The 140,504-nt window shown below is 37.3% G+C and overlaps 2 protein-coding genes and 1 pseudogene across 5 annotated transcripts; 2 read left to right on the forward strand and 1 right to left on the reverse strand.

Annotated features, from left to right (window-relative positions):
* Positions 1–38,257: 38,257 nt before the first annotated feature.
* Positions 38,258–38,356, forward strand: LOC132275786 (small nucleolar RNA R71; annotated as a pseudogene).
* Positions 38,357–43,532: 5,176 nt separating this feature from the next.
* On the forward strand, positions 43,533–48,471 carry LOC132273675 (amino-acid permease BAT1 homolog). Its single transcript, XM_059774676.1, has 7 exons — positions 43,533–43,919; positions 44,015–44,194; positions 45,028–45,147; positions 45,308–45,499; positions 45,829–46,134; positions 46,215–46,397; positions 46,833–48,471. The coding sequence occupies exons 1-7, from the start codon at positions 43,809–43,811 to the stop codon at positions 47,322–47,324; spliced, it is 1,584 nt and encodes a 527-aa protein (XP_059630659.1). The 5' UTR covers positions 43,533–43,808; the 3' UTR covers positions 47,325–48,471.
* On the reverse strand, positions 43,957–106,392 carry LOC132273674 (protein translocase subunit SECA2, chloroplastic). 4 transcript variants are annotated; one of them, XM_059774675.1, is made up of 37 exons: positions 104,578–106,392; positions 103,370–103,425; positions 101,183–101,455; positions 100,862–101,098; positions 100,418–100,537; positions 100,021–100,149; positions 93,169–93,303; positions 92,998–93,067; positions 92,822–92,886; positions 92,531–92,651; positions 92,188–92,279; positions 91,934–91,999; positions 91,632–91,696; positions 91,463–91,550; positions 91,241–91,306; positions 90,994–91,109; positions 90,463–90,553; positions 87,802–87,885; positions 87,607–87,699; positions 87,420–87,515; positions 87,230–87,315; positions 84,126–84,204; positions 83,861–83,974; positions 83,523–83,618; positions 83,393–83,456; positions 82,974–83,263; positions 65,658–65,713; positions 64,000–64,117; positions 63,781–63,861; positions 63,355–63,434; positions 52,156–52,210; positions 52,005–52,074; positions 51,697–51,886; positions 51,478–51,601; positions 50,779–50,853; positions 50,513–50,700; positions 50,165–50,252 (listed from the first exon to the last, which is right to left on the reverse strand). In XM_059774675.1, the coding sequence occupies exons 1-36, from the start codon at positions 106,310–106,312 to the stop codon at positions 50,536–50,538; spliced, it is 5,541 nt and encodes a 1,846-aa protein (XP_059630658.1). In that variant the 5' UTR covers positions 106,313–106,392; the 3' UTR covers positions 50,165–50,252; positions 50,513–50,535. The 4 variants fall into 4 exon arrangements, 3 of the variants coding, with proteins under 3 accessions (XP_059630658.1, XP_059630657.1, XP_059630656.1); XR_009470217.1 differs by lacking the exons at positions 100,021–100,149; positions 100,418–100,537; positions 100,862–101,098; ... (1 more) ...; positions 103,370–103,425; positions 104,578–106,392 and adding exons at positions 43,957–44,420; positions 44,556–44,604; positions 49,917–50,038; positions 93,418–93,734 and having other exon boundaries at positions 50,132–50,184; XM_059774674.1 differs by lacking the exons at positions 100,021–100,149; positions 100,418–100,537; positions 100,862–101,098; ... (1 more) ...; positions 103,370–103,425; positions 104,578–106,392 and adding an exon at positions 93,418–93,734 and having other exon boundaries at positions 50,165–50,249.
* Between the last annotated feature and the right edge of the window lie 34,112 nt (positions 106,393–140,504).

The following is a 140,504-nucleotide window of genomic DNA, read 5'->3' on the forward strand; positions in this document are numbered from 1 at the left end:
AATTTTCCAATAAATATAATAATTTCCATCAAAACAAGGAGGTTTATCATTGGGTTGTCCTTCGAAGAATGTGATACTATCATTGTTTGTAATACCCCTAATTTTAAAAGGGACAGTCCTGGAATTTAATAAATTGTTTAAATAGTATTTTTATTTAATTAATTGTTTAAATTGTATTTTATGTAATCAATTGGTTAAATTGCATTTGTTTATTTCTTTGGTGTGGTTTAATTGTTTTAAATTGTTTTAGGGCATTTAATTATTTATTTGCTTTAATTTAATTATTTTATTTTATTTATCTGAATTTAGGGTTTTATGTTTCTAGTTTAGCCGACACTGTTTTAAACCTAGAATATTCAATGGGCCAAGTTATTTATGGATTAGGGTTAATGTTTAAGTCTATAAATATAATCGCATGTGGGTTTAGGGTTTTAGAAAATTTAATAAAACCTATTTACGTAATAGAATTCTACAAAGAATAGTGAGATACAGAGAGAGAAAAGAGAGGAGGTTTAGACCAAGGTTGGACCAAGAAGGAGGAAGGAGAGGTGTTTTTGGGGTTGAACCAAGGCATTGGAGGAGCAGACTTGCAGTATATGACACGAACATAGCTTACAGAGACGGTGAATTAGAATTTCAAATCTGAAATTCAAAGGCAAGTTCTGTTCTTCTCTCTCCCGTTAATTCGTGTTCTGTGCATGACTAGTTGGACTCCAGGGATTTAATAAATGCTAAAACGGTTGTAAATAAACATAATAACATGTTTTATGCATATAGGAATTTATGTTTAATTTCGTGAATTAATTGTGCTGCATGATCTTACTATTCTGTTTTTGTTTCCTTCTATGGGTTACGATTAAGCTTTGATGGTTGAGATTAGGGATGCGACTTGATGCCTTGTAACTAATCTGGGACTGAGTTTGAACTCTAGAACAAATTCTTTGAACATGATTTAGTTGCACTAAATTAAACTGAAATAAATTTCTGTTGGAACTTGCTTAAAATTGGACAACAGAGGTTTTGTAATCGTAGCTTTAAAGTTTGTGTTCCATGCATGTTTTAGTTGAATATCAGTGGTTTAATATGTGCCTAGGACTGAGCTTGAACTTAGAACAAAGTTTTAGAAACACCTCAGAGGCTCTGTAATCACCGGAGCTGGAGAAGATGAAACTAGAACGGGCAAAAGGCTACTGAAGGGGATTGAGCAGGCTCTAAAAAGCCTTAGAGCCGGCTCAAAGGCAAAGGAGCTGGCTCTATCTTTGTTTGGAGCCGGCTCAATGCTAATGGAGCCGGCTCCAAGTGGAAAATTGAGCAGGCTCAATGTTTAATTTGAGCCTGCTCTCTTTTATTACGCACATATTTGGTTTTAAGGGGTTATTTGGCTGTGCAATGTTTTCTGAAGCCGTTTAAAAGCTAGTGTGAGATGTAATTAAATGTTAGGGACTTAAATAAATGTTTAAACTATAATAGTAAACCCAAAACTGAAAACCTCGGAATAAAATGTTTATAAAGAAAGTATTAAACTGATACATCCAATTTCTCCAATTCTAATACAACTCGGGAATCCATCTGGTGGACCCCTAATAAAATCAACACTGAGAAATGAACCACCGGAAAGGAAACCAACGCTAAACCATACAGGAACCACCTACGTCATCGGTAGAATGAGTAGTCGTATCTGCTCAGCACGAACAAGCTCTAAGACCCGATACCGTCCGTTACCTGAAAATAATAGTGGGTCAGGCCCACGAACAAGTTCTATCCTAACTACAATCCAAACAGAGACCCGATACGCAGATACATCCTAGATGTCTCAACCATATCTATATAGTCCGTAAATAGATATATATATATATATAACCACACTACAGGACTCTCACTAGGCTATGCTGAGGGTCTCAACCTGAATAGAAGGCAACATGCAAAAACGCACCTGAGTGGGCAAAACTACTTAAGCCTAACAGGGTATACCTCAACCAGCATAGCTAGCTACGCATCCTACCACATATACGCTCCCTAACCGTCGACTATGAGACTCCAGCTCAAACCGCGGTACCATAGTTTATATATATAAATTCCATCCAATCCAATGTAGTGCCGCTCAACAATTCGTTGCCATGACATGACATAAAATTAGGATTTAAATGTTTTACTTAAATCCCTATCCATTCTACTAACAGAAAATATAAACAACCATCCGTTATGTCGTTCAACTATTTTAGTTGACTGGACATGCATCCATGTAGGATTTAACTATTTTAGTTAATCCATTCCGTATATATGATTGGGTTGGAATTAGCGTTTTGATCTAATCCGTCCCTCCGTATGTCACCGTCCCATACCGGTACATACATGCAAATGATCCGTAAATGATGCAACATTTTATGCAGTACATCAAACACATCCATATAATCCAAATAGATAATAAACAGAATTTAAATAGTTCATCATCTATAATCCAGAATCCATCCACGTAACTTAACAAGACAAGGTTTAATAGTTTATCAAGTTAATTATCCAGCATCCAACCAAGTAATTGACAGAAAATATATATAATTAATTCTTCAATTAATTCTAGGCCAACATCCAATTAGATTAATAGAACCTAAGTATTAGTTCATCAATCTAAGTCCAAACTATAACCCAAATAATTGCAGGAAGATGTTTAAAGGTTCAGCAGTTTAAATCCAAGAGTTAAACCATGTATTGTTTAACAGTTCAACGACTAACATCCAGAGCATGAATAGATCAGTTTTAATAAAATAATAACTCTATCATTCATATAAGTAAGTTTTAAAATCATAATATTGTCCAAGAAATTGCTAAAATTGATTCTAGCAATTCAGTTCCTTTTATCCATCAATAGCATGCTAGGTTACATCTTTGCATACTATTTTATTGTTTTAGCACCGAGCCATAAACTATACTACAAGCCCAATTTGTTAATTAAAAGACTCCCTCATACATCTAAAATTTAATTTAGAATCATATTATAGCACCCTAAATTGTCAAATTAAAATTAGACAATTTAACTTCCTTCTAACAGTTAACCGCGCACCAGTTGTTAAATAGCGCATTGTTAATTCCATTAATACAAAGAGGGTATTTTATGCAATACAAGACCTTAATTACATCCTAAATTAATTATTGAAACCCCATTAAAGTTTTAAAACTGTTCAGAAACCCCAAGAGCCTATACAGTTTCTGAAAACTTACAGTACGCTTCAAAATGGAAAGAGCCTCCTCTAAAAAAAAATAGAGCAGGCTCAAACCAACATTGAGCCAGCTCCAAAAACTTTTGGAGCAGGCTCAAAGTGTTTGGAGCCTCCTCCAAAACATTTTGGAGCCGCCTCCAAAAAGGGAAAGCCCACTGTTCCGCTTTCTTCTTCGTTTCCAATGATCTGCTTCAACCCTGGCCACTTTCTACCCTTCAGTTGGTTTCTAAAACTGATCCTAAGGGTCTTATTAATACCAAATAGCATCCCAATGGTTTGATAACACAATTGGAAACAATTACAGAGACTAAATTTGCAATCGAACTAATTATGCTTTAGGAACAAAACTGAAACTATTTTGCAATAACAGTTCCATTCCAACCCCTCTGTTCCTCTTCACTACTGAATTTAGGAGTCCTATTTAATCCCAGTATCATCCCCATGATTTATTTGCAGAGGTTAAAGGCAATTACAAAACCTACAATTTCTAATAACATAACATGCTTAAAACAGAAAACTAAAACAAGACTTGCATGCATTATAACAGAGTTGGTTTTTAACATGTAAAGATCTTCAATATACATATAGTAAGCATGTAAAATCCAATTAATAATTACTTAAACCCTAGAGACTATCCAGGTGCACAGAACACGAGCCAACGGGAGAGAGAAAGAACAGAACTTGCCTTGCAGTTTTTGGAACAAAACCATGTCGCCGTCTTCCTAAGTTTTTTCGGCGATAACGACTGCCATCAAGGACTCCCCTGATCTGGTTCTAACTCTTGAATGTCCCTCAACCTTCCTCCTTGGATCGGCCTAATTCGTTGGCCAAAACCCCAGCTTATTCTCTCACAGTTTCTCTCAAAACTCTATAAGACTTCTCTCTGCCTCCACTGCTCCACGAACAGAGTTCTAACCCTTGGCAGATAATATAAGGTTCTATATATATAGGTTTAAGACAAACCCTACTCCTATTGTTAAACCTACGTCTCATAAGAAAATAGTAATAATAATATTAATAAAAGAAAACCTAAAGCATAATACGAATATTAAAGTCGGCCCTTAAATATATGTATATATATATATATATATATATATATATAATTCATCTATACTATATATATATATAAATAAATTAACTACTCTTATTAATATAATTATTTACTATACTAATAAATACCAAATCCCTAACTATACATATATACTCATATCCAAATATATATATGTACCAATATCCGTGGGTAATATCCGTACCCTTTTTACACCCTATCCAAGTAGTCCATTACTATATCCAAATCCATCCTTTCAAACACAAAAATAAAACAAAATAAAAATACACATCAAAGTCAAGGTAAAACAAACTGCATTCAACACTTAAGCACACACAAGTTAAAACAATTAATTCACTTACACATCCAACAGGAAAAACCATCTAAACATATAGCCACGTAAGCACCTAAAAATAATAAAATAAATAATAAAAACAATGAAATGAATAATAAAATTTCAAATATATCCCTTTTAAATCTAGGGGTATTACATTCTTCCCCCCTAACAAACGGAATTCCGTCCTCGGAATTCACAAAACTCTTAATTATTTTCATTAAGATGCATCTCCGTTCTCGTGTGGACTCAGCTCTATCAGTACGAATAGATTGAGTCATAACTTGGCAACTAACCCATGCCTTCCTAAGTATAGGTATTTATGCTTTAGCAAATAAACCATGCCTTTTTTTTTCCCGAATATTGTATTAAACCTTTGCAAATCAACCATGCCGACAATTCAACTATGTTTATGGCAAATCACCCATGCCGCCTTAAGTATATTTAGTTATACTTGACAAATCAACCATGCCGATAAGTCAACCATGCCTTTGGCAAATAAACCATGCCACCATAAGTCTAATTAGTTAGACCTTGGCAAATCAACCATGCCTTAACGTAACCATATACCGATTTGAAACTGACCAAAGAATTGAATCACCCATAGTCCGAGCAGGCATATCAAACGCATCACATTCATTTTAAATAAACAACCAATCCAGATAGACAAATTAGACCTGTCTTACATCATTCGGTTCACGTGACCAGACAGTCGATGTCCTGATGCACCTTTATAATCGTTCGAGTGCATTAAGAAGAGTGGTTGTTGAGAACGTCCACTTCCCGATACCCTTCCACCGGACAAAACTTAACGCAAAATGTGGATCACCACTTTGATGAGTTGATTTAATATAGAAACAAACCAACATCCCAACCAAAATCCTGACCCTTTGTGAAAATCAGCAACCCCTCTTCTAAATCCGTGAAAAGGTTCTATCATTTCCTCCTGAACATAAAAACCTACAAGGATCTAGCAATCTCGAATAGTCCAACTCGATCATATTAGAGATGGTGTCCAAATCACCACGTCCCTTTGCTTGCCGATCCTCCAAACAACTGCTTCATACCATGAAGCATTTTATTTTGCACCGGGATGAATAAAGAATTAAGAGGTGTGAATCTCAGTTCTTTAGTCTGCAACCATTAGCTTTCGTCTGCACCCATTACTTAATTTGGAGCATCGTCAAAAGCTAACCATGCAGTATAACTTTTTCACGCACACCGTGTACCGCTGCCTTATGGCAGGTGACCGGTCCCACCATCTTATCTTTGACACACCCTACCTTTGTAATATAAGTAGTGTCAATTTGACTCCTTGTCCTGCTTTAAAACTTATGAAACTTTTCCCATCCTCCATATAGTTATCAATGTCAAAGCAACAACTAATTGTTGTAAATTTGCACCCCAAAAATAATTTCCACATTTTATGTAGTGTAGAAACTTTGGTTCCTCCTTCAAGTACATACCAGCAACTACTCTAGTATTATTAACTGTAGGGATAATTAAATCCTTCTTAATAAGGTTTTTCTTTGATGCGTGTTCAGTAAAGTCATTACAATGAGGCTGAGTCCACTGGGGAATAGGAGGTTGGAGTCGCTCGTAGTTTCCTAAATTATGGGAAGAAGGTAAGAGCGAATTCCGAGGACGGATTTCCTTTTGTTAGGGGGGAAGAATGTAATACCCCTAATTTTAAAAGGGACAGTCCTGGAATTTAATAAATTGTTTAAATAGTATTTTTATTTAATTAATTGTTTAAATTGTATTTTATGTAATCAATTGGTTAAATTGCATTTGTTTATTTCTTTGGTGTGGTTTAATTGTTTTAAATTGTTTTAGGGCATTTAATTATTTATTTGCTTTAATTTAATTATTTTATTTTATTTATCTGAATTTAGGGTTTTATGTTTCTAGTTTAGCTGACACTGTTTTAAACCTAGAATATTCAATGGGCCAAGTTATTTATGGATTAGGGTTAATGTTTAAGTCTATAAATATAATCGCATGTGGGTTTAGGATTTTAGAAAATTCAATAAAACCTATTTACGTAACAGAGTTCTATAAAGAATAGTGAGATACAGAGAGAGAAAAGAGAGGAGGTTTAGACCAAGGTTGGACCAAGAAGGAGGAAGGAGAGGTGTTTTTGGGGTTGAACCAAGGCATTGGAGGAGCAGACTTGCAGTATAGGACACGAACATAGCTTACAGAGACGGTGAATTAGAATTTCAAATCTGAAATTCAAAGGCAAGTTCTGTTCTTTTCTCTCCCGTTAATTCGTGTTTTGTGCATGACTAGTTGGACTCCAGGGATTTAATAAATGCTAAAACGGTTGTAAATAAACATAATAACATGTTTTGTGCATATAGGAATTTATGTTTAATTTCGTGAATTAATTGTGTTGCATGATCTTACTATTCTGTTTTTGTTTCCTTCTATGGGTTACGATTAAGCTTTGATGGTTGAGATTAGGGATGCGACTTGATGCCTTGTAACTAATCTGGGACTGAGTTTGAACTCTAGAACAAATTCTTAGAACATGATTTAGTTGCACTAAATTAAACTGAAATAAATTTCTGTTAGAACTTGCTTAAAATTGGACAACAGAGGTTTTGTAATCGTAGCTTTAAAGTTTTTGTTCCATGCATGTTTTAGTTGAATATCAGTGGTTTAATATGTGCCTAGGACTGAGCTTGAACTTAGAACAAAGTTTTAGAAACACCTCAGAGGCTCTGTAATCACCGGAGCTGGAGAAGATGAAGCTAGAATGGGCAAAAGGCTACTGAAGGGGATTGAGCAGGCTCTAAAAAGCCTTAGAGCCGGCTCAAAGGCAAAGAGCCGGCTCTATCTTTGTTTGGAGCAGGCTCAATGCTAATGGAGCCGGCTCCAAGTGGAAAATTGAGCAGGCTCAAAGTTTAATTTGAGCCTGCTCTCTTTTATTGCGCACATATTTGGTTTTAAGGGGTTGTTTGGCTGTGCAGTGTTTTCTGAAGCCGTTTAAAAGCTACTGTGAGATGTAATTAAATGTTAGGGACTTAAATAAATGTTTAAAACATTTAATACCATAATGGTTTAAGGGTAGGAGCAATGAACAGATCAAATAATGGTTATACGTTGCACTGTTTTTGCTAGGTTTATATAACTGGAACTTGGCAAAGTTTTTATATATAATTCAATTATATATAACCCTATATTGTTACTGTGTTATAAGTATGGTAAATTAATTATATTTATCTATACTTAGTTGGATTTAAATTGACATTTAACTTGTTTAATATGTATCAATTTATTGGCTGTTTTGGAGGATTCAAATGCTATGTCTTATTCTAGCTGATTAAATGATTGGAGCATGATATTTAGGTTCTGTAGTGAATACCTAATATTGATATATGTATGAATTTATACCAATGCATATACTGGAGGATGGTTGTTGATTATATAGTGTTGTTTTAATAACTATGCTATATGGAGAATTTGTGTGTACCGGTATGGGACGGTGACATACTAGGTATGGATTAGTCAAACAATAAATCCTACCTAATTTGGATTAAGGTATGGATTAACCCTATGAGTTAAGTCCATCACCTACTTGTGTCATATCAATCAAATAATTAAATGACTTAATATGGTTTCAGGATGGATTTGCTTTACATTTATCAAACCACTTTTCAGATGTTTGATATTTTCTAATAGGAGGACACGGACTTTATATATTTATTATATGTGCCATGGTATGAGCTTGAGTCTCAGGACCATGGTTAGGGTGCGTATACTGCCTAGGATGGATAACTGGACAGAGGTGTTGTTCCCTGGTAGGTCTAGATACACATGACCACAGTATATACGATTTGCATGGTATCTCTATTCAGGCTGAGACAGACTTTTTTGGACTAGTGAGCGTCCTATAGTGTGTACTTATACATATATGGACTACTCTAGATATTGTTGAGTCTTTCTAGTATGTATCTGCGTATCGGATTCCTGTTTGGATTGTAGTAGATCAGGACTTGCATGTGGGCCTGACCCACCCTTATATTTTTCAGGTACTCGTCAGTTCCAGGGTTAGAGTTTGATCGTGCAGAGCAGATACAGACTTCTATTCTACCGACAACGTAGGACTTCTTTCCAGATATTAGATTTGGATTTTATCTTCAGTTTTCTTCCATACAGTTTGGGATTTTATTAGGGGTCCACTAGAGATGGATTCCCGAGTTGTTAAACTTATGGAGTTTGGATTGTCAAGATTTAAATATTTATATTTGAGGATTTATTTTAGTTTCTTTCCGCTCATTATATTATTTCTTTAATCACTTTGTATTCCGTGTTCGTTTTTAAAATATTAATTGTCTGATATCCCTCGGATTTGGGCTTGGGCCTAATCAACCCGTGTCTCGGATCTGAGGGGTATCACATTGTTGGTCATGATCGTACTCTAAGATGGTTAAGTCCTTTAATAGAGTTTAGGCTCTAATACCAATTGTTTTCTTTTCCTTTAAGGTAGCAGACTTAGAATACGTATAGGACTAAGTAAAATTGTGTAAATCCTATATATATATGTTAGGGTTAATTACACTCACACCTCCTGAGGTTTGCCTTATTAACAAACAGATGAAAGATAATCATTTTTTTAACAATGACACCTCCTTAAATTTGCTGAGTTTGACAAAGGCAGCCATGAACACTTTGACACTTAATGAAATGACTAAAATGTCCTTTGACTTGTTAAGTGAACCATTCAAATGTTAAAATTACCGATTTAACCTTCCCACTAATTTTAATTTACCAAACTACCTATCAGATATTATATATATATAGAGAAAGAGAGAGTGTGTGTGGGATAAGAGGGGAAGAAGAAGAGGGTGGTTTCCACCTCCACTAGCAGTATACAACCACAACCACCATCACCATGGTGCCCCATGTCAAACACCAAATTTGACCACTGGCTACCATAGCCACATGTGCAACACCAAACATGACCACTCCAAAGTACGCCGGCCACTCCCCTCCATCATCAATCGATTGGACACCCTGATTAGCAAAAAAAAAATCTCAATCCAATCTAGCTATATCCACCAAAACATGTAATTCATCATCTTCAACCTTTATTCCCTGCAACCCATTGAAAACTTCCACCAATGCAAAACACGCAGAATCGATGATCGTCAATCAACCTGAATCTTTGATCAACGATTCGTAAATCATCAAACACCAAAGTGGCCATTGCAATTGAAGCCTTAAGTAGCCAACAACAAAAGCTAAAACCCTACGTGGCTACTACAACCTTCTCTGTCACCGCCAACAACACCAGTGCTCACTAACTGATATACCAAGGGGCAGTGGTGGTTAGTCAACTCCGAAGAGTGAAGGGTGTAGATGGCCATAAAAACTCAATTGACGGCAAGCCGAATTTTGAAAGTGTCGATTGGGAACAAGACAATATGTTCGATGGATTCGGCGAGCATGATGATGCAACGTTCATGATCAGTGAACTCTCCAAGCCTACATCAATCTTCGAGCTCATATGAGACTGTAAGTGGTGATCAGAATATTCGTCGGATCGAAGCAACCATCCTTTCTCCTCTCTGTGCATCACCTCTCGCCGCCGTAAATTCTCTAAGCTCCTTCTTGTGAATAAAAAAAAATTATATATATACACACACACATAAAAAAAAAACTGGGTTGTTACCCTTGATGGGCTCTTCTAGATCAGATGGAGTGAAATTGGCTGTGAGAAACGACGTATTGGAGGAGAAGTAGTGTTAACCAAGGGGAAATTGGGATCAGACGGTTGAGAATCCGCAACTGAGTTTCCACCTTGTAGTGAGTGGAGAGAGAAAAACAAAGAACCAGGTGGGGCAGTGTTGGAGGTGGTGGTTGTGGGTGGAGGTTTTAGCGGTGGCAGAAGTGAGTTGTGGTAATGGTGGGTTGGAAGATATTGATGTTAGAGAGAGAAAGTATGTAGGTGAGTTAAATTTTCTTTTTTCCTAAAAAATGGCATTTTGGTAATTTAATGATTTTGATATTTTAGTTTAAATATGAATAAAATATTAAAGGGCAATGTAGGCATTTTACTCCTTTTTAGGCTTTGTTTGGATGCAAATTCTGACAGGGGGTGTCATTGTTCAAAAAATGGCTATCTTTCATCTGGCTGTCAATAGGGCAAACCTCATGGGGTGTGAGTGTAATTAACCCTATATGTTATTAGAGTCTATAAAAGGCGGCTGGATTGTGTACGTCATATAGAGAGAGAAGAAAGAGAGAACTGTGAGAAGAGAAGGGAGAACTCGGCTGAAGCTCAAGGCTGAACCAAGGGAATAAGGAACGGTGGTTGCTTGGGGGTTAGAATCAGAGCAGTGTGAGGTTTGACGGCAATCAGAAGTCGCTGAAAAATCTAAGAAAACGGCGACGAGATTTTAATCCGAAATCTCAAAGACAAGTTATATATCTTACTCCTTCCCGTAGACCTGTGTTCTGTGCATGCCTAGATAATCTTCAGGATTAATCGGATTGTAAAATGGAACTTGTATGCCTATAATTCAGAGGTTTAACTATATTATGTGTTGTTGCTTGAAACTGTTTTATTTTATTAATTGTTTCATCTGTTCTTTGTTATTAATAATACATGTTATATTGATATAAGTTTTTGGGGTTATTTGGGACTTAGTTAGGACGATTAGAGGTCATAACAGAGAGGGTCGGAATGATTGGAAGTCGCTGGAGCTTTGGACTAGGGATGGTTTCAGACCATAGATGGCTTCGAACCACTGATGGCTTTGGACCACTGATTGCTTCAGACGTATGGCTTCGGACCACGGATGGCTTCAGATCACGGATGGCTTCAGATCACGGATGTCTTCAGACCACGGATAGCTTTGGACAATCAATGTCTTTGGACAAAGAATGGCTTCGAATAACGGATGGCTTCGAACAAATGCTCGGTACGGGAGATTGCCGAACGAGGGTTCGAATGGCTTCGGACCACGGATGGCTTCAGTCAATGGATGTTTTGTGGTCCAGAACTGTTTTGAGTTAATGAAGGGGATTCTGAATAATATTTTCTAATATATTAAAACCCAATAATTTATAATTTAATCTATATGCTAATGAATTGCATAATATAAAATTTTAAACAAATTTGCATGTTGTTAATGGATATGGATGATGTAGTTGCTTAATCTTAGTTTAGCAATTTAAAGGACTATGACATGATTTTTTTAAAAATTTTGTAATGGATACATAATATGATCATATAAATATCAGATTTTTGTTATGCTTACTCTGGACTATGATTGATGAACTGTTTAATTCTGTTTCTATCAATTATATGGATTTTGTGGATTATATGCACCGGTATGGGACGGTGGCATATTAGGTATGGGTTAGATCAAAATGCTAACTCTTACCTATTCTGGATTTTAATTGATGAACTGTTTATTCTGCTTTGTCAATTATTGGATTTGTTTTGTGGATTATATGCACTGATATGGGACGGTGGCATATTAGGTACGGATTAGATCAAAACGCTAACTCCTACCTATTCTAGAATAAGGTTAAATCCTATTCTTATTTCGTGTCATGGCAACGAACAGTTGAGCGGCGCTACTTTGGTTTTGGATGGAATTTAAATATATATTTATGGTACTGCGATATGAGCTTGAGTCTCAAAGTCGACGATTAGGGAGCGTATGCATAGCTAGCTATGGTAGGTTGAGGTATACCATGTTAGGCTGAGGTACTCATGCCCACTTCAGGTAGGTTTTGTATGTTGCCTTCTATTCAGGTTGAGACCCCCTTTGTAGTCCAGTAAGAGTCCCTTAGTGTGGATATATATATATATTTATAGACTAGATAGTTATTGTTGAGTTATCTAGGATGTATTTGCATATCAGGTCTCTGCTTGGACTATAGTAGAGTAGAACTTGTCTATAGGCCTGACCCACCGTCATTTTTCAGGTATTCGTCAGAAGTAGGGATTATTCGTACTGAATAGGGAGCGTCCACATCATTCTTCTGAATTGTTTACATAGGAGTTCCTTTTGTAATTTATATATCTAGTTGTAGACTGTTGATTGTTCAGTTGGGTTTTTTTAGGGGTCCATATTGTATGGATTCCTGAGTTGTATCAGAAATTGGAGGATTACTTGGTTTAGAAGAAGTTGTTTTTTAATGAAAGTTATTCTAAGGATTACTATTGGTTTATCATTTTAGTTTCTTTTCAGCGTTTTATTTATTCTTGTTAATCATATTTATATTCTGTGTTCGATTATTGCCTTTTGTTTTGATATCCTCGGGTATTCAGGCGGGGGCCTGGCCAACCCACATCTGGAAATCCGAGGATATCACAAATTGCAATGGCATAAACACACTCACAGAATAGATGATCATTAAAATCTATATTTGTCAAACAATTATGATATATGGAACTAAGAACTAGACCTCTTTTCTGTAAATTAACAAAGCTAAGATTCTTGTTATAAAGTATAATAGTGACTCCCACAGCTATGCGAGGTCAGTAGTAACCCCAAAATAATTTACTTCATGAAATCTTCTGTTTAGTAACCCTACATGCACTTTAAGCAGCTTTCAAAGAGAATGTGCCATGCTTTTATATAACTGAATCAGGCCCAGCATGCAATTGCAAACTTTGAATAACATTACATACCTCCCCAGGTAAATCAAGAGGGAAAATCCAAGAACCATTCTGAATTATTGAAGACAGCATAGTATTTATGTCAATATGTCAAAATCTTCTAGCCCCAAACTGCTAAACCAATGATTGATTATTACACCATGGATCAGTTAGCAATTTAAACTTCAAACCATCAATAGCTTGAACTTAGTATGTTCCAAAATTAGGTGTCTAACCCCAACTATTTGTTTCCAGATAGAAGAAACAATTCATTTTGGAACCACAGACCAGAAACAAGCTTTCTGAAGATACATGGCCTGCAACCATTGGATCCACAATTTGTCTTTGTTCTGAATAAAGTCCAAACACAATGCCATTTTTGATGCACAATCAATATCCTGAATCCTCCTAGTATTGAATCCACCTTTAGCCACAGGAAGAGTCACTTGACTCTACTTAACTTGAGACATTTTCTTCAAGTCCTACTTACCACTCCATAAAAACCACTTAAACCTCTTCTCCAGCTGGTATATGACAGCCCAAGGGAATTTAAACCCAAACAACCAATGATAAAGATAAGAAAAAAGGACTGATTTAATCAACTCCATTCTCCCTGCAAGAGATAAATTAATAGTATTCAGTGAGCTAATTTGGAGTTCACTTTATCCAACAATAGTAAAATCCCCTGTCCTCAACCTTGTATTAGACAAAGGCAGTCCAAGATATTTAAATGAAAACTTCTCAGTCTGAAAATTGAGAATTCTGGACAACCTTCTTCTCTCTCTAACTACTTTGGAATAGATGATGGAACTCTTCTCAGGATTAACTTGCATACCAGTAACATCTTTGAATTTCTTAAACATAGCATCCACATTTTTTGTAGTAGAAACATCAGCCTTAACCACCATGAGAAGGTCATCTGCATATAATGTATAAGAAATATTCATCCCAACACTAGCCACAGCCTTACACAACTGAATCCTTCCTATTTGGATTTCATTAGTTATTAAGGTACTGAAGTATTCAGTGTCAAATAAAAACAATAAGGGAGATAATGGACAACCTTGCCTAATCCCCCTAGTAGCACCAAAATAACTAATAGGAACCCCATTTCATAAAATGGAGAACTTAGAAGTAGAAATACATTGAGTAACCCAACCAATCCACCTATAACTAAATCCATGAACCTGCATCCTTTTCAGAATAAACCCCCAATCTACTGAGTCATAAGCTTTTTCCAAATCTACCTTCAAAGCAATAAAAGGAACTCCTTTCTTCTTACCAAAATTTTAATCAAGTTAGAAACCAGAAGAAAGTTATCATGCAGTCTTCTTGTCTTTATAAAAGTTGATTGTTCTGGCCTTATAAGAGAAAGAAGGACTGTGCTAAGCCTATTGGTTAAGATCTTAGAGATAATTTTATACACTGTATTACAAAGAGCTATAGGCCTGTAATTTGCAATCTTTTCCCCATAATTAGCTTTGGGGATTAGAGTAAGAAAGGTAGAATTAATCCCTTGAGGAAACTTACAGTGGTAAAAAAAAATACATCACAGCTTTGGAGACATCCTTCCCAACCACTCCCCAAAACCATCCGGCCAGGTACTTTGTCAAGATGAAAACTCATAACCACATCTTTGATTTCTTCAGCAGTAACAAAACCATCAAGAGAAATACACTTATTTGGGGTTAACACCTTCCTAGGAGGGCACACATCCTGAATTCTCTCTCCTTGCTGAGAATATAAATCAGTGTAGAAGTTAACTAACCACTCTCTAATGACTTTGGGATCTGCAGATTGCTCTCCCGTTGAATTTTGCAGTTGAGTAATAGCATTATAACCTTTTCTTTGCTTTACTATATTATAAAAAAAATTCAGTGCATTTGTCCCCTTCTTTCAGCCACTTACTTCTGGATTTTTGAGCCCACAAGATTTCTTCAATATCTAGAGCATGTTGTAATTGAACACTAGCGTCTCTCTCTTTAAGAACACTTTCCTGATTCACTGGATCATGCAACATATTCAATTGAATTTTCTGTAAAACATCCCTGGCTATTTGCACTTGCTCTGAAACTGTACCTATTCTCTTATTCCATTCTTTGACAGCAGATTTCACAGCCCTTAACTTCTGTTGCAACACATGTAAAGGACTTCTAGAACCTGAAACCTCCCAAGCTTTGGAAACCACCTTAACAACTTCCTCTTGAACACACCAAATATTAAGGAATTTAAATGGCTTATAACCTTCAGAACAATGAAGATACCATTTAGTAGCCAGACCATAATGATCAGATAATGAAGCTGCTGTAAGATGAACTTTAACATCACTGAATTGCTGAAGCCACCTATCATTAATCAAGACTCTATTCAATTTAACATTGATCCTCTTCTACATACTTTGTTTATTACACCATGACCACTCACCATTATTTATAGGAACATCCTCCATCTTAATATCATAAATGACACTATTAAATTCATCCAGCCTACTTTGAGGAATTTTCAAACCACCCTTCTTCTCATGGTTGAATCAAACCACATTCCAATCCCCCAAAGCAATCCAACCTCCACTAATTTTATTAGCTTGGACCTTAAGAGACTTCCATAACTCCCTTCTGTCAATAGCTCTATTTTTAGCATATACAGAAAAAACATAAACCAGACCCTATATGAGTTACCTGCAACAACATTGATTGAGGATCTTCTTGAATCAACATAACACCGAAAATGGCCTTTTTCTAACCAAACCAAAATTTTCCTAAATGATTAAACCTGTAGTTAGCCATCCAAGACCATTAAGGACCAAACTTTTTCTGAATTGTAGCTGATTTTCCCTCATTAACTCTAGTTTCCACAAGGACAATTAAAGCAAACTGATTTTAAATTAACCACTTATTTACTTCCTTTTGCAGGGGAGGTCTATTGAGACCTCTCACATTCCAGGCCACTAACATTGCTGAGAATTAGGTAGTGTACCACTACCTGTAAGTTTACCTCTAGTCACTCTATTCGGAGGTGGGATCACTGGTTTTTTACATTGTCTGGATTTCCCTCCACCTTGATCCGCTGATGAAGCAATACTACTAGATAGAAATCCATCATGTTGTCCCTCATCCACAACACTATCAGCAACAACTTCAAACTTATCTTGCAAAATTAACCTCCACTTGAACCTCAGAGACTATTACATTGTCCGTCATATAAACATGCCTCAAATTTTGAGCTTCCTTCTCTGGACCTGGATATTCAATAATAATAGTATCCTCTTGAGGATCGCCATCCATAATTAAATTGGAATCTTCCAACTCAAGAACATCTTCTGGAATCATTTCATCCCCATTAAACTCTTCCTTGTCCTATAGTAAAGCAAATGCATTTGATGTCTCCACCAAGGCTTCTTTCTGTAAATGTCTTTGAGATAAATTATCAACCACTTTATCAACACTATCTAATGCAACCATCTTTCCTTTTTATTTAATTATATTATAAATGATATCTATCAAAATTAGATTTAATGTGATTTTTTATATTAATCATGTTACTTATGATGATTAATTATAATGAGATTGAACTTGTGTTTGTGACACTTATCATATTGGTGTGTTATAGGATATTGTAATAGATAAAGTTAATCATTTCTTTCTATTCATAAATGGTGATTATTATATTAATGATTTGTACTATGTACAAGGATGATCTTATTTAACTTATAAGTTATAATTGATAATAATCATTCATATATGAGTTATGTGCATTATGGAGAACATGTAGGTGGGCTAATAAGAATAGACTCATTTTTATTATCTGGTTTGGTTGTGTTGCATGTGGTGCCATTATTAGATATGGCTATGATGAGATTAATGTGTGCATGTGACGTCATCATTGAGATAGCTAATAAGCTAGGCTCCTTGATATTGTTGTCATTATTAGAAATGGCTTTGTTTATGATAGAATCATTGAGATAGCTAATAAACTAGGCTCCTTGATATTTTATTCCATTGTTAAATATAGCATTGCTATTTGATGAGTAAGTGGGCTGGCTAATAAGTCAAGACACGCTACATTGTGTGCATGTGGCTTGTTGATGATATTATTATATATTTATATGTGAGACATAATACGAACTTGAGGTCTCAGGATCAGTGATTAGAACCAAGGCGTTTATTGTCGGATGAGGCGAGAAGCTCGTATAGGTGATTTGTTAACCCAGGTAGTAAAGGAGACACTTGACCACTTCTTGTGCGATGTTAAGTGATACCCGTTATCAGGTTGAGGCTACCCTATATAGCTATGGCATTATTTGGGTAGAGGCGTATTGTTTATCAGTTCTCTGATTGGGTTGTAGTAGAAAAAACTTGTTTATGGGTCTGGCCCACTATTTACTTTTCAAGTCCACGTTAGTTCCAGACTTAAAGTTTGTTCGTGTTGATCAGAGAGCATTCATATTCACTCTTCTGGATTATCGATGTAGGACATTACCTTAGATTTCAGTAAATGTTTAGACTTTATTAGTATTTTAGTTTTAGGATATATTTAGGGGTCCTGTATTTATGAATTCCTGAGTTGTACTATGGAGAATCTTATTGATGGATATTTATCAAGATTATTAACTAAGGAGTTATTATTTATTTATTATTTAGTTTTCCTTTCAGCGTTATTTAATTATTCTTATTTTATTTTGTATTTTGTGCTTGTTTTAAAATATTAATTGTTTGATATCCCCTGGTTTTTAGGTGAGGAATTTATCAAACCGCATTCAAAATTTGAGAGGCATCACAGTTGGTATTAGAGTACTCCAGGTTCAAGTATCTCTAAGGCCTTCTATCGTATTTTAACTTCTATGTGCGTCTTCTATCATTTAGAACCTAAGTATTAGGGTTCCTTTTATTCCATATCCAGTTCATTAAAACGTACTGATGTCAATTTTATTTTATGATTACAGAATGGTTGGCACTAGGAAGAGGATGGGGTCCGAGGCGAAAACAAGAGAGGATCTAAAGAAGTAAAAGGATACTTCATCGATTTATCTACCAAAGAGGACCCAGAAAGCATAATTAGAGATCAAGGGTTCGTTTCTGGTAGGTGTTGTTTCAAAGTATAAGCCATTAAAGGTTTCATGTGTATATGATTGGCCACCATATTGTGGACCCAACGCAACTTCAGTGGTGTTTTAAACGGTGAAAAGTGACAAGGAGGATTCTAAAGAAAATCCTAATGAAGGAGATTCACGAGCACCCAAGAAAGAGGGTATCAAATCTCAAGGATGAGTGATGTTTTAAAAGTAATAATCATGGTTGGTAGTACAGGAAGTAATATTAAAAGGAGTGATTGATAAGTACTTAAATAAGCACATTTCAGCCCTAATCGTGAGTATAATAGAAACTTATTGTATCTTTATTTTCCTGCTTTAGTCTTATTTTGTTTTATTTCCATTTTCAAGTTCATAAGGTTGAAATGAGTTAAATCTAGTGTCTTAAAGCCTTGGGAAAGTCAACCAAAGTCTTGGCGAGAAACCGAAGCAAAAAGGAAGCTGACCTAAACAATTCATATCTCTGATCAATCGAGCAACATCCCAAATCGATCGAGCACTTTGTCCTTATCCAAATAAATATCTTCAACAACCTTAATCGATTGAGCCAAGGCTCTGATCGATCAAGTGCACCTGATAGCTGCGAAAATCAGAATTTAAGCCTTGATTCTAGAGGGCTCGGGGTGCAATCAAGCAAGTGTCCTTGTGTACATGGTCTGACTACTTTGAGGTCACAAGAGCCACCTAAAAATATAATATTAGCCCATTTTGCAAAGGGATTGGATTTGGGACATTTTGGAGGCTGAATAGGATTTTCTTTCTCTACATTCTCTCTCAAGGGTTTCTCTCAAGGAAGAAGAAGAAGATGATGATGAAACCAAGCTTGGAGATGGATTGTGAGACCACCATGATAACATCTACCTTCTCTATGAGTGCCTAGTTCTTCACTCAGGGCTTGGATGAGCCCTAAGCTTATGTAATTACACCTTTTTCAAATTTAGAGATTTTTAATTGTAATTAGTTATTTGATCTTGTGAATTCAAATTTGGTTGTACTAAGGTTTTTGTTGATAATTCTTTCAATTGATTATCAATATTGGTTACATGTTGTCTTATGTGTGATTAATTGAAGGTGTGATGCTATTAGCCCCTAAGTTGTTGAACCAATATTTTGCCTTATCTCAAAGAGAGAAGGGAAAAGCTTCATTCTTAAGGCTTCTTCGGAAAAATTGGTGATCTTAACAGTGGAACATACTTCTAAGAATTCATCCAAATGCTTTTATAGTTCTTCATAATTCAACCCACAAAAAGTGGGGCACATTTGAATGGTCCCAGGCTTGATTTCATAGTGGTTAGCCCTAATAATTGGTAACCGGTAACAAGTCAGAGCATTGTAAACATTGGGAGTATAAAAATCTTAAAGGATAATTTGAGGATTGGGTAACGGATAAGCTACTTGAGGTGGTTGCACCACATGAGGAGGTTGAGCTACTAGAGGTGGCACCAAATATTACAGAAAGGTTGTTTTGTTCCATTTAAGAAATCGTATGATCTAGGATAGGAAGAGTTCTACTTGCACTACCTCGCAATCTCCTAAAGGAAGACTCAACTTTTACATTTATAAAAACCACTTAACACTTAGACGTTATTATAGTGAAAAGGGATCATCCAAAGGGTTTATTGGCTTAAAATCTAACTTGACATCAATGAGCGTGAGATTGAAAAGATATTTGTTAAGTTGATTATACTAATGTCAAACTTTGTAAAGCATGCAATTGAAATAAACTAAATTAAGCTTAAGTTAAGCGGTAGGAAGAGAGGCTTAGGGTATGGAATACACACAAACTCATGCAACTAAACCAAGTGCCTTTACTTAATGGGAAACTTATTGTAATGAAAATGTAACTACAAGCACACATCAATGATCAAGAGGATAATACAAATTGCAATGAATAAGCATTAACTATCAAATTCAGGTATAAATTGTCTACCTAACTACAATTACTCTAAAGTGCAGTACAACCCATCAAAACTAAGCATAATCCATCAAACTAATTAGCAATTGTATCCAATAAGAACTATGTATGGCCATCACTAAGCACAATTACAAAAAACACTTAATGTAGAGATTAATCATCAATTAATTACACATGAGACAACATATAACTAACATAGAAAATCAATAGATAGAATTATCAATATAAATCTTGGTACAACCAAGTTTGATTTCACAAGACCAAGCACTAATTACAATTAATAATCCCTAAAATTGAAAGACAAAGGTTTAATTACACAAGCTTAGGGCTCATCCAAAGCTCTAAGTAAAGAACTAGCCACTCATGGAAAAGGTAGATGTCATAATAGTGGCTTCACAATCCATATCCAAGCTTTGGCTCATCTTCTTCTTTTTCTTTCTTGGTTGAAACCCTAGAGAGAGAGTATGAATGTAGAGAGAGTGTGTATCAAAATATCCTAATTCCAATCCCTAATCTTTATAAATGTCCAACTCCTTGCCAAATTGAGCTAATCCACCTTATATAAGTGGCTCTTATGACCTCAAAATGGTTAAACCACGTACACAAGGATCCTCAAATGATTGCACCCCGAGCCCCCTTGAATCAAGGCTTAAATTCTGATTTTCTCAGCTTTCAAGGCAAGTTAGATCGATCATAAGAAGGATTCGATCAATCATGGGTTATTGGAAGATATTTATGTGGATAAGGACAAAGTTCTTAATATTTATATGGATAAGGACAAAGTCTTCGATCGATGGGAGATATTTATTTGGATAAGGACAAAGACATTTATTTGGATAAGGAGAATGTCTTCGATCCCTCACGGTTTCTGGATGGATCAATCTGGTGAGATCAATCACGGATCTCAGTTTGATCGATCCAAGTAGGAATTTTTCAGCTCAACTTCCTTTTTGCTCCGGCTTCTCACTAAGACTTTGGTTGACTCTCCCAAGACTCTAAAACACCAAAGTTAGCTCATTTAAACCTTATGCACCTGAAATGGGGAAAAACACAAAATAAGACTAAAGCAGAAAAATAAAGATAAAATAAGGTTCTAATATACTCAAGATTAGGGTTGAAATGTGCATATTTTAGCACTTATCATAGACTCAAGGGAGCCAAAGCTAATATTTTAGGCATTTCTTACTGAGCCATTGTACTCACCCCTTATTTATTACTTCCAGGACATGGCAAGAAAATTGTAGAAGAAATGCCCCCGTAAGCGTAAGCTTAGGCGTTGTTTGATGCTCGTTTGTAATCTTTTGTGACCTTTTGTAATAAAATTACATAGACAATGGAATTATGTAATTTAACTTTATTCTTTTGTTAACTTAAAGTGAAGCTTTTGTAATCATGGCCATGGAGGCCTTATTGTTTTGTAAATCTAACTTTTTGGACAATAAGTATTCTTTTGGGTTATGTATGTAATGAATCATGGATGTTTTCAATCTTTAAATGATGAATCAATTAATTATTTTTGAAGATTATATGCGTTTTTGATGAGTTAGATGATATTTTGGTACTTATACTTTTGAGATTATTGAGTTTGGGATGCATATGGATGGGTTTGGGAAGTGATATATTCTGTAATGACCCGGATTTTTCGGATAAATTTTTTCCGTTGTCTTTTCCCTTCTAAGTTTGATTTCTTGTCGATTAGTGTCGTCTCAAGTGCTCTGGAGTGATTTCCGAGACTCTTTTCTGTGGATTGACAACTTCCTTTGAGGACCGAGTCATTCCCACATTTTTCGTTTTTCAACACTATTTACTTTTTTGTCTTTTTCCCTATTTCGTCTTTTCCTCATTTGTCACTCTGTTTGCGTAACCACACTTCTTATGTTCGGAGTTGGTTTCTGACTTCACGTATCTTCATTCTCAATGGTTTCCATGAGATACGTATCTTTACTTTCGTGATAAAGTACTCTGGTTGCTCCCGGTGCCCATAGGGGCATGAATGCAAAGTTCTTTGGAAACTTTTTCTTTTCTTGGAGTGTTTTTCATAAATATATTTTGAAGATATTTTATTTCAGGGGTATCTAAGAAAATATCTTTTGGAAGATATTTTCATTCTAGGGCAGTTTCGCAGTTTTTACTTTTTGGAGGGGTCATTGTGCAATTAATGAAAATTATTGCTCAATGCCTTGTTTTGAGCCTGGATCCTCGTATGGGATTCATTTTCACATTTCGTCGAGTCGTAGACTCTTAGAATTTCCTCCTGGACGATGTTTTCCAGTTTCAGGGTTTCTGGCCCGGTTTGCGCCAAACTTGCTTTGAGCATAACTCTCTACTCGGGACTCGGTTTTCGACGCCATTTCTTCCGTTATTCATATTTTCTCATTTGGAATCTTTTTTGTTCATAGAGTTTTACCGTTTGAGTGCGTCTGCTCAGATTTCACTTTTTCGGATCCGGCGGGACCCGTTCAGGACACTTTTTGAGTTTTCCTATAAATAGGGGGCCTTTAAGTGAAAAATCAGATTTTTGCTCTCTCTCTCCTCTCTCTTGGCCGGATCTAGAGGCAGCCATGGCTGCCATCTTCTCTCTCTTCTTTTGAGCTTCTTCCCTTCAATGAAATACCTTAATGCCTTAGTGTTTATTGTTCCCCTCGGCGAGGCCTTCGATTCCAACCGATTGGAATCTCGTTTTGGCCATTTCTTGAGTTCGGGTTTGAAGCCAAGTTGTGTTTTTGATGGGGCTTCCTTGGGATTCATGTTCGTGGTGTTGTCCCCGACAAAACCTAGGAGTTTCGTCGGATTCGGAGCCGATTTATTTTTGTGAGGATTCATCTCAAATGGAGGTAGGGAATGTTTTTGGCTTTTGTGTGTGTTGTATTGAGTGTTTAGCATGATTATACAACTTATATATGTGCCTTGTATCAAATCTAGAAAGTTAGTAATTTTTAATTCTTTGTATAAGATTTAAAATTCATGATGATATATAACTTTGATTTGAACTGTGGCATGGTAGAAAATCTTGTTTTAACATATTGGTTAACATATATTAAATTTAGATTAATTAAATAAGAATTGCTCTTTTTAATTAATATTTATCTTTTGTGAAAGATTAAAGTTCATGACCGTACCTTGCATGAAATTGAGTTGTATTATGCTTCTAAATTAAGTTTTGGCATGTTTGTTAACATACTTTAATTTGAGAGCATTTGGTTGAGTTTGAAAATTTAGAGACTTTAATTAAGAGAATTAATTAAAATCTAATTTTGTGGTTTCATGGGCCTAATTAAGCGTTTGTGTGAATATATGTAATAACCATGATATGTCTATTAACATATATTAAATTGTGGCCAATTGGAAATGATTTGAAATATAGAGACTTTAATTATTTTGATGTAATTAGATTTTATCTTATTTATCCATGGATTTAATCATGTTTTAAAAGGTGTTTCTATTTTAAGATCATGGATTTAGACTTATAAAGTATTCACTTGATTGTGTTATATGCATTGAAGGGCATTGCTGTTAAATTTATATTCATGAGAGTATGTTTCTAATATGAATATATTGTTGGCTTGTGATTTCATAGCATTATGGATATAAAATGCTTATTATGCACAATTGAGAGTTATATTGTTAACTTGTTACTATGTGTAGTAATATGTATAAGTTATGAACTTATTTGGCTTATTTTGGAATCTTGGAACATTGTTGAGTTGAGATGGCTAGGGTTTGGCTCTAGTACGGAGACGTGAGTCCTTTAAGTCATTGAGATAGTGCGCACTTAGGGTGGTCTTCCCTGCGGGTTAGTGCCTGGAATAACCATTGAGGTCTCGGCAGAATTCCGAGCGTGATGTCCAAGTCTTCCACTATTTGTTTTCGCATTCAATTCCAAGTTGACAATTATGTTTACCTTGTTAACTTGTGGTTTTGGCTATTAGCGATTTTGATGTTGTTAAGTACATCCATACTAAATTGATATATTTAGTTGATTTCACACTTTTAGATTTCTAGTTGATAACCTAGAGAATCTATGCCTTGATGTGTGGTATTAGATATTCTAATTATGCTAAATTCTTATATTTAGTTGATGTTGCATTTTGGACTTCAAGTTGATAACCTTGAGAATCTATATGTTATTGTTTTGTGTAAGCATGCTCCTATGTTGTTGCTTTGTGTAAGCATGCTCCTACGTTGTTGCTTTGTGTAAGCATGACCCTATGTTGCTAAAATTGCATGAATGTGGTGATTGATGCTAGACATGATCTTAGGTAGCTAGAATGCTCCTTGAGTCTCACCTTTGACATAGACGTTAGGTGGAATGAACCACAATAATTAAATCATGCAAACTTGTAAAACGTAGGTCGATGCATGCTCATTTCCTACGAGTAGCTTTATGTTACTCGCCCCTATGATACTAGTGCATATTTCAGGTACAAGAATTAAAGTTGAGACTTCCATTATGCTTGGATGACTTGTGGACTCGAAGACTTCCATTTTTGTGAAGGTTGGCTCGGAATGCCAATTATAGTGTTAATTATCAAATGTGTATATTTGATTCTAAACTTGTAATGTGTACCTAAGCACACTTTTGATTCTCATTTTATACATATGACATGAGGCTAAGGGTCAAACTTCCTTTAGAATCACATTTATGTCATGGATGTTAATTTTTACCCTTAATGAGATTATATAAAAATCATGCGTTTTAATATGCTATTTTGCACCGGAGCGTGTATTGTGTATGAAATTCATTATCTAGAATTCATTTAACATGTATGCGGTGTGGCCAAAGGCCAAACGGTATTTTGAAGTCATTTCAAGATTTTAAATTCCAAGTTTTCGTTCCAATCTTCATTTTTGGCATTTTGGCCGTTGGGGGGTCATATTTTGTATCGGCCATATTTTTGGGCCATGGATCATTGTAGCACATCTTACTTGGTAAGTTAGGTTTGCGTGCATGGTTGTTTCTGGGCAAAGCTTCTTCTTTGGTGAAATGAGCCTCCTACGCACTCATTTTACGCTTTTGTTGTATAATCTGACCTAAGGGTATTTTGGGAATTTTATTTGGGAAATATATTCCGTTCTTCATATGGTCATTTAGAAAATGTGATTTTAGGGGGTTTTCTTCTTCATGTTTTTCCAGAAAATGCCATCTTGGTATCGGAAATCGATCGTAAAGTTCAGCTTCTGTTTTTCCATTTAGCAGCTTTTTGGACCCTCTGGACCAATTTTCTTATGAGGGAATTTTGGGCATTTCACAGTGTGTATTTTTCAATTTTTCTTTTTAGCCACGTAGAAAACTCAATTTTGAGTGGGGTTTCTTCTTTGTGTTTTTCCAGAAAATGTCATCTAGGGCCTCAAAATCCCATTTTTTCGGGAAAAACCCCTGCTGCCAGGTTTTCCTTGCTGAGTAATCTGCCCCCTTTACATCTAAACGGTTACGAGAAGTTTGGTAACCGGTTACATGTGCTTGGGCAGTGTTTTGGTGGAGTTTTTTGGTCTCTTAACCGGTTAGGAAGGCTTGGTAACCGGTTAGATGATCTAGGATTTGCACTTTTTGACCGTTTTGCCCCTTCTTCTTCCGTTAGCCATATCTTCTTCATCCGGACTCCAAATCAAGTGATTCTTGAGTCTAAATTCATTAATTTTTTGTTGTCTTTCCAATGGTGTGCTCGGTGGCACCCACTTTTAAGTTAGAAATGAATTTTTTGCCCCTGGGTTCATTCTTGTTCGTTTTTGAAAACATTGCTTCCGCATTTGATTCATTTGGGTTCTGTGACCTCGTTGAGGGTCATAATGGCGTCTTAGAGCCATGATGTATCTCTAGAGACCGTTGTTTGTCTTTTGCTTCCGTATTTCAGATCCGTTATTGGGTCATCTTTCGGTTCATCCCTGACGCACCGAGTTGAAAAACTTGAGCCGTCACATATTCGATCACATTGATTTCGTGCATGATCTAAACACACAGATGGGGTCATCTCAACGTTTAAATCAGATCTGGAAACCATCTATACGAACAGATGTATTCATTTGTGCGAACAGATGGTCATCTATCCATACATATGATCCTTTAGTTTGACACCCTCATTAAAATTGCCATGTAAATGATAGGATAGACCATTTATGCGCACAAATGGTCCAATATTCACTGTTTGACCCCAACTTTATGTATAATTATCTAATTACCCCCAAACTTCACCCAAAGCATAGAATACCATAGAAAATGTCAGTTTTACCCCTGATGAGTCTAGAAGCTATAATAAATGTACTAAATGACTATTTTTTACCCTTTTGGGGTTTTAAACCATTATTTAATCATGGTAAATGACAGTTATACCCCTCTGGACTCTAGAACCATTATAATGGAGTGAAATGACTATAGTACCCCTGTGAGTCCTCAGGTTCGAGTAAGGACCCGATTAGCGATTTGAATCCCCAGATTTGGGTCTTTATAATTTCATCTCAGAATTCCATATTGAGTGCATATATATGTTTAGATCATCAAAAAGGCTACATTATGTTATTTTTTTGTGCAAATTCAAGGGATTCAAATTGATTTGAGCCATTTTTGGAGCACTGTGAAGGTTGAGGCAAGTTTGTTTTACCATTTTACAACTGCAGAAACTATGTTTACACTCTTATTCTTGTTGTAGTTTATTTTGATGTCTCAGACCTCTAGTTGCCAAAGTTTTCTAGTTTAAGCCTTCTGTGCTGAGCTTAAATTGTTGATATATTTCTAAGAGCTTATTGTTTATTATCTGAGTAGGATTCTATAGTTGATTAGAGGCTATACAAGAGAAAATTTGCATAGAGAAATGGTCATATTAGAATCAGGTATACTAAACCTTGACAGTTAGGGTTTTCTACAAAAACTAAGTGATGAGCGCTGAAAAGTGCGTATTTAAACCCCTTAAGCTTAGGTATTCTAGTACCTTTATCTATCTTACTTTACCATTTTAGATTGATTTCGTGTTATTTCCATTTAGGCACTTATCCCGAAAATAAGCTAACTCAGCCAAATAAGAGCAGAAATGAAGCAATTCTGGGATGAATCAAAGAAAGAAGCCAAGTGAAAACAAAAGGAAGCAAAAGGTGGAATTCAACATCTTCGATCGATCTCAGATCAAAGTTCGATCGATCCAACATGATCGATCTCAGCACTTCAAGATGGATCTGAGCCATGATGACATTTTTAGAGATCTCAAAAGTTCGATCGATCCAACATCATTCTTCGATCGATCGAACTACCTTATCCTTATCCAAATGATTGATCTTATCCACTTGTACCACCCTGCCAACCACTTTTGTCCTTTTCCCAAAAATATCTTCAAAATATCTCAGATTTGTTTTTATCCAAAAATGCGCCGCCATTGAGGATTGATCCAACTTCAGTTCGATAAATCTCAGCCATGTTCGATCGATCCAAGTCCAAGGTTAGATCGATCGAACTTTCTCCAGTGCGAAAAAGTTAAATTTCCAGCTCATTGAAAGCTGTCCTTGTCCAATCATTGGGGAATATTTGTTGCACAACCCCAGCTCATTTTGTGTGTCACTTAACCTACCTATATAAAGAATATGATACACTTTTTGAGGAAGAGGAGAAAAAGATACATCTATCACAAGAGAGGCTATTCTTAGGGAGGAAGAAAGGAGGAGGAGGCTAGAGACACGAGCTTGGGAGCTCTTCATCAACCAATGAGTAGATTTCTTCCATGGAGTTTGCCCTTGAGGGTTGGAGAAGCATTACCATGAGTGGCAAGACATCCTCTTGGGGCTAGAGTTAGCCCCAAGCATGCTTTCTACATCTTAATTTTGTGTATTATTGAGGGATTAGTGTTGTAATACATGTTTTGGCACTTTTATATATATAGATCTTGTTTATTCAATGATTTATATGGTTTAATGCTTCCAATTGATCATTTCATTCTATCCATATGTCTATATATGCTAGAATAGATGTTCATGTGTTTGTCTCTATTTCTTGTGTTATTGATGCATATCTATGTGTATTAATGCCATAGATCTAGAAATTGTCATAACATAATGCTTAATGGAATGCTCTTGTAATTTTCTTGTTGGTTCATACTCATTTCTTGATGGATTGTGCCTCTCCCTTAGTTTAATTAGTTTAATTTCATGTCATTAGCTTCATTGTAATGTAATGGTAGTATAGTTGTTAGATGGGAGGACAATACATGCTTGTTGTTTGATGTTCCATACTTTTGAATGCAAGTAGCATATGTCTCTAACCTTGTGGTGTATTTGGCTTGTGAGCTTAATGAAATGATTAATGACTTGCTAGATATATTGTGCTTTTCACATGCTACTTAGACAATATATACTTAATTGTTAGATATATTATGTTTTTCACATGTTGCTTAGACAATATATACTTAATTGGTCATCCATGCTTATTGAATCAACCAAACACACACACACATCAATATTGCAACACACATTTTCCTCATTAGTCACTTGTTAAGGGTGTAGAAAAGTGTTGTTTGGTTGTGACCTCTAAACCCCAAGATCTCTCTCTCTTACTTACTCTTTATTGCATTCAATTATTTAGTTTAATTTGCTCTTTAGTTTAATCAACCAACCAACTATTTGTTTGATCACTCGACCTACTAACCCTAATAGTGATTCCACAACCACATTCGACTCCAATCCATTGCGATGATCCCTACCCACCCTAACTATATTTTTAGTGAAGGTAGTAGTGGCTTTTATAAATGTAACACTTGGCCCTCGCCTTAATCCACTTTCTCAAGCTTATAGTGTAGCGCAACGATCCCACCACTAAGCCTATTTGAGCATTGTATTTGTTATATTGACGACGGCCATTCCTATACGCCAAAATAATGTAGTTAATGTGCGGTTCAAGAAAAGCCTTTTAGGTCAAGTTTAAAATTATAAAAACCACTACCAACACTATTACTAACGTAGCAAGAGTGAGTAGGGATCATCCCAAGGGACTGTGAGGGTCGCACTAGTTTGAGGAATCAAGATTAGGATTAGTAAGTCGAATGATCAAAATAGTGGTTAGTTGGTTGAATTAAACTAGATGCAAATTAAACTAAAGTAAACAATAATGCAATAGAGAGAATAAAAGATAGAGAGAGATCTTGGGGTTTAGAGATCACCACTAAGCATAGCTTTTCTACACCTTTGAAGAATGATTAATGAGGGGAAGAACATGTATTGCAATAAAGTGTGTGTGTGTGGTTGTTCCAACAAGCATGGATGACAAATTAAGCATATATTATCTAAACAATATGGCAAATAGCACAACATATCAAATTAAGCCATTAATCATTTCTTTAAGCTCATAATCCAAACACATCACAAGGTTAGAGATATGTTACTTGTTTTTCATAAGTATGGAACATCAACAACAAGCATGGATTGTCCTCTCATTTAACAACTACACTACAACTAAGCTAATGGCATGAAATTAAACTAATTAAACTAAGGGAGAGGCACAATCCATCAAGCAATGAGTATGAACCATCAAATAAACCATAAGAACATGACATTAAGCACTATATCTTAACAATCTCTAAATCTATAGCATCAACACACATAGACATGCATCAATAACACAAGAAATAGAGACAAACACATGAACATCTATTCTAGCATACATAGACATATAGATAGAATGAAATGAACAATTGGAAGCATTAAATCACATAAATCATTGAAGAAACAAGATCTATATATATATAAGTGTCAAGACATGAATTACAATACAAATCCCCTCAAAATACATAAATCAAGAAGTAGAAAGCAAGCTTAGGGCTAACTCTAGCCCCAAGAGGATGTCTAGCCACTCATGGATGATGTCCTCCAACCCTCAAGGGCAAGCGCCATGGAAGAAATCTGCTCCTTGGTTGATGAAAAGTCTCCAATGGTGTCTCTAGCCTCCTCCTCTTCTTTTCTTCCTTACTAAGAGTAGCTTCTCTCTAATCTCTAAGAATGTTAATCACCCTCTTAAAAAGTGTATCATATTCTTTATATAGGTAGGTCAAGTGACACACAAAATGAGCTGGGGTCGTGCAGCAAATATTCCCCAATGATTGGATAAGGACAGCTTACAATGAGCTAAAAATTTAACTTTTTCGCACTGGAGGAAGTTCGATCGATCGAACCTTGGACTTAAATCGATCGAACATGGCTGAGATCTATCGAACTGAAGTTGGATCGATCCTCAATGGCGGCGCCTTTTTAGATAAAAACAAATCTGAGATATTTTGAAGATATTTTTGGGAAAAGGATAAAAGTGGTTGGTAGGGTGGTACAACTGGATAAAATCAATCATTTGGATAAAGATAAGAATGTTCGATCGATCGAAGAAGGAAGTTGGATCGATCGAACTTTGAGATCTTTGTTCAGAGATAATCATGGCTCAGATCCATCTTGAAGTATTGAGATTGATGTAAGTTGGATCGATCGAACTTTTCTTGAGATCGATTGAAGTTGCTAAAATTCCACCATTTGCTTCCTTTTACTCTACTTTGCTCCTTTTTTTGATTCATCCCAGAATTGCTTCAATTATGCTCTTATTTGGCTAAGTTAGCTTATTTTGGGGATAAGTACCTGAAAATGGAAATAACACGAAATCAACACAAAATGGTAAAATAAAGTAGATAAAGGTTCTAGAATACCTAAGCTTAAGGGGTTTAAATACGCACTTTTCAGCGCTCATCACACCCCCAAACTTAAATATTGTTAGTCCCTAGCAATGAATTACAAAGTAAATGAATGAAATGAACAACTAAACAACTATAAACTAGAAAGCAATAAATGGATAACGCCACTTTCGTAGGGAACACGATTGCACTTAGCATATGCAACAAGCCTTTTAAACCCCTATGTTACCCCTAGTGGACTAGTGAAGTCTCGTGAGGGTTTCCAGAAATGATACCCATAAACAATAAGCTCATTTTCACAAAAGAGGCACAAATATTGCAAATAAGCATTGGGAGAAAACTACCTGAAGTATGCAATTTTTCAAACATTTCCAAGCAATCTCCCAAAATCTCAACATCAAGCAAGCAAGTATGGACCTCAACACATCAAGAAAATGATCATGCAAATCAAAACAACTCTAGAATCCTTTTGAGTGGACCGGCATCAAATGTGTTGCTATCTAAGCCAACTAAAGAATTAATCACATCATTACCCTTAAACTAGCACACAAATCTAGTACCGATCATCAAGACAAAAATGGACCTTTTTATTAAAGCTTTATTGTTCTATGTGCGCTTATTCTTTTCACTCAATTTTATTTATTTTTTTTTTTTTATAGGATCAAAGATGAAAGCATGGTGCAATGTGTTGATCTATTAAGCTTTCTAGCGATTCATGAGGTCGAGCGTTAGGTCAATGACTCCCAAACCAGACGGTTTTCGGGCATTAGGCGTTCAAATACCCCTACGGACTTACAAGCTCAAATCAACTAGGCTACAAATCAAGACAACCTCCATCTAATCATTTCCCACTTCTCACCTTTTGGGAGAAGTCCTCACTTTTTTTTTTATTACTTTTGCAACTTTTCTTTTCTTTTTTTTTTTTTTTTTTTTTTTTTTTTTTTTTTTTTGAAGCAAGTTCAATTGTTAACCTAGAGTTTGGGCCCTCCACCTTTCGGCGCGAGAAGTTCAGTGCTTGATGAGGCTAGAATCCCGGCTACTTAGTGAAAAGGGGTTGTTATCCACCTTTATTAAGAATGAAAGCTTTCAATGCACTACTAATCCAATTGGGATATAACCAATTCAATAATCAACAAAGCATGTACCCCACAAATGAATGCTAGTGTGCGCCTGTGCTAATGTAGAAGACTAGAGTGAATCTCAAAACAATCACAAGATCAAGATGATGTGGACCACAAGTGCAAGCAAGATATCAATTTTTCAAAAAATTTACTCATAAATGGCATCCGCAAGGCATACAAGGAGTATTGAACTCTCAAGTCAAGCAATTTTTAAATTTTAAGCAATATAGTCCTCAAAAGATCAAAATCATCGCTAATATGAACCAATTATAGAAAATCTCTCAAATACACAAGTCATGCTCAAAATTTTGAATTTAAAAGCAAACACTGTAACATACACCATTACCCCCAAACTTAAATGGTACAGTGTCCTCAATGTGTAAAGAGAACAAAGGGAAAGAGTATACCAGTGCAAGTAGCAAGAATGTTCGGGACAGAAGTATCCAAAGTGGGTGGCATGCCCCCCCCCCCCCCCCAAACTTGGGATTAACTGTGGTCCTGAAATTTGGCACTTGGATAAACTCATCAGATAACAAAAGGGATAATACAGTGCACAGTGGTCATACAAGTGTAAATGGGATAGCAACTGAAAATAGAGAGAGGTATAAGGGTGGTCCTGAAAATTAGGCAGCACTCTCTCTCACTGAAGTCACTGTGATGCACCTGATGGAGTCAAACAGACAGATATAAGAATATAAAATAAAATAAAATAAAATAAAAAATGACATCCATAAAGAAAGCATATATAAAGAAAATAGGGTACAGGGACATAAAAATGTCAAAGCCGACAGACCCGGCTGTAAAAATAATATACAGTGACAAAAATGAAGTATAGATCACAGAGATATAGAATGAAAAGATAGAAGAAACTAGGAATCTCAGGTGGACGAGGCAGGACGGGCAGGGCGTGCTCCGCGAACATCCCTAGATAAATCTCAGAACATAGTCATGATATCCAGGCGGAGTGCAGCAAAATCAGCTCTGTGGGCAACAGTATCAGCTTTGAGGGCGGTAATATCAGCTCGCATAACAACCACTGCATCCTTAAGAGCCTGAAGGTGCTCTCCAAAGCCGGGGGTCTGATTAGGAGCCTCAAGTACATAAGAATCTGAAGAATGAGAATCCTGAGTCTGCTTCTCCTCGTGTACTGGCGACCCAGCTGGAAAGTGCTGCTTTGCATCATCTGTAGGTCACTCTAAATCAATGTCCATGAGCTCGGCAACCAGATCAACTGGTGCGTCATCCGCTGCCGGGTCTGCTGTTGCTGCTGCTGGCTCCTCAGCCTCTAAATCCTCTGCCGCCTGTGCGGCGTCCTCCTGTAATCGTACAATAATAGCATTATAGCTCTTATCCCGATCCTTCTTCAATAAGTGACAGAATCCTCTCTTAAGGTGCTCCCGAGGCTGGAAATAATATCGCTGGTCTAGCAGGATCTGGGTGATGAGGTGGCCAAATAGGAGAGACTTAGCCCTTTTAGGCCTCTCCTTACTGATATACTCATCATAGAGCTTCCTCATCACGCTCCAGATGAGCGCAGGGATAGATACCCAGTGCCCTGTATAGAATGCGTATAGGGCTGTCAGATAATCTCCTCGCCTCTAAATCTTGTGCCCGGCCATGTATATGTTGCAGAATAAGACAGAGTCAATGAACCACATGTCATCTGGAAGATAAGTGCGGGTGGTGAAGGTCTCGCCAGCGGCATAATGACCTGTCAAAAATACTGCCATGTCGGCATAAGAAGGCCTGTATAGCCTCGGATATATCTCCTGAAGCTCCGGAGGGCATCGATGTGGACAATGGCATGATCGGGATAGTGTGTCCACAGTAATAGAAATCTGGTGGCCATCAATGATGGTAATCATCTCTGCCATGGTACACGGGGATGGCCGGAGGTTCTGGAAGAACACCCGTACGAGCCTCGGATACACAAGGCTAGTAACTGGCGCAAGAATAGTGGCAAGGCCCCTCCGGATAATGTCATCATAAGCGGATCGGGTCAGTACCGATCTGGAGAAGAAATCTGTGTCAAAAATTGACTTATGGGCCACTGACATCTGTGCATATCTGGATACGGGCCTATCAAGCTCCTGGGCTAGCTGAGCTGGTGAAAGAGATGGAGATGGTGTAAACTCAGCCTGAGCCTGAGAAGGTGACTGAGGTGGAGTAAGCTCTATTGGCTCCTCCTGTGCATATGAGGGCTCTGTTGGCTCCTCCTGTATGTGGTCCTGAGCACGGGATGGACCGGCCTCGTCATCCATAGTCGGCCTACCCCGGCGGTGATAGTGTCCACGGGCTACAGTCTTAACCCGAGCCATGGCCTGAAAAATAATTTAAAACTTACAAGGGAAGTCAGTGCCAGAATAAAGAATTGAAAGTACAGAATAGAAACATGCATGTCAAATAAGATAGACAAAACATATGTGATATGAATCTATACAAATGATAGGAGGTGAACATGCTAAGCAGTATAAGTGTAAAATACATCCAATGTGGAAAATCACAGGCATTGGGCAAGAATGAGATAGTATGGACGCAAGATAAGATGCATGGAATATGTGTATGAAATCTATGAAGTTCCATCGATCACAAAAATTGTGAGATCGATCTCACTCGATCGATCTGAGAAATTGAGAAACTAAGTTCGATCAATCTCACTAGATCGATCTGAGAAATATGTTCGATCGATCGAACTCTACGAAGAACGTGGACAGTCACAGATCTGTGACGTGGATGACACGGGGCCTTCACAAACTCGGTTGTGGGCCCATCAACACAACAAACAATCAATCCTACTCACTTGATTCAGCCCATACTCCCATAAATTGAATCAAAACACAAATATATACACAACATATATACATATATATAAGCATATAAACACAGTGCTTCAAGCTTCATCAATGGCGGATTTCATCATCAAAACATCTTAGATCTAGTATGTAAAGCATTTATACATCAATTCGAAGCTCAAATCATAAAGTGGATCTCAGATCTTAACTAAAATATGAGAGAAGTGGAGATGAGATGCGAAGGGGTATGAAATCCGAGAGGAGAGAGAAGTCAACGCTCACTAGATCTCGCCGGAGATTCACCGGAGATGGTGAAGATGGATGGATACAGCGACGATGAAGGATGAGGGACAAAGGTTAGATCGATCTTTGAAATCGATCTTAAAACCCTCGAGTTCTATTTTTAAAAACTATTCCCACCCAGTTCGATCGATCGAACTGAGATTTCAGATCGATCAAACTGTGATGATCTCTCTTCAAAGTATTTTTGGAATTTTTGAAATTTTTGAAAAATTAGAAACTAAAATTAAAAATTGAAAACAGAAAATATTTTTGGATTTTTGAAAAATAAGAATAAAAATAAAATAAAATCTTTTTGGATTTTTGAAATAAATAAAGTAAAATCTCTTCTTCTTTTTTAATTTGAAAAATTAAGTAAATAAAAGAAAATCTTTTTGGTATTTTTGAAAAATAAAATAAAATTAAATAAAAATATTTTTAGATTTTTGAAAATTAACAAGTCAAACAAAGTCAAAGATGGTGAGATGAAGAACAGAGATCGATATGAACAAAATGTTCAATCGATCTGACAGAGAGTAAAAATATGCAGGTTTTTGGATTCAGAAATTTGTCTAAGTGTTGAAACTCAAGATCGATCGAACTTGAGGTTTGGATCGATCGAAAAAGTTATGATCGATCTGAGAACAAGTTCGAACGATGGGACAGAGAAGTGATTTGGATGCAGGTAGATGCAGGTTGAAAATTTTCTAAGTGTTGGATGCAGGTAGAAGTTCGATCGATCGAACTCTCCTTTGAGATCGATCAAACTTATGCAAAATGCTCAATTTCAACATAAAAGTGCATGCAATCCTAATCACAGTTCCTAGCAATGCATATGAACCAAAAACAAGTATCTAGACTTCGTAAGAAATGAAACTAAAGATAGAAATGAGAGAGGAATAGGGTTTTGACACCCTACGAAATGTCATGCTAGTCTTTAACGTCTCTAGCAAGACATTGGGCTCTTTTAGCCCGGATCAAACGTCTTGTAATGCATCCCCTCCTCAATGGGGTGATAAGTGCTTTGAACTCCACCCAACAAATGGTTCTTTAAGAAACTTGTTGGATTAAGCTCAAAAGACGTTTTCGGTCCTTAATCAAAACAATCTTTGGGCTTCCATGCCCTTTCAAAACAGGATTTTGAAACAACTTCTTTAGAATGCAGGGTTGAAGATGATTCTTTTAAAGTTTTGATTTTGTACAAAAGCTCACTTCCTTCACATTCAAAATCATGACATTTTTCTACAACATTCACTTCTCCTTCATACTTGTCAAATGAATTGGGGGTTGGATTGAAAATATTCAACTTCACCTTCATGTGGCCAAATGAGATCTTCATTATCCCCGTCCTATAATTGATGTTGGCATTTGCGGTTGCCAAGAAAGGACGGTCAAGGATAACGGGAATTTAGCTCTTAGGATTTGGGACCGGTTCCGTGTCAATGACAACGAAATCAATGGGAAAGAAGAATTTATCAATTTTAATCAATACATCCTCGATTATACCCCTAGGTTTTTTGATTGATCGGTCAGCAAGTTATAAAACTATAGACGTCGGTTTCAATTCACCTAGACCTAATTTGACATATACCGAGTATGGAAGAAGAATAACATTTGCTCCTAAGTCAAGAAACGCCCGATTAATGATATGATCACCAATGATACATGATGTGGTAGGTGAACCGGGGTCCTTAAAGTTGGGTAGAGTGTTATGTTGCAAAATTGAGCTCCTTGCTCGGTCAAAACTACTTTTCTTGGTGCTTGGCTCTTGTTCTTCCTCTTTTGGGTGCACAAGTCTTTCAAGAATTTTGCATAAGCCAGAATTTGCTTGATTGCATCCAAAAGTGGAAGATTGACTTTCACTTGCCTAAACACGTCCATGATTTCATTGATTTTTGGCCTTTTGCTTGTCATTTGAAATGGATCCTTTTAAGGCATCCGGAAATGGAACTTTTTGTTCAAAAACCTTTTCAGAATTTTTCTTTAAAGTCTCTTCAACATAAGAAGTTTTTGAATCACTCTTCAACTCATTTTTCGATAAAGCATTTTCAAAATCATTTTTCAGAAAATCTTTCTCCAAATCTCTTTCAAAATCACTTTTCAAATCACATTTTGAAACTTTCTCATTCACAAGATCATGTATATGCAATGAAGGAGGAATAGAATATGAAACGGGACGGGTAACAACTTGTGGTTGCACCGGTTCACTCTCTTCATTGGACATACCCACTTGGATGTCCAGAATCTTTCCACTTCTCAAGGTAGTCACCGCATTGACATGCTCTATTGTGTGACCTTCCGATGAGGAATGAGTTTCCACAACACATTGTTGCTTTTGTGGGGGCATTCAAAGGCATTTTTCCTTTCTTTCTTGCATTCAAAGTACTAGCTATTCGCCCTACTTGGGTTTCTAGCTTAGCAATGGATTGAGAGTGAGAATGAAGCAATTGTGTGTTTGCCTCCAAAGTGCCCAAAGCAGTTAAAACTTTCTCTTCAAAAGTGGGACTTCTAACATTTCCTTGGGAATATGATGGATGATTAGGAAAATGAGAATTTGAAAATTGGTTTCCTTGTGATTGATATGATGATCTAAAACCTTGGGAACCTTGGCCTTGTAGTGGAGGTGGAATGTATTTTCCTTGAAAACCGCCTTGGGAAGGGTTTGAGCCCTCCCCTTGGTTTTTTCAAGAGAAATTCAGGTGATTCCTCCAACTAGGATTGTAATGATTTCCATAAAGATTGTTCCCTTGATTAGTAAAAATAGCATTTGCTTGTTCATGATGCTCACTATGCACATGTCCATGGGGACAATTGGAAGTAGAATGTAAAACACTTGAACAAGTCATACATGTTTCATTAGATGCATGATGAGAATGGTTAGGGAAGGAAGATACTTAATTCGCCGAGTTTTGGTTGATCAAAAATTGATCAAACCTTTGAGATAATGATTTCATTTCGGCGGCAATTTCATTGGAGTGATCGACTTGATGTAAGCCAACACTCTTCCTACCACTAGAATTTCTACCATTCTTCGAAGATAAAGTACGATGCAAAGAATTTTCACTCATACTCTCATAAAGACGCCACACGTCATCATCATGCCTATCAATGTAAGAGCCACCCATGGAAGCATCAACCATGCCTTTGTAATTGTCCGATAAGCTCTCAAAGAAATATTGAACTAATTGCCATTTGGGCATGTCATGATGTGGACACTTCCTAAGCAATTCATTAAAGTGTTCCCATGCCTCATGAAATGTTTCTCCATCCCCGTGTGAAAATTCTCGAATTGAGGTTCTCATGGCATTGGTCTTAGAAATCGGATAGTATTTCTTCAAGAACTCTTGTTGCATTTCTACCCAAGAAGTTATTGAAAAAGGCCTAAGATTGTTAAACCAATATTTTGCCTTGTCTTTAAAGGTAAATGAAAAAAGTTTGAGCCTTAAGACCTCTTCCGGCATTTCCGTATATTTTACGGTGGAACATACTTCAAGAAACTCATCCAAATGCTTGTAAGGTTCTTCATTTGGAAATCTATGATAGTTAGGAAGCATTTGACTGGTTTATAGCTTAATTTCATAGTGGTGTGCTCTAAATGGTGGCAATTGAATGCATGTGGGTGCATTATATTCATTAAGCACATAATGATCTCTTAAAGCAAGGGGAGGATTAGCAATTAGAGGTGCAACATGGGCACCTTGGTTGCCTTGAATGATGGGAAGTGGTGGAGTATAGATTGGCCTTGGCATTCCCAATGGAACTTGGCTTTGTTGTTGTGGTGGATGAACATATGGCCTTGGCATGCCTAATGGCACTTGCATGTTATCATGATGTACATTGGGGTGGAGAATACCTTGTTGGTCTATGTGACCAAGGTCTTCTACATGGTCCTCATTGTGTCCTTCCATTGATGAAATGGATTGACTAGAACTACCTCTCCCCCTAGGGTTTCGAACAATGGATTCAAGATGAAAATTTAAAGGGATAAGAGTGGGTCTCAATGATCTACGACCATGCATGCACAATGCAACACAACAAGCAATAACAACAAACACTTCACCTTCACAACAAATCAATAATTAACAAACTTCCTCCACATTCAATGTTCATACTCCCATGCTTAAACAAAAATGCAAGAAAAGTAAATTGCCTCCACGTGGGCTCACGATTTATCTAAGAATTAGTCTACACGCGGGCCGATGATTTAACTAAGGGCTTGAGTAAAGAAAAGCTCACAAAGGTCCTTTAGCACTTCAACTCCAAATTTATAGCTTAGCTTAGCAATTTTTTTTAATTTTTAGCCTTTTTCTTTGCTTGCTTAGCTCCTTTGCTTGCTTCCTAACTCAATGCTCCTTGTCAATCAAGAACAAACACAATAAGTAACAAAAATTGAAAACAAAGTAAAGACACGATCAAAGGAGTACTAATTCCAAATTGATTCCACAAATACGACGTTGCCAATCAATCAATCCCCGGCAATGGCGCCAAAATTTGACGACGGCCGTTCCTATACGCCAAAATAATATAGTGAATATGCGGTTCAAAAAAAGCCTTTTAGATCAAGTTTAAATTTACAAAAACCACTACTAACACTACTACTAACGTAGCAAGAGTGAGTATGGATCGTCCCAAGGGATTGTGAGGGTCGCACTAGTTTGAGGAATCAAGATTATGATTAGTAGGTCGAATAATCAAAATAGTGGTTGGTTGGTTGAATTAAACTAGATGCAAATTAAACTAAAGTAAACAATAGTGCAATAGAGAGAATAAAAGATAGAGAGAGATCTTGGGGTTTAGAGATCACCACTAAGCATAGCTTTTCTATACCTTTGAAGAATGATTAATGAGGGGAAGAACATGTTTTGCAATAAAGTGTGTATGTGTGGTTGTTCCAACAAGCATGGATGACAAATTAAGCATATATTGTCTAAACAATATGGTGGATAGCACAACATATCAAATTAAGCCATTAATCATTTCTTTAAGCTCACAATCCAAACACATCACAAGGTTAAAGATACATGTTACTTGTTTTTCATAAGTATGGAACATCAACAACAAGCATGGATTGTCCTCCTATTTAACAACTACACTACAATCAAACTAATGGCATGAAATTAAACTAATTAAACTAAGGGAGAGGCACAATCCATCAAGCAATGAGTATGAACCATCAAATAAACCATAAGAACATGACATTAAGCACTATGTCTTGACAATCTCTAGATTTATAGCATCAACACACATAGACATGCATCAATAACACAAGAAATAGAGACAAACACATGAACATCTATTCTAGCATACATAGACATATAGATAGAATGAAATGAACAATTGGAAGCATTAAATCACATAAATCATTGAAGAAACAAGATCTATATATATATAAGTGTCAAGACATGAATTACAATACAAATCCCCTCAAAATACATAAATCAAGAAGTAGAAAGCAAGCTTAGGGCTAACTCTAGCCCCAAGAGGATGTCTAGCCACTCATGGATTATGTCCTCCAACCCTCAAGGGCAAGCGCCATGGAAGAAATCTGCTCCTTGGTTGATGAAAAGTCTCCAATGGTGTCTCTAGCCTCCTCCTCTTCTTTTCTTCCTTACTAAGAGTAGCTTCTCTCTAATCTCTAAGAATGTTAATCACCCTCTTAAAAAGTGTATCATATTTTTTATATAGGTAGGTCAAGTGACACACAAAATGAGCTGGGGTCGTGCAGCAAATATTCCCCAATGATTGGATAAGGACAGCTTACAATGAGCTGAAAATTTAACTTTTTCGCACTGGAGGAAGTTCGATCGATCGAACCTTGGACTTAAATCGATCGAACATGGCTGAGATCTATCGAACTGAAGTTGGATCGATCCTCAATGGCGGCGCCTTTTTGGATAAAAACAAATCTGAGATATTTTGAAGATATTTTTGGGAAAAGGATAAAAGTGGTTGGTAGGGTGATACAACTGGATAAGATCAATCATTTGGATAAAGATAAGAATGTTCGATCGATCGAAGAAGGAAGTTAGATCGATCGAACTTTGAGATCTTTGTTCAGAGATAATCATGGCTCAGATCCATCTTGAAGTATTGAGATTGATGTAAGTTGGATCGATCGAACTTTTCTTAAGATCAATCGAAGTTGCTGAAATTCCACCTTTTACTTCCTTTTGTTCTACTTTGCTCCTTTCTTTGATTCATCCCAGAATTGCTTCAAATATGCTCTTATTTGGCTAAGTTAGCTTATTTTGGGGATAAGTACCTGAAAATGGAAATAACACGAAATCAATACAAAACGGTAAAATAAAGTAGATAAAGGTTCTAGAATACCTAAGCTTAAGGGGTTTAAATAAGCACTTTTCAGCGATCATCATATATCTTGTTATTCTCATTGTGGTTGACATGTAAGCAAGCGTATATTGTTGATATAAGGGAGTAAGAACCAAGTTCAAGTCTGTATTGAAGCTTAATTCCAATTTTACCCTTCAGACCACAAATTCTGCAGAAACTTGTGAAGAACTTGTTTTGGTTTATACTTTGAGCTATATATTCACTCTAATCTTGTGTAATAGCTCAAGTATATTTGTTATACATATTTCATTATGTATTTGATGAGTTATGAGAGCTTATTTGGTCCAAGTAGGGGTATTTAGGACAAGGTAAATTTGTGAGAACATATTATGAGCTAGGGTGTGTGCAAAGTGAGAGACAACTAAGTGTGTATCTACTTGTAACGCAACTAGTGGATTTTGCATTAGGAGTGTACCCAAAAAACCAAGGTTTTTGATCCCTATTGAGAGGGGCTAACCTTGTAAAAACCTGGTATACATGTGGCTGTGGTTTTGAATCAAACATTTGTGACAGATTAGGGTTTTAAAACCCTAGTGATATCTGCAAGCACTCCTTACAAGTTGTGGTGATTATTTTAGTTGTGAAAAGTGTTTAAAACCCTAAAAGAAAGTGGAAGAACCAATTCCCCCTCTCCCTCTTGGTTCATTAGTTATTTTACCAAATTGCTTTCTCAATTGAATCCACGTGTTACATTATGATTATATGCTCATCAGCATATCAACCTTCCGTTAGAATTGGCCACAACAACTTTCCATTGGAAAGTGACCGATAATTATGGTGCAAATAGATATAGGCGTAGCCCTTTTAATAAGCCACGTGTTCAATTTTGATTGATTTTTTGCTGAAGTCTCTTGAAAATAGTAATTTCTATTGAAAAGTTATAATAGACAACCCATCACCTTTCCATTGGAATCGACCAGTGCAATCTTCCAATGGAAAGTGGTTGATAATTATGGTATTAACATGACATTAATGTTGTGTTATGTATGCAAGAATGGAATGGAATGCAAGTGAGAGTGGAATGAAATAGGATGGTCATTCTTATTTTATTGTTTGATTGCAAATTGTTGGCATCAAAGCATGACAGCCACCTCAGTGATGGCATGGATGAATTAAATAACAACAAGTGGCATTGATATGATGCCATAAGATTGGCCACTTTGGCAACAATGAGGAACAGTGGACTACATATGGGGTTGCTATAATTATGGAGATATGGTTGTCAAGTTTACAAAAGAGGTTGCTACAATTAAGGAAGCTAGAGTTAATTTCTTAAAAAAAAAATTAAGGAAGCTAAAGTTGACTAATTGAAGAGGACTAAGTGTAAACAAATGAGCCTTATGAAAGCAATTGAAGACCCAAAAGGAAGTAAGTTTATTTAAGCAAGCCCAATCAACTACAAACTAGTTGACTAAATTTAAATTCAATCGGAGAGAATCAAGGAGAAAAGATTCTGTAACAGTAACGAATTCTATAAATACATAGGGTTGTGTTCCTTTCCAAGAGGTCCAGCTCATGTCAACTTTCTTTTCTTGTATTTTAATTCTATTGGCAATTCCATTTGAGGGCTAAATTGCCACCCCTGCCCGTCAAGACCTCCAGACGTAACAATATGTGAAGCTTAAGGCTTTGCTCTGTGCCTCCGTTACCGAATTTGAAACTGTTTCAACGGTTGTCATCCTTTTGAAAATGAATGCTAGTTGGGCATGGGCTTATTCCCATCATGGTTTGGTTTTATTACTGTATCTCTAGTAAGCCATGGGCTAGCTGTGTGTAAAACTTTACATTTATATACATACACATCAACTTTTACCTTTTAAACAAACAAACAAACAGGAAAAGAGGAAGGCTCATGCACAAAACAATTAGTAAAAGTGTGTGTGTGTGTGTGTGTGTGTGAGAGAGAGAGAGAGAGATCAAGACATTGGAGCCATTTGCATAATGGCCATTTTCTGAAATTGGAAACTGGTAAAGGTTGCCATCAAGAGAATTGGCCTTCAAACTTTGCAGTATTTTATTAGTACTCGGCCCCACTGAAATTCAAAGGTTTGAAATGCTTTGGCAATAATCCCGGACTCATATGCGTCACTTGGAAAAAGTAAAGACAAGCACTAGACACCAAAAGTTGCACAGAGAGTCAAAGAAACTACAATTTATAATGTTACATACTCCAAATCTACTTCACAATACCAGTAATAGAGTCCTATCTTCTCTTGGTGGTAACCATTTCATCTTCACTTTTCCACTGTTTGACTAAACGTACCGACTAATTCAAGCCCACCAGTTTAGCTTCATGATCATCCAGAGGACTTGGAAGGACACATGAGAGATTCCTATTTCCCTCTCCTGAGTAAATTGCACTGTCTCTGCAATTAAGTTACTATATATATATATATATATGGCTTCAAGAGTGGAAAATGTTAGTACTGCTAGGCAAGCAATGGAAATGGATTCAGGAGAGAAGCGACTCAATGAGCTTGGATACAAGCAAGAACTTAGAAGAGAGATGGTTTTATAATCTTCCAACTTCTACTACTATCTAGTCATAATTTTCCAAAGGAGATCTAAATCCATTCATTATTAATTTTTTTTTTTTCCCTGCAGAGTTTTTTCAAGACACTTGCAATTACATTCTCTGCCATGGCAGTGTTCACTGGAACTCCTCTATATGGGCCAAGCCTCCTTTATGCAGGTCCTGCAAGCTTAATATGGGGATGGATTGTAGTTACATTCTTCACCTGGTTTGTTGGGATTGCTATGGCTGAAATATGCTCCTCTTTCCCAGTATGTTTCATTTTCTTCTCTCTTCTTTTCCTTTAGCAGACAATGGTCTTGTCACGACGATAAAGTCGCTCCATCATAACCACCTGGAAGTCATGCGTTCGAAATAAAAAATAGTCGCTCCGCATGCGAGGTAAGGATGCATACACATACATATGATCCCTCTCCAGACCCTGCAGTGGCAGGGTTCTCATGCACAGAGATAGCCCATCTTTTCGAGCTCTAACTCCTGCAATCCAAATGCAAAAGCTGTCATATATAACTTCGATGGTCACAAATTTTGAGAATAAACACCTCACTAATGGAATTGAAAACCATTTTAGTTCAAACTTCAAACTAATCATAATTCCAGGACATGAATTACCTTTAACTGCAGATCACAGCATATAAACTACTTGTAATTTATGAATATCCTGAAAAGATGCAAAAACTTGTATTTAGTTTAGTTGCAGACCAGTGCCAGAAATATTCAGTATCTTCAAAATAACAGATCATCCTATAAGAAAACATCCACAATCTATGTATATATAGTACAAGTATATCAAAGTCTACACCTTAATTTGATCCTTCGCCAATTTTATGCTCGGATTTCTCTCTTTTAAGTAAAGTTCATTTATATATCAAAGTCTACACCTTACCTCCCATTCACGATTCTGATTTTTGGATTGACATTTTAATTGATTGTTAACCAACTTTAGAATCTTCACTAAGCTTTAGAGATCAGCTCTGCCCATTTAACTGTCTATAAAACTGCATTTTGTCGCCCCTGGTTGGTGTTTTCTTTCGAAGGTTTACTAAAATGGATATGATACTTGGTTGTTTAAAACATCAAACAGACCACTGGTTCTCTTTACTTTTGGGCTGCTCACTTGGCTGGACCCAGGTGGGGGCCATTTGCATCATGGTGCTGTGCTTGGCTCGAGACCATAGGTCTCATTTCTGGAATTAGTGCTCAGGTAATGTAACTTCCTTCTACCATACCATTTTTTAACTCCATGTTCCTGTGTGTGTGTGTGTGTGTGTGTGTGTGTGTGGGTAAAGAGCTTATTGTATGTCCACTAAATTTTTTGCTTATTGTATATCCACTTAATACACACACACAACACACAATGGCAGGCATATTCAGGATCACAAGCAGTGCAATTTATTATTCTATTGTCCACTGGAACAAACAAGGGTGGAGGTTACTTTGCACCTCGGAGCATATTCCTGCTTATGTATACGGTCATAATCATTATATGGGCAATACTCAATTCATTCGCCTTGCAAGTTATTGCATACCTCAACATAATTTCCATATGGTGGCAGGTAATATTTTACATTCTATTCCATGTCACCTGATAGTTTATCCAAATTTTAGGGCTACAAGTGAACAATACATTTCATGCTAACCTATTCCTATTGGTTTGTTTAAACTTTGTTTGTTAAACAAGTACGATTCCAAACAATCTTGTTCAACAGTTCAACTATGTTTAAAGGAGATTAAGTCAAGCTTCACAACTTCAAACATGCATAGAACAAACAGCAATTTTTCAGAAGCCAAGCACAAACAGCCGAACATTGTGATCTTAAAAGCTCTAATTTGCATGGAAAAACATACCATAAAGTATGTGAATTAATTTGACCTGAACATGCAGGTAGTTGGCGGCTTGGTAGTCATCATAATGCTTCCCTTGGTAGCCCAGACAACACAACCAGCCTCCTATGTGTTCACTCATTTTGAAACGTCTCCAGAGCACACAGGCATAAGCAACAAACCTTATGCAGTCATTATGTCAGTACTCCTGAGCAACTACTGTCTGTATGGCTATGACACCGCTGCCCATTTAACCGAAGAAACAAAAGGTGCCGATAGAACTGGTCCTACTGCAATTCTGTCTACCATCGGCATTATCTCTGTGTTTGGGTGGGCGTACAACTTAGCTCTTACTTTCAGCATCCAGGTACCATTGAATTGCTACTGTTTCTGCATTGTATTATGCAGGAATGTACTAACTTAACAAGACATTGTTTTGTAATGTAGGATCCAAAATATTTGTATGATGAAAACAACGAAACAGCCGGAGCACTTGTGCCAGCACAGATAATCTATGACGCATTCTATGGGAGGTATCAAAATTCCACTGGAGCTGTAGTTTTCCTCTGCATTATCTGGGGATCCTTCTTCTTTTGTGGGCTCTCTGTCACCACCAGTGCTGCCAGAGTAGTAAGTAAATCTCTCCCCTCTTCTCCCTCCCTCACAGGATGTTTGGCTAACTAATATTAATTAGGGGCCAATAATTTTATATGAAGGAAAAAAAATTCTGCCCCATGTTTTCTGGGTACGCCAAGAAATAAAAAGAATATATGATCCATTAGAATTTGGGATTCAATATTGAACCTCTTTCTGCATACCTGTTTACAAAGTGCAAGCTTCCCACTATGGCACAACTATTATCCTGTGTAACAGACATGAATTCCCACTTCTTCTCTGACCAAAAACTAAAAATAAACCTCACATCTGCAATTCTTCTCTCAGTAGTTCCAACTTGTGCAGTTGTCAATCTGAAATTGTGTTCAAATAAGAACATATATCCCGTCTCGTGTATTCCATGTTCTAATATTTTGGTTATTTGGAACTTGGTTTTTCTCCTCTTCCTAGGTTTATGCTTTATCTAGGGACAAAGGAATTCCATTTTCATCGATCTGGAGAAGAATTCACCCGAAGCACAAGGTTCCAGTAAATGCTGTGTGGCTCTGTGCAGCCATCTCCATCATTCTTGGACTGCCCATCTTGAAACTCAATGTGATCTTTTCTGCCATAATTTCCATAAGTACAGTTGGATGGGTAGGTGGCTATGCAGTCCCAATTTTTGCAAGGATGGTCATGGCTGAGGAGAACTTCAAACCAGGGCCCTTTTACTTGGGTAAAGCAAGAAGGCCCATTTGCTTGGTAGCTTTCTTGTGGATATGTTACACCTGCTCAGCCTTCTTATTGCCAACTCTCTATCCCATCACATGGGATACTTTCAACTATGCGCCTGTAGCTCTCGCTGCAGCTTTGGCATTGATAATGCTTTGGTGGGTTCTGGATGCAAGGAAATGGTTCAAGGGACCTGTAAGGAACATCGATATACAGAATGGAAATATTTGAAAATTTATCTGGAATGAAACTGAAACAAAAGATGTATCAGAATAGTTTCTCATTAATGAGTCGTAAAATTTAAGAGGCAAAAAATATGGCTAAATTAAACTCACACCCCCGAGGTTTGTCCTAATTACACTTAGTGGTCGAAAATGGCCTAAATTACACTGACCCCTTCAGTGACATTAATCAGCTTACCGTGTCAATTTTTATGAAATGTCATATTCGCCCCTTATCAAATAAGCCATTTTTTAAGAACAAATTTTACAAGTGAAAGGACTAAAACACCCCCTTAATAATATTAATTCACATAACCCCACCCCCTCTCTCAACCGCACGCCACCTACCCTCTCTCTCTCTCTCTACTCCACCACCACCCTCCTCCACTCCTTTCTCTCCCTCTCCACTTACCACCACCCACCCTCTCTCTATCTCCATAGCTTCATTTTCAACCTCAAGTTGACAAACAAATAAATAGACCCACCATCCACTAAAATTCCATCGTTGCTGGAAATGTTTGTTGTAATTGTTTATGGTTATAAACTACCAGAACACTCCCATGGGATCAATTCAAAAAGGAAAAATTACCTAAATACGCAAATGAAATCAATTTGAAAAGGAAAAACTACCACAATTTTCACTTAGCATTCAAAAATGCTTCAATCAGACGACTCTGGGTTAATTACCCCTTCTCTTTTGTCATCAGCTCCATCAAAATAAAACTAATTTTTACTGAAAACTCATAATACCCTATGGTAGCAGCAATTTTGCCTTGGCTCCACTGTCTCAAACAACCCTCAAACTCCTCACCTCAAACCCTCTGAATTGTAAACCTAACCTATAATAATAATACCCTCATGGTTGTTTCATTGTCATGGTTGCGTACGTGTGGGCGGATATACCAAACGAAGCCTAATAGTGTTGCAGATAGATGACTTTTTTCAACTTGCATGAATTTGAACCAGCCATTGTGATACCCTTGATAGCCAGGTCCAGGGATGCATTGGTGTTACTTATCTGGGCATTTTATGCAGAAATCTATGTTGCAGCTCTGTGCTAGATCACTGTTTGCAGAGTCTAGGTACAAATACACCAGATCAATGGTCATGATGTTATCTGAAATCGATTTTTTTTGTGTGGGAACCAGATATGGTGTAACACCAGAGATGGAATGCATTCAGTGTGTCATACACAAATATATATATATATATATATATATATATATATATATATAATCTGTTTATATAGGTGGGGGAGGCTGTGGTGGTGGGTAGTGGTGCATTTTGATTATATACCCAAGAGTGGGTTTTGGAGAGAGAAATATGTTTTAGGTCTTTTTTTAATTTTACACTACCTTATAAGGCTAGTATGGTCTTTTTATACAAGTAAAGGGCAATTCAGTCATTACATAAATATTTCTTGACGGTTTTAATGGCATGAGGGTCATTGAGCACATGTGCCAAACCTGAGTTGAGAGCGGTATAATTAAGGCCATTTTTTACCACCGTGTGTAATTAGAGCAAGCCTCAGAGGGTGGCAATGTAATTTACCCAAAAAATATATAACAAGAATAAGGTATACTGTTCATTAATTTTTTTCATATACGAAATTAAATTAATATTGGAGAACATAAAGTGGATAATTTGTAAAAATGATTAGTGCTGCAATTGTTATTGAGGTGATTGCATAATGCTCCAAAACAGCTGAAACCGCCTGGTAAGAATAACACTTCAGGATTAGCAATTAATGTAGGCAAAGTGGGGGTTTGATCAAAGATGGGATAATGATGGAGTTAAATAAACGGAGGCTAAGTGGTGGTGGGTTTAGATGGCAGTGTTGGTTGCCATTGTTGGAGTTAATTTGGTTTGGTTAGAGAGGGAGTGCATTGTGAAATTGGGTGGCAAAGGCAGCAATCAGATGATGCAGGGTTGAAGATTGTGATGTGCGGTAGCAGGTCTTGACCAAAATGGTGATAGATTCAGAGGTGAGTTTCAGTTGAAGCATAATGTAGGCTTGTTAGAGAGGTCTAGAGAGAAGGGTAAGACTGGGTGGTGGTGGCAGTTATATGGGAGGTGAAAATGATGGTGGCTTTATGGTGGTTGGTGATTGATGGTGTTGGTATAGAGAAAGAATCTAGAGACAAGGAGAAGAAAGAGGAAACAGAAGGATAAAAGTGAAATTATTTGTGCGCACGATTAGAATAATAAATGAGGTGAGATGGGGATCATTTCACTAAAAACTAGAGACAACTATAAGGTTTCAAATTATTCACTTAAAAGACCCATCGATTTATCAAGAAATCATTTCTAGAACCATCCTTTTTTTCTGAAAAAAACTTCAGCATGACCCAATTCTTGTAGAGGGCCTTCAATGTAAAAATCCTCCCCACCACCCTCATAAAACAAACCAAATGTCACCTCTGTAGGACTTTTATCCGTGGCAATCAGCTGACAGAAAAGACTTTTGCTCCTTTTGTGGAAGCAACACATGACCCTTTTCTTCTGGGGAAGATGTAACTATTCAAGATAACGAGTTTCTGAACCAGACAAGCATTAACTGTTCAGTAAATTTATAATTGAATGTGCACAGTTAACTGCTTACCTTCCGTATAGATAGATAAGCACCACAACCTTCTTTCTTGTTTACTTGAAGCGATATAGTAGTCTGAACTCGAAAAATGGACCTTTTAAAAGATGATCGTTATCCTGTAACATTAAGTCATTCTGCCAGGCACACAGAGAATTTTAATTATAGTAATTATGATATATCCCTTGCACAAACCTAGAAAGGGGAGAAAAAGGTAGCAGCGTCAATACCTCTCCATTGGATACAAAACAAGATCAACTTGATTAATTCCCAAGATAGAGATCTACACCACCAAGACAAAACCAAGTGTTTTTAAGTAACTATCCAGTCCAAATGCAAGACTAACACCTGCTGCAGGACAATAGTTATTTAGAATCCCAAAGTCATCCTGCTAATCAAAGAATGGTTATATATAATGGCTATGACGCGCGCGCGCGGGGGGAGGGGGCGGGGGAGAATATATATAATAGCCTCTCTTTTGATGCTAAGGAAACAAACTAATGAACAATGACATGCCTATATATGAATTCAAAGTTCACAAGGAGCAAATCATAGATTCCATCTGAAAGAGACAAGTCACTTTAAAGACATAAGCAGAAGCAAATATATACTTTTCATTGCATCTGTTCTGGTTCTATGACAAATACACTTCCTGGGACTCCATCGGAGATGACCAGTACCGCAAGAGTGATTCAACAGTTACTCTCCGAGTTGCACTGAGCATTGAGATGAAAAAACGACACCCATCAATTTTGTATTCCTCAAGTGGATTCCTGTGCCCAAAACTCCTCACATTCACCTAGAACAAACTCAACATAAGCTTTTGCCTATTGGAAAACAGTGTAAAGATTGTAATCAACAAAATTATAAAGCATACCGCTGAACTGAGCCTGTTCATATTTACAAGATGATCCCTCCAGAAACAATCTAGAGTCTTCACAAGAACTGCTCTCTGGATTTCAACAAGGTACATAATATTAATTATATATGAAATAAATAATAATAAAACATTATATAAAGTGCTCATCGCTCCACCAGAACAAATCAATAAGGTACGCAGAAAAATAAACTTCCCAGGGCCAGTAAAACAATAACCAGTCAACCTTCCACTACTGTAATACATGATTGGAAGATTTACATGGGCAGACAATCTGAAAATGGAACAATTAAATATCCCATCCTCCTCTTTGAGGATCACAGCACTAATCACTTGAATGAGAAATATTGAACAGCAAGTCTTAAGTTGCAAATCTCTGAATTCAGACCTCAATGGCTTTAAAACCACAAAACTGGAATATCCAAATGTTTTATAATTCTTTGATTCTCAATAAAAGCGCATAATATCTTGTGAGTTTGCGTTGCACCAAGAATCTTAATGGCTTTAAATCAATAAAATTTGAGTATCCAAATGTTTTATAATTCTTTGATTATCAGTAAAATTCCATAATATCTTGTGAGTTTGGGTTGCACCAAGGCTTTTGCATGATAGTAAGTAATGCAATCTTGTGCCAGTGAACTTCCTTGTGGAAAGCAAGTTTTTAAGTTCACAGTCAGAGAACACAATAAAGGATCTTACCTCTATTTCCTTCACATAGGCATCATCATAACCAGATTCTTGTACAACATCCAAATATGAAGCAATTAAAAAATCTCCAAGATATTTGCGGAGAAGATTAGTGGTTACTCGGTACCTTCCTTCTCTGCATTAGACATCATCTCCCACAACTCATAAGATTGAACATAAGAACTAAAAGAATTGATTATATACAATGTCAATTCATTAAGATTCACGCACTTAATTGAATCATCATAGCATATGCCAAGCCAGCGTTTCAATGAAGAACTCTTCTTGCGGATTCCCCTGAAGGAGTTTGGAGGCTTCGGCAAATTTGGGAGGCAAAAATCATTGATGTTTACAGAATTCATTTCATGAAGTCGTGCAAGTGATTTCAGTAAAGCTTCCTCAGTAATCCCTGAAAATGAGTCTGGAGAAATTCTATTTTTGAGGATTAAAATTATCATATGAAATGTCATTCAAACTCTTTTACCAATAATTTGCAACTTAGAATGACGGAAACAAATAGTGATTCTGAACTAGCTTACCATCCAATATCTTTCCTGCAATTCCATTGAACTCCTTCAATAGCTTGCCCAAACTCCAGCTGCTTGGATGCTATAAATTTGAAAGAAAGAAATAAACAATTGGGACATGTAGACAACAGAATAAAGCAATATGGAAGGATATTTTTACTACCTTAAGTGGATTAACATTTTTAAAAGTAATTTCATCCACCACTGCTTGCATGTACCTATAGGCAATGCATACAAATATTTATAATACGAAGATGTAACTGATAGTGATAATGGTTAGAAACTTAGAACTAACTCACTAGAATATAAAAGTTCCATTAAAAACAATTGAACCTGCACGTCATATGGACCAGAAATTGTTTTAAACATAGACTATATGGAGAAAAATATATATATGGCTAAACTTAAATCTCCTTTAGTCCTTTTCATATACATCCAAACTGGAACTTATCAATATACACATACAAAGCAAGCATGACGTGAACACAAGGACATACTGATTGAGCAAGTAAAGGTAGCTGAGAAATCCACATACCGATATTGTTATGACAAACGCCGACAACCAAGAACAGATCATGAATCACGACAGAAAAGTAAACATGCCACACAAAAAGTACACAAAGATTTACGTGGTTTGGCGAAAGTTATAGTTGTTAAAGGCGCCGGAGGCGCGCGCCTAAGGCGCCACCTTGGCGCCTTGAAAGACTTAAGGCGAGGCACTTTAGCTAGGCGAGCCCCTTTGAGGAAAAGGCGCAGTACAAGCGCGCCTATATGAAAATTTGTTTTTTTTTACTATTATTTGTTTATTTGTTTATTTTTAGTTTTTATTTGTTTATTACAAAACTTATAAATGCAAGCAGCAAGTTACAAAGCAAAAAAAAAAAAAAAAAAAAAAAAAAAAGAGAACAAAAAAAAGCAAAAAGCAAAAGGAAAGAAGAGACAGAGAACTAGAGAAGTACGAGACGTCAAGATCTGCGAAGTGTGAAGCGCCGAAGCTCAGATCTGCCGGATCTGTGTCTCTGCCGGTAAGTTCTTGCTTCTTGCTTCTTCTTCTCTACTTCTCTCCTTCTTGCTTCTTCTTCTCTTCTCGGTAATTTTTTTTTTTCTTTTTTTTCTCTCTTTTCTTCTTCTTTTCTTCTTCAGTTCTTCTTCTCCTCTCGGCTCTCTCTCTCTCGAGTCTAGTCTCTTGCTCCTTTTATTTATTTTTTTTTTTTTATTCTTCTTTGAGCCGAGTCTAAGACTCTAGCTCTTCTTTTATTTTTATTTTTTATTTTTTTCTATTCTTCTTCTCTCGGCTCTCTCTGCTCTTCTTCTTTTTATTTTATTTTATTTATATATATATTTTTTTGTGGTTTAAAAGAATTCTATTCTTTTTTATACCTATTATATCCTAACTATTTTTTTTTTCCATTATTAAATCTCAACTAATAAAGAAAGTAATAGTGGGGCTAAAATAAAAGTTCTACTAACTTATAACTCTTCAAAATAGTAATTATAATGTTTGATTGTTTATTTATATTTTTTTATCTTTACAGGTTTTCTATTCTCAGTTTGCAGTTTTCAAATGTGATGTTTACAATTTTCTGTTTTCTTGGGTTCAAATGTGATGTTTATTTACATCCAATTTTGTAGATGTTATGCAATTTCATTTTCTCTTGTTGCTGTATTACAAAAATTGTTGTTTGCATATTAATGTTATTCATCTATTCTGTGGTGACTGGTGAGGGAAAATTTTATTGATATATATATATATATTCTGTGCTGAGAAAAAAAAAAAAAATTAATACAAACTTTTGGCATTATATATACAAATAAAGTTATCAATTATTAATATTAAAAAAGGGCAAAATCCTATAAAGAAAATAAAAAAATCCTAAATATCAAGTTTTGACAACTTGCTCCTCTTATTTTAATTGGCAATAAACCCCATTGAATTTACCCACACATTTCTTATTCACCCCTAGAATAATTTTTATCTGCAAGTGTGTGTATATAAATGTATGTTGTTATACATCTCCTGCCAGCAGCCCGTATCCATCTTTATCTTGATATGTGAGTGTATAGACCATAGAGTACACCATCTTTGTCATTTAGTTGCCTTTTGCATCTTTATATATACTATTGCATCTTTAATACTTTATTAGGTGGGTTTTGTTTTTTTTTTTTTTCAACGTGCACCTTGCTTCAGTTGGGCGCGCGCCTCGCCTTGCGCCTTAGGCTGCAGGAGGCATTTGCGCTTTTGTGCGCCTTGAGCCTTTAACAACTATGAGTCACATCCATTTAACTTGTTCTATATGAACTCCCAAATTGACGCTTTGTTTGATTGTTTCTATTATGCTCCTTACTCTGATTCTCTCAATCACATAGACTATGGTAGTATATGAAAAACACCTAGACTGGTCATCAAAGTTCTCTCTCTCTGAAAGACATAAATTCTATCAATAAAATTTAAAGAGTTAAAAAGACCTGAGAGAGATACCCTAAACTAGCTATAATTCCATATTTGTAGTCAATATAGGAGTCCTATTCCGTAATAGGAAAGCAGATCTTTAAAAATAATAATAATAATAATAAATTGTTTTAAGAGAGTTTTCGAATAAGTGTTTCCGCAAAAGTCGACCAATTCCCTAGCATTGCTTCGATCAATCAAGCTTTCAATCAAGCTCCACCATCCAGGTTCAGCTCATTCAATCTCAAGCCATTCTAGACTTCAATAAATTGTTCTAGAATTTTTTTATTGATCTAGACAGACTTCTATTGAACCTTCTATTTTGTGAAAATTTTCATGTTTCAAATTTTCATTTGATCTCTTTAAAATAATTTATGACCAAAACCCTTGAGAACCATACAGGACCAAACCCTAGGCTCTGAATAGAGTAGCACAAGGCCATTATCTAGGCCTACAGAGAGGAGGGGAGGGGGCGTGAATAGGTCTTGAAACAAAGCTTGACTAACTTTAACCAATTTTAAAATTATAACTAATTTTACAGCAATTTAAGAATCAAACTAACTAATAGGAATTTACTAATCCAACCACAAAGTAAATCATGTGTGTGGAATATTAAAGCAGTATTGAAAAACAATCAAACAAGAACACCAGATTTTTAGTGAAAACCCCAAATGGGAAAAATCAAGCGACCCAGCAGGTTAAAAAAAAAAAAAAAAATCTACTACTGAGAAAGAGGTTATAGACTGTTTTTTTTTTTTTTAAGTAATAAATATATTAGAAAAGCATTCAAAAGGGGAACGCGTCCCTAATACACAAAACAAAAAACATAAGGACCAATAGAGTCCAATAGATCAAATAAATCATCAATTGAGGAGCAAGCGCTTCCTCTTACATAACAGAAAAGAGAACAAAGAATATGAGTTTTTAAATTTAATAGAGACGATTCCTTCCCTTTAAAATTTCTGTTATTTCTCTCTCCAAATACACCACCAAACATAGTGTGGGACAATCCTCCAAAAATCACGGGCATGACCTTTGACTGGGCATCTTCTCCATGCGTTAATCAGTTGAATGAAGTGCTTAAGCATCACCCACTGAACGCCAAAAATACTGAAAATGAGATTCCAACAATCGTACACCATAGGACAATGCATAAGAATGTGATCCACGGACTCACCATCTGTTTTACATAGGCAACACCAATGTCAAAATCTTTCCCCAGGTGGCAGTCCAAACAAAGAATGCGACTCTAAGAGAAGCGTTAGAGCGCCATATAGACTTCCATGGGAAATCTTGGCCAGCAAAATTGGAGAAACACAAGAACATGGATCGGACACCACATCTACCATGAGTGGAAGGGACCAACAAATATCATCACAACCTCTGCCAACATCCTTTTGACTATACAACAGATCCAAAAAAACGCACGCTTCTGCCATCTCCCAATTCTGAAAAGAATGCCTAAAACGCATATCTCACGTAACCCCACTGCTATCAAGTTGATAACAGTCAACTACATAAGCGTGCTTATTCTCGGCAATACTGTAAAGACAAGGAAAGGAATGAGATAACAACTGATCACCACACCATAAGTCTTTCCAAAATCGAACATGCCGACCATTACGAACCTTGAATCTAATGTGGGTGGAAAACACATCCCAACCCTTCCGAATTAATTTCTACACTTCCCAACATCCTTTTGTCTATACAATAGATCCAAAAAAACGCACGCTTCTGCCATCTCCCAATCCTGAAAAGAATGCCTAAAACGCATATCTCATGTAACCCCACTGCTATCAAGTTGATAACAGTCAACTACGTAAGCGTGCTTATTCTCAAAATCGAACATGCCTACCATTACGAACCTTGAATCTAATGTGGGTGGAAAACACATCCCAACCCTTCCGAATTAATTTCTACACGCCAACGCCTCCTGTAATAGAGACAGGACGAGAGGACCAGCCCCCACTCTCCTCCCCAAAGCGACACGAAACAACTCTTCTCCATTGTCAATGACGCTCTTTACCGAACCTCCATAACCACTTTCCCAATAAAGCTCTATTGAAAGGGACCAGCTTTCGAATGCCTAAACCGCCTAATTTCAAAGGTTTGCAAACTTACCCCCAATTAACAAGATGATACTTGAACTCCTCTCCTCTTCAACCCCAAAGAAAAAAGTAGGTGGGAAAGGACGAGAGGGTACTCTTAATAAGAGTGGCCTCCCCCCCCCCCCCCCCCCCCCGCCCCCGGGCGAAAGATACTGTTTTTTCCATCCTGCCAATCTCTTTTCATACCTGTTAATCACCGGATCCCAACTCCCCACTCTCCTAGAGGAAACTCTCAAAGGCAATCCCAAATAAGGAATTGGATAAGCACCCACTCCACACCCAAGAACTGCAGCTAAGGAGGAAATATCTGGAACATCCCCCACTGGGACAAGCACTCTCTTTCCAACATTAATCTTAAGTTCGGACACCGCTTGGAAACAAGCAAGAATGCACCTCAAATATTTGAGTTGGGAAACATCGGCATCACAAAAAACCAAGGTATCGTCCGCAAACAACAAATGGGAGATCTCCATCTGATGAGCAACATCTCTACCGACTTTGAACCCCCTGATGTAACCCAGATCCTCCGCTCTTTTCATTAATCTGCTCAATCCCTCCATGTCAATAAGGAATAAAAAAGACGATAAGGGGTCTCCTTGCCTCAAACCGCGCAAGCTCGCAAAAAAACCAGCAGGAGATCCGTTCACAAGCACAGAGAACATAACGTCCGAGATACAAGTTTCGATCCATTTTATCCACCTATCTCCGAACCCCATCCTCCGAAGCAAGTAAAGAAGAAACTTCCAATTAACATGCTTTCTCGATATCAAGTTTGCATAAGATGCCAGGAACTCCACTCTTTAACCTAGAGTCAACACATTCCCCTGCGATAAGAACAGAATCCAAGATCTGCCGTCCTCCAACAAAAGCATTCTGTGACTCTGAAATAATTCCATCCAAAACATTTTGCTCCTAAGAACAAAAACCTTGGCAATAAGCTTGTACATATATCCCACTAAGCTGATTGGCCGAAAGTCCTTAATATTAGAGGCGCTGCCCTTCTTAGGAATAAGGGCAATAAAAGATGCGTCCAATGATTTCTCAAATGTGCCATGAGAATGAAAATCCTGAAAGGTGCACATCACCTCACTGCGCACCACCTCCCAGCTCTCCTTGAGAAGCCGCATAGTAAATCCATCTGGTCCTAAAGCTTTATCGCCATTACAGCTTGATAACGCCTTAAGTACTTCCTCTTCAGTGAATGCAACCTCGAGCCTATCACTATCCAGCGTAGAAATAGTATTAAATTGCAAACCATCAAGTTTAAGTCTCCATCCCAAAGTCTCAGTGTAGAGCTGCTGATAAAAAGAAACAATTCCCCCGCACACCACATCCTCTCTCCACAACTCTGAACCATTCACACGGATACGCCCGATGTGATTACATCTTCTATGAGCGTTAGCAAGCCTGTGAAAAAATTTTGTTTTACGGCCACCTTCTTTTAGCCACAATGCCCGAGATTTCTGATGCCACGAAATCTCCTCCATAACAGCAATCTCAGCAAAAATCACCTGACAAGACGCTCTTCTAGAGCGTAAAGACTCCGCATCCTGCCCCAACTCATCAAGACGATCAAGTTTAGCAATATCAGTAAGAACTCTATTCTTCTTCCATTCAAGATTCCCAAACACCTCTTTGTTCCACTTCTTAAGCTCAGTTTTGAGAATCTGAAACTTCCTAGCTAACACAAAGCTAGCAGAGCCTGTAAAAGTTGCCACCCCCCAACCAAGACTGGCTTTCCCTTGGAAGTCCTCAGATCTCAACCACAAATTTTCGAAGCAGAATGGTATGCGTCTAGATCTCATCCCTCCGCAATCGAGAACTAAGGGCACATGATCGGACATCACCCTAACTAGAGCTGCCTGAGTAACATCCGAGAATTTCTCTTCCCATTCCCCAGAAATTAGGAATCTATCTAGCCTTGAAAAAGTAACCAGATCCCTGCCATTAGACCAAGTAAAGACTGCCCCTTCCTATGGCAGATCAATAAGAAAGTGACCATCAATAAAATCTGAAAACTGGGTCATCTCCAAGGACCAGCTACCCCTTGTGGACCTCTCTACCGAAGACCTAACAGAATTAAAATCCCCGCTTAAGCAACAAGGCAACGACCACAATCCCTTAACGTAGCTGATTTCTTTCCAAAAGATTGGTCTATCACAATCAATAACGGGACCATAAACTCCAAAAATGACCCAGCTGAAATTATCATCCTCCATCTGAAATACACATGAGAAGTAGTGCCCTTTCCATATGTTCGTTCTGGACATCCATCTTCGATCCCACATAATTAGAATTCCGCCCGATGTGCCGGAGGCGTTTAATGCTTCCCATTCCACAAACCTTCCCCCCAAAAGACTCCTAACCACCTCATCAGTAATAGAGGTCATCTTGGTTTCTTGCAAGCATATAACATGGGCACTCCACTTCTTTACAGCAACCTTGACCACCCTTCTTTTATCCGGATCATTTAGACCACGGACATTCCATGTAATAATTCATAACTTCATTAAGAACTAAAAAAGATCAATTCCCCTCCTCCCCATTTCCCGCTTCTGGTCCTTCCCCTTTCTTTAGTCACCCTATCCTTCCCCTCGTAGTTTACATAGGAAATAAGATTCTTGACCTCCTGTTCCCCTTTCCGATGTGATAAATGTTTTCTATTTTTAACATCTTTTGTGCCTTGAAAGGTCTCTGTATATCGTTTCCTACCACAATTGCATGAAGAATGGACTGAGTTCGGTCATCCTCACCCTCCGAAGAGACACCCAAAGCTTCATTAACCACGCCAATATTTTCTATCACCCAATCCATACCCAAATCATTAGACGTCGCTAGGCAATCAGGGCGCACAACTGCCAAAGGTTCCATTATGTCCACATCAGATTGATCACTTCCAGACGTCTTTTTTGAAGTATCGATCCGTGACCCTTCAACCTGTGAAACAATAGCCCCAGAAAAGCCCCTCTGTTGAACCGAACTATTCTCCACACCACCACCACCACTTCTCAACACCCCACACGAAGGAGGAGTAGAAATAGAGCTCTGAGAATGAGAAACAGAATTCAAACCTGGAAAATTAGAGGCAGGAGAGGTTACAGACTGTTACCAGACTGTTACCAAGAATCCATAATCCCTCCCAACTCAGACTCATGCAAGATCAACTACTCTAGATCTTCTAGCCGCTGATCTGTTGACAGATACACCCCTCACGCAATCTGCTTCTCCTCCAAGGATCTTCCATCTCCATGCTAATAATGTCCTCTTGTGTGTAGAGTTGTTGTGAAAAGTCCTTAGCGCAGCAACTGATACTTCAATAACTGAACGATCCACTCACGATTCTGTATGCATGATGATGAATGCAAAAACAAAAACTTCTAACCAAAGGATCACTAGAATGCACAAGCAATGTGAATTGTAAGCCTATAAGAACTAGTGTACCCTAGAACTTATGCTTGTGTGGTCTCTCTGTTTTTCTGAACTATACATGCCTTCATATAGATTTTAGAATCAGAGAAAGCTAGGGTTTCTAGGTGGTTTAATTAAAAAAGGAAACTCTGAACTGAGCTGCTTGATAGATCGAGCCAGGTAGGCCAGTAGGCTTGGATTAATACCTCAATTGATCGACGTCTGTTGCCCTAATTTAATCTGGATTCTGATTTGATTTTGTTTCCAGAAACATTTTTAATGCACATAGAAATAGTTCAACAGAACAAACGTGCAAATCATGAAACCCTAGTTACTATATACAAAACCGTAATTTGGGAGTGTCCCAATTCAAGTTGTAATTTACCTTTCGTCCTTGCAACTTTGTGAAAATTCTGATCCGCCCTTGGACAAGGTATTTCCAAACTTAACTAACCAGACAAACTAAAATAAACAAAATACAGACACTAAGTTTTCGATCACAAACTTGTCAATCTAAGTCCTTTAACCTAACCATTTTGAAAAATGGGTTCAAAACAACATTTTTAGTCTTTTAAAGATCACAAGGATTGAGCCCAAGAGATTTCCAGCATGTTCTTCGCCGATCTTCATCCCCATCATCTTCTTTCAGTTGTAGACAAGTGACTCGAGACATTTACCACAATTTACAACCCTAAGTGCTAAGCAAGATTTTTCCAACACGTGATAAATAACCTAACAGTAGCCATAGCACACAATACAATATACAGGCACACCGATGTGCTTATACCTTACTTTTTGGTATGGTGGAAATGATATTTACCAATGTGTAATGTCTCTTTTGGTGCTACACATAGACCAAAAAGTTCATTTAGAAGATAATACGAAGCATCAGATTGTAATTCAGTATTTTCTATTTTCCACATCAAGTTTCAGATTACAGTGTAGCAGCCAAATCACACAAAACAGAGAGCCTTGCAACCAATGAACAAGAGGGAAATTAACCAATAAAACAATCAAGAAAAAGATAGCTTCCTCCGTCTAAATTTGCAATCAAGCCGAACCAATAAATCAGTTTGCAATATTCAATACATTTTCCTCTTTTCAATATTCAAGTTGTTTGCATATCAGACATCAATCAGTTTGACTACATAATTGATGAATTAAGACAATAATCACTCAGAAAAAATCAAACTGTAAGGTTTCTAGCATACTCTAGTTAGATGAGACTCAAAGCATAGTTTGTTGATATTCAAGTCTCTGTAGATTGGATCATTTGCCCATTTCTTTCAAGAGAAATCATAAAACAACAATCTCACGGTGACAACAAGGGGACAGCTACTCACAGATGTTCAAGCACTATGAACAATTTTCTTGGATCAATTGTATCGGCAGGAAGGAATTGGCATGGGTTAATGACAATTTGTTTTGGATTCCCTCCTCTCACGGGCATTTTGCTGTAAGGTCTTTGTTCTTATGTTTGTCTAATTTTGCATCTTATGATTTTCCATGATAGACTATATGGCGCTCTATGGTTCCTACTAGGGTGGCATTCTTTGTATGGACTGTTGTTTGGGGTAAGATTCTGACGATCGATAATTTGAGGAAAAGGGGAAATTATATTGTTAATCGGTGTTGCATATGTAAGCAGGATGGGGAGTCAGTCGATCATCTCAAAATGCATTGCTCTGTAGCGCACGATTGCTGGAATCTCATTCTTGGCCTATTTGGCATGTGCAGGGTAATGCCACGTTCTACTAAGGAGTTGATTCATGCTTGGAGAGGTTGTCGTGTGAGTAGGAGTATTCGTGATTATTGGAGATCTGTACCACATTGTATTGGGTGGTGCATCTGGAAGGAGCGAAATAGTAGAATGTTTGAAGGGAAGGAGTCGTCTACAGCTACTCTGAAACTCTTTATTATTCGTTCTCTATTTAGTTATGTGAACAGAAGTTCGTGTTCCTCTTCTGTTGATTTAATTTCTTTTTTGGATTCTTTGGGGCCTTAGACCCCGGTTTCTCTTATGTCTTCGGGATGCGTTCCCCTATTGAACGCCTTGTTTAATTTATTATTACTTATCAAAAAAAAAAAAGAGGGTAAGATAAGCAACTCACTTGATGATAAGGTGACTAAAAATTTATAGTAAGATGGAGCAGATCATGCAGATGTATTAAAAACCCAAAAACCTGGTCATCGAGGGAAGGGCTGAAAGGTTTCAAGCTGGAATCTGTTTTATTAAATTATGTTAGCTGTAGGTTTGGTCAAGTATCTTCAATAAAAAGATGCTTGAAAACTTGCAATGTCTGCACCAAATTGGCATTGGTTTTGCCTTTAATCATGTATTAAAAGAGGGTGAATCCAGCCTCTAAATCGTTCCCAAGTTTGCAAAAGCACCTAGAGGGAAGAAAGGGATGATAATCCTTTCTATCATTCTTGTCTATTGTTATTTGGAAACTGAAAATTGGAATCTGTAACGTTAAACATTTCAGAGATATATCAACTATCAACGTAAAACGAAATCAGGGAACCGAGGAACATCAATTATGTGAGGGAAGTATTAATCCTAATGCTACATTGTTCATTTAGACTGACCCATTTCTGAAAAGCAACCTAATGCTTAGATAACTAGAGGCAATTAAGTATTTTTATGAAGCACCAACAGCTTGCAATGGAGCGGTTAATCAGGTAACGTGGTGCCAAATAAAATAGCTAAAATTGGTGCAGTCCATCTGGCATGCTCAGGGTCGCAAATTCAACACGCCAGGTTCAAGTGGGTTTAGGTATTAGCATGCTCTTATTTTGGCTTGCTGCTATTACAAGCGACAAACATAATTAAACACACTCAAAAAGGCTTATTTCAATTTACTCAACCCTGCCTATGCGGGACTAGCTGGACCATAAATTGGATGGATTTATTATTGAATTCTTAAACCCAAGTATGGGCTGTAGCTAGCAGAGCAGTGGGAGTATGCTTTGATTGGGTCACTCTTATCACATCCTTACAGACCCTAACATAAAAGTTAACATCACAAAAGCAACAAAGCTAATTTTTCCTGTCAATTTTCTTTCTTCGACTCCATGAACATCATTTATCACCATATTATGCTTAATGAGAAATAACAACTTCGCTGCATTAACAAAAACAAGCATATGTGGAAAATTAAAAGGTGAACATCATCATATATAACAGTATACAAATTATAATTTATCTGAAATAAATAAATAAATTGATATTCCAAATGTCATATTCGGTTTCCCGCTATGTGGAGAATGGCGATATGTTGAAATGCCGTCACATTGAGTAGAGAGCAACGTACTACTATGCAGAAATTGAAAACAAAGTTGTGATATCTAATTCGGTAGGTGGCACAAATGAAGTTGCTGAGAGTTAGGAACTCACTGGAATAAATGTTGAGAACAACTTTCAGAATCACCTATTAACATTAATTGCCTAAGATCATAGACATGCTTTCTTTGCACCTGATAGAGGGACCAAAAAGAGACTTAAAATAAGCCATAACAGTTTAAATTAAGTAAAACCTCAGATTTAAATCGAATGATGTATTCTTTTCTCAAATAATCAATAAAAATTCCAACATAAATCGTTTTGCCAATAAGAAATTTTTGCTATTTTGATTATTATAAACAATGTGCTTATAAAGAAAGATTTCACTAATTCCAATAAAAGTAGTTTAAGGTGCAACAGCTTCTCCTTATTAAAATGAGAGTCTGCAACCCTAATAAATGATTTAGTGTCAACTTTGGAGTAGAATGAATGAGGGCAATAACTAGTCCGAATAAGGCATTCTTATCCTCAAATGCATACCTCTAGAACTTCATCGAACTCCACCAGGCTCTTTCTTATGCCAAAAAAGAATTTCTCCGCATTGATTTGCAACGCCAAAAGCTGAAAGTTTTGTGATAGTTTAACCTCATAGAAAGGAGATCATATTGACAATGACAAAAAAATAAAAAGAAAAATAGGATAAAAAAGCTAGATTTAAAATGAAAAGAAAAGACCATGGTCGAGAGTATTGAACCACACCTGTTTTACAATTGCATTGCCTTCAATCGGTAGATCCTCATCATTTGTGATTCTCGAAATAAGTTTCACAGCCCACTCAGTGTCAAAGTCAAACTTCTGAAACATCTCATCCTGCAAACTGTAACGTCAAAAGTTAATTTGCATTACTCTGTGGCACCTTAATTCATAAAATCCACATCCCAGTTTCATATAATAACAATAATAGAAATAATAATAAAATCGTCTTTGGAGAAGACAAGTATTGATGTCAAATTACAATTAAGTCGGGAATCGTATCTTCTTACAAAATATCAGGCATGGGTCTCATTTATAAAGATCACATTATTAACCAAAGATAAAAAAATAAAACATCTACTAAAGTAACCACGTACACAAAGAGTTTGAGTTGGAATAACTTAGCCAATGGGCAATTTGACAAATAAGATGGCAGTTTCAATGAGCAATTTGAGCAGAAATGATTTTTTTTTTATTGAAACATTCTGCCATATAAAATGCCATTTAAAAGCTCAATTTTAAGCCAATGAATCAGCCTAAGCTTGTTGTTTCAGATGTCTACCTCAATCTTCCACCAGGCACCACTATATACCGTAGTTCACTCATAACTCTTAAAATAAATAGACAAATATCATTGCAAGGAAAGGCTGACAATCGCATCTGTGGCTTCATTGATTAAAGTTTGTTTTTTTCCCTCAACTTACTTCACTCTCCTGTTAGAATTTGTTCTGCTTTCTCTATCTATTTATTTAATTATTTTTTGAAACAAGTATCGCAGCAACTCAGGAGACCACAAATGGTCTGCAAGAAACATTGGCCCAACAAAAACAAGAATACCCCCACCCCGCCATATCTTACCACCCCATCCCACCAATAGGCTAAGACGACCTGAGGAATCTACTACTGCAGGTGTCTTCATGGGATCTGAACCCTCACTGCACTTGGCGGATCAATTATTATCTCACCCAAGCATCATGATTCAAGTTGGATCAAACTTTAAAGGCTGTGAGATTATAATTCAGTAACAGATAGGATTTGCACCTCTTACTGAAGCTTGAACTGCTTTACACCGAAAGCAGTTCCATTGGGAGGGTCCACCTAGGGTGTAAAAATAGCTTGCCCAAGTTGCATCTTAACCCTTAAAAATTGGAAACTCTAGCTCCATTGCAGAAGCATCTAGAAAAAAAATATAAAAATTATTGAAGGGTCGTACACCATTCACAAATGACTGCCTTAGTAATAATTGACATTGTTTGGGATTAAAGTGCTATTACAACTATGGGAAGGGAGAAAACTAAAAAACCTTCAGTTGAGGATTGGACACAATATGGAGGCCATTGCTGAGTAGTGGGGCCAGGTGGATTGTTCCAGTCATGAATAAGTTAAAGAACTCCTGATGATCTTAAGTTCTTAACTATCCCCATATATTGGCTTCAGTGGTTCAAATAACCCTATCTATAGGGTATGGTTACAACAAACGCTTTTGACCGAGTCATTCAGTTGCTTACCTTTTTTCTTTTTCTTTTTCTTTTTCTTTTGCATTGATTTGCTTTCCTTATCTAAGTAAATAATTGAATTTTGACAATAAAGTGCATTTTAGAATTACTTTAGTTATGTAAAAAACCATAAAGTTCAACCAAAAAGAGAAAATATCAGCACCTTACCTCACCATAAACCGCGTTGATCCGGGATCTCCTTGCCTGCCAGCTCTGCCACGAAGCTTTTAAAACATATAACAATTTTCAGATTAACGGTGTGTTTAAAATGGAAAAAATAACCAATGGGCACTAGCCTAGATGATATAAGCTATCCCCCTAAATTGGGACATTGAGTGTTCAAGCCTCGGTGGAGGCACAATATATATAATGGGTGCGTGTGCTTACTTGAACTTTCAAAAAAATAAAAAAAAATGGAAAAAATATAACACGAATCTTTTTAGAAGCAAATAAAGCCAAATTTTAAATTATCAAGACGTATGAGTTGAAAATATTTGCAGCCTATGTGCTCTTTGAAATTATAATGGATGAATCTGTAGAATTTCCAGAAGCAAGTAAAGCTCTTGAAGAATTAGATGATGGAACTGATCCTTGCTGTGTGACTGTGATGCCTAGGGATTCTAGGCGTGATCACCTAGATTATCTTTTGCCCTCCTTTATTTTCTCCTCATTTCTCAGAACTGTTGAGCACTTTTTTTTCTTTTTTTTTGGATAAATAAAAGAATATTATTAAAAGACGCTCAAGAGGGGAGCAAATCCCAAGGAAATACAAAGGAGCGCAAAGGTCTCAAGCCTTCAAAGAGGCCAAAAAATCAACAATTTCCTCCAACGATCTATGATCTCTCCCTGAAACCCAACAAAAAAAAAGTGGAAATAATCGAGAATTTAAGCACCGAAATCGACACCGCCTTTCCTTCAAAGTATCTCATATTCCTTTCAAGCCAAATACACCACCACACACAAAGCGGCGTAGCTCTCAACTCTCTAGTAGATCCTAGCATAACCCAATAAAACCCAAATAAGCCAAGCATCAAATCCCAATACTCTCTAGCCAAAGAGCAATGAATAAGAAGGTGATCCACAGATTCCTCATCACGAAGACACATATAACAACGATTGACCACCACCTGGCTTCTCCTTCTCAAATTATCCTGGGTTAAGATCCTACCCAGAACCGAAGTCCACACAAAGAAAGCCACTTTGAGAGGAGCCTTAGAACGCCAAACAGACTTCCAAGGAAAACGAACTCCAGGATCAAAAGAGAGGCACTTGAAGAAAGGCCTCACCTCAAAACGCCCCTTGGAGTTTGCGACCCAAGACCAACAATCCGAATCCTCCACCACAATCCTCTGGCGATATAACAACTCCAAGAGACGAATTGCCTCATCAATCTCCCAATCCTGAAAGGCACGCCTGAATCGAACATCCCAAACCAGTCTCCCATTATCAAGATGATAACAGTTAACCACCAAGGCCTGCCTATCCGAAGCAATCTTGTAAAGCTGAGGAAAGGCAAGAGCAAAAGGAGCATCACCACACCACACATCCTCCCAAAAACAAATCCTCCTCCCATCTCTAAGACGAAACCGAATGTGCTTGGAAAAATCATCCCAACCCTTCCGAATAAATTTCCAAACTCCCACCCCCCGAGGATTTCTAACTTCTAAAGAGCTCCACCCTCCCCTCATCTCTCCAAAACGACAAGCCACAACCCTCCTCCAAAGCCAATGTCTCTCCACACAAAACCTCCACAACCATTTTCCAAGAGGGCCTTATTAAAAGGCACCAATCTACGAAGACCCAGCCCACCATTCCGAATAGGCCTGCAAACCTGATCCCATCTCACCAAATGGAACTTAAACTCTTCACCTCTACCCCCCCACAGAAAATTACGCTGCAACCTCTCAATCCTCTCCGCAACTGAGGATGGAATCTAAAAGAGAGAGATAAAATAAGTAGGAAGGCTAGAGAGGGTACTCTTAATCAGAGTGACCCTGCCGCCCTTAGAAAGATACTGCTTCTTCCAACCTGCCAACCTTCTCTCAAATCTATCCACAACTGGATCCCAAATCCCCACACACCTCGAAGGAGCTCCCAGAGGCAAACCTAAGTAAGAAATGGGAAAAGCACCAGTGCGACATCCAAGGATGTCAGCAAAAGTCTCAATCTCAGGAACCTCCCCAACCGGCACCAAAACACTCTTGCCCACATTCACCTTAAGGCCGAAGACAACTTGGAACCAAATCAAGACACATCTCAGATATCTAATCTGGGACATATTCGAATCACAAAGAACCAAAGTGTTATCAGCAAACATCAAATGAGAGATCTCCAACTGAGAAGCAGCATCCCTGCCCACCCGAAAGCCTCTCACAAGACCCACATCAGCAGCCCTTCGCATCAATTTACTAAGGGCCTCCATCACAAACAAGAACAAGAAGGGGGAGAGAGGATCCCCCTGTCTCAAGCCCCTTGAGCTAGAGAAAAAACCGGTAGGAGCACCATTAACAAGGATCGAAAAGCAAGCACTGGAAATACAAAACTGAATCCATCTCCTCCACCTATCACCGAACCCCATCCTCTCCATCAAGTACAGAAGGAAGCTCCAACTCACATGGTCATACGCTTTCTCAATGTCCAACTTACAAAGAACACCCGGGACCCCACTACGCAATCTAGAGTCCACACACACTTGCAATAAGGACTGAATCCAAAATCTGACGGCCTCCTACAAAAGCATTTTGAGAGTCCGAAATGATACCATCCAAAACTTTCCTCAATCTAGAAGCGAGCACTTTGGCAATCAACTTGTAGATACAACCCACCAAACTAATAGGGCGAAAATCCTTCACATTCAATGGGCCCCCCCCCCCCCCCCCCCCACTTCTTTCGGAATGAGAGCAATGAATGTGGCATTCAAGCTTTTCTCAAAAAATCCCTGAGAATGGAAAGCATGGAAAGTGCCCATCACCTCTCCTTTAACCACCTCCCAGCATTCAAGAAGAAACCTCATGGTGAAACCATCTGGACCTGGGGCCTTATCCCCATTGCAGCTCTTCAAAGCAATCAGAACTTCCTCCTCAGAAAAAGGCAACTCCAAACCCAAGCACTCCTCCTCAGAAATAGAGGCAAACTGCAACCCTTCAAGCAAAGGTCTCCACTCAACAATCTCTAAGAACAACTTCTCAAATAACTCTAAAAATCCTTTGCAGATTTCCTCCTCCTTACAAAGAGTAACCCCCTCAACCCGAATCCTCCCTATATGATTTCCTCTTCTATGAGCATTGGCCAATCTGTGGAAAAATTTCGTGTTTATTATCCCCCTCCTTGAGCCATAAGGCTCGAGATTTTTGCCTCCACGAGATCTCCTCCATGATAGCAATCTCAGAAAACTCTGCCTTGTACTCCACCCTCCTAACCTTCAAAGCTTCCACCAAATCCCCTTGACCCTCCATACGGTCAATAGCCGCAATCTCCGTAAAAACCCGATGTTTTCTCCATTCCAGATTCCCAAAGACCTCTTTATTCCAAGTCTTAAGATTCTCCTCTAAAAGACGCAATTTGCCTGCAAGCAGATGACTAGGGGTGCCCACCACACCATACCCCTCCCACCAAAGACGAAACCGCTCAAGAAAGCCCTCAGCCCACAACCACATATTCTCAAATCTGAAAGGAGATCGTCTACTGCACAACCCGCCACAATCCAACAACAACGAAACATGGTCAGAGATAGGACGAGGCAACGATGCTTGAACAACTTCCGAGAACCTCTCCTCCCACTCCCCCGACACAAGGAATCTGTCAATCCGGGAAAGGGTAGGAGGGGAACGGCCACTGGACCAAGTAAACGGCCCTCCAACCAAAGGCAAATCAACCAACCCGAATTCATCAATAAACTCCGAGAAAGCCTCCATATCAGACATCCACCTACCTCCCGTTGACCTATCAAACGGAGAGTGAACCACATTGAAGTCCCCACCAATACACCAAGGCAAACACCATCGACTTCTAATCTCCCCCAACTCCTCCCAAAGCAAGTGGTGCACACCATCCTCCGAAGGATCATAAACACCCGAAAGGACCCAATTAAAACCATCCTTAACCAAAGCAAGAACACAAGAAACAGAGAAGCGCCCCACCTGAGCCTCCACTTTAGACACCTCTCTGTTATCCCACATGATCAAGATGCCCCCCGAGGAACCAATAGCATCCAAAGCAATCCACTCCACAAATCTCCCACCCCAAAGACTCCTCACAATCCTATCAGACATCGAAGAAAGTTTGGTCTCTTGGAGACACACCACATGACCCCGACCTTTACGAATAACCGACTTCACCACTTTCCTCCTTAACCGGATCATTGAGACCCCGGACATTCCATGAAAGAATTTATAACTTCATAGGGAAACACTTTAGAAAGCAAACCCTCCCTTCCTTCCACCACCTCTCCCTCCTGATCTGGACCCCCTATTTCTCCTTTCATACGTGATAAAATCATTGGGGCTTTGCATCATTGTCTCCCCTCTCTTCTCCTACAACCCTATCTTACCACCTGCTTTTTTCCTGAAAATGAGAATTGAGGACATCATTAAACAAACACAGTGCCTCATCCACTCTACCCTCAAAAGAAAACCCCCAACAAAGGACCCACTTCCAATCCTTTCTCCCTCACCCACTCCTCCTCAAGATCATTCACTCCGACAACATTCGAGTCGCTAACCCAATTACCCCCAGGCGGAACAACAGCCAAAGGAACAGCCAAATTCACTGCTTGTTCCAAGTCTTCCCATAGAATCATGCCCGAGTCTCCATCCAGAGAAGAACCTGCAGCTCCCTCCCAATCATCAAGAACAGAAGAGGAATGCAAGCAAAACTGCTAAACAAGCTCCTCCTCTGTCAAAACTCCTCCTGAATCACCAAGAAAGCCTTTCGACGCCAAATGATCCCGTATCTCCTTCAACAGAATAGCAGTCGTATCATCATCAAGCTTCACCTTCACATCCCGACCAACACAAACTGTAACTCCCTCGCACAAGCCTTCACATCGCCGAGAGAAACCAAGTCTAAACCCAGAATCACCATCCTGTCTGTCCACAAGAACGGAGTCCCTCTCACCCTCCGATTCTTTATAGAACGAAACAAAAGCTGTCCCACCCTTCACCCGTTCCAAAGACATCGTCGACTCCCCCAAAAAAGGAGAAGTAGAAAAGAAACACGGTTTATTAGGAGAAGAACCAGAAGGAACTGAAAACATACCCGATTCAAAACCGGATTGCGAAGATGCCACCCATTTTTGCTTATCCTTTCGTGACCATTTCTTACGAAAAGCGGGAAGGATCACCTTTTTCTTCGGCAACCGACGTCTCAAGACCGGAACCTTCACTCGCTGATCAACGTTCATTCTCGTTTTCATCGAACTAGCAACACAAGGAGCTCTATCATCTCGCAAGGAGGACAAGGGCTCAAACCTATTAGACACCGGCCCAGATCCACAACTCGGCCCACTTTTTAATCCCGCAGACCCGTCAACATTAACTTCTTTAGAAGACTGGACGCTCGGCCCACCAACCACAGCACAAGGAACTTGCACATCACATTCAGATCCCAAAGAAACAGAAATAGGCCTCTTAGAAATTGAATTAGGCCTTTCAGGCCCAACAAGCGGCCCAACAGACTTAGGCCCACCATTGCAAGAAATAGTAGCCTCGTAACCAAGCCTTCCATTAAGCCCAACTGAATGGGAAGCCAAATTTGAAGTGAAATTTGAATTGACCGTGGGGACAGCTGGTCTCCATTGGGAACGGACAAATCCTGAGCACCAACCACGTGGACGCTCTGAAAACCTCTCCCTCCCACGCGCCTGATGTGCGTGGAAACCACCTCTTCGTCTTTGATTGATCCCGCTGCTGCACAAAAGGCCAACGACCAAATCCGGCGAAACCTCCGCCCCACTGCATCATTCGAAGCCTATCATTCCAACGGCAATTTTGCAAAAAAGGGAGCCCTTCCTTCCGCTTCTGATTGAAGATCCGTTTAAAGCACTCCGAATTACGAATCCAAAGTGCGTCACTCCATTCTTTCCATACCTGGAATTCTGCCATTCCTTTTTTCCCCATAGATTCCCACCGCAGCCATTCTTTCTCCTTAAGCAAGTGCGAACCATCACCACCTTCCAAGCTATCTGTCGTTAGAACAAGCTCGCGAGGCTTCTCCTCCCAAATAAACACCTTATAGCAAAACTGATCATCGTGAATGAACACAAACGGAGGGCAAACCCGACCATCAGCAACGGTAATACGGACTCTTTCGGCGTCCAAAGCTTCATCAGCTTCCACTCAAATAAACCCACCACAAAGATCACCAACTGTCACGAACATAGCATGACACCAGAGGTGGAGAGGAAGACCGTATAGTGTCACCTTCTTCAGCCCCTTCTCTTTCAACACTTCCGAGCACCCAACCCTAAAGCTCCAAGCCTCCAAACAAAGAGATGCCGTACCCCAGTCACGGCGACCCCCTTTAAGAACACGAGAGGCTTCCGTCGATGATGGAAACCGGAAAAGCAACAAAGAATCAGGCAGAGTCGAGACCGTCACTCCTGCGGAGATCTTCCAAGTACGCTCGGCCCAAGCTGCAATCTGAGCCCCGTCACCCACTTCCTTATCAAATTTCCCAACCAAACACGATCGAAGATCTTCTCTTCTTCTTCGTACCGAATCATCATCCAAGAAAATCGATTGGCCTCTATACGGATTTGCAGATCTAGCAGATCCAACTTGGAACAATCGAGGCAATCTAGCTACCTCCAAGAAAGAGCGCATGACAAAGAAGAAAAAACCAAACCAAACCAAACCAAACAGTCAACAGCAACCACAAACCACAGACCCAGTGGAGAGAGAGAAAAGTGAAGAAAAAATAGTAGAGGATTTCACCGAAGTTAATGACTCCGGTGACTGATCGGAGCAGTAGACCCCGGCCGCGTCTCTACCACGTCAAACTCTCTCCCTTGATGCAGAAAGCAAGTTCGTCATTGTATTTAACCACAACCACCTTTCGCTTGTTATTCTCTGAACACCCCATCTCTAGCTAATATGTAACAGTCATGCACGAGAAAGACTATGATCTACATTCAGGAAAAGAAAAAAGGAAAAAAAAGACTATGATCCACCCATTACTTAACAGTTCTTATGCACTACATGGCAATTTAATAGTACTATTTTAAAGGATGATACCCTCAGCATCTACCTTTTCTTCTACTTCCTTTTTTTTTTTTGGCACAAATAATTCAAAATTCATTACAGGAAAAAAGAACACAAAGATCCATTTATGGGAAGACAAAAAAGAAAAAGGATGTGTGTCACCACTTCCTGTTATTCTTTTTGTTTGCTTGCACATCATTTTATAATGAATACATCAACCCTTCAGCCTTTTCTTCTAGTACAATTCATTCACAGAAGAAAACTAGCACAATAAGAAAATTGCAAGAGAACTAGTAAAGCTTTGAACAACCAGTCTTTAAACACTAATTAAACCTCAATATTCTTTTACTACGTATCTTTTTGATAAGGAAAGTGGTTTATTAAATGAAGCAAAGGCAAGACCATACGGCAAGGTGTATAATGAACTTACAATGAAGAAGCCACATCAGCAAATTCCAACAAAAAGAATTTGGCCGTAGTAGGATTTGGAAGCATGAATAAAAGAGACCATAGGAAAACATCCTCAAGTTGGAAAATAGGGAGCCCTTGATTCTTGATTCTCGAAAATTATTCCCTTCTGTTATTTACATACAAACAAACAGATTGGACCCACAAAGAAAACCTCAACATAACATTGAAACTACGTTTGACACTTGAAATGGTAGAAGTTTTTAAGGCCCTTGTCAAATATCAATAGTCTCAACAAGTCCCTTTCTCCATTGCATCCGTTTGGGTTCACACATATCATGAAGTGCCACTAAAGAAATATGGTACCATCATGCAAGTCTTGACCTCAGCAACCACAAACCACACATGATCATATTTCATTATGCTATTTTGTTCCAATCAATAACAGTTCCTTAATGTCACGCTTTATCCTCTCATCAAACTTTTTTAATTTTTGACAGGTAAAATTGTATCTCGAGCGTTCAAAAGGGGAACGCATCCCTCAAAAACTACATAAGGCCAAATAGGACCTCTAAACTCTCAAAAAGTCCAAAAAATCAACTATATCATCCATGGATTTACAATTTCTCCCTTTAACCCAACAAAAAAGAGTGCTAATAATAGAGAACTTCAGCGCAACAATAGGGGTCTCCTTTCCTTCAAAGGATCTCCTATTTCTTTCAAGCCATAAACACCACCAAACGCACAAGGGTGTGACCCTCCAGAAATCACGAGCTTGGGCCCCCACTATACAACCTCTCCAAGCCTAAACCAACAAACCCAACATCAAAACCCAAAAATCCCATGCCACAGGGAACTGCAGAAGAAGATGGTCCACCGTTTCCTCATTTCTTAAGCACATGCAACAACAATTAACGACGACCTGTCTCCTCCTCTTCAGATTGTCTTGGGTTAAAATCTTTCCCAGCACAGAAGTCCAAGCAAAGAAAGTCACTTTGAGACAAGCCTTAGAACGCCAACTAGCCTTCCACGGGAACAAAACCCCTGGGACCTCCGTAAGACTCCTATAGAAGGACCAAACCTCAGAGCGGCCCTGGGAAGAAGAAACCCACACCATATAATCAAGAACACCATCCACGTTATCCTGGTGATAAAGCAACTCCAAAAAGCCAACAACGTCCTCAATCTCCCAATCCTGAGAATTCGTTACAAACCACACATCCCAGCACATTCTGCCACTATCAAGGCGATAGCAGTGAAACACAACCAGGGAACGTCTATTCATAGCAATCCTGAATAGTCTGGGGAAAGAGATGGCCAGACAACGATCAACACAGCAACAATCCTCCCAAAACCGGATCCTACTACCATCCCTTACTTGGAATCTAATGTGTTTAGAAAATTCATCCCAGCCTTTTCGGCTGAATTTCCAAACCCCAACACCACCTGGAAATTTCACTGCAAAGGGACAACAACCACCTCTCTCCTCTCCAAATCTGCTCACAATCACCCTCCTCCACAAGAAGCTGATTGAAGTTTGTGAAGATGGCTTAACTTGTTTCATTAAAAATGTACTTCCAAATAATGTAGTCTTATGGACTTATGAAAAAATAAATAATATGATGTTATTCTTAATCTAGGCAACTAATTTTTCAAAGAAATCCAGTAAAACCTGTTTCTACCAATGATCTGCAAGATATGGTCATCCTACAGGGGGACATGCTGAAACAGATTTGGATTACTAAACAATATCACAAATAGTATCAGCATGAGACAAGAAAAAATGAGGGAAAAGGAAGTCATTTTTGTTTCCACAAGAAGAAAAAGGAAAGAGCAAGGGAAAGATGTCATTGGAGGTGTTGCAGGTTTGCCGTGACAATGAGTCTCTGTTCTTGTTCTTCTGGCTCCTTGACATAGCCTAGATCTGAGGCCCCTTTAGATCTTCTACTTCTTTTCAACATATGTTAAGGGATGGGATGAATTTTCTAAGCATATTAGATTCAGAGTAGAGGATGGCAGGGGACTTCGGTTCTGGGAGGATTTATGGTATGGTGATCACCCGTTGGCTCGTTCCTTTCCCAGATTTTTCCGGATTGCCATGGATAGACATGCTTTGGTGGCCAACTGCTATCGGCTCTAACATAGCGGAAACGATAAAGAACAAAGTTAAACCCTTGAATTCACAAAGAACACACTCACAAGAGAGAAACTGAAATTATATTGACAATGATGATGTTTGTAGACTTACATCTCTTGCCTTTATATAGGCAAGTCAAAAATAAAATAAAATAAAAGAAAGAAAGCATGCGTGAAATAACATTAAAGGGGAAATCTGAGATTTGATGGAGCAGAATCCTCCTTAAATCTTGCAATGGAAAATAATATCCTCTATTGTTGGCAACTACACCAAATCTTCTTATTTATTTTCTGAATCCTCCTTAATTCTTGCAATAATAATATCTTCTATTGTTGGCAACTACACCAAATCTCCTTTTGACTTTTCCTTATTTATTTATTTATTTTCATCCACTGTCCTTACCTTTTCAGCCTCCCTAATTTGCGATGATCCTGTATGCTCAAATAATCGTGAGCTAATTGTTCTACATCAATCTCCCCTGCGTAAAAAGAAATCGTCCCTGAGTTACCCGAATCTGGCAGATAATATTCATGTATGTCAGCCACATTGAAGGTAGAAGAAAAGGCCATGTCAACAGGTAAATCAATCACATAGGCGTTGTCATTGATTTTCTTTAGAATTTGGTACGGACCATATTTCATAGCCTTCAGTTTGTTATATGTTCCCATTGGAAACCTCTCTTTTCTTAGATACACCATAACCAGGTCCCCTTCTTCAAATACTCTTTTCCTTCGTCTCTTGTCAGTTGCAACCTTATATTTGGCGTAAGTTTCCTCTAGATGTTTCTTGACACTCTCCTGAATAGTCTTAATGTGCTCAGCCATTTTCTTTGCAGCAACACTCCTCCCCGGTAACTTCGGTAAGGATACCAAATCCAAGGTAACTTTTGGAGGGCAACAATACACAACCGCAAATGGGGACTTGCCAGTAGACCTGTTAACAATGCAATTGTAAACAAATTCTACCTGGGCAAGAGCAAGATCCCACTTTATGGTTTCTCTCCTAAAATACAGCGAATTAGATTTCCAAGGGTCCTATTCACCACCTTTGTTTGGCCATCAGCCTAGGGGTGACTGGTGCTACTGAAATTAAGAGAGGTATCGAATCTCTTCCATAAAGTTCGCCAAAAGTGAGACAGGAACTTGGCGTCACGATCTGAAGTAATGGACTGTGGCACCCCATGTAAACGAACCACCTCCTTAAAGAACAAATTGGCCATTTGGACTGCATCATTCGTCTTCTTGCATGCAATAAAATGGGACATCTTGGAAAATCGATCGGCCACCACAAAAACAGAGTCTGCTCCTTGCTACGTCCTCGGCAACCCTATAACAAAATCCATGGATAAATCCTCCCATGGACCATCTGGAATAGGCAACAGTGTGTAAAGACCAGTATTCTGAGATTAGCCTTTATTAGTTTGGCAGATTGAGCACGGCCACACATGGTTCTCCACGTCACGCTTGAGTTGTAGCCAATAATACTGTTCTTCTACCAGCTCTCATGTCTTATCACGCCCCTAATGTCCTCTTAATCCTCCTCCATGCAATTCACAAACCACTTGCTCTCGCAAAGAACTCCGTGGAATACACAACTGATTGCCATTAAAAAGAAATCCTTCCTGCATGTGCAACCCTTTAAAGGATTGGCTCGTTTTACACGCTGCCCAGGATTGGCCAAAATCTTCGCCAGCCTCGTATAACTCCTTCAGGCACTCGAACCTTTGATATTAGCCCTCATAGTCACTAAGAAAGCTGCTCTCCGACTTAGTGTATCTGCAACTTTGTTCTGTTGGCCTAACTTGTGTTTTAGCGAGAAGGTGAATCGCTGGATATAAGCCGCCCATCGCGCGTGTATCCAATTAACACAGTTTTGATTGTTAATGGATTTCAGTGCTTGGTGATCTGTAAACAGCACGACCTCTCGTTGGATAAGATAATGCTCCCACGTATGCAAAGCTTGCACCACCGTATAGAATTTCAACTCATAAGTAGTCCACTTCGTACGTGCTTCACTCAACTTCTTACTGTAAAATCCACTTGGAAATGCTCCGATTCCCACTATTAAGGCATCGCAATCCACTTGGAATAGCTTCTCAAAATCTGTAAGGACTAAGATTGGGGTTGTTGACAGTTGTTCCTTGATTAATGCAAAACTCATCTCAACTTCCTCTCCCCATTGGAATTTTCTTTTCTTCATGCATTCTGTGATGGGAGCCACAATACTACTGAAGTTCTTGATGAACCTTCAGTAGAACATGGCTAAGCCACGGAAACTGCGTACTTCTCCCACATTCTTCAGCATAGGCCACTCCCGAATGGCCCTCACCTTCACCTCATCTACCCGAATGCCATCACTACAAAACACACAATTGAGGAATACTAGGCTTGGGGTCACAAAGCTACACTTCTTCAGATTAATGAACAATTTATTCTTCTCCAAGGCTGTTAATACCTCTCTCAAGTGCAAAAGGTGGCCTGCCTCTATTTGACTATAAACCAGAATATCGTCAAAATAAACAACTACAAATCGACCAATAAATGGTTTGAGTACCTTATTCATCAACCGCATGAAAGTACTTGGCGCGTTGGATAATCCAAATGGCATAACTAACCACTCGTACAGTCCTTCTTTTGTCTTGAACGCCGTTTTCCACTCATCCCCAGGGCGGATTTTGATCTGATGGTATCCACTTTGGTGAAGACTTTCGATCCCGTCTCCATATCCAACATATCATCTAACCGTGGAATGGGAAATCTATACTTGACAATGATTCTGTTAATTACGCGACTATCAACGCACATTCTCCAACTGCCATCTTTCTTCAATACTAGCAAGGCATGAACAGCACATAGGCTTATGCTCTCCCAAATCAACCCTTTCAATAGTAACTCTTCCACTTGCTCTTGTAAGATCTGACTCTCGTTGGGACTCATCCGGTAATGTAGTAGATTTGGCAGGCTCGCCCCGGGCACCAAGTCAATGTGGTGCTGAATGTCCCTGATGGAAGGGAGACTATCAGGCAAGTCTTCCGACACCAACCAACTAAACTCCTGCAATAATGACTGCACTATTGCCGGTACTGTAAAAGGAGGTTGTTCAACTACTTCCCCCTTGCACATAACAGCAAAGATTTCAAGGCAGTTGTTACTTTGCCCAAAAATTCCTCACTGTTGATCAACATAACTGAATTTCCTTTGGGAAATTCGGTTTCTTTTAGCGGAAAACAATCTTCTGACCATTCTTGTATAGAATATACACATTGTCTCTACCAGGGTGAGTGGCATCGACATCAAATTGCCATGGTCTGCCCAATATCATATGGCATGTATCCATGTCGACTACATCACAACGCACCTCCTCTGCATATGCTTTCCCAATTGAGAATGGAACGGTGCAGGTTTCAGTTACTCGCGTTTTTTAGCCTTTCTTGATCCATCCAATTTTGTATGGATGGAGATGTTTCTCTGTTTTAAGCCCCAATTTTCGAACCATTGTTAAGGAAACGTGTACAGAACACATTATGACAATGTGGGTGCTCCTCCTCCTTTGGCGTGAACATCAACCTCCTCACAACTAAAGAGTGGGACAACAACTCACCATTGTCTCCTTCAGTCACCTCTTCTTCTTCAAAGGTAAGGAACTCACCTTCCTCACCCTCACCTTCCTCATGCTCAACCAGATTTACTGTCAATCGCCTGGGGCAATTGTTGGATTTATGGCCAGGTTCTCCACATCAAAAACACTTGCCCATACTTGGGTGTGCCTAGGGATTTTCTCTCACAGCTAGGGCTCCCCTTACAGCAAGGCCTACGGGTGCTGCGGGTTTGGCCTTTGTTGGACCATCTCAAATGCCTCGCCATGTCATTGGAACAGGGGCTACCGTGGTTTGTTTACCCATGTCATGTGTAAGACGTGGGGTATTATATGAACCACGAGGCCGATTCTTCAACTTCTCCAGTAACGATTCTGCTATCTCTACCGCCGTGACAATCTCAGACAGTTTGAATAGCGGTTACAAGTTGCAACGCCTCTTTCTCTTCAATATCCCATCCTAAACCGCCTTTGAAACGAGCCACCATGCTAAATTCGGGTTCCACCAGGTTGTTACAAGATGATAACCGATAAAATTCTTCAGCATATTCAGCAATCGTTCTACTTCCCTACGTGCAGGACTAATATTTCTGATAAAAAACCTGTTCGTAATCAGGGGGTAAAAATCGAGCTTTCATCAACTTCTTCATCTTAACCCATGTACGTACTGGATCTTTACCCTCACGTGGGCAGGTAGTTTGCACTTGATCCCACCATGCTGATGCACCGCCTTTCAACTTACAGGCCACGAGTTTGACTTGCTTCACCTCTTTGATTTTCATATAGTCAAAGAAACGTTCAACTTCACTAATCCAGTCCAAGAATTCTTCAATACGAAGATGACCTTGAAAGGTGGGTTGGTCAATCTTCATACGAAAATCCCTCAAATCATCAATTTCCCATCGACCTCGATTATCTCCAAACACCTGTACAGCTCAGTTTTACCAAAACCGACATTTTCCTCATAGGCTGATTGCCTATTCGGTGGGTTTGGGTTGCGATTACCAGCAGGGCGTCCATGATCACCGTCGTTGGGCAGCCTATTGTTCGCACGGTTAAGTTCTACCGTTGTCAATCTTGCCAATACTTGACGCATAGTTTCATGCATATCAAGTAAGGTTCAATTAATGCTGGTGTCTAGAACACAATAAACTCAGCCCTCAAAAGACCTACTCCATCACGATCACAGTCACTGGAGGGGGTTGCTTCCATCTCATGAACTGGCCATCGAAAACAAAGGCGAATCTTGGATTCAGAACCTTGCTCTGATACCAACTAACATAGCGGAAACGATAAAGAACCAGGGTTAAACCCTTGAATTCACAAAGAACACACTCATAATAGAGAAACTGAAATTATGTTGATAATGATGATGTCTATAGACTTACATCTCTTGCCTTTATATAGGCAAGTCAAAAATAAAATAAAAAAAGAAAGCATGCGTGAAATAATATGAAAGGGGAAATCTGAGATTTGATGGAGCAGAATCCTTCTTAAATCTTGCAATAGAGAATAATATCTTCTATTGTTGGCAACTACACCAAATCTTCTTATTTATTTTCTAAATCTTCCTTAATTCTTGCAATGGAGAATAATATCTTCTATTGTTGGCAACTACACCAAATCTCCTTTTGACTTTTCCTTATTTATTTATTTTTTTCCTTCTATTGTCCTCACCTTTCCAGCCTCCCTGATTTGCAATGATCCTGTATGCTCAGATAATCGTAAGGACCTGTTCTACATCAGGCTCAATAACGGTACGCTCATGTAGGATGTGCGTTTTCGGGTTTCCTTTCAGGATTGGGAGTTGGATGAGGTTGCAAGTTTGTTGGACCTGTTATACGGACAGGAGGTACATGGTAGTGGCACTGACTCTTTGGTTTGCGTGCCATCCTCTCAAGGGAGATTCGAGGTTCATTCCTTATTCCGTTATCTCTTTGATTTCATGATTCTAATTTCCTTGGATAATTTGAGAAAGAAAAGACAGATTACAGTCAATTGGTGTTATTTATGCAAGAGGAGTGGTGAGTCTGTGGATCACCTTCTTTTGCATTGCCATGTAGCTTACGATTGTTAGAACCTTATCTTTGGCCTTTATGGCGTCCATTGGGTTATGCCTCGGTCCTCAAGGGGTTAGATTGGCGCTTGGCAAGGCTGTAGTGTGGGAGCCCACGCCCATGAGTGTTGGAGGGTGGTTCCCCTTTATGTTTGATGGTGCTTATGGAAGGAACAGAATAGAAAGTCTTTTAACGGGGAGGTATCTTCCTTAGGGGCTTTGAAGTTTCATATTATTAGCTCCTCTTTTTAGTTGGGTTTTGGGGAGAAATTGTATATCCATTGATGAGTTTATTGAATTTTTGGGTTTAGTGGGACCTTAGTACCTTGTCTCTGGCTTTGGCCTCTGTATAGCTCTTGGGACGTGTTCCCTGTTTGAACGCTTTCTAATACATTTTACTTATCAAAAAAAAAAAAAAAAATTATGAGAAGACTACATTTACTTTGCTTTCACTTTTGAAAGGGGACAAGTATTTTGAACAACCCAAAATGGAAAGGACAACTATAATATGGGACGGAGGGAGTATTTTTTTTTTTTTTTTTTTTTTTTTTTTTTTTTGTTAAGTACGGAGGGAGTACGTATTATTATTGCCATCCTTTTTTTATTTTCTTTTTTAGCTATAAATATACAAAGTAAAATTCTAGGCAGCAATATTCAGTGCAAAAAGAGGGGACAAAAAGTTATCAAGCATAAAGAGAAGGTACAGATCATAGAACACGCATTGTACGGACATTACTGATGCTCACACAAGGTATATGCTTTACCAAAAAAGAACTTCAACAAGTCATTCATGCTCCATGAAAGATCTCCAGCCTCCCTCAAAAACCAACACGAAGTAAAAAATAATGATTGAAGATGTAAGAAAGGAAACTCAAAATATTTCTGAGACATGCAATACCAAAAATAAAGAGCTTCGCCATCTTCTCTGAAGCTGACTATTAAATACTGATCTGTTTCTCACTCTTTTTTTTTTTTTTTTTGGTCACCGGTTGAGGAGGATTTTTCAGTAGATCCCAGTAGCTGGACTAAGATGATGGCTAATGATGTCGATGATATTGACAAAGACAACAACAGCGATGGGCCATACATGCATTTTAGCACTTCTCCATGTACATGTGAGTAGTATGAGTTAACAAATACTGCTGACAGCTATAAAGAAGTTTAGAAAAATAAATATATATATAGCAACAAATTTTGCAATATGCCACCGGTTTCACTTTTAATTTGCAGAAAGTAAGAACCTTGTATCACAGGACACATTCACATTTAGGTACATTGCATAGCTAATTACATGCTGTATTTTTACGCTTCAGAGCAAAGGAATTACATCACATGTGATTATTATAAAAGACTAGGACCTCACATAAATGTTAAGATCCAATTGCGTTAAACTATTATAGAACAGATTCAACTATGCATATCAAGCTTTCCAACCCTTTCTCACTTGCGACCGTATCTCGCACATAGAAATGCCGATGAATGCAAATGCAGATGGAGAGACATGAACCTAAGATTCCCCAAACTCAAAGCTCCAATATCAAGTTAGACTACCAATTATCTCAAAAGCTTGAGCTGCTAAGGAATAGGCCCAATGACGAACTATCATGCTCAAACCCTTACTGATGAGCAACCTCATCTCACACATGGTGAGGGAAACAAGAAAGAATATATAGCAAATACAAATGCAGATGGAGAGTTTGGAATCCAAGACCAACTAGAACCTAAACTTTTTTTTTTTTTTTTTTTCTTGATAAGTAAAATATTTATTCAATATAAATTTATTTAGACTTTTTTTTTTTTCTTAGTTGGTACTCACACACACTGCCTCCACTGAGGTTCAAACCCCTAACCTCCCTTTGGGAAGTAGGGGCTTTGTACCGCTAGGCCACAGGCCTGTTGGTCCAACTAGAACCTAAACTTTAATGACATATTAGAATATTAGAGTATCAGTTGCCCTGAGGCTTAAGCTATTAGTGAGTGGGTCCAATAATGTATATAAGCTTTCACAAGAATAACAAATTACCAGTAACTTCCACACTACAAAATTTGAGAATTTGCTTCTAGACTCTCCATAGAGGTAAGAAACTCACCTGATTATCTATTCTCCGGGACTCATGCAAAGAAGTCCCAATCACATGAAGGCCCCCAAGCCTTTTCACTTCCAATCCTTCTTTGAGACACTGTACTTCACAGTCCTTTAGAACTGAGAGATAAGCAATTGCTATGGAAGGACCAATGGGATACGTTTCAGATTGTTCATCAATAAGCTTCTCTAGCTCTTTCAAATCCATTGACTGACTCATTTGGATAGACTCTGAAATCATATACTTGGCCTCCTGATATGTCCATCGCTTACCCTCACTTTTGCCTACGTACTTGGCTGTGTGAATCATTTCAAACAGAGTAACAAAAAGTAGTACATAAACAAAAGAATAAACATAGATAACATAAATGATTTCAAGAACATATTGAATCTGCAATAGGCTTTGAGTAGAAGACGGTTACTAACCCATCAGAGCTGTTTTAGCTAGCAAAGCTAATGATGATGGTCCAACCTTTATCTTTGACAATACCTACATGAATATATCACAGAAAACAATTATATTCGTTTAGCGGCTAATAATACCACAGACAATCACCTTTTGTGAAATTGGCTCGCCGTCAACTTCAACATTAAGCACATCTTGTGTAAGAAATGAAAGCAAGCTGTCCTCTATAACTTCCTTTGCAAGCATCTGAAAAATGTCTGACCAAAATAAGTGTAAAATTCATGCATAATTCCTAATAGGATACACTAATGAACTTGTAATCATCAAAGCAAAATTTCACAATAAGAAGAAACTAAATTATATGAGAAGAATAGACGTAGATGAATGAGAACTGCTCATCATCCAGCCCCTAAAATATAAACAATGGTTTGACACAATATTTGATTGATCTACCACTTCAAAACCAGATATTAAGAAGTATGCCCAACCTTTGGATTTCCTCCTAGGATTATGTCAGTGCCCCGGCCAGCCATGTTTGTGGATATGGTAATTGCATATTTTCGCCCTGCTTGAGCAACAATTTCAGCCTCTCTAGCAGCGTACTGGATGAAAAATATATATATGTGTGTTACATAAAAAACAGAATGGTGAAATATATACACATACAGGTCCAACAACTGCCAGCAAAAGAAGCATGAAAGCCCATACAATGACAAAGCATTTAGAGTTCTCCAAAGTTAATTTAAAATAAACCTTGGGTCGCGCATTGAGGAGATTGTGGGGGATTTTCCGCTCCTTCAGCAAAGCAGACAGATATTCAGAATTCCCAACACTGCAGCAAGCATATGAAAAATTAAATAGGGTAGGCTGAGTTTTGGATGCTTAAAACATGAGTATAAACAAACAGAGCAAGGCTACCATGAGGTCAACCTCATGATGGTTGTCATCAGCACTCCTTTAGTTAAAATTATATTTAGGATTTGGATGATTAGGGTTTGAAAAGAAAACAAAGAAGACAAAGAAGGAAAAAGAGAAAGCAAGAAAGAGTTGTAGAATGATTATGACATCACTATACCCATGTATTTATATTAGTCAAAAATATAATTTTCAATAATACCCACGTAGTAAAATCCTACTAATTACGGCCACTAATTATGCTCAGCACAAGAATATTCCCACATATTCCAACACTCCCCCTCAAGTTGGTGCAAAGATATCTCTCATGCTCAACTTGCCTACAATATGATGGAAGGAATTACATCTCAAACCCTTAGTGAATGCATCAGCTAGTTGTTTTTCTAACTTCAAGAAGGGCACGCTCTCAATATGCTTCATTCTATGATGTTGAACTGGGTTAAGAACAATACTAATGGTAGTTTTATTGTCACAATAAAGTCTCATAGAACCATCATCCCGAGTCACTCATCAAGGTCTGAATCCACATGTGGTCACATACTCCATGAGCAATAGCCCTGTATTCTACTTCTGCGTTGGATCTAGCCACTACGGACCTATACGCACAATCTAAGTTACAGTAAGAAGTGGGAGACACATTCAATCCAGGGTTAACATTTGATGTGGAGACAGGCCTCTTGCATGGTTGGTTGGAGTGACTAGAAGAGATAGGGTTACAAATGAAAACTTAAGAGAAAAATTGGTGTGCCACCCATCAAAGAGAAAATAAGAGGGAGTAGACTACGGTGGTTTGGGCCCATACGCCGGAGACCTATACATGCGCCGGTGAGAAGAGGAAGTTTAATTTCCATAGAAGGTAAGAGACGGAATGGACAACCAAAATTAACGAAGTTATTAAGAACAACATTAAAAAGTGATAGTCAGTGGGATGGAAGGGAGATAGAAAGGAATGGAGAAAAAGAATTCATGTGGCCAAGTCCATGCTTATGGGAACTTTGGGAATAACGAAAGGATGATGATGATGATGACAAGCCACTTGCATGCTTATTTTTTATATTGTTTAAGATTGTGGTGGAGAAGCAAATCATGGTGGCCAATTGTTAACGCTTTGATAACAAAAAGGTGACATGGGATTTTGATTTTGGGAGGCAAATTCAGGATTGGAAGATGAAGAAAATCCTTTCTTTCATTCTTTGGTTTTGTTTATTAGCATACTGTGGATGGGGAGAGTATTGATGAGTCGAGTTGGATGGAATCCAGACATGGAGGTTTTGTGGTTAAATCTTTTTACCAGGTGTTACACTGTGACCATGCGGCAGCTTTCCCATGGAAAATGATTTGGAGAACAAAAGCGCCTTTCAAGGTGGGTTTTTTTTTTTATGGATTGCGGCTTTGGGTAGGACCTTGACACTTTACAACTTGAGGAAGTGGGGCCATATTGTGATTAATTGGTGTTTCATGTGTAAGTGGGATGAGGAATCAATTAGCCATCTTCTACATTGCCCAACTGCTAGGGATGTTTGGGCCATGTTCTTTGCGGTATTTGCTGGGTTTTGTGGCATAACAGAAATAGAAGGTCTTTTGATGATGTGGAAAGTCCAATATGGGTGCTCATGCAGGGGCGGAGCCAGAAATTTGGTTGGTGTTGGTGGTGGGGGGAATCTTAAGCCTGGGAAAATATTTTCTAGCAAGACAAACAAGCCGAAAATATAATAGTGTACAATACTGCATTAATGTGTTTTCGTGACTTGTTTATCTTTTTCACCAATTTGCTAACTAAAACAGAAAACGATTGGCAAACATGCCCTAAGTGCAAAAAAATTAAAGAATAAGTGAATAAAAAAATGAATAAGAAAAGAGAAAATAAGGTTATAGAACAAAAATCATACATGAGTGCAAGAAAAATAAATTTTTAAGAAGAAAAAAATATGAGAGAACTTTGAAGGGAAAAAATATAGGTTTTAATTGAAGAAAGAGAATGCAAAAGATTTTGAAGAGAAAAAAAATAAATTTGAAGAATAAGAGTAAAAAGGAAGAGAATTAAAGAATTAAAGAGGTTTTTAGAAATAGATAATTTTATGGGGGGTAATTTATAAATTTTTACAAATTATACGCCATAGAATAAAATAAAATTTATTGGGCTACCATGGGCCAAGGGGAAGAGTGGTTATTTTATCAATTTTGGGGTGGGGTGGGGGCCCCATGCAGGCTACATGTGCTCAAGTAGTATATACTGAGCACTCTCTCTATGTGTGTGCACGCATGTGTTTTTTTTTTTAGCATGAGGATATCAAGATTTTTTTTTTTTTTTTTTTGGCTGTTGTTCCTTTGGGTGCGCTCCCTTTGAGCACCTTTTAATGAAATTGTATTTATGAAAAAACAAAAAGGTGCATAAACCTAAGTAGGCTAAGTTAACCCAACTAGCCATGAAAGAGAGAAAAAAATACGTGTCAAGATCCTTGTACCCACCCGTTGAGCAAATGTTTTTCCCTTAAATGTCTCTCATTGTTTCTCCAGTATAGCTGAAACCAAATGTATTGTGCGGCAAGTTCTTAGTTGAGCAAACATTTTTTACGCATTTTCTTCATTTTTTCAGGCTTAGAGTTTTGCCTCAAAATCTGAAGAGAGCTAATAATTAACCATTCTCTTAATCACTTGTGCATATATAAAGATGGTTGTGCGTTAACTCGTGAGATATAAGTGACAGTGTTTGTATGGGCATGTGTGCTTCACTGATATGAAAATGTTGTGTTATGCTGGGAAATTTCAAAAATGATTCTAGTTGAATTTTCAGTGCACAGAAGGTTCAACATGCAAAACATATATAAGGAGTCTGAATTGCAAAAATGAAATCGCGTGGCAGTAGGTCAAACTAATCTTACACAAAGCAAATAGATACTGAAGCGCAAGAATCACATTGATAAACAATTGCAACAATATACCTGGTGGTCCCAACTAAAACAGGACGACCCTGTTCAAACATGCACTCAACTTCTTCGCAAACATGCTCCCATTTCCCTCTTGCAGTCTAAAGACAATACACAGTCCAAAGCAAATGTCACATTAAGTGAAAGATTTCTATCAAAGGTAAAGATATCAATAAATTTGGACTATGGATGTTGTTTATCTTACAGCAAAAGCTTGAATGGGTAGATCATTACGAATATTTGGCAGATTTGTAGGTATTTCAATAACTGGCATCTGGAACATTTTCAAGAACTCTTTCTCCTGCAAGAACCCAAAAATAAAAATGTATAAGAAACATTGGGAATGATAAGCCAGCAAAAATATAATTTATCCAAATCCATAATGTCCATACTTCGGTTTTGGCGGTCCCAGTCATCCCTGAAAGCTTTGGATATAACTTAAATAGTGATTGGTATGTGATTTGTGCTACAACCACCGAATCATCCTAACAATAACACAGAAATTAGAATTTGACTAAATAAAAACAGTGGCTTTCAATGGAATCACACGGCTCAAACCTCAGAAAGTCAAACTTGTCAAGGTATACCTGAATCTTTAACCCTTCTTTAGCCTCAACAGCCTGGTGAATCCCCTCAGACCATCGCCTTTTTTCCTCCACTCTCCCTGTCAACTGCAAAAAAAAAAATTATTAATTATAACCTTACTAGTTACTGCAGAATGGGATGTCTTGCCTATGAGACATCACATACTCACCATCATTGTCATCATCATCATCACATTTTTTGTCAATCGATAACTATTGTCTAAGAAATAAAATTAATTAATCAAACACCTCGTGATTAACCAAAACTAGTACTTTGGATGCTACAGGGCCTAAATTTTGTTCATAATATTTAATAAGCTTAACCAATCTCTCTGCCAAGAAATAATTACTCTTATCGTGTTAACACTTGGGGAATACTTCAAAACTTTTCAAGGATGTTTTATCATTTTCTAGAAAATTTATTGCCAAAACAGGTTAGATAGGAAGTCTACTCTATACTTTAGAAAGTTCTATCACGTATCTAGCCCTGCAGTTGTGTACATAAGATTGAAATGACAATTTAACCTTTCCAATCTTGTTTATACGTGTCTTACGCATTCAATTCCATCACAACCATTCTGATATATTGTTCTCATGCAAGGACAAGAACCTGTACTGTGATTCGTAAATTGACCTTGTATTTGAACTGGAATCAGTGGTCCAGTAGAAGATTACGATCAACCAGCTGAAGCTAGCCTCTAGCCCAGCAAACAAAGACTTTGCCTTTTTCTATAAGTTGAAATTTTGTTACTTAAAAAAAGGAATGATCAAAGCACTAGAAGATGCTCAAAATAAAAAGAACAAAAACCAAGCAATAGAAGAAGTAGAAACCACGCTCCCACAATAAAAGAACTACCAGAAGAGAACATCCTAAAATCATTTTACAACCTACTAATCCTCACATCCTAATTAGACCAATATAAAACTTCCATTCATTTTTAGTGACTAAAAAGTATAGCACTTTTTCCATCTTTCTGAGTCCAAAAATACCTAAATTCAAGGTAGGTCCAATTCTAAGAAAATTTTACCACCTAAATGACTTATACAGTCTCACCTACCTTTCCTAAGTGTGATCTAAAGAATGAGAAACTTCAACTTGATCTTTCCATCACTTCCATCTCCAGCTTTTGGGCTTCACTTGATATTGTAACTTCCGTATAAGTTGACCATGACTCAATCAAACACTCAACCGAGACTAACTCAAACTCTCATTTTGTTCAAGTTACAGACTCCATTGTTATGAAATTTGCCAACACACTGAAATATGTCCTAAGACACATTGCATATGTTCTAACATATACCATTCCTAGCAAAAACTTAAGAGCATTGTTGAAGGACATATGATGTGTCGATCCTATACATCCTCGCATACACAAGTAAAGAGAACTAGAAAATGAACTCATGTAGTATACCATTCATATGTTGATCCTTGTACTAATATCCTCATTAATTGATATTATGTTTGCATTTTCTTCATATTGTAATTTAAAATACAAAAACTACAAGAGTCAGGCCAGCTTAGACAGATAATTCTTTGACAAACTCTCACACAGAGATAATAGAGGGGACTTCCATATCATTAATGGTATACATAGCTTGCTATGCTCTAAACTATTTCATTTTTATTGGTTACCAAAGTTGGCAATGATTTTGTGGCGACCTTGTGGGCAAGTGTGTGTGGGCAGGTGCGAAGCACTGACAGGCTATATGTGCACAATCCCACATCGCCTCAATAAGGGCCCACAAGGTCACCACAATAAAGGTGACGTTTTAAAAGTGCTAGTGTTGTCTCCAAATGGTATGAGGCCTTTTGGAGTAAAATCCAATAACAAAATTATGTAGATTCAGAGCCAAAACGGACAATATCATACCATGTGGTGAAGTGGGCTACTAGAAATGGTATCAAAGGAGTGGGCTACTAGAAATGGTATCAAAGCCTAAGCCTAGCTGGAAATGTGGCCAACAAGGACATTGTGTGTGTGTGTGTGTGTGTGTGTGTGTGTGTGTGTGTGTGTGTGTTGGGGGGGGCCCAACCTTGTAAGCAGGTGCGAGACAATGGCAGGCCACCATGCTAACAGGCTACGGGTGCACAAACCCAATGTGAAGTGCTCATATGTGCTAGTGTAGTATCCAAATGGTATGAGGCCTTTTGGGGTCAAACTCAAGAATAAAACCGTGCAGGCTCGAGCCCAAAGCGGACAATATCATACCATGTGGTGGAGTGGGCTGTTGCAGATTTAGTAGACAGAAGACACTAGTTATGTGAGGACACTTTTCCTTTTCCTTTCCTTTTTTCTTTCAAGTAGCTAATGGAAACACTTGGGACAATAATGTAGAGCAATGGAGATCATTTAGTACCCTCCTGCTACCTCATTGTGATTGTCTTCCTCAGAAAAAATTCACCATTTTATATTTCATAATCTTAGTTATGCCCGAAATAAGGTACTCCAATGAGTTTTCACTGTTTCGGCAAAGCACGCGCAATCCTTTATTTTGAAAATACAATATGCAATCACTGACAAACACTCAAAGAAGGAAAAACAAAACAGAAGTTACTTCGAACTTGAAACAAGAGGAAGTGACCACATAAAAGGTGAATTATCAAAATACTACTGTGTACAGAAGTTCTAAAATAAAATGATATTATTTAGTTGCTTGAAATACCTCATTTATTATGAGAGCCTTCCCATTTCTAACAATGTATTGGACGTCCCGACGATAGAACTCTTTGGACTTTAAAGCATTGATAACAAAGCTGCAACATTTCAATGATAAATAACAAGCTGAAAAAGTTTGAGGATAGAAAAAGACCAAAGATGCACATTATATATGTGAAAGAAAAAGTTCTACTCCTCAACCACCATAGGGCAAGTAGGAAGTGGAATGAGCCAAATGCACATTGCTGATCTATAGATACTCAGCACAACACAAACAAAAACAAAAACAAATGCAAGAAGAAGAAAGAAAAAATGTTGTTTGAGATTGCCAATAAAAAATAGAAAAATAATTAAAAATACAAGGAGGAGAAGTTGAAGCATTGGTTTCTAGATAACAGAAAGACCGTTCCAAAGGAAGAGAAAAAGAAAAGGCAAAATAATTTTTAAATAATTTGCAGGAATTGTCTGTCATCTTTGTACCTAAGCAACATAAATAGTATCCCAAACGTGACACAAAAGTTAGCAAATCCATATTCACCTAGCCCAGGGATCATTCTCGTCCCATAGATCATTAGTTTCTAGAGCCATTTCAGACAGCGCAATTCCTTCCTCTGTCAGTTCCACTGAATTATCCTTTAGCACCACATTGTAATGCTGTTGAAATGAATGAAAAAAAAATAATAATAAAAATTTATACAAATTTTTAATTATTTTACTGCGACAAATTATAAGACAGCTGCAAAGGTATTTTTAACTGAAGAATAAGGTAAGAAACTGGAACTCACAAGACCCTGTACGAGCAGTTCAGCTACTTTGGCAGCAACTGGATATCGTGAAGCATCCTTACTTGCCTGAGATGCGAAAATGAAATATCTCCAAAGTAAATAATAATCTCAAAGCAAGCTGTTTCTATATGGTTGAGAATTTCTATACAGCTACAAGCGAAGTATAATAATTATAATCTAAATACTAAAAAGCAACCCAATTAAAAGAATAGGCAAAATTACCTGACCACTTATTAACAAAGGGTTTCTTCCTTCATCGATGAGGACTGAATCAACTTCATCAACTATTGCAAAATGAAAAGGCTTTGGCCTGTTCATACAGCATTGATCAGAGTCCAATAAGATGACTAGATACAAACTCTGTGGACAATATAAATATATGAAATTTTACCATCTCATCACAAGCTGTCCACTGCTTGCAGCAAGATTATCTCGGAGATAGTCAAAACCAAGTTCCTGGGGCAATCGGCAAATACAAAAAAAAAAAATGAAAGGACAAAAAAAAAGTACCCCACACTCAAAGGGAAATGGAATACTAATTATCGAACAGCACCAACCACGCAACATAACATCCAAGAAGACTGCCCAGCAAATACAACAGATTCACAGCAAATACAGTGGACAAGAATAAAATAAATAAATAAATAAACCGAGAGAGAGAGTAGGTGTCGCATGGAATCCAATATAACTTACTGAATTATTGGTGTATGTTATGTCACAACTATAGTTGGATCTCCTTTCTGCTTCTGACATCCCTCTCTACATATTAAAGCAACAGAAGGTAAAAGTCATAACTAACTGCAGAGTATATGTTCTAGTTAAGTGAGTCTTGCATAACCAAAAAAAAATTGTCTTCGCTAAGGACACAAGTTCAATCCAGTTCATCCACCAGTGGAAAAAGGGGGAAATGATATTAAATTATAAATTATTTTTAAAATAGGAATTACTTGGATAAGGCCTACAGAAAGACCTAGGAAACGATGAACACGACCCATCCATTCAGCATCTCGTTGGGCCAAGTAATCATTGACGGTTACCACTGCCAAAAGAGAATATAGAAGAATAAACAAACACATCATTTAAGTACGAAGATACCATTTTTCAGTTACCAGAATTAGCTTTGGCAAGCATTTGCATTTATATGAATACAAAAAAATTAAACATCTCAATTACATGCTAATTATTCTCGAAGTACTCTTAACATGCTATGCAAAAAAATGTGGGCTTGACAAACACAATGAATATCTCAGCTGTTTCTCTAGAAGCAATAATCATATCTAGAATACATACCATGAACGCCCTCACCAGTCAAGGCATTTAGATAAGCAGCTAATGTGGAAACCAATGTTTTTCCCTCTCCAGTTTTCATCTCAGCAATAGACCCATCGTGAAGCACAGCTCCTCCAATAATCTACATTCAAGTTTGCAAGATGATTAACCAAAACAATCCACCTTCTTTTTTTCTTTTAATTTTTTTTTTTTTTTTTTTCTCAGCTAGATGATCCATCTTTATTAGGTGCATTAAAATACACCAACTATATATATATATATATATATATATATATAATTACTTAGAGAGACCTGCACATCAAAATGACGCATTCCAAGTTTCCTTCTTGCAGCTTCACGAACAACAGCAAATGCCTCTGACGTCATAGTTTCAAAGAAAATCTCAAATTTTCATACATTTTGTCAAAAAGAACTGAACTTTATTATTTAAAAAATAATACTAATAACAATAACAGATCAATTTCAACCAGCTTGAATGTCTGCAAGTGTCTCTCCTTGTCTCAGCCGTTCACGGAACTCCGCAGTTTTTGCAGTCAGCTACCAAACCAACCCAAAATAATAATAATAATAATTAAATTAAACGACCCACAAACAGAAACCAACAGAACTATTCTCTAAACCAATCCAAACCCACAAACCAGTTCATCCGATAGTCTCTCAATCTCCGGCTCAAAGTCGTTAACGGAGCTAACAAGACGGTAGTAGTCCCGAACAACCCAGTAGTTTAAGCTGGTAAAATCACTCCAAGTCCTCGAAATGCGACCCAAGTCTTGCTGAAACAAAACAAAGCGAAAACAAAACGCTTGTGATTCAGAATTCATTGAAGAATAAAAACAAACACTTGGTGGGCATCTAAAGAATTTTGGGGGGACGAACACATGTTACACCTTGAGAGACGCTGTGATGGGTGTGAGAGTGAAACGACGACGTTGAAGCCGAATGAGAGACGAAGAACAAGGTTGAGAAGAGATGGGTGTGGTGCAGAGGAAGTTGGTATGTTGAGGAGGGTGTTGTCTCGGAGTGAGAAAGAAAGAGGGGCTCACGAAGGTGGAGGAAGATGTGGCCACTGTTGGTGCCATGTTTTTTTTCTCTTCAGTGCTTTCAATTAAGCTGCAAACTGCGCAAGAACGATGGGCACGAATGCTTGTATCGCTCTATCCGTGTGTTTACAACTTTACATACACGAACGATAATCAAAGGCCTGTTTTTGGTATGTCCTTGGAAAAAAAAATATATATATTTCTAAGAACTTTATGTTACCTTTAGGACGCAGGAATGGAATGAAATACAAATGAGAATGGAATGAAATACAAATGAGAATGGAATGAAATGCAAATGGTCATTCTCATTCTATTGTTTAGTTGTAAATATGAAATATGTAAGAATGGAATGATAATAACCATTATAGTGTTTAGTTGGACTAATTTAAAATTTAGAATGGAATAAATTTTTAATTGAATTCTCCAAAATATCCCACTTAGTAACAAATAAATTAAATTAAATTAACAAAATGAAATTCTCTAATAATTTTTTAAAAATAAATAGTGACAGTGGCGGTGGTGAACGGTGGAAAGCAGTAGTAGTGTAGGTGGTGATGTTGGAAAGCGGCGGTGGTGGCAATGGTGAGAATTGGTGGCAGCAGTGGTGATGGAAGGTGGTAGTGGTATTGGTGGAAGGCGGTGGCAGTAGTGTGGTGGTTGTGGTGGCAGGAGATGGTGGTGTGACTATGGTGGTGGTGGAAGGCGGTGGTAGTGGCAGTGGCAATGGCTGTGGTGGTGGTGGTGGAAGGCGGCGACGGTGGTGGTAGTGGTGGTGGTGGCGATGGTGGTGGTGAAAGGTGGTGGCGATGGCAGTGGTGGAAGATGGTGGTGGTGGTGGTGATAGAAGGTGATAAAAGGCAATGGTGGTGGTGGAAGGCGATAGCGGCAGCGTTGGTGGTTGTGGAAGGCGGCGGCAGTGGTGGTGGTGGTGGTGAAAGGTGGCAGTGGCGATGGTGGTGAAAGGCAGCGATGGTGGTGTAAGGCTGTGGCAGTGACGGTGACGGTGGCGGTGGTGGAAGGTGGTAGTGAAAGGCGGTAGCAATGGTGGTGGTAGAAGGTGGTGACAGTGGTGAAAGGCAATGTCGGCGGCGGTGGTGGAAGGTGGTGAAAGACAATGGCAGCGGTGGTGGTGGTGGTGGCGGTAGTGGTGGTGAAAGGCGGTGGTGGTGGTAGTGACAAACAGTGGCGGTAGATGTGGTGAAAGGCGGTGGCAGTGGCAGTGGTGGCGGTGGGCAATGGTGAAAATCGGTGGTGGTGGAAGACAGTAGCAGTGGTGGTGGTGGAAGACAGTGGCAGTGGTGGTGGTGGTGAAAGGCGGAGATGATTGTGGTGGAAGGTAATGGTAGTTTTTGGACTTGGAATATGAGGGTGTTTTGGGAAGTCGATTTTTTAAAATAAATTACTTGGGAATGGAATGGTCATTCCATAGGTTTAGTTGTGAAATGGATTTTCTTTCCTAGGAATGGATTTTTATTTCAATGGAATGGTCATTCCCACTTTAAGTTGCATACTAAACAAAAGAATGATTGGAATAGGTATTTAATTCCTACACACCAAACGTAGCATTAATTTATTTAAAAATAATATTGTAATTTTTATATAGCTATTATTTTTCGAATTTTGATCAAAAGATGTGATGTTTGATCTATGCTAAACAAACTCAAGAAAAACAATTCTCGATACACTTTTTAAAGGTTTTTAATCTTTTCAGGGTTAATGGGTGATAAGACTTCCGGCACGGGTCATTCTTCCTGCCATTTATGTATATTTATTTAGCTAGTAATATCATGTCATTAATATAAATGAGCAGTAAAATATTTTATTGGGGATGTGTTGTATGTGTGTGTGAGCTAAAGATAAAGGGAGGAGGTTCTTGCTGTAAAAAGTAAGGGTCTCAAGTCAAAAACACCATAACTCTCCATTAGTTCTGAAAAATCCCTAAACATTCAATTTTTTATCGGACAATAATTTGAATACTGAAAAAATTAAAGTATCCATAAATTAAAACGGGTAAAAAAATAATTAAATGTTATTCTTTTTCTTTTTCATTCTTCTTCTATATAAGGGCATTATTAGAAGAAAAAAAAATGGTATTTTCATAATTTTATATCTTAAAAATGTCATGTGCAATGCATGTGATTAAATTTGTAACCAAATAGTGACCTCAAGTCATTCTTTAATCATTTTTTCAAATTTAACATATTTATATATCCAAAAAAAAAATAGTAGTGATATATTTGCGTAAAATTTAAATATTAGAGATTTTTTTTCACTTTGTACAATAGTAAAAGCTGATCTCAACAAATTCACGAATTATTTTCATAAAACTGAATATCTTGGGCTCAAAATGCATATACAACGTTGGTGTTCTATTTTAAGGTTTAGTGATTTTTGTTATGTTGTTACTCCCTCCGTCAATGTGAGTTATAGTTCCTAAAGTACCCATTTATTATGGGACAGAAGGAATACTAGTTAATTGATGAGGTACCCTTAAAATACATCCTCTTCTTCTGATTATTTGAGTTTTTTTTATTATTATTATTATTTATTTGTTTTTGTTACTTCTTTCAATCTTTAAGCCAGCTTTTAGTTACTAGCGGATAAATAAAATACACTGGCATTTAAATTAAAATATACTGACAATTGTTAGAGCATCTCTAATTGTTGTGTGTGTGTGTATATATATATTAAATATGATGTGTCATGATATATTTACACAAAAAAATTACATTATTTATTTTTAGCTCCCGCGGTTGTTTTATACATTTTGTGTAAAAATATATCCTCCAATAACAATTAATCATATGTCATGTCAAGACCCCACGTAACATATGTGGCTGTGTAAAATATACAATAATTTTATATCTTGGTGACGTGACAATATCTTAACAGACTGCTGCAGATAAAATAAAAAAAAAAAAAATTACACATCATACGTGTATATTTTACACAAAATAATTATTTAACAGATTGCTGAAGGAACTCTTATTATTTTAAATAAAATTGCACTGCTCACCCTATATACTTACTACTAATAAGTATGAGAGTGGTAATAGGAAAATTGACTTCGAAATCGAAAATAATGCCAAATATATTTTTTTTCTTTTTCTTTTTAGTTTAGAAAACCATTTTTAGTAGATACAACAAAATGAATCTTCATATGTTTTTTGTTCTCTGAAAATTATTGTAACTTTAGCAGCCGAATTTTGGGACAAAAATTTGAAATTTGTTTTTTATTGTGACTTTAAAATTATTCTTGAAAACAAAAAATTGAAAACTGATCCAAACAGTCCTATTTAATTATGTTTTCTGGAAAATCAGGAATTTGTGCACGAAATCTATTTGGTTGACATATTTTGAAATATTGTTTTATGAAAGTTTACTTTAAATATATACGTGTGGTTCCTGATTTCAAAGCTTTTGAGAGATGTTTTTAAAAAATTTAACCAAACAGACCCTAATCCTAGATCTCTCAGGTATTTGGTTGCAAATATGTCATACGTTTATGGAAATGTTGGGAGAAATAATGCCCAAAAAATAGAAAAATAAAATAAAAATTGTGAGGACATTGTATGAATTTTATTTTGTTTATTCTAATGAAAAATGTGAGTGTTTAAGGTGTAAAAAAATAAAGTTATGAAGTCACCTTGTTGCCGGAAACTATATTGATCATAATATTTTTCTGGTTTTGTCTTACAGTCAGGAAGATGACATTTCCACAGCATTGCTATTTCTCATGGGATTTAGAAGTATCCACATTCATTCCCAATATTGTCAAACCCTAATTTGTCTTCCCATTTCCCCATCCTCTCTCATCAATACATACAATCTGTAACAAAATTTGATCATTGCAACCAAATTTTCTGACGTCATTGACCAAATTGTGGACAAAAGAGGGTATATGTCATAACAGAGCAAACTACAAGGGAGCTCATTGCAACAAAATGCAAAACTTTAAAATCGTGTTCAAACCTCAAGGAGGTCAGTGTAATTTACCCTTTATCTTTCATAGGTACTCCATGCTTTCAATCAAGATTTAGAAAAATTATTCTAAATTCAAGTGGTCACACCTCTAGACAGGCACTCATAAACATCGCCATAGCCAAAACATGGGAGAGTAGAGCAGTGTTAAACCCAATGTATTTTTTTTTCCCTAGTTGGTACTCACAAACACGTCTCTTCTGAGACTTGAATCCCTGACTGTCCTTTGGGAAGTAAGAGGCCAATACCGCTAGGCCACTGGCCCATTGGTAACCCAATGTAAATGAATGCAGCAAAATAATCCAAAGAGAAACTTTTTTTTTGTTTTTTCCTTCACAGAGGAGGTTTCCCACGCCTTTACGGTTTAGACATATCTACCTCCGAACACACGCAAAGGCGAGACAAATCTACCCCAGACACACGCAACATTTCACAAGCCACGTTCACTGGGCAAGACCGGACAATTTTCGGATTCAACTTGACTACAAGTTAACCGGTGTTTGTACTCTTACGAAAATTATTTACCCAGAGGTTCAAGCCTAAGACCTAATGTTTTATAAGACACCATGACCCAAGTTCTCACCCGTTAGGCCAACCCCACGTTTTATCCAAGAGAACACTTAAATGTGCAATGAAAACACTACAAGACCACAAAAATGGACATCTATTGTAGCGTCCGCCATTCTTTAAGGAATGGAGTAAGGGCGATCTCCCACAATGCTATGAAGGGAGAGCAAATGAGTCCGTTCCATTGTTCCCTTTAGGGTTTAGTTTTCAGCTTATTATTGAAAATACTACAGCAATCTACTCCTCCTTCACACTTCACTCAGGAATTCATTATAGGCTTGCATGGAGAAATTCTCCAAATTGAAAAGAAAAGCAAGTAAGAAATGGCTAGAAATATGTCCACCAAGGAACTCATCATTTTATTTGCAATTATGATGTACAAATCTTAGTACTTTTCCCATATTTACCTCATTGTTTTCTTAAAGATAATTTTTTACACTACGAACAGAAGCAATTTTCATGTTAAATCTTTTACTATACAGTCTAACAGAATAATAGCAGAATTGATGTACTATTCATCAAAATCTACTCCTACCACGGTGCCTAAACCACCAGATAGGTCTCCTTATAGGTTGCATTTCCATTCAAAAATCAACCGAGCGAGTCTGATATCACGATCCATAATAATGCACCTGGCATAACAAAATAGAACAACTGTTTCAGCATTTAATCCATAAAGTCTGTCACGTAGACGTTAGTAAGCTGACAACCAACTTTCACAATAATAGACCTAAAAGTTTCACAAAGCTTATAAATCGGTTTGTTTTCCTTCCCGTGGCAAAGAAATGAGTCCACTTTTTCGTGTGAAGTTATAATCATTTCAATTCATTGTATTCACGTTGGTGGTGAGTTCACTTTCTTTCTAATCCAGATGTGAAGGACTTCGTTCTAAACAGAGAATTCACCTCCAGCTATGGAAACCAAAATGAAAAAAAAATAAAAATAGAAGTAAAAAACTGTTCCAGGCTTTCAGCAATCCAAATGCCACTCCTGGCAAATATACAACCCAAATATAGAGAAAAGTTCGTAGTTTAGGTAACTTGAATTTTTTTTCCTGGCATATAACTCCCACAATGCTCTCTCTACCTTCAGCTTTGGAAGGAAATAAGATACCACTAGGCTACATGCTTTAGTTAGGTAACATGAAATTAATCACATAACAGTCGATCCAATCCATCCAAAAGTTAATTAGAAAATATCGTCAAAAATATATTAGATTTTGAATTTAAGCAAACAAACAATTTTTCGTAACGGGTCCCCTTGTAATTATAGCCTATCAATGAGGTCCCACTCAGTCACTGCAGCAATAGAAAGCATCCTATCGGCCAATTTTTCAGTAAAGTCTTCTATATGGGGCACAAAATCTGAAGGTTTATATGACAACAGAAGAACTACTATATGTGCAAGGTTCTTAAGCCAGATTGCATGAGTGCGCTTGGCTACCTAACTTGGGCCCCTTTGACAGCCATATATAAAGAAAAAAGGAAGACTCACTCTTTTACCGAGAAAAAAAAAAAGAAAAAAAAAAAGAAGAAAATATTATAAATCAAATATGCACACAAGAACTTCACACTAATAGATGCCTGCTTCAACAAATAGGATTGGCCAATTTTTCAGTAAAGTCTTCTATATGGGGCACAAAATCTGAAGGTTTATATGACAACAGAAGAACTACTATATGTGCAAGGTTCTTAAGCCATATTGCGTGAGTGCGCTTGGCTAACTAACTTGGGCCCCTCTGACAGCCATATATAAAGAAAAAAGGAAGACTCACAATTTTACCGAAAAAAAAAAAAAAAAGGAAATATTATATATCAAATATGCACACAAGAACTTCACACTAATAGATGCTGCTTCAACAAATAGGATTCTCAATGGCAAAAAGCAAATATAATGGTATACCTTGATCAATCTATCAGCATGTCCAACAAAAAGCTTTCCATGCCAGTACAACAAAGCTGTTACAACAGAATCACAAGCAATAGATCCGACTTGTCCAACATCCATTCCAAAATCATCTCCACATAGTTCCTACAAATTCAAAACAGTGATGTGGTGAGCCAGAAAAGAAATGAACTGGATCTAAATTCTAATGTGACTTTGGTAAAGGATTTTAAAAATTCACAGAAAATAGTTAATCTAAAAATGGACGACCAAGCCAAGATCAAAGAAGAATTTTCAAATGCTACTATTATTAGTCGTCTGGTTATTATCAGCAAGCTAATCAACTTTTGTATAGAAGGAGAATAATATGAAGACATTAACAGAATCTATATGAATAAACATTCTGCATATGTACCTGTACATTAACAGTCTTGTCCCAACCACCGGTAAAAAGCCATTTGCCCTCCATGCCAACAGAAAATATAGCACCTTTGTGAGCTTCAGTGGTTTTCATGAACACGTGATTCCTCCAAATCTGATTGAAACAAAGAAGGAATCAAATGATCGCTTACAAATAAAATTTATTAGTAAACCCACATCAGTTCTTTAAAATTCACAGCAATAACATATACCAACCCCTATAACAATATTAAAAAGTATACTTATTTAAAAAAATTTGTTTAAACAACTGATATTACCATCCTTCGATGGCAGTTTCTATGATTACATGACATGACCAAGATGAGGATTCATGCATTGACAATCAAAATTGTACCACAATACTTCACGCAGTGTCAAACAACCACAACAATATTATTAAATCTGTTCTATATCAAGTAACAAAGCAAAATATTAATACCTTTATAGACCCATTCTCGTAAGACACGACGAGCACATGCCGATCAACAGAAAGAGACAAAACCGAGGTCACATTTCCGAGTGCATCTTCCCCCAACACTGTCAAAGGACTGTGATCACTAAGACACCATAATCGGATGGTTCCATCCCAACTTCCGCTGTAAAGAACCCCATCACAGACTGATAGAGTAGATACAACTGATTTATGGCCATTCATAGTACATGACAGGGTGTAATCCTGATAAAAAAGGAGAGCATATTATAATTTTTCAATTCTACATCAACTACATACTTATGTCACAAGCAAGTAGTATATGATCACCTTCAATGACCATGCTTTTATAGACTTATCCCCACTGCCAGTATAGAGATATTGAGTGCCAGAAGTGGCAAGGGCATGAATACCACTATAGCGCCAATCCTTTTGCTCGCACCATGTCTTTATTGGTTCTTGACTAAATGGAATATTAATGCCCCAAATAAAAATGCTACCTCCACTATCACCACTTATACACAATGGCTGTTCTTCATTTACGAAAACAACAGCCATGACTTTATGTTCATGACCTCTAAAGGAATGCAAGTAAGTAAAATCCTGCAAGGGTAGAAGCACAAAAGAAGCTCATTACAGGGATAATGAATAAGAAAACCTACACTATTATGTCATCGGCATAAGAAAACACACACTACTATGTCATCGGCAAACAACAAGCACCAGAAGTCTTTTGTGATTTCATCTAACATTAATGTGAATAAATATGGACATAGAGCAAACTCTTGGTGCAATCCTATTTTAAAGAAAAATCACCAGTGCATGTAGTGCCAACTCTAGTTTATGTATTACATACATATCCTGAATAATCTTTATCATTTCTATAGAAATTTGTTTTGTTTGAAGAGCGCACCGAATTATATCTCTTAGCACCCATCATATGCTTTTTTATATAACGATAAATAATCATTTTTATAAAATTGATTGATTAATTTTCTGATAAGTGTAAATTTATCAAATATATTAGTTTCTCACCAAGAATATTCAAAGTAGCAGGAAAAAAAAAAACACTAAAGGTTTGTATGGACTTGGGATGAGATGTGGTCAGATTACCCTTGTTACCAATTGTTGTTCACGAGAAGTTTGATCTAAGTCAGTGTTGTTAAAAGCACGCCTAAGCTCGAGGCACAGGTCTAGCGCTTGCTGTCATTCTAGGCACATTGACATTTACTAGGCGCGCGCCTCGGTTGCGCCTTGTCCTAGGCGCGCCTCATTGGTTTTTTTTTTTTCTTTTTCTTTTTTCAAAAAAATGATTATTCTATTTCTTAAGCCAAAAAGGTACTTTTGGCAACTTAATAAACAAATAAGAAAGCCCAAGAAGGAACTTTTGTTCAAAACAAAAAACAAAAAGCCACATCAGTTATTTCTTCTTCTGCTTCTCTCTCTTCTCATCTTTGTTCACATCTCTCTCTTCATCTAGTTCTCTTCCCTCTCTGGCTTTTTTCTTTTTTTTTTTTTGGGGAGGGGGGGGGGCTATGTCTTTAACACTCTCTCTCTTCGCTCAATTTTTTCTTTCCTTTTCTTGCTAACAGTTTTTTTTTTTTGGTTAAAAGATTTATTTCTTTTTATGCTCTGCTTTGCCTTTAAAAAAAACAAATTCTGTTTTGCCTTTCAAGGAAACAAATTTGTGCTATGTTTTATGGTTCTTGGATGCTTGTATAGTTGACGGATTTACTTTTTAATATTTGGTATTAATTTTTAGATTATTGATATGACTTATGAGATATGAATGCTTTTATAGTAATTTAAATTTTCAATTGTACGCCTCGCTTCACTTAGGAGCGCCACTTGCCGTGCGCCTCACGCCTAGGCTCCAAAGGACCTCTATCGCCTTGGTGCGCCTTGAGCCTTTAATAACACTAATCTAAGTATCTTAAATGCTTATTATATTTTGTATTCCAATTAACACTAATTCTATATTAAAGATGTTACATTCCGGTGTTCAAGAGATGCAGTCACGCGTCAAAGAGTATAGACAAATATGGAAGATGTTACAAAAGTGATAAAAATTCCCATTTATCCTTATTTCAACAAAAGAAGCATGAGAAAAAATTTAAAGAGTTATGTCTAGGAAGTAGCAGAAGTATCTAAAGAGCACAAGAGAAGGGCAGATGCGACTCCTTCACATAAACATCTGCACATAGGTTGCTGCTAATAATTGACCTGTGGCTATGCAACACACTCCTTTGACTGTGCCTTCATAGCTATGAACTCTCTGAGTGGTAAAGACTCATTGGGAACTACCCTTCCATAGTACTATTCTTTCTTTAGAAAATTATTGTTATTATTATTATAAAAAAAAAGAATTGTTATTATCACTTATCAAAAAATAAAATTTTTTATCATCATTATTATTATCATCAATAGAGTAAGCTTAATAGACATAAGAATTTATGATTATGCACTTGAGTTTATATAAGCTGAACTTGAAGTCAGATTCAATTTTAAGGTGTGTACCTGCAGAGACCACACATGGACTGTTTTATCATAAGAGGAGCCAAACAGAAAACCTCCTACAACAGAAAAGAAAATGTATTTCAACTCGAAAGGTCTTCAATGCACATGAAATCAAAATAGCTTTTCTAAAATACACAAGTATTGCAACAAAAACCTTACTTCTTTTTTATTTTATTTTAGGTTATTACTTTCACTATCAAAACTAAAAAATCTGTGAGTAACACCGAAAGCAAAATGAAATGATGAAATTGAATCAGATTAGACGACATCAGAATTAAATGGTTATGCTATTTCAAAAGAAATTAAGAGTATGACTGGGATAGAATATGTGCTACATTGGTTACAAATAAGAACTCACCTAACGCACTGCATTTTGCAACCACATAAACTAAATTCTATTGGTTTTTCATTAGCTCAAACAAACACCATAAAGGCTAAATGTCACCACCAGTTCACAGTTATTTGGTTTGTCAAATCCCTAATCTCAGAGAACCACATCACTGTACAGAGGCATTCATGTCATATAAAAAAAGATTTGCCCTGCAGTTGCACTGGTATATAGGAGATGAAATAGAGCAGGTCTAACCCCAAGGAGTTGGCTCAAGTGGGTAAGTCACTTGACTCTGGTGCCTCATGAAGCATCCAAGTCCAGATCTTTATTTCAGTGTCAACTGTCAAGATCCATATTCGGATCCGGATTCTATAGACATCATCCATCCGACCCATATAATCCAAACAAGATTCTAAAAAACGTTAAATATGCTTGGCAGGGTCAGATCCAAACAGGATTCTAGAAAATGTTAAATATGTTTGGCAGGGTCGGATCTCTGGTTAACGCTGAAACCGTTCATGATTACATTAAAGATCCATATTCAACCCATTTTGAAATTCAGATTAAAATTTAAAATTCAAGCTCGTTAAAATGGACTTCGGAATGAGCTTGATTTCGGGCCAAACCAGCTCCAATTCAAGCCCCACCAGTATATATCTTGGAACTACCACTTCACACTAGGATTTAGTGTGCTGATGATCACCAACTGGACAAATGTGGCACTTCAATTATTGAAATGATATTGGCCCATAACAAAGACAAGAAATTCTTGCCAGTCTTAACTCCCAAATAACTGAACAACTAGTATCAATTTTGGAAATATGAAAAACAATTAAAATCGTGTATGATATCTCAAAGCACCACGTAGAATTCATACCTCCAACAGCTAATCCTGTGATACAATCAAGATGACCTTTCAAGTTTATACATTTGACATGACCACCAGAGAGCCCCTCAATGAGATCTCCGTCAACCCTTACTTCCCCAACTTGATCAGCATCTGCTCTACCATCGCAATCTCCCACCTTCAAGCCATTTTTTCCTGGTAATTTGTGGGTTTCCTTTGGTAACTGTAGCAATTCTCCAAGAGCCAAGCAATTGCCCATGTTCTCCTTCATAATGGATGGCTCTGAACTGACCAAAATATTGAAATTTCGTTTAATAATTAACTCCCGGATGCTTTTCCACACATCAGTTACAACTGGTCGACTTCCTGGATCAAAATTCATACTTTTGCAGAGTATCTCCTGCAGCGATCCAAACTCTGAACCCAATTTAGTTTGCAATAACATACTAACTTTTTCCATCCAACCCTTGTGCAAACTCGTATTATGCGAACCCTTTCCATCACTAGCTTCTAGAGTAAGACAAAATAAAAGAATGCACATTTCTTCAATAAAAGGGTTACCAATAAGAATCGAAATCAATATGCAAGTCAATGACCAAACATCTGAACCATACCCAACTGAATATCTAGAGCTGCCACACACCAAGTCAATGCCCTCTTTCTGTAATAATCCAAACAACAGTTCTGGACTAACAAATGCATGAGTTTTCTGTATATCATTTAGAAAATTTACTTCCATTGATTTATCGTCAATTTTTTGTTTACCTGAAACACCCTCCGCAATCATCTTACGAATTTTTTTTCCTGTAGCCAAAACCTCGTTAAAGTCGACATAAACATGCCCAAAATCATCCAAAGTGAAACAGCTTAAAGCTAAGCAACCAGTAATCAATCCTTCCAAATGCAAACTACTCAATGCCTCACATATTTCTATACCAATCATCGAAAAATTCAATGCATCTAGGGAACTTTTGCTTTCATCTTCAAGACAATCACCCAACTTATCAGATAAACTCCCACCATACCTCTCACAAACCATATACACACACTGGTCATCTGTATTATACCAAAACCCACAAACTTTACATATTCTACAAAGTCTCGAACAAGAAGCCCTCAAAATCAAACCCAATTCAGCTCTTTCTTCCTCTTTCATTCCATGCAAAGTTCGCATAACTTTGGCCATATAACTGTAACTAAACTTCGAATCATTGTCACTAACAAAACAACCAACTCTAAACAGACTCACCTTTTGATTCTCTTTTAACAAACACCTGATGGGCAACACCGAGGTAGCTGGACAACTCACAATCCTTCCATAGAACACAGAACAAAACCGATCTTCAGGTACGGATTCAACCAAAACAGCATCCTTCGGTATAATCCAATCCTTCCATGTAGAGTAAAACTCACTAGACCACAAATTCGGTGTGAATTGATGATCGTTTACCGAAGAAGATTGTTCTTTCTTGGGTTTTGGGGGCTTCAGAGAATTTTGAGGATTATCGGCCTGATTTTGGAGGGAAGAGGAGAAGCGTAAGAGATCGATGTTCTTGGGGAGAGCGGATGGGCCTTGTGGGTGAGGGACCTTGACCAGCTGGGTACAGGCAGGGCAGCGAATGGTGTGAGGGAAGGGTTTGGGGAGGCGCGTGAGGCAGTCCTCGCAGGCTGTGTGGCCGCAGGCGAGCACTCGAGGGTTTGTGGACTCGCCGTCGTAGGGTTGCAGACACACAGGGCACTCCGGCAGCTCCACGGCCTCTTCCATTCTCTAGCTCTGTGTCGCTGTGTCTCTCGTTTGACTTGCAAATTGTGTGTACTTGGTTTCCTAGAAATGGCCGTTTTGACGGTTTTAGCAAGCGTGTGAATCCCTTTATATATAAATATATAAATTCATTTTTTCTATCAAAAGACAAATTGGTCTTATAAATTTCTTTGAGGAAATTCTAGTTTAAATGTTGCATTTCATTACTCTTACTAAATTAAAACCTTCATCTATACCTTTACAAAATAGATATAATATTTAAATAAAAAATTTGTTGACTAATTTTTTTTATAGAATAGCTGAGTTTTGTATATCAAAGTAGTTGTGCATTGTAAACAATATTTTTTAATTGAATATAAATTAATTTAGTTATTATTTAAACTCATAATGCAATATTCATTAAACGACTAAAGCTTAAAGAAATATGTCGATACTTCGATAGTTCAGTGGTTAGTGCCTCCGGTAGATTTTGGGAGTACCGGGTTTTGACTGTTTGCACCTACTAATCTAACTTTTAACCCTTCTTGTCTTTTAAAAAAAAAAAAAAAACGAGCTTAAAGAAATATGTAAGAAGATTATATTATATATCAAAATTTCAATTTATATACAAAATTTTACTTCTATATACTAAGAATATAAATGGAAGATTGAGTGATTTAGAATTTAAATGAATTTATTTTTTTCAAAAATATAAGTTATCGGTCTTAAAGAAAATTTATAAGATTTATTTATTTATTTAAAAAAAAATGTTGGTCTTGATGATAATTTTTCTATCATGAAAACCCATGTAACATCTCATTTTCTTTCAATGCGAAAGATAGAAGGTTGGAATCTTCCCAAACTCATTGCATTGGGGGAATAGTTTCTTGGCCGGAAAAAATAATAATAATAAAAGAAAATAAAAGGAGTATATTTCCCTTTTTAGTATTATTATTATACTTACGCAAATAGGCATACGATATTGGAATGAAGTGCATGGAAACTTTTTCACATAATTATTAATTGTCATTTTGTGAGTGTATTTTTCAAGAAATATTATGTTATTTTCGGAAAGAGTGAAATGCAAATTTTTTTCTTCTTCATAATTGGTGTTGTATTAAAAGAAAAACAATAATTACAGATGCACAAAGGCATATCTTATACTAATATACAATAGAAGTTTCAAAAAAAAAACTCTAAGAAAAACATAGGAGTGAAACAGAGCTACAAATTAAGAACCAACACTCAGCTAAGATTATCAGACAATGTAGCATTATGAACTTGAAGAACCTCCAACAAAATGTTCCTAGCCACTTTCTCATGAGCATTAGAAGTTGACCATGAAGCCTGCCATTTCTTTCCCTCCATGTAGCCCACAGAGCAACATCAAATAAGCAAATATAGCCCACACTGAAATGCAAATATTATTTCTCTATTATTTTTGGGAAATGATATAATTAACAACTGATTTTCACCGACTTTACCACCCACATACATATATATATATATATATATAAATACACACCAATGGGAGGGCATTCGGCGTTCTTTCCTCATGTTATCTATGCACTTTTTGAGAAGTGGATTGCCAGCTATCCACTTATTTTTATTAACTTTGTAACATGGTGTGCAACCCATTGTTTGGCTATCCACTTTATTATTTTAATTAATTTATTTAAAAAGTTAAGTGAAAAAAAATAATATTTTATTTTATTATTTTTAAATTTATTTATTGAATTATTTTTCAATTGTTTGTTTGTCTTTTTCCCAATGGCTATACTCCCAACATCTTTATTTTAATTTCTATATAAACCACTCATTCTATCTTCTTTCAATCCTCAAGTCTACTCTTCAAGTCCATTTACTCTTCTTTGAGCCTTCATTTTTATTATACAAACAACAATGGTTTCATCAGCATGATCTATTCTAATGCCCGAGTCTATTTCTCTATTTTCTCCATTCAATTCGTAAGATTCAGATGGGGAAGATGTTTTTGAAATCCATTGAAAATAGATGAATGCTGTGAGGATGTTGTTATCGCCTGATAGGGTGCGGGCATTCTTTCGACCTTGGAAGAGAAAATATATTAAATGCGGTTGAGAGGAGGCAGCGCAACGGCTATTCCAAGATTATTTTGCTGAAAGCCATATTTTTCCATCAGACACCTTTCGTAAACGGTTCCGGATGTAACGATAGTTGTTTCTTCGCATTTTGAACGGTGTTATAGTACATAACGAATGGTTCATCCAGAAACCCAATACCCTCGGTCTATGGGGTTCACTCCAATACAGAAGATGACCGTTACGATATGTATACTCGCCTATGGAATTGCAACGGATCTGTGAGGACCTATCCCTTTTTTTATTTTTCCCAATTTTCTTTTTTTAATCATTTTTAGGTTTCGGGTCAAGTGGGACCGGGTTAAGTCAAGTGTTCGGGAATTATTCTCAACATTTTGTATTTATTATTTTGGGACACTTTGAAAATCATATTTTATTTTTGGGCATTATCGTTATTACTTTCTGGGATATTTTGGTTTTGGGGCTTTTAGGCGATTTTTGGTCTTTAGCAGGACCCACTTGGACTTTTGGGATATTTGTGTGAGTGTTTGGGCATTGTTTGCCAAACATCTCTCTTCTTCATCTCCTACGTTTCTTTCTCTCGCCTCTCTCTCTCTCTCTTTTCCATGGCTTTTCATTTCTTCAAGCTTTCAAGCTTGATTTTCTCCTTTTTCTTCTTGGATTAATGTCTTGCCATTGAAGGGAGAAAGGTCAGGGACACCAAGGGCTTCAAAACCCTTACTTTTGTTTTGAGTTCAGAGCATTTTGAGATTTAAGGGTGAGTTTGAAGTCGGATTTTGGGGCGGCCATAGAAGGGTTTATCGTTTTCATCGTCATCCTTGTCAACCCTTCAAAGTTGTAGCTCGATTGAAGCACTTTCGTTTTTGGAGTTTTGAGATTTTCATCTCAATGAGGTAGGGGTGTGTTGCGTATGTAAGGTTATATTTCTTTGAGTTTTGTGAGTTTAGATTGTGTATACATGCATGTGTGTGTGGGGGGGGGGGGGGTATTTAGAATTCTATATTTGATTTAAAGAAGCTTTAAAATGGCAATTTAATGATATGGTTATTGTTGTTATGCCTAATATATTTATTGGATTTGTTATTGTGATATTAGTAGGTAGCTAAGGTGCTTACTTGATTTTGTAGACTTCATGTATGTATATAAGTGTTATGTTTACTTTTGAGGTGATATGGATAATATGGTGCATTGGTGTTATACTTACTTTTGAAATTATGTGAATGATGTTATAGTGTGTTGTCGAACACGGAGCACAAAATATAGAAGTGTGTACTGTGGCCAAGTTTAAATTTAGAAAATGCCACTACCGCTTCCAACTAAAAATATAACTAGAGTGAGCAAGGATCGTCCTAAGGGAAAGGAGGTGTATTTGTGCTTAGAAATTAATGTCAGGTTAGTAGGTCGAGTGATCAAAGATGGTGGATGATTGATTAAGTAAACTAAAATGCAATTAAGATTAATGCAAGCAAATAGCAATCGAGAAAATAAGGAAAAGATATAGGAGAGAGGTCTTGGGGCTTAGAGTCATCACTAAGCTTCACTTCATCAAACACTAGCAATTGTACATTAATAGAGAAATTTAAATTGCAACTTGTGTGTGTATGACATTAATTGAAACTAAGCATAAATGAAAAATAAGTATAGATTGTCTAGCCAATTTTAATAAAAAGTACAACCTATTAAATGAGACCAATATCCATTCAATAAAATCACAATCAATGCACGCACAAATATCTAGAGACATACACTCTTTGCATTCACAAGTATGGAACATCAAGAAACAAGAATGGATTGGTCACCTACCTAATAAATTAAAGCAATTACACTACAATTAGGTTAGAGACATGAAATTAAACTAATTAAACTAGAGATGTGATACAATCCATCAAGAAACAAGAGTGAACCATCAAATAAATCACAAGAGTGTTCCATTAAGCACCATGCCTTAACCATTACTAGATTAACATCATCAACACACATAGACATTGATCAATTTCATTAAATCTAGAGACAAAAATATGAACATCAATTCTAGCATACATAGACATATGACTAGAGCTAAATGATCAATTGAAAGCATTAATTCATACAAATCAAGTAGAAATCACAAGATCTATATTTATTCATGGTCAAAACATCTATTACAACTAAAATTTCCAAAAATACACAAAAGTTAGGTTTGAGAAGCATGCCTAGGGTCTATCTCTAGCCCCAAGAAAAGGATTTAACCACTCATTGTAGTGGTCATGGAACCCTCAAGGGCTAGCTTGGAGGTTGGCATTATCATCTTCATCCTTACTTTCTTCCTAAAACTCTAGTTCTAGAGAGAGGGAAAATATTTTATATAATTAGTAATATCTATCTCTCTTGGTATGATACAATAATATTCAATAAATCAATTACATACTCCTTTGAGTAAAGACCAAGTCAGAATTACAGCCTATGATTGGAGGAAATTTGCAGCTACACAAGTTAGGTAGAAATCGGCGTGCTTGGGAATTAGATAGCTCACTGCTAGCAGACATTTCGATCGATCAAAGATTTTCGATCGATTGAACACTTAGCTTCGATCGATCGAAGCTGAAGTGGCTCGAAAATATCTTCCAGGCCTTGTCCAATTGGCTGAGCTGGCACCGCCTCATTTCGATCGATTGTCGACCTCTTCGATCAATCGGGATTTCTCTTCGATCGATCGAAATTCCTCTGGTGCATTTTTCTTGGCTTCTTTCCAACTTTGCTCCTTAGCTCCAAAATTGAGCTAAATGGCTATTGTTAGCCAGTTTGAACTTTATTAACCTAAAATAGGCAAAAATACAAATAAGTATCTAAGACATGAAAGTAAGATAGATGAATGGACTAAAATACCTTAGCTTAGGTTCTAAAATGCATCATATTGGAGCACTTATCACACCCCCAAACTTAGATATTGCTAGTCCCTAGCAATGAACTCGAAGGAAAAGAAAGAAATAAACAACTTAGCAACTATGAACTAGAAAGCAATAAAAGGATAACACTACTTTCGTAGGGAACATGATTGCATTTAGCATATGCAACAAGCCTTTTGAACCCCTAGGTTACCCCTAGTGGACGAGTGAAGTCTCGTGAAGGTTTCCAGAAATGATACCTACAAACATTGAGCTCTTTCTCACAAGAGAGACACCAATATACAAAACAAGCATCGGGAGAAAACTACCTCAAGTATGCAATTTTTCAACTCTTTCCAAGCAATCTCCTAAAATCTCAACATCAAGCAAGCAAATATGGTCTTTCACACATCAAGAAAATGATTATGCAAATCAAAACAACTCTAGAATCCTTTTTAAGTGAACCGGTATCAAATATGTTGTTATCTAAGCCAACTAAAGAAATGATTACATCCTTACCCTCAAACTAGTACACAAATCTAGTACCAATCATAAAAAAAAAAAGAGTGGCCCTTTTATTAAAACTCTATTCATTTAGGTACGCTTATTCCTTTCACTCGGATTTTTTTTTTACTATCCAAGAGGATCAAAGATGGAAGCATGGTGCAATGTAGTGATATATTAAGCTTTCTAGCAATCCATGAGGTCGAGCGTTAGGTTAATGACTCCCAAACCGGATGGCTCTAGGGCATTAGGTGTTTAAACACCCTAAAGACTTACAAGCTCAAATCGACTAGGTTACAAATCAAAACTATCTCTATCTAATTATTTCCCACTTCTCACCTTTTGGGAGACGTCCTCACTTTTTTTTATTACTTTTGCAACTTTTTTTTTTTTTTTTTTTTTTTTTTTTTTAACCTAGAGTTTGGGCTCTCCACCTTTCAGCGCGAGAAATTTAGTGCTTGATGAGGCTAGAATCCTGGCTACCCAATGAAAAGGGTTTGTTATCCACTTTTGTCAAGATGAAAGTTTTCAATGCACTACTAGTTCAATTGGGATATAACCAAATCAATAATCAACAAAGAATGTACCCCACAAATGAATGCTAGTGTGCGCTTGTGCTAGTGTAGAATCCTAGAGTGAATCCCAAAACAATCACAAAATTAAGATGATGTGGACCACAAATGCAAGCAAGATATTAATTTTTCAAAAATTTTACTCCTAAATGGCATCCACAAGGCATATCACATGCATAAAAAGTAAGTGCGATATGTAAAGTATGCAAATACACCCCCAAACTTAATCTGTGCATTGTCCTCAATGTACAAAGAAATAATAGATAATGGAGAGAGTATACCAAATAGGTGAAGCAAAAGGGACCCGACAACGGAAGCTTAGCTTTGGAAGGCGCACCCCCAAACTTAGATTCCGAAAACCTGTTTGAAAATGGTCACACTAGCAACTGTCAAAGCATATGTATTAATGATATAAATGAGCAGTGAAACTGAGAACTGGGTAAAAATCATAGCATATAGCGTGTAAAGATCACAACATCCAAAATTAATATCAAAGATCCAAAAATCCATATATATAATATAAATGCAAGATCAAATATTGACAAATCAATGTACTAGTGTAATGGAAATATTAATATCCAAAAATATCCAAAACATCCAAACAATATCCAAATAAATATCCAAAACCAGTGCAAGTATCTAAATGGTGCAAAAATATCACAGTCATAGCAATGCAGGTAGCAATGAAAGGTAATGAGTAGGAAACAGAGAAAATGGGATCAGACGGTAGGATCTAGAGTAATCATGTCTGCAATATGCTGCAGCATGGCAGACATCTCGGTGCTGTGGTGAGTGAGAGAATTGGTAAGGTCAGTGCGCAATGCGCCTAACTCATATCTCACCTTAGCTATATCTGCTCACAGCTCATCCGATCGCCGAACTAGATCATCGTGTCTCCCCACCAAGTCGTCATGTCTCCTCACAAAATCATCATGCTTCCTCGTGACATCTTCATGCCGCCCAGTCATATTAGCTCTGAAAAATATGAAATCTGTGTGCAGCTGAGCTACCTCTGATCTGTAGCTAGAATCAGTGCTAGTATGAGCTATTGGCTCAGTAGGAGGGGCATGTGAAGGGCCAGTCTGCTGAGATGCACCAGGTACATCTGGCTGGGAGGTAAAACCTGAAGTGGTAATGCGACGTCTCTGCCTGGGGGGAGATCTATCTGCTATATCATCCTCTGGAGCATCGCCTGTTGCGGCTGTCTGTGCTGCTGTTCTCTGTTACTGTAACTGTAGTCTCTTCATATCCCTGTTTGCCCTGTTTTTACGACATGAATTGAAGGTCTTATTCCACCGGGCCAGATTGTAGGCTCTCTTCGATCGCTCTGCATCAGGCTCTGGAATCTCCTCGAGGTTAAACTAATACCCCTGGTCTAGAAGAAGTTGTGTAATTAAATGGCCAAAACGTAAAGGCCAGGTCTCTGCTCTAGTGCTGTGCGTGTGATGCAAGTTTTTCCAGAACTTGTGCATAAGCTCCCATATAAGTGTATGAACAGAGATCCAATACCCCTGATCTAAATAATATAAGGCCTAAAAGATCCCCTCTCGCCTCTGAGTGCCATGGCCTGTAGGGAATGCATTAAAGTACAACACTGAATCAAAGAACTAGTACCAGGGATCAATCTCGACCCGGTCTGCAAATCTGTGCCCCTCATATGCTATCTGTGGAGATAATGTAGCTACCATGGTCAGCTCAGTGGGAAAAAGTGGATGTGTAGGGTAAGGAGGCTCCTGAGTATCATCAACCAATGGAGAAGTGTGAAGGCAGCGACTAGCTTTAACGACCCGGTCATTTTCCTTCCTTTCCTTTTTCTTAGATTTTCACGAATATTTTTTTTTTTCCGTTGATCTTTTCCTTTCTAAGTTCAGCTTCTCATCACTTAGTGTCATCTTGAGTGCTCGGGGATGGTTTTCGAGACTCTTTTCTTTGGATTGACAACTTCCTTTGAGGACCGAGTCATTTTCATATTTTAACTTTTTGGACACTATTCACTTTTCGTCTTTTTCCCTATTCTGTCTTTTTCCCGTTTGTCACTTTGTTGGCATAACCTCACTTCTTGTGTTCGGAGTTGGTTTTTGACTTCACGTATCTTCATTCTAAGTGGTTTTCATGAAATACGTATCTGTACTTTTGCAGAAAAGTACTCTGGTTGCTCCCGGTGTCTATAGGGGCATGGATGCACAGTTCTTCAGAAACATTTCCATTTCTTGAGGTATTTTTCGTAAATATCTTTTGAAAATATTTTATTTCAGGAGTTTTTAAGAAAATATTTTTTTGGAAGATATTTTCATTCTGGCCAGTTGTGCAGTTTGTACTTTTTGGAGGGGCCATTGTGCAATTAATGAAAGTTATTGCTAAATGCCTTGTTTTGAGCCTGGATCCTCATACGGGATTCATTTTCACTTTTTGTCGAGTCGTGTACTCATGGAATTTCCTTCTGGTTGTTTTTCTCCAGTTTCAGGGTTTCTAAACCCGGTTTGTGCTAAACTTATTTGGTGCATATCTTTCTGCTCGGGACTCAGTTTTCGACGCCGTTTCTTCCGTTATTCATATTTTCTTATTCTACTTCTTTTTTGTTCAGGGAGTTTTATCGTTTGAGCATGTCTGCTCAAATTTCACTTTTCCGAACCCGGCGGGGCCCGTTTGGGACACTTTTAGGTTTTTTTCTATAAATAGGAGGTCTTAAGAGAAAAATTCAGATTTTTCTCTCTCTCTCCTCTCTCTTGGCCGGTAGCCATGGCAGCCAAGGGGCTACCACCCTTCTCTCTTCTTTTCTGGCCACTTTCTTTAGGTGAAAAAGTGTAGTATCTTAGTGTTTTATGCTCGCCTTGCCATGCTCTACCTTTCCCCCTTATTAGAATCCGTTTTTGGCCATTTCTTGAGTTCGGGTTTGAGGTCAAGTTGTGATTTTGATGGGGCTTCCTTAGGATTCTTGTTCACCGTGTTGTCCCCGACAAAACCTAGAAGTTTCGTCGGATTCGGAGCGGTTTCATTTTGGTGGGGATTTAAGATTTCATCTCAAATGGAGGTAGGGGGTGTTATAATTTCATTTGTTTGTTGTCTTGCATGTTTTTGATGCTTATATAACTTGTATGCATGTTTTTGTTCATAATCTAGAATTTAATTTAATTATTTTCTATGGTTAAGATTTAATTCTCATGATGATGAAAAACTTAGAATTAAATTGTGGCATGCTAAATTTTTTTGCCTTGATATGTTTGTTACCATATATTAAATTGGGATTATTTGAATAAGAATTGTACTTTTTATTTAATAATTTTGTTTGGTGAGAGTTTAATTCCCATGGACGTACCTTACATGGAAATAACTTGTAATATGTTTTTAAATTAAGTCTTGACATGTTCTTTAAAATACTTGAATTTGAGAGCATTTGGATGAATATGAAAATCTAGTGATTTTAATTAAAAGAATTAATTAAAATCTATTTAGTGATTCTATTGGCTTAATTAAGCTTTTAACTTGATATTTGTGATGACTAGGACTTGTGTACTAGCATATATTAATTTAGGACCATTTAGAGTTGATTTGGAAATTAAAGATTTAGTTATCATGATTTAATTAAATTCTATCTTATTGTTCCATGGATTTTAATTATGTTGTAAAAGTTGTTTCTATATTTAAATCATGGATTTGGACTTGTTGTGTATTCACTTAGTTGTGTTTTAAGTATTTGATAATATTGTTGTTATACTTATATTCATGAGAACATGTTTTCTTTATGAAATATATTGTTGCCTTGTGTAATGTATTGCACACTTTGTAATTGACATTATATATGCCATTTTAGAATTGAAACTCTAAGGCATGAATTGTGTGGTTCCAAACTACTTGTGCATGGAAGGTGGTTTTCGTGCATTGTATAAATTATGTATAAGTTGTGAACTTATTTGGTTTATTTTGGAGTCTTAGGACATTGTTACAAGTGATATGGCTAGAGTTTGGCTATAGTGCGGGAGGTATGAGTTCTCCCCAATTGAGATAGTGCGCACTAGGGTAGTCTTCCCAGCGGGTTAATGCCCGGAATAACCATTTTGTTCTTGGTTTAGTCCGAGACGTGATGTCCAAGTCTTCCACTATTTGATTTCGAATTCAATTCCAAGTTGACAATCATATTTAATTGTGACTTGTGGTTTTGACTATTGGTGATTTGATGTTGTTAAGTATATCCATACTAAATTTTTATATTTAGTTGTTTTCACACTTTTAGATTTCAAGTTGATAACTTAGAGAATCTATGTCTTGATGTGTGGTATCAGAAATTCTAATTGTACTAAATTGTTATATTTAGTTGTTATTGCATTTTAGATTTCAAGATGGTAACCTTGAGAATTTATATCTTGTTGCTTTGTATAGCATGCTCCTATGTTGTTGAAATGGCATGAAGGATGTGATTTATGCTAGAAATGATTTAAAGTAGTTTAGGATGCTCCTCGACTCTCACCTTTGACATAGACGTTAGGTGGCATGACCCTTTTGAATTGTTTCATGTTGTTATAAAAATTTATAAAGAAATCGAGTCGATGCATGCTCATTCTCTACAAGTAAACTTGTTTACTCACCCCAAAGTTACTGGGGGTATTGTTTAGGTACATGATTCAAGATCCGAAGATTTGCACTTGCCTTGGGTGATTTGGAGATTTGAAGTTCCTTTTAAAGCATTCTTGTTTATATGCAAATTTTAGCATGTTTAAGTCTCATTACTGATGTTGTAACACTTAGTTGTGTTCAACATGCCCTTTTTGCCTTATTTTATGTAAAGTGTACTTAGATACACTATTTGGGACCTATTCGATATGTATGAAATGAGGCTAAGGGCCACCAACTTTAAAGTTCAAGTGTATGCATTTAAATTTCAAGTTTTGCATTTGAAATGTACTTTTATCAACCTTTAAGGTTTGGCATGTGAATTGGAGTAAATGTCATGTAATGAGGCCATGGGCCATTGTAACATATTTCAATAGGTAAAGTACACTTGTTGACATGCTTACATAGCTTAAAATCATGTTTTTGGATCAATTTCATGTTGGGGTTTGAGGCTTGGGTGAAGCCTTAACTTTTCTCAATCATAACAGGTCATTTAGCAGCCTTTCGAGGAGTTTTGGTCGTCCGAAACTCCATTTCGGTCAACCGATAGCTTTTGGTAGCTTCACTGCACAGTAATTCATCAATTCCAGAAGCCATTTTCAACTTTCAGGGCCATTTCGGTCGACCGATGGCCTATTTTGGTTGACCAATGGTTCAATTCGGTCTACCGAACCAAAGACTCCTTAAAATCATGATTTTAGAAAATTTTCTATCCAATTCGGTCGACCGAAACTCTATTTCGGTGGACCGAAATGGCTTGAACATACGCAGCTGCCTCTTTAGTTTTGTTTCAGCATTGTTATTCCGACTTCAAACGGTCATATCTTTCTCATTTCTAATCCAAATGGGGTGATTCTTGAGCCTAAGTTCATGGATTTTGAGTCATATTTCCAATGGTACCAATGTCATTCTTAGATTCAAATCACAGTGGAAGTTATTCATGTTTTAGTGAGGTAGTGTCAGTTTTCGCTTTAACCGGGAAGGGGCATTTTTGTGGGATTCTTGGCCAATATTCTTGGAACTTCTTGGAATGTTGTGAAGTGACTAGATTAGGTTGTATTCAGTTTGTTTGACTTATTTAGAGTCAAGTTTCTCTTTTTAATTATGAATTGACCATTTTGCCCCTTGGTTAATGGATTTTGTTTGTTTTGACCTTTGTTTCCGCTTTCATTTCCTTTGAGTTCTGTGACTTCATGGAAGGTCACATTGGTGTCTTGGGGATTATTTATATCTCTATAGACTTTGGTTTTATCTTTCACTTCCGCATTTCGAATCCGTTATCGGATCAACTTTCGGTTCATCACTTACGCACCGGGTTGAAAACTTGGACCGTCACACTAGTAGCAGCTATGGCCGAAAAAGAAATATCAATCTCCTGGCCTTCTATGGTAGTGTGTAAAAGAAATCTGCCATCCTCATCCATCCGGAGGCACTGGTAGAACAGAGTAACCAACCGGGGATAGACGACTGTGTCTGCTGGAGTCATATGGCATCAATGCCCCGCCTCACAAACTCATCATAAGACCACTTGGTCTAATCTAAGGTGGAGAATAGATCTCTACCAAATCTATACCCAGTCTCCCGTGCCTTATTGGCGTAAGACTCAGCGGGGACCTCTCGGATAATAGTATGCTCAGCGTTCATGGCAGATGGCTCAGACTGGACTGATGCCGAAGATGAAGAAGAAGAAACTGGGGATGGAGGCTATGGAGCTCTGTGAACTCTTTTCCTGGCAAGAGTCTTTCTTCTATGCTGCATCTGCAAAAACGCAAGTATAAATCAGTGCACAGGTATAGGATAAGGTAAGCAACTGATAAGGAAACAGAAAGCATGTCTGAATCAGATAAGAACAAATAATAGTCAGGAAAGATCATGCATGTGCAAGAAATGAATAAGAAAGCTTCAGAATCATTATCCTACATGCCTCAGCTAAACAGAATAGATCATATATGCAATAATGGCATAGAGGGCAGAAAAGTCACATATGAAACATTCAGAGCAAAAATATGATCAACATGACAAGCATAAGCTGTGATATTTATAAATGATGCACGTGCATTCACAAACCTAAAACTCAAGTGGATGCTGCAAAGATATGACAAGTAGACCCTAGGATGACATCGTATCAATTCCTAAGCAAGAATGTCTACAAGTGCAATAGTGAAGATCAAATACAGTAAGAAGGATAACATGGAGCATATAGGCATGGCAACTGTCAACCTAAGATTCAAGAAACAGGCTGTCATGTAATAAAGACTAAGTGAAATACACGGTTGCAAAACACTACTATCCAAGGCATGTTATAACAAGCAAGTTCAAGAATGAATCCTGAACATGGTATGTAACTAGATGGCATATATCAGAATGATGCACATAGAACAACAACTCCAGACAAAGAAATATCCTATACTGCAATGCAACAAAATTAGCATCCTATGATCACTCATGGCTCGTAACCTCTTCTAATGCTTAAATGAAGCAGAGAATGGTTAAATACTGAGAATACAAGAAGCTTACCATCGATCTGGAAGTCAGAATCTCGACAGGAAAGAACCTCGGTCATCAAGAATAGATCACAAGTGCAAGATATCAAGACAATGGCATGTAAACCAATAATCATCAATATCAAGCAAACACAGTCCTAACTTGGTTCAAATTGAATTTCAAAATCTCGAGTAAGTGCAAGAATTGATACTAAGGCTAAAGAATAGATACAACTTCCAAATCATGAATTGCAACTTAAAAATCCATAACACCCCCAAACTTAGTCAGAAATCACATCCAAGAAAACAGGCTCAAAAGATGCATAGCAAATCTAAAAAACTGGCAATGTGATACAAATTGTGTGTGCAAAATGGTGTATATACAAGTAACAGGTTGCTATTATTCCAAAGGGCACACAATTATTCAAAAGAGATCACATTAGACAAGTTTCAAGGTCATTTAAGCAACAATGGAATTAATTAACTTCAAATAGATGGGTGAGAATGACAATTCAACTCAGTTTGCAAGAGAAGATTAAAAATCATCATAAGGAATGTCAAGAGACATTTATGCCCTAGCATGGAAAGAATCAAGAATTATATGACAAACAAGTTCAAAGGCACTTAGCATTTACAAATGGATGCAAAGGAATCGAATGGAACAAGCTTCAACTCAAACAAGGGCATTTTGGTCAACTTTGGAATTTCTCAACACTTTTGGGGCAAAATTGGAATTTTTAAAAACTTTGGGGTCAAAACATTCAATTGCATTGTAGAAAAACTTCATGACAAAAATCATGCAATGAATGAATAACAATAAAAGGAATCATGCAACTCAACTTCACATTTTTCAAATAAATTTAAAAAATTTCCCCTTTTAAACATTTGAAACCCAATAAGCTTCAACTCAAACAAGGGCATTTTGGCCAACTTTGGAATTTCTCAACACTTTCGGGGCAAAATTGGAATTTTTGAAAACTTTAGGGTCAAAACATTCAATTACATTGTAGAAAAATTTCATGACAAGAATCATACAATGAATGAATAACAATAGAAGGAATCATGTAACTCAACTTCACATTTTTCAAACAAAGTTCAAAAATTTCCCTTTTTAAACATTTGAAACCCAATAAATGCGATCACAAAGCATTTTAACAATGAAAGATCATTTTACCAAAACTATGCACTCAAATTAATTAAAACTTTTCAAAGAGGTCCATTTGAAACATTTTTAGGCATTGAAGACAAGACTTAGCATTTTCAATTCAAAAGCACAAAATTAAATCAAGTCATGCTTGCAATCTATTTAGGCAACTTAGAACACATTCATGCATTTCATTTTAAAGACAAGCAAATGAGACAAGGTGGAACTATGCTCACAACAATTTAAACTTTCAATGCCATTTAATTTTCAAAAATATATTAAGTCCAAAAATATTTCTTCTTTTGCAATTAACTTCAACATCTAACTCTGAAAAGTCTTTTCACATTCCATCTCAAATTCCAAAATCAAACCACATGCCCTTTTGGATTTTAAAATCAAAGTTTCAAAAATTTTTCGAAAATCCGGCATGATTTCCCCTTAAAAGTGGACATCCCAAAAATTTTCAAACACATCAAATAGCATGCATTTATCATTCAAGACAATCAATCAACTTTACATTCAAATCAAGGGACACCGCCCACAATCAATCCATAAAACCAATTCAATTACCTATTCTCCTTCTAGACTGCAACAACCATATTTCATTTTCTAATTTCGAGGTTTGCCCATCACCATTCAACATATATCAAAGTGTAGTCCAAATCAAATGTTCCAAAATAAATTTTTTAACAATTTTCAACAAAATTTTCATTTTATTATTATATTATTATTATTATTTATTTATTTTGCTTTCTAATTTTTTTATATATACAGGAATATATACAAAATGACAATTAAAATGCAAATCTAAGTAAAATGGAAATGGAAATAAAAATAAAAATAAAAAAATAAAAGCAAAATAAAATAAAAATAAAATAAAATTGGAACATACCCGACTCAAAGAAGTGAAGAGGAGAGTGAAATGAAGGGATTTGGGCGAAAAGGGGATTTTTCGAGCCTCGCCAGAGTTGGAAAAGATGACCGGAGAGTCGCCAGAAATTTTAGAGTTCGCTGGAATCAGAGATTCGAATCCTCCTTGGCCTAAATCGGCCGGAGGTGATGGAACCTAAGAGAGAAAAGAGAGATTGGAGGGGGGAAGAGCTTGGCCGCAGGCCAGAAGCTTTTTGCCGCCTTCAATGGTGGTGTGGCGGTGGCTCGGTTACTTGGAGTCGCCAGCGCTTGGAGAAGAGAGGTGGAGATGGTTATGTGAGAGTGGCCTGTGGTTGAGGGAGTGAGATGGTGAGAGATTGAGAGATAGATGGAGAGAAAGAGAATCGGGGAGAGAGAGAGAGATGGGCGCCGAGAGGGAAAAAAAGAGATGGAGGAAGAGAGAGAAGAAAGAAAAGAAAAGAAAAAGAAAAAGAAAAAGAAAAATAGGAGGAAGAGAGAAGGAAAAGAGAAGAAAAAAAATATTAGGGTTTGGGTGAAGTTGAACGGCCAAAGGGATTTCCGAAAAATTCAAATGACGTATTTTCAATCGATCGAAGTACTTCGATCGATTGAACCCTTAACTTCGATCGATTGAAAATGGACTTCGATCGATTGAACTTAACTTCGATTGATTGGAATGGAATTTGAAAGGTCCTCAACCCAGGTGATTTGATCGATCGAAGTGGAGTTCGATCGATCGAAATCTCACTGGCAGTACTCAAAATGCAGGAAATGGCTCGTAAGCCGGATTTTTCAATTCATCACATATTTAGACGACGCAGAAATATATGGAAACAAAAATGAGGGAGGAATAAAGTTGTTAAACCCTACGAAATGCACTAGTCTTTAACGTCTTTAGCAAAACCTTAAGCTCTTTTAACCCAGATCAAAAATCTTGTTATGCATTCCCTCCTTGATGAGGTGAATGGCATTTTGAATCCCACCCAACAAATCCTTCCCTAAAGAACTTGTTGGATTTGACTTAAAGAAGATTAATGGTCCTTTATCAATGCAACTGTAACGCCCCGAATTTTCTAAATAAAATCATCGATTTATTCAAATCAAAATACATCACTATACACCCAGGATCTCAAGAAAAAAATATCATTTTATTGATACAGAATCATTTTCCTCAAATAAATACACAACATCTCTAAAATAAATTAAATAATTCCTCAACACCAACTCTTTCACCTAAGCCCACAACTAGCAATCCAAGATCATCTTTGGTACCTGAAACTAAAAGGGAGTGAGATGGGGGAAGTCCCAGTAGGAAAAACCATAACAAGGCTTTCAAGAAGTTTCATGCAAAATTAGTTTCACAAAAATATACATATACATTTGAACAAAATACATATATGCAATTTAAACAAAAGAGCAGTCACAAAATATTTGAAACAAAAGTATCCAGGCCATTAAGGATATGAAGAACCCTACGCTGTAAAATAAATATGACTGAATCATCTGAGCATACTCTCGGCCCTCACTGTATGTCTCGGCGCCTCTCTGTGTGTGAGTTTCTTCTATTTTCACTAATTTTTTGCGTTCTCTGTATCATCTCTAATTCCTTACCAAAGTCCCAATATTTACAGGAAATCCCACCGACACTCAACAAATATCAATGACACAAAAATAAATGGACCCCTCCACCACCTTATCTTCCTTATCATTAACTTTCTCTTTCTTACTTTATCATCACTTTCCATATATAACAATGTAACTCCACTCTTCACATATACAGCCCACGTGAGCAAAAGAAATCAAGTCAAAAGATTTTTGCCACACAATCATTTACTGGGCCCCACCAATACATTACCATTTCCTTTAACATTTCCCACTTTCGGCACCTTCATCTTTTTACTTCTTACCATCTTCATTCCATTTACAAAGCACACAATAAAAATATATACAAAAATCTACTCATTAAAAATCTAAAGAGGGACCCGCCAAAGAAAACATTACCAATTTTCTTACTCTCTATCATTTCGCTGCTCCCTTCCTTTCACCATCAGATTATATATATATATATATATATATATATATATATATATATATAATGTAACAAAAAAACCAATTTGCTCTCTCTCTATCTCTCATTCGGCCAGGTGTTCCCTTCCATCAGATCAAGAAACATAAATATACAATGTATACAATTGTAACAAACTTAATTCAACCCACCTTCCTCCTTCAGCGAACCAAACAATTTTTTTCCCATTTCTCTTTAATTCGGATGAACCTGCCCATCTGATGCAATATATATATATATGTGTGTGTGTGTGTGTGTGTGTGTGTATCATATATATTCAATTGCAACATAAATAAATCAACCCAATAAAATCCCATGTGGGTAAAATCTCCAAAATTAATCAGTCAATCTTTATAATTAAAAATCATGAAATAAATAAATTTCAACTCTTAAAAATTCGGATTGTCAAATTCTCCACCACTTAAAAAGAATTTCGTCCCGAAATTCAGATCCAACAGTCTTCGTATACCCGAAAACAACAAAAGTGGCAAAAGAAAATCCAAAAATCCTTACCTTAGGCGATGCGAAATTCAGTGACATGAAAAATGTTGTGGTAGCTGACAGTGCTAGTTACCGGCCCACATACTCTGTAACCGTTGTGGTAGAAAGTCAATGCCGTCACCCACCCATAAAAAAAAATAAAACCAATAGTGAATCTAGGACACATGCCAAATCACAAAAATTAATCCTCCAAGTAGCTGCCAGTGAACGACATCTGCCAACAAACAACCGGCTACGAGTGGTAGCTAGTCAATGCTAAACACTCGCCCACACACACCTGATAACATCGTCACTAAACTCACACTTCCGCCTAGATAAAGGCTTTGATACCACCTGAGACGACCCTGAATTTTTACAAACCCAGTGTGTCCTGTGATGACCCGAAACGGATCCAAAATGCGGAAGCTAAAAAGGAACATGGCCTCTAAAGATGTATATCATCCCTAAGACACAAAATTGGCTTCCTGAGGAGTCTCGAGGCTCAACGGAAGCAAGAAGGAAACAAAGATTCCAAAACCCTGCAAGAAATGGACCAAGAGCAAAATGGTCATTTCACCCAGAAAATGAGTGCTACCATGCACACCATTGGAAAGGAAACAAAAAATTAATAAATTTAGACTCAAGGATCACCTAATTCGGAGTCCGGATGGAAAAGATATGAAAATAGAACGAAGAGGCATCCTCCGTTTAAGAGATTTCGCGACCTTATCTTACTAAAACTAGTATAACTCTCACTACAGTTGGAGTTTTTGAGTTTGGTTGGTATCATTGGAAATCTAACTTTAAGCTCTTGAGTTTAGGCTCAAGAATGACCTAATTTGGATCAGAAATGAAGAAGATATGACCCTCTGAAGTTGACCTAAGAAATCTGTCCAAGAAGCTGAAAGGTAACCAAGCTCTAGGGAGGATCAGCCAACCGATGTACAGTACCAGCCGGCTGAAACTCAATCATCAGCCAGTAGATGTACAGTACCAGCTAGGGGTGGCAATATTTGACATGACATGCTAACACGACACGAGATAAGCGGGTTTGGGTTGATCGCGTTCGTGTCGACACGGATTGACCCGCTAACTAAACGTGTCGTGTTCATATTTGACCATATAAACACGATTATGACACGATTAACCCGATTAACTAAATGTGTCAGATAAACGTGTTATATTCGTGTAAAAAATGATCCATTTAGCAAAACGTGTGGAATAAATATGACGTATTCGTGTCAAAAATGACTTACATGTGTCTTTTTGTGTTGTGTCAAGTCTTAACCCATTTATTAAACAGGTTATGTGTGTCGTGTCGTGTTACACGTATTACGACACAAGCACGACACGCCAACACAAATTGCCACCCCTAGTACCAGCCGACCGAAACGCCCTTTTAAGAATGCAACTCTCGGGAAAAACACTGTGGACACTCATCGGTCGACCGATTTTTGCTATCAGTCGACCGATGGACCTGGTAACAGCAGAAAAAGCTGCTTTAAACCATGGGGAAGATGATTGGCTCAATCCTAAAGTTATGCATGCTTCCTAAATGATCCAAACAAGTTTGAAACCTTCTATGGACTCAAACAAGCATCTAAACACATGCCAAAACAAAAAGGAACTTCAAATGACACCCCAATACATGAATTTTTCATAAAAATTCATAAAATCTTCCAAAAATAGTTCCAAAGTTGAAACTTAAGAGTTTTGTGAAATGTGGACATGCACGCAAACGTAAAAAGACATTTAAGACGCGTCCCAATTGTCCGCGGCTTCAAAATAACCCCAATGCAAATTATGACCTCTCAACGGCCAAAAATGACTAAAAATGCAATTAATAAAACCAAAATACAAAACCTACAACAAAATGGTGTTTGGCCAAAGGCCACACCTCATACATGATCATAGAGACCCTATGAAAGAAAAAGAACGGAATTCTCACACCCGATGTAAACATGGTAAAGCAAAGACTTGCGATTTTTCAATATTTCCATAATGAACCTTAAAAGCAAAAGTGCATAGAATACATAATATATGTCATTGGCCTTCGGCCTCATCTTATACATGTCATTTACATTGAAAATAGTGTACTTATATACACATTACATATATGGAATCAAAGAATACAAGTTTTGATACATAAGGCTACAAGTGGCATTTCAAGCCAACCTTTACAAGAATTAAAAACCTTCAAGTCTACAATCATCCAAGCTATGATGAACATCACGAACCAAGTCTTCGTACCTGAACAAAACTCCCAGTAACTTCGGGGTGAGTAAACAAGTTTACTCGTAGAGAATGAGCATGCATCGACTCGATTTCTTACAGATTTTTACATTAACTTGAAACAATTCAAAAGGATCATGCCACCTAATGTCTATGTCAAGGTTAGACTCAGGAAGCATCCTAAGCTACGCTAGAACATTTCTAGCATAAATCACATCATTCATGCAATTTGAACAACATAGAAGCATGTTAAACAAGGCAACAAGATATAGATTCTCAAAGTCCTCAACTTAAAATCTCAAACATGAAAACAACTTAAGTGGATCATGTCACCTAACGTCTATGTTCTAAACGATTTTATAAGATTAATCCTAAGCTACATTTGAACATAAAAACACAAATCACGATATCGATGCAATTTAACCAACATTGGAACTTCCAATACAACGCATAAAGCATGATTTCTCAGAGTTAACATCTTGAACTTAAAGTGGGAAATCAAATAAGGAACAACAAGTTACAACATCATCTAGTTATCAACTTGAATTAAAATGTGAAATCAAACAAGGTAGATACTTGGACATCACGCCGGATCAGACCGACACCAAAGTTACTTTAGGGTTACTAGCCCACGGGTAATCGCCCTATGTGCGCACTAGACTATAGAGGGACAATCCCCCGTACTAGAACCATGTCCTAGCCGTAGTCAAACAACGACATCCTCAAGTTTCCAAAATCAACAAGTTGTGCAACAACGTATATAGCAACATGTATATACAAGATAATCAACTATCTACCACGCACAACCAAATTTGGAAACACATACAATACATGCTCTAAGTTCACAACTACTATGGCATGAAAGATGTCAATACACGGTGTGCAACTCATTGCACAAGGTAACAATATAATCCATAAAAAAAACATGCTCTCATGAATATAAATATAACAACAATGTTATCCTATGTTCAAAACATAACCAAGTGAACATATAACAAGTCCCAAGCCCATGATTTGAATATAGAAACAACTTTTAAGACACAATTAGATCCATTGAGCCATTAGATAGCATTTAATTAAACAAAAATGATTAAATTCTCTAGATTTCAAATCAATTTTAAATAACCTCAAATTATTATATGTTAAACAATATAGCATGCTCATTAGATATATCAAATCAAAAGAGCAAAATGAGCAAGACATCATCATGTAGAATTTAATTAATTTAAATTAATTAAATCTCTAATTTTCAAAAGTTGTTCAAATGATACCAAATTAATATATAACAAGGACTAAGTTATGGTCATACCATATATCAAGTCTAAAATGGAATACAAACAAAACATAATTAACTATAATTTAAATCAAATTAAATTCATTAAATCTCTAGATTTGAAAACTCATTCAAATGGTTCCAATTAATTATATAATAACGATCAAGTAAAGGCCATGCCATATACTAAGTCAAAAGTGAGTTATATGCAAGTTACAACAATCATTAATTTATCAAATTAACATTAAAACATGCATACAACTTGTATTTTATTGCAAAAGCAATTAAAATCACTTGGAAAATAAACTATAACACCCCCTACCTCACTAGAGAAGTGTCTCTCTAGAATCCAAGGCAAATCAACACAAAATGGCAAACCCTTTAAGGGTTATGTAGAGGATGATGAGGGGAACAAAAAGTATTCCAAACTTTATAGTCAAAGCTGAGTGGAAGGGCCTCAAAAATCAAGGTCAAGGCCTAAGCATTAAGCTTTTCTAATGGTGGCTAGGGTTTGTGGTGAGGAAGAGAATGAAAAAATGTGATTAAATGTGAGTGGAGGAAATAGAAATCCTCCACTCACTATGTGATCCTACACCATGGTCAACACACACATCTATGGTCAATTGCACAAAACCCCTCTTTTACAACATAATCCCAAAGTAGCTCAAAAATAATTGCAAGACTTAATTTGAAGCATACACTTGTCACTCATCCATGACTCCCTCCTAAGCTTAATCCTAAGCTTACACTTGTCAACCATCCAAGCCAACAAGTGCTCCAATCCTAGGCCAACAAGTGGGTGAATCTCCACCCTCTATGTGTCAAGAGATTAAGCTTACAAGTTACTCCACCCTAATGCCAACAAGTGGCACCAATGAGAGTGTAACACTTGTCACACTTTCCAAAAATTGTAAAAAGGTCCTTTTTGAAAATATCTTTCAAATTAAATTGTAAAATGGTCCCTAAGACGAAAAATAATTACTTTACATAATTACACTAAAACCCCAAAAGTTAGAAAAATTACCAAAAAAGTTATGCATCCATACCCTTTACAAGAAAAGTAAACATTTAACACGTTTTTCTACAAAAGTAAAAATGTAGATATCATGGAAATCAAATATCATGGATGCATGTAAAGCCGAAGTCAAATCCGAGGGCAAAAAGTGAGGTTATGCGTCGAAAAAGGAAATTAGGAAAAAAAACAAAAAGTGAATAGTGACGAAAAACGAAAAATGTGGAAATGACTCGGTCCGCAAAGGAAATTGTCAATCCAAGGACAAGAGTCTCAGAAACCATTCCCGAGCACTTGAGACAACACTAAGTGACGAGAAACCAAACACAGAAAAGAAAAGACAACGAAAAAAAATTTATCCGTAAAATTTGAGGAAAAAGGAAAGGAATGAAAATGACCGGGTCATTACAACCTTCCCACCTTGAAGGGATTTCGTCCCCAAAATTCAGCCCCAACGAAACAAATGGCTAAACTAGGATAACTACAGAGTACATCTCCGAGTATCCCATACAACATGCTACGAAAGCAATCCCAAAACTGGAAGACAACGTACAAACCCACGTGCTCATGACAGGAAAACCTCTCAAAAGAAAAGTGACCTCATGGCCACACGATAAGTGAAGGTCACACACAGAACCTAAGGTCGGATAAAGTAATGGAAGATAACAACCGTAAGCATTCCTCCCGGTGAACCATCATACTGATCCAAAAATAACCACCAAAAGAACTCCAAGATAATCACATATCAAATCGAGATACCGAACAAAGACAACGTAGCAGTACGAATAGCGACCAGAACCCGCCTACGCGTACTCAAATGTGTGGTAGCAATGACAGTACTTAGTGCCCGCCCACACTTACTCGTCAGTAAGGTAGTATCGACGGTAACTGGCATTAGCCCATAACACACAACTTTGTATGGTAACATGACAGTATAAGGCACTTGTTTATAACCTGCTCCCACTAGGCCTACCCATGAAACCTCTCGATACAAATGACATCAATGTCGTGAATCATCATTACCGAAAGCACTATGAGAACCAGGCATCTTGTGAGAGTTGGGGTAGCAAATCCCAAAAGTCTGACAACAATGTCATAGGTACCGCTACGTTTAAGGCCTTAAATCCTTAATACAACAAAACCAACAACTTCAACGCCTCAAAATACTCTTATTAACAACATCAATCAAGAATCCAAAGCCTGACAGGCAAATCAACACCACCAGGAATCAAAACGAACCTCACTATAAGACATTTCATCGAAAGTCCTATATATCTCCCTAAACTAGATCAATTACTAGACTACTCATCGTAATTAAACATCGAATCAAAATTCCTATCACGGATAACTAATTCCTCGAAAAATAAGTCCACCACGTGGCACACACATCAAAATCCTGACGACCAAGGTCACAAAACAAGTCTCTCAAAACCGTGCTTGGTATCACCAAGCTAAATCAAAATTCCTCAATTTCAATCCACAACCAACTACTGGGACTACGATTCCTCAAAACCACACCTAGTCATTACTAGGACGAGAAAACTCCACAGACAAGCCAAATCCAACGGCGATCCTTCAAAACCTCTTCTAAGAGTCAATCACATCCAAGTCTCCTAAACTGAAACAAGTCTCCAAAAGACATTCTCAAAAGAGAATTGAGTTCACATAACGAATCAATCAAATCCTTAATCAAATGGACACAAGTCCCCATAAAATGATCTCACACTAATCGACTCACTCTGAGCACAGTAACCTCCGTCAACAACCACGGCAAAAACTCTCTAAGGGAAGACACGAGGGGAAAAGAACCACCAGTCCTAAGAAGGACAACAACATGACTCAGTCTCTAAAACATAAGACAATAAGGTCAAAGACTTCGCCACCTACATCGAAGTAAATCGACCAAAATCCACCAAATCCTCACCAAGGACTCAAGACATCAACGGTGATCTTCACGGACCAACCAGCCCCAAAACCGTGCACAAGGTGACGAAGAGAAGAGACTCACATCTTGTGAAGTCCTAGACGCGAACCGAGAAAAGATGGAGAACCCTATTCTCCCACGAGTGGCAACACAACGAATACGAAAATGGAACATTCTTCCTACCTTAGGGAAGTAGACAACTCATGACAAAACAAATGTGAAAACTCCTCTACAAGGAATCTCATAATGAAACCATTGTAGAAACCGGCACACAAACAACGTGTGACCGAAGGAAACAAAAGGGAAAACCAAACATGGAAGTCATGCATATGACAAGTGATGCAACTACCAAATAAGTAAATCTACTCATATAGATAAAATCAAGGGAACATGCGGCACGTCTCCATGTAACACAAAAGTATGTCATTAAAGCACAGTAGCAACATGGCATCTCTAAGCATGTAAATAAGGCATGCTAATGTCACACAACAAGAAGACAAATGTGGATAGACCTCCACCTACTCATGCATCACAATAACATAAATCACACTACTAACATGGTAGTAAACGAAATTGCAGAAGATAAAATGGTGCAAAAATAAACCCTACGGACATCGTGTCCTAGAATGTCTAGGTAAAAAGAAGACAAGTCCTAGCTATAATCTGACTCTAAAAATCAATGTGACAACAATTTGTCTCAAAACAAACATGAGCCTGCACCACAATGGTAAGACTCTAATAATCCATCCCCAAATCTAATGGTGACACTAATTATGTAATGCTTTCACTAACCCAAAACATCGATCAATCGACTCGACCACAAAAACGTCATCACGCAAGGAGAACTCAAATGAAATGGCTACTCTAGCCGTACAATCGGACAACCAAATCAATCTCCAAAATCATCCTCAAAACAACCATTAATCACAGTCTCAACACTAAATGCTCGAAACAAAACTCACATCATCGCCAACCAAAAGGACTACACCTATCGGAATAAAACCAAAGCTGATTCCATCCGAACTGTGCTCGTAGCTAGCCATTATGGTAGCATGACAGTGCCATGCACTCACCCACAGCGTACCCGCCCACGAAAATTGTAATATCAGAGGAACCGTCCAAAATAAATAAGGAGCCTAAGAGATCCATAACCTCATCATGGCCCAAAACTAACAAATCCAGCACTACGGTAACGCCAAATGACTCACCTCACAAGAGCCTAAACAAAAGGTGTCTCACCACCTACCTTAAAACCAATGCTAGGTCAACAACGACCTAAATTACCGCAAAACTATGTGGACAATCACTAAAAACTTAAAAAAGAGTGCCTAAACAAAACCAAAACACACCAACCATTGCACTAAGTGCTAACTCACCAAACAACCCAATCCTCAAGGCAACCATCCATGACTAATCTCAAGTCCTGTCAAGTATGCAAAACAATCATGCGTATACAAATCAAATCTATATGTCATGCTCTTTACATTAGAATAAAATCGTGCTAAACAAATTGCATACCACATATACCATATAGGCACGTAAACATGTTATCAAACCAAAACATGTTATCATGAAGCATATAAACATATAGACCATGGCAACACAAGCATGATATGTACCCAAAACCCGTCGTCCAAGGTATTCAAACCTAGGAGCTCTGATACCACCTTGTAACGCCCCGAATTTTCTAAATAAAATCCTCAATTTATTCAAATCAAAATACATCAGTATACACCCATGATCTCAAGAAAAAATATCATTTTATTGATACAGAATCAATTTCCTCAAATAAATACACAACATCTCTAAAATAAATTAAATAATTCCTTAACATCAACTCTTTCACCTAAGCTCGCAACTAGCAATCCAAGATCATCTTTGGTACCTGAAACTAGAAGGGGGTGAGACAGGGGATGTCCCAGTAGGAAAGACCATAACAAGGATTTCAAGAAGTTTCATGCAAAATTAGTTTTACAAAAATATACATATACATTTGAACAAAATACGTATATGCAATTTAAACAAAAGAGCAGTCACAAAATATTTGAAACAAAAACATCCAGGCCATTCAAGATATGAAGAACCATAGACTGTAAAATAAATATGATTGAATCATCTGAGCATACTCTCGGCCCTCACTGTATGTCTCGGTTTCTCTCTCTGTGTAAGTTTCTTCTATTTTCACTAATTTTTTGCGTTCTCTGTATCATCTCTAATTCCTTACCAAAGTCCCAATATTTACAGGAAATCCCACCGACACTCAATAAATATCAACAACAAATATCAATGACACAAAAATAAATGGACCCCTCCACCACCTTATCTTCCTTATCATTAACTTTCTCTTTCTTACTTTATCATCACTTTCCATATACAACAATGTAACTCCACTCTTCACATATACAGCCCATGTGAACAAAAGAAATCAAGTCAAAAGATTTTTGCCACACAATCATTTACTGGGCCCCACCAATACATTACCATTTCCTTTAACATTTCCCACTTTCGGCACCTTCACCTTTTTACTTCTTACCATCTTCATTCCATTTACAAAGCACACAATAAAAATCTATACAAAAATCAACTCATTAAAAATCTAAAGAGGGACTCGCCAAAGAAAACATTACCAATTTTCTTACTCTCTATCATTTCGCTGCTCCCTTCCTTTCACCATTAGATTACATATATATATATATATATATATATATATATATATAATGTAACAAAAAAACCAATTTGCTCTCTCTCTCTATCTCTCATTCGGCCAGGTGTTCCCTTCCATCAGATCAAGAAACATAAATATACAATGTATACAATTGTAACAAACTCAATTCAACCCACCTTCCTCCTTCAGCGAACCAAACAATTTTTTTCCCATTTCTCTTTAATTCGGATGAACTTGCCCATCTGATGCAATATATATATATATTCAACTGCAACATAAATAAACCAACCCCATAAAATCCCATGTGGGTAAAATTTCCAAAATTAATCAGTCAATCTTTATAATTAAAAATCATGAAATAAATAAATTTCAACTCTTAAAAATTCGGGTTGTCACAGCAACTCTTGGGCTTCCATGCCCTTTCAACACTTGATTTAAAATTTTTTTTCTTTGCACTCTTTTTAGAAGACAAATCATTGAAGTTTTCAACCTCAAGCAAAGACTAAAATTTTTTAATTTCATTTTCAAAACACTTTTCCACAACACACACTTCTTCATGCTTGTCCATTGAACTCGGGGTTGGATTAAATATGTTCAATTTCATCTTCATATGCCCAAATGAAATTTTTAGTCTCCCTGTCCTACAATTGATGTTGGCATTAGTGGTTGCCAAGAAGGGACGGCCAAGGATAACGGGAATTTGGTTCTTGGGATTTGGGACCGGTTCCGTGTCAATGACAACGAAATTGACCGGGAAAAAGAATTTATCAATTTTAATCAACACATCCTCGATAATACCCCGGGGCTTTTAATGAATCGGTCAGCTAGTTGCAAAACTACCGATGTCGGTTTTAAGTCTCCTAAGCCCAATTGAACATACACCGAATATAGAAGAAGGTTAACACTTGCTCTTAAATCAAGAAGCGTTCGGTTAATGACATGATCACCAATGATACAAGAAGTAGTAGGTGAACCAGGGTCCTTAAATTTTAGAAGAGTGTTGTGTTGTAAGATGGAGCTTACTTGCTCTGTCAAGACTACTTCTTTGGTGCTTGGCTCTTGTTCTTCCTCTTTTGGGAGTAAAGATCTTCCAAGAATTTGGCATAAGCCAAAATTTGTTTAATTGCATCCAAGAGAGGAAGATTTATCTTCACTTGCTTAAACACTTCAATTATTTCATTGGCTTTGGTCTTTTGTTTTTCAAGAGAAATTGATCTTTTTAAGGCATCCGGAAATAGAGCCTTTGGCTCAAAATCTTTTTCAAAAACCTTTTGGGAATCACTTTCAACACAAGAATTTTTCAAATCATTTTTTAAAACTTTCTCAACAAAGTGTTTATGCACATGCAATAAAGGAGGAATAAAATGTGAAACGGGACGGGTGTCAACTTTTGGTTGCACCGGTTCACTCTCTTCATTGTGAACTCCAACTTGATTGTCAACAATTTTTCCACTTCTCAAGGTTGTCACCGCATTGACATGCTCAATTGTAGGACTTTCCGATAAGGAATTAGTCTCCACAACAAATTGTTGCTTTGGTGGATTCAAAGGCATCTTCCTTTTTTCCCTAGCATTCAATGTACTTACTATTTGCCCAACTTAGTGAATGAAGTAATTGGGTATTTGCCTCCAAAGTACCCAAAGTGGTCAACACTTTTTCCTCAAAAGTGGGACTCCTAGAATTTCCTTAAGAATAAGATGATTGATTAGGAAAATGAGAGTTAGAAAATCGGTTTCCATGTGATGATTGAAAGGATGATCTATAACCTTAGGAACCTTGGCTTTGCATTGGGGGCGGAACGTACTTGCCTTAAGAACCACATTGGGGAGGGTTTTAGCCTTCCCCTTGGCTTTTCCAAGAGAATTTTGGATGGTTCCTCCACCTGGGATTGTAATGAATGACATAGGGATTATTCCCTTGGTTGACAAATGCGGCATTTACTTGTTCGTGGTTCTCACTTTGCACATGTTCATAGGGACAATTGGAAGTAGAATGAAAGACACTAGAACAAGTCATGCAACCTTCATTGGAATTATGATGATGATGACTAGGGGAGGAAGACACTTAATTCACCGAATTTTGGTTGATCAAAAATTGATTAAACCTTTGAGATAAAGACTTGACTTCGGCGGCTATGTCATTGAAATTGTCAACTTGATATAAGCCGACATTCTTCTTTCCACCTAGATTTTTTCCATTTTTGGAAGACAAGGATCGATGCATTGAATTCTCACTCATGCTTTCATAAAGACACTATACATCATCCTCATGCCTATCAAGATATGAGCCACCTATGGAAGCATCTATCATTCCTTTAAAGTTATCCAACAAACTTTCAAAGAAAAAGTGCACCAATTGCCATTTAGGAATGTCGTGATGTGGACACTTCCTAAGCAAGTTATTGAGGTGCTCCCATGCTTCATGAAACAATTCCCCTTCCCCTTGAGAAAATTCTCTAATTGAAGTTCTCATTGTATTGGTTTTTGAAACCGTATAGTATTTTTTTAAGAACTCTTGTTGCATTTCCGCCCAAGAAGTTATCGAAAAAGGCCTAAAATTGTTGAACTAATATTTTGCCTTATCTTTAAGGGTGAAAGGAAAAAATTTTAATCTCAAAACCTCTTCCCGCATGTCCGTGTATTTCACGGTGGAACACACTTCAAGAAACTCATCCAAATGCTTGTAAGGTTCTTCACTTGGAAGTCCATGATAGTTGGGAAGCATTTGAATAGTTTGCGGTTTAATTTCATAGTGATGTTCTCTAAATAGGGGCAATTAAATGCATGTAGGTGCATTATATTCATTTGGCACATAATGATACGTAAAGCAAGAGGAGGATTCACAAACGGTGGTGCTATATAAGCACCTTGATTGCCTTGAATAATGGGAGGTTGTGGAGCAAAAATTGGCCGAGTCATTCCCAATGGAACATGGCCTTGTTGTTGTGGTGGAATGAAGGGCCTTGGCATACCTAACGGTACTTGAATGTTTTCATGATGCACATCAGGGTGGAGGATACCTTGTTGGTCTATGTGACCAAGGTCCTCCACATGGTCCTCATTGATGTCTTCCATTGATGAAATGGAATGACTAGAATTACCCCTTCCCTTAGAATTACGAACAATGGATTCAAGATTCAAATTAAGTGAGACAAGAATAGAATTTAACGACCTACGACCATGCATGCACAAAAAAAACAAAAACTAGAAAGTAACAATCACTTCTCCTTTGCATCAAATCAACAATCAACAATCCTCCACATACTATGATCCCATACTCTCATGCTTTGAACAATATTTAAGAAAAATAAATTGCCTCCACATGGGCTCACTATCTATCTAAAAAAATAATGACTTGCCTCCACGTGGGCTCACGATTCAACTAGAGAAAAAGTTTAGAAAAGCTTACAAAGGGTCCTTAAACAATTTCAAATTATTTTTCAAATTTTTCTTTCTTTACCTAGCTTTGCTTTGCAATTTTTTAATTTTTGAGCTTTTTATGGTTTTGTTTAGCTTTGCTTGACTTCTTTTGTTATTCAATTTCCTTTTGTTTCACCCTCTTAGGATTCACCTAGCCAATCATGAACAAACACAATAAGTAACCAAAATAAAATAAAAATAAAGACAAGATCCAAAGAGTACTAATTCCTAATTAATTTCCAAAATACGACGGTGCCAATCCCCGGCAACGGCGCCAAAACTTGGTGTGTTGTCGAACACGAAGCACAAAATATAGATGTGTGTAGTGCGGCCAAGTTTAAATTTAGAAAATGCGACTACTGCTTCCAACTAAAAATATAGCTAGAGTGAGTAGGGATCGTCCCAAGGGAAAGGAGGTGTATTTGTGCTTAAAAATAATGTCGGGTTAGTAGGTCGAGTGATCAAAGATGGTGGGTGATTAATTAAGTAAACTAAAATGCAATTAAAGTTAATGCAAGTAAATAACAATCTAGAAAATAGGGAAAAGATATAGGAGAGAGGTCTTGGGGCTTAAAGTCACCACTAAACTTTACTTCATCAAACACTAGCAATTGTACATTAATGGAAAAATTTAAATTGCAACTTGTGTGTGTGTGACATTAATTGAAACTAAGCATGGATGACAAATAAGTATAGATTGTCTAGCCAATTTTAATGAAAAGCATAACCTATCAAATGAGACCAATATCCATTCAATAAAACCACAATCAATGCACGCACAAATATTTAGAGACATACACTCTTTGCATTCACAAGTATGGAACATCAGGAAACAAGAATGGATTGTTCACCTACCTAAGAAATTAAAGCAATTACACTACAACTAGGCTAGAGACACGAAATTAAACTAATTAAACTAGAGATGTGATACAATCCATCAAAAAACAAGTGTGAACCATCAAATAAATCATAAGAGTGTTCCATTAAGTACCATGTATTGACCATCACTAGATTAACATCATCAACACACATAGACATGCATCAATTTCATTAAATCTAGAGACAAAAATATGAACATCAATTCTTGCATACATAAACATATGATTAGAGCTAAATGATCAATTGAAAGCATTATTTCATACAAATTAAGTAGAAATCACAAGATCTATATTTATTCATAGTCAAAATATCTATTACAACTAAAATCCCCAAAAATATATAAAAGCTAGGTTTGAGAAGCAAGCCTAGGGGCTATCTCCAGCCCTAAGAGAAGGATTTAGCCACTCATTGTAATGGTCATGGAACCCTCAAGGGCTAGCTTGGAGGTTGGCATCATCATTTTCATCCTTACTTTCTTCCTAAAACCTTAGTTCTAGAGAGAAGAAAAATATTTTCTATAATTGGTAATATTTATCTCTTTTGGTACGATACAATAATGTTCAATAAATCAATTACATACTCCTTTGAGAAAGGACCAAGTCAGAATTACAGCTTATAATTGGAGAAAATTCGCAGCTACACAAGTTAGGTAGAAATCGGCGCGCTCAGGAATTAGACAGATAACTGCCAGCAGGCATTTCGATCGATCAAAGATTTTCAATTGATTAAACACTTAGCTTCGATCGATCGAAGCTGACGTGGCTCGAAAATATCTTCCAGGCCTTGTCCAATTGGTTAAGCTGGCACTGCCTCATTTCGATCGATTGTAGACCTCTTCGATCAATCGGGACTTCCCTTCGATCGGTCGAAGTTCATCAGGTGCATTTTTCTTGGCTGCTTTCCAACTTTTCTTCTTAGCTCCAAAATTGAGCTAAATGGCTCTTGTTAGTCTGTTTGAACTTTATTAACCTGAAATAGGCAAAAACACAAATAAGTATCTAAGACATGAAAGTAAGATAGATGAATGGACTAAAATACCCTAACTTAGGTGCTAAAGTACGTCACATTTAAGCACTTATCATGTTGTGAGCTTACTTTTGGAAGTATGACTATGTGAATATCAAAGTTGTATTGAAATTGCTAAAATGTTTTCATGATTACATAGAGTTGATTATGATCATATATTGCTTTAGATGTTGTCATTGAATTAATGAGCATGCTATTATAGCATTGGACTTTAGGACATGATTTGTGTGGAAAGTATGAGCTTATGTGCTCTTATGAAGTGCAAATTTGATTATATATTGGTATATGCTTATCTTGTGGAATTGGATGATGATTTTGGGAGATTCTCAGGGTTTATTGTACGGTTTGATCCGTGATAGCTAGGGCTTGGCACTAGCAAGCGAGCTCGGACTCTCTAACTTTATAGTGACCACTTGGGTAGTTCCCTATTGGTTAATAATCCAAAAATAACTATTTTATTTTGGTTAGTTACTTACGATTTTACTCCTAAAACAACCATTTTAACCAATTAATGCAATGTGCATTACTAGGGGTGCGTGTGTACCGAGATATCCCTCTCTTGCTGATTTTGAATCTATTTTTAAGTTGGCATGCATCTATATGTAGTTGCAACATGGTTTATTGTTATTATTCCATGTCCTTTTTTTGTTTCAAGTTGGCATCTATATGTAGTTGTGACTTGAACACTTGTTTTATTTCATTTGCTATGTATATGCTTACTATAAATGAAATGGATATTGTATATTTGTAGTGAGATTCATATTAAAAAGAAAAAAAGAAAAAGAAAAGAAAAGAATGACATGCCTAATTGGAATTGGTAGCTTAGGATGATGCTTTTAGGATTTTTCCAAAAATAAACAAGCATGTCTCTTTGACTTAGACTACTCTTGTGAGGATAAATGAATGTAGTATATGTATGAACCTAACATATTTCCTACTGAGCATTGTAAGCTCACACTTCGTTGATTCCCCTCTAGGTTTAGGCAGGGCTTTTGGATGCTTTTCATATTTAGCGTAGACGATGTTATTTGATGATTATTATAGATATTTTTATATGTAATTACTTGTAGTAGTTCGGTAATTTTGATACATTTGGATAATGTAAATGTTGTGTATTCAGTAAATGATTCAATATTTTAATGATGTGTAAGGCCACGAGGCCATTTCGTTTTCATTATACGGATCCTAGTATGTGAACACATTCATATATGGAGCACCCATATATTTAGGATTCATGATAATTATGCCATATTTTTGCACTTGGGAGGTTTTAGATTCAGTTTTGGGACTATATATATGCATATGAATTTAATAAGGGTAAATAATGTATTTTCTGGGTCTTGATTGATCGAGTTGCTACTCGAATGATCAAGTACTCCATACTTAGAAAGTTTTTGAGAAATCCCAAAAATGCATGCCTCTGTCTATTGTTCGAGTTTATGTTCGAATTCCAATCAATCGAGTTTGTGTTCAAGTTCCAATCAATTAGGTTTATGTTCGAGTTCGTATTTTTTTGGGTCTTTTCCATGGGTCATTCCTTGATTGGTTTAAACTCTTTTGAGATCGTATCTGTAAGACCCCAATATATAATCACTTTCATTAGCATAATTTAATTTTGATGAATCATGATTTATATATGAATATTTTATAGAAAAGGTTGTTTTGTGAAGTTTATGTTGTGTCAAAGCTGCAAAGTAAGCTAGTAGCAGCCAAATTGAAGGAGAAATGAAATATATATAGTGTAACAAATGGTGGCACTTATGTGTGTGTGAAGTCGTGTATGCTAGTGGGGTTAGCTATTATGCTAATTAAATTGAAAAGATTCTTTTCGTGGCTAGGGCCTGTTTGGTATGCGTTGTGTTCCTGGGCGTTTTGTTTTAGCATAAAACAGAACAAGTGTTTTGTCATATTTTTTTTTTCTGAGATGAGAACAAAATATGTTTGGCGACAAAAATTTGCAGTGAGAATTTTGGAACAGAAATATGGTAGAACATGTTTGGCAAGGTATTTCATTTCAAAAAATATGAGAACAAAACATGTTTGGCAGAGTCAAATTTTACCAAATTTGTTTAATTTCAGTCCATAGTGTTTTTT

The sequence above is a fragment of the Cornus florida genome, unplaced genomic scaffold (genome assembly GCF_030987335.1).
Source record: "Cornus florida cultivar Cherokee Brave unplaced genomic scaffold, ASM3098733v1 CherokeeBrave_3.0.0_Hap2_Chr09, whole genome shotgun sequence".
Classification (NCBI taxonomy): Eukaryota; Viridiplantae; Streptophyta; class Magnoliopsida; order Cornales; family Cornaceae; genus Cornus; species Cornus florida.

Excerpts from the sequence above, each read along its gene's own strand:
- LOC132273674 (XM_059774675.1), bottom strand. The coding sequence starts at position 106,312 with ATGGAAGAGGCCGTGGAGCTGCCGGAGTGCCCTGTGTGTCTGCAACCC. Across the intron at positions 87,316-87,419 it reads TACCCATTCAAGCTTTTGCT|ACTGCAAGAGGGAAATGGGA; the intron begins GTAAGATAAACA and ends TATTGTCTTTAG. Across the intron at positions 51,602-51,696 it reads TGCTATGATGATTCAATTAA|AGAAGGAAGGTACCGAGTAA; the intron begins GTGCGTGAATCT and ends TGTCTAATGCAG.
- LOC132273675 (XM_059774676.1), top strand. The coding sequence starts at position 43,809 with ATGGCTTCAAGAGTGGAAAATGTTAGTACTGCTAGGCAAGCAATGGAA. Across the intron at positions 44,195-45,027 it reads AAATATGCTCCTCTTTCCCA|ACCACTGGTTCTCTTTACTT; the intron begins GTATGTTTCATT and ends AACATCAAACAG. Across the intron at positions 45,500-45,828 it reads TAATTTCCATATGGTGGCAG|GTAGTTGGCGGCTTGGTAGT; the intron begins GTAATATTTTAC and ends CTGAACATGCAG.